We start from the raw sequence: 119,299 nt of genomic DNA on the forward strand, positions 1-119,299 counted from the left end.
ATCAGGTTCTGAGACGGTGGGGGTGGGAGAGGATAAGAAGGCAGGAGTGGGGAGAGAGACAAAAGAGGGATCCAGGCCAGACAAAACGATTGGCGGCTCCCGGGGGGACGATATGGTGTCTGTGTGTACATAACACACATCTCAAGTGTTGGAAATGAATAGCATTATGGGATTCACACAGTATGTCTTTGCTGCTGAGTAATATAACTGCAATGAATAACAACAATGACCTTTTAAGTTTTTCTCTTTTGATTCCACAAAGCTCTTTTTCCAAAAAGACAAATAAATCATTGAATGACATACAGACAAATGCGTCGTCCACATAATTCAGAGTGATACTCCATGTGACGGCTTTAAAGTTGCTTTCCTTGTTGACAATAATATTTGAGACATAATTTTGCCAGATTCTTTTCAGTATTTAACTATTTAACTTAGGTTCAAAAGTTTAACGTTGCATCAATCAATGGTTTATATCAAAAATAATCCATTATGTACAGAATTATCACTTGTGTCCCCATCCACCTTGTTCATACACCCGCACAGTAGCAGAAAAGTTGAGCCAGCTGTAGCCATTCTGGTCAAAATCACAAGGCAGATAAATTCATTATCAGCTGACTGGTCTAAAGAGTTTAACTTTTGTAGCTAAAGATCCTAATAACTTTAGTTCAAACCAAAAAAAAGTGACCAAAACAGAGCTATACTAAGATAAAAGTAGTAACTTCTTGGCCAGAAACATGACTTTAAATGAATTCTGTTGTTTCTGTGTCCCTGCTGGATGGTTAAATAGGGAGACTAAAGAGGGAACTTGCCATAGCATCTATGTAATATGACAATATGTCAAAGTGTCTTCAGCTTCGGGGATTCCTCTTCCTGCAAGTGACTAAACACGTCTTAAAACACGCAAAAAGCCATGAAATTAATCTATAGCTTTTTAAATTTCATTCAAAAAATATATATAAACAAACTGAAGAGCATTTTTTTTATTCACTCATCGGAAACTGTTCTGTTTTTGATGAGCTTATGAAAATAGTGCAACATTAACTTTATCTGCTAAAGAGCAAGACATTGACCCCAGCAGTTGGTGCATGGAGACCAAACTGCAGTTAAAGGAGAATGAATATTGGACCTGTGACCAGAGAAATGATTTCAATAGATGCTACTGCTGCTCCATGTCTGCTCCATGTGTAAACAGGCAGCTGTTTGCTCTCGCTTTTGCCGGAATAACTTAACATGAAGTGGTGAAACATGACATCACTCTTGCTGAGTCATATAAATACTTTGTAGGTTCTGTCATTTAATGTACGTGTTCAACATTTGACTCAAGAGTTTCTTGTATGAAAGAGAAACGTTCGTACTGTCATATACTGTTCAGTGCTGCAGCAGCTAAATCCTGTTCATCACACAGTTAATGCTATAATGACAAATGTCGTACTCATCAGTGGTCTACGTGTAACCTGGGTGAATGTACGCCCCAACGGACACAAAAAAGTAATGATCTCATGATGTTAAGAAGCTTAACTACCTCACATTTCTTTCTTACATTTAAATCTTATAAGTGCAGACCATGATCCAATAACCACTTAACCTTATATATCCCTTATATCCTCACTAATCTTGGCTGAAGTGGTCTCAGGTACTTTGTACCGCTCAATTCAATTAATTGTAAAACGTCATTATCTGCTGGCTTTTTTTCCCAGCTCTCATTTCTACTAGTTGCTCCTTAGTTGTGTCATGTTTGTTTCCCTGTGAACAAGACTTCTCATTGTCAATGAGACGATTGATTTAAATAAAGCTTAAAATAAGGAGCATGTTGTTTTTGCAGCTTGTTCTCCCACAACAGACTTTAAACTAGTGAAGACGCTTTGAATAAACTTTATTCCACTTCCAAAAAGTCGAAACATTCCTTCAAAGGCAAACTTCTCTGAATACTTAGGGCCAGATCAGTTCGGGCTCACACTGATAAGAGAGAGAAGGACCTGCCTTCTTTCTCAGTCATTAATCAGTGTCACTTAGGGAAATCTACGTCTGCCATTAGCGTTCCATTGTAGAGATAGTGGCTGACACAAAAGAGGAGGATCATCCCACAAGACACAGTTCACAGTAGCCCGGTTGTACCTTATTGACCCCCTTTATGGCAGATGCACCCCTTTTCCTAGAGGAGTTAGGCATCTGTCTTGACTGTCTTCCTCTCCTCCCCCACCTCCTTTCTTATACAGGGTGTGGTGGATAGAGAAAGGAACAAAAAAAAAGGAGGGAAAGAGGAAAAAAGAAAACGATACAGTGTCTCTATTAAGTCATTGTCAGTAAACATGTACATCACCCTCTTTTCAGGAAGCCTCGTGACCCGAGCATTTAGCACAGCGGTGGCATATATACACACTCACCACACATGTGCGCAGTATTTGTCCAGCAGCAGTCGGACAATTGCTGAAATTCCTGGTGGTCAGGGAAGAGGAGCGGCTCACTCAGCTGAGTGCAACATACGTCCCGTGACTTAAAGCCTGTGGGCCGAGTTAGTTTGAAAATCTGCCACGGAACAACAACGTGCAGTGATGACAGGTTTTGCATCATGTGACATTCTCAGCTTTCCTTAAGTTACATTTTACTTAGGATTAAAGTCCTGGTTTAAGAGGTAGTACAGAGAACGGTGATGTTAAGATTCCTTTTCTATCATATCGACATCTCCAACATTTCCATAGTAACAGCAAGCTCCACCAATCACAGACACTTTTCTTAAAACGCAGTTGATATCATACAGACTTGTAGTTTCTACAGGAACGTATAATATAGATGACTGACAGTAAACCTGAGCATCTTGACTTTCTGTCATTTCTATAGATTTTACAAATTTTAAATCCATTTCAAATTGGAGTGCTTTGTGCTGCCATTATTAAATAATAACACTGAACCATGTGATCCCCCCATCTTGTCTTTGTGAAGGTTTTCTATTCTTCCGATTTGTATTTTAATGTTTGTAAGCTGGTGTCCCCTCTATATAGAGAGATAATTACAAAACATAATTGGGGACAAAATAGCGACCATGAAGTCAAACAATGGTCCGATTTAATGAAAATTCTACACGGATTATAAGTTTAACATGCTGATATGCAACCATAGCTGTGGAGGGATGTTCAAAATTAAATCTAGCTAATCCTAAATTAATACAACTTGAATTATTTCTGAGTTTAATTCCAGTCAAGTACATTTCATCTTAATCACACTCATTTTAGACGAGATTGGTCCTGTTAATTCACTCCAGTCCAATCCAGTGCGACTCGGTTCAGTGTCACAGAGTGGAGTCATCCCCAGGGCGATCAAATCCTGCTCGATTTAGTCCACCATAGCATAACCTACTTCAGTCCGGCCCAACAGTCTGACCAAGTTAAGCCTTGTTCTTCTCGCCAGTTCACGCCTGTCGTCTTAACCTTCCTGACTGAACAGTGTGACGCTGTGCATCGGACCCAGCTCGGATCAGCACACTTCAGGCTCTTCTCTGTCTCTTCCTCCTGGATCCCTGGTTTCTGGTGATAAGGAGGTTAAAGGGCGGCGTGTGTGTGTGTGGGGGGGAAGACTGTAGATCATAGTGATGGGCCATAGTTCTTCCCTTTTCAGCTGAGGATGCACATAAAAACACTACCATCATCCACTTTGTGAAACTACATTGATCCCTACAGCAGTTTACAGCGATATTAACAGATAATCAGGTCAGGTTGATTTAGGTGACGTGGTCCGGTGTACTAGACATAAGAACATAATGTCACCTACATGCAAACAATATATATAGCTAATCCATTCTATTGTAAGAAAGCTTTGAAATCAATGAAAAAAAAATCAACATATACTGTTGTTTATAATAAAATGTACACACATATACAGTGTACACTAGTACTTTGCTGAATTCTTGACAAGTGAAAAGGGAAATTGGATGCTATTGATCTCCAATGCAGGATTAGATTTCCAATAGCAAAAGGATACATGTCTCATTGTACAGTGGGAGGAGCATATGACAGAGTGGCCTATATATAACCCATAGCAGGGAGTCAATAGCCAGGGAAACAAATAACTCTGTGGCCGTAGGCAATCTATACCACTAGTTCCTCTCAGCAGTAGCAGCATTTGTCACATGGATCTCTTAATAGTGAGAGTGCAAATCAGGTTCCCATCTGGTCCCAGAGCTGAAGTCAGTAGGACCTCCTGCGTGGTTCTGGTTTAAGGCCACTTCATGGCCATCACTGTTGATTCTAGCTCCTTTTTGTGAGCTAACTGGAGAATATCATGAACATACTTTCTATTCACAATGCTTTATAGCACTGTTAAATTGCAGTTCTGCTTCATATACTGGATTTATGTTTTTCTGTGTTGTAAACCTGTCTACTTTGAACAAGCAGCACCAACAGTATTTCATGTTTTCATGTTTTCCTGTCCTTGGTTTCTGCCATTTCCCCCTAATTGGTAGATCCTATAGACTGTGGGTGTTGTATGCTGAATGGACTGTACCAGATTCTGAAAACAAACTTATAAAGCTGTACAAAATGTGACTATGATACCCGGTCTTATTTTATCATCTCAAAAGCTGTGTATAAATTAAAACACATACATAATCCAAATTTAACCAGTTTTACAATGTATTGCATGTATGTCACCATTCTTACGGTCATATATTGTTCACATTCATTGTCGATACCTTTTTTTCACATGTGTGCTGCAAGTAGTGTCAGTGACTTAATTATTGGTAAATGTAGGTGTACAGTGGTGGATCTTTCTAAATCAGTGGCTATAAAGGGGCCACTAAGTGATTACTTTAGTGAAAAAAAGACTACTGACAGGACATGGCACTTCAGGGGCCAAACCCTTGATCCACCACTGGTATGTAATGCACAATAATATATTTTATGAAACTAAATCATATCAGAAGTCAGTGAGCTCAGTACAAAATGAATCAGCTCTATTTTGTCCATTGTGTTACTCAGGCTGAATGCAGCGTCTGACTTTCACAGACCACTGACAAATCAATCACAAACTTCCATCTCTCACCATCAGACCGTGGTTGAGGGCTCCATTGTGTCCCCTGCCCTTGAATGTCTATGCTTAAAAAATGGCACTGGGCTCCATACTGGGAGAGGAATGATAAAACACTTAGATAATGCTGCCCAGCGCACTTCCCTGTCTTGGTTTTCACAAACAACATCTATAATCTCTGTCCAACAGCCTTCACGGAATTAAAGATTAAAGGGCAATAAGTGAGATCCTTCCTGCCCCATAGCACCAAATGAACTCAATACATCTTCAAGGATTTGATAAAACAGTTGATCAATAACGGTGACTCCACAAAATAATCCAACACACACACACACACACACACACACACACACACACACACACACACACACACACACACACACACACACACACACACACACACACACACACACACACACACACACACACACACACACACACACACACACACACTGACTTGCACTTTCTCCTCCTCCTCACAGAGTTATGAGGAGACCATTCTGTTCTCAGGCCAACAAAGCCAATAACAGCTGCATTAAAATCCCAGTGTAATGCATTCTATTATCTGTTGCCCCATCACAAAACGCTGCTGCTGGAGTTTTAATTAGTTATCTATCCCGTGTCCGCTGTGTAAATTGGACTTTATTAGTTCTGTTGCTTACAGGACACTGGGACCTTTAATATCGCAGCCTGTGTAGGGTGTGCCTTCAGAAGGAGGGGATCTGAGGTCATAGCTTAGCATTATGTAAGTTTAACTCTGTGATGGGGCTACGCTGAGCAGCTGGGTAGATTTCATATACTGTATATATATATATCTGGCGCGAGCTGTTCATCTTATCGTCTTCTCATAAGAAGAAGAAGAATTTGGTATGATTTGGACATGTGATACATTTAACATTAAGCTTTGAATAAACAGGCGAGCGGCGCCACTTCTGTAGCATTAGCAGCGTGAGTGACAACGACGACTACATTTCTTCATGGCAATGAGTCCGTAGATCAGATTCTGTGAGTCAAGCATAATGGAACTCTGAATAAACAGGTGAACAGCAGTGGCTTCCGGGTTCTGCAGACTGAGTCCTGCAGACGCCCTTTACTTGCTGCAGGTCACTTTTTCGGTGTCATAAATAAAGCAGCAAGCAGCTCATTCCAAACAGACAGGTTTTGAAATGACAGGGCACTATTTGTAATAATGAGTGGAAACAGAAGATAAATTGTTGGCCAGGCTGTGTCAGAAGGTAAACAACTAACTAATTCCCCAGCTGTACCCTCTTTGTTCAGTTTATCAGACACATGTACTTAGGCGGTAAACTGACCACTTTTAATTTATTCGTTGGCATATGAGGTCGGGCCTTTACTCGTCACCCATCATGTTCTCTCTCACACAGGAAGCAGTTTGGATGAACAAAATGTACCAGCACAAGCTTGTGTGTGTGTGTGGGTGGGTGTGTGGGTGGTCCCATGGGGTGTGAGTTTGGGCTCAGACCTAACTGACCCCGTATGTTGTTTATCAGTCCCTAATTCAGCCCAGTGGCATCTGGGCATCACTGCAGTCTCTGGGAGCTGTGAAGCACAGTAGTGGGGTGTCTGCCCGGCTGGGTTTGGGTGGGGCAAGGACATATGCATGTGTGTGTGTGTGTTTACAGGGGTGGGGGGGTTGTCCCCACCCCAAAAGGGCCTATCATGATTTCCCCCTCTCCCCTAACAGAGCATCCATCTGGACACAAGTAGGCTCATTGTTTTGACACTCACAGTGTGGTGCTGTCTGGAGATCACCTCCGTAATTGTGCTGAACATGATGCAATGGGACGGATGTGTGTAGAATGTGTGAGTGTATGTATCTAAAAAGGATTTTTACAATTATTATTATTAATATTATGCCTAATTATTATACATTTTCCTTAAATACTTATTTTCTGCTAAATCGGAAGAGTATTACCTGATGAGCAAATCCAAACTTAATCTCCAGTATTTTTTTTACTTTTCAAAGTTTGAACAAAAGGAAAATCTGTCATTTTTTTTTCATACAAAATGCTCGACAATATTCATCAAAGATAAGTTAGTTACCTCCATCTTAAAGTCCCAATGAAATAATATAAATGAAGTTAGTGTCTTTAACTTCTGTGGACTTTCCAATGAAACGGTTAATTTGGGCGAGGTACAGTTACAAGAGGGGTTTAAATCAAATACATTCCTACTGCAGGACCACTAACAATGAACAGATACATACTTTTTTACATTTCACTCTGTTTTAGATGGTAACTGTCAGCATTGTGAGTTTTATAAGCAACATATCGTTTTGTTTCTAATCTGCAGAGGTGTAGTCAGAATTCCACGGCTGTAGATTCTGTGCAGACCTGAATGATGACAACATAAGCAGTTTCATATCCTGTGTAGTCATTTGTGTTTTACTACATACTACAGTTAAACAATGAACAACAAGTCAAACTACCTCAGAATCATCATCTGTAGCAAAGGTTTCTGGAGCCAGTTAGAGGCCTCCTCACTTGATCGGAAGTCATGACAACCACAAAAAGCACAGAGTCACAGGATCGCTCATAGGCTTTTATTGTTTATATATCAGGAACGTTGCCAAATAAAGTACTGTATCACATTCACTGACGCCAGGACGGGATTACAACGCTGTAAATACTTTATATGGAAGCTTCACCTAGCGACAAGTAAAACTTAAATGATCCATGTCCAGTTTTCATTCTCTCCACACACAAACACAACCCCCCCTTATTGGGCCTCAGTCAAATGGAAGTTGATGGTGATTGATTGATTTTTGCTGTAGTTATAATTCTCCTTTGGTCACCACAGGTATGTCAGAAGTTTCCTTTCGCTAAAATTACATTTAGATACTTCTCTCTACAACTATTCAAACATTCCTTCAACTTTCAAACTTAATCATCGGGTGTATAAATTCTTGACAGTGGCTGAATCCTATCGTTTTCCCCAGAGTAGTACATGTTGCCGATAGCAACTTAACAAATAGACCGAAGCAAGAAAAGAAAAGCATCATCACTGTTGAAACGTCTCATCTCATCTAAAAAGTTGATCATAATAATCTAGACAGCGGTCGTATATATCAATAATATCTGCAGCAGGGTAGCATCACTAATATATTGTTGAGGCTACATCAAAAGGGCAAGAAAAGGAGCAAAAAATAATATAATCATTAGTTTGTGGTCAAAACGTAAATATTCCCTCAACTGGCAGATAGTGAACGGCCAGAAAGAGAGAGCCACATCTTACATAGAGGTTAGCACACTCTGTCCTGATGTGTGTTTTGCATATTTTGTTTGGTATCTTCGGATATCAATGCAGTCAAGGCACGTTGGCTGCTCTCTTTCACACTCATGTTGCCTGGATACTCTACTGTACAGTCCACGCTCACTGTCCATTCTTTGTGGCAGCTATCCCAACCTTTCTTGGTTTTTACCCGTTAAAAGGGAACTCCACCAATTTATTCAAGTCTCTTTACAAATTGTTTAAGTGTAAAACACAAGTCGTGTGAAGTATTCTGTGGCTTCTGTGTGAAACCTGATAAGTGTCCTCATGAAGTCACTTACTGTCACTGTCAAACAGGAAGAGATGAGTTAACCAGTAACCTGCTTCTCATCTCTGCTCCAGGCTGCATCGGACTCTGACACAACCAATTCTCTGACTGAACTATCTGCCGCTGAGATGCATTGTGGGTAATGGAGGTCACGAGAGGACTGTGTGTAAGAAAGCGGACTTCAAACAGAACTTGTGAGTTTGGAGTTGTGATACACAGTGTGCCACAGTTAACACAGTGCAGGAAATGCAATAAGAATAGAGAGAGAAAATAAGGCTGTCAGGAATATCCACATTTCCCTCACTTTTTTGAAAAACTATACAAAGCAAAATGTTTTTGTCCATCAACATAAAAGTGCTGATTTCTGTTTGTTTGCAATTCAAAAAATGTCTCATCTCATCTTCATCCGCTTATCCGGGGTCGGGTCGCGGGGGGAGCAGCTCAAGCAGGGGGCCCCAGACTTCCCTTTCCCGGGCCACATTGACCAGCTCTGACGGGGGGATCCCGAGGCGTTCCCAGGCCAGTGTTGAGATATAATCTCTCCACCTAGTCCTGGGTCTTCCCCGAGGTCTCCTCCCCACTGGACGTGCCTGAAACACCTCCCAAGGGAGGCGCCCAGTGGGCATCCTTACCAGATGCCCGAACCACCTCAGCTGACTCCTTTCTAAGTAAAGGAGCAGCGGCTCTAATCCGAGTCCCTCACGGATGACTGAGCTTCTCACCCTATCTCTAAGGGAGACGCCAGCCACCCTTCTGAGAAAACTCATCTCGGCCGCTTGTACCCGCGATCTCGTCCTTTCGGTCATCACCCAGCCCTCATGACCATAGGTGAGGATAGGAACGAAGATCGACCGGTAGATCGAGAGCTTTGCCTTGCGGCTCAGCTCTCTTTTCGTTACAACGGTGCGGTAAAGCGAACGCAATACCGCCCCCGCTGCTCCGATTCTCCGGCCAATCTCACGCTCCATAGTACCCTCACTCGCGAACAAGACCCCGAGGTACTTGAACTCCTTCACTTGGGCTAAGGACTCATTTCCTACCCGGAGTAAGCAATCCATCGGTTTCCTGCTAAGAGTCATGGCCTCAGATTTAGTGGTGCTGATCCTCATCCCAGCCGCTTCACACTCGGCCGCCAGCCGATCCAGTGAGTGCTGAAGGTCACAAGCCGATGATCCAATGAGGACCACATCATCCGCAAAAAGCAGTGACGAGATCCTCAGACCACCGAACTGCAACCCCTCCCCACCACGACTACGCCTCGATATCCTGTCCATGTATATCACAAACAGGATTGGTGACAAGGCGCAGCCCTGGCGGAGACCAGCACCCACTGTCAAAAAATGTCATCAGTCCTTATTTGAAGATATTTTGTCACTTAAATTTTGCTCCTAAAATAAGTATTTCAAAAATCCTATTTCAAGTAATGTGATGGTTTAATTTAGCACTCACCTAGTTTCAGTGGCCGCCAAATTAAATGACAGAATATGAATTTATCATCCAATAAAAATGAACTTTCGCGGCCCCTGCCTTTCCTGAAAATGTTTGAAAACACATTCAAGCTTGTGAGCTATTTGAAATCGGAGAGATCCATAGTTGTAAATACAAGACAAGGAGGCTTCATGTGGACACGGCTCACACGACCCAATTTACGGGAATTTAAAAGTAAATTCAGTTTTGTGTCATTTTATTATTTTTTGTTGAATTGTGCAGTGCTATGATAAATTGGTGGAGAACACATTTTAACTTGCTGTTGACATCCCTCATGCCATCTATGAATTGTATTTTTCTCTTGACAGATTGTTTGACTTTTTTAAGAGGCAACAACTATACAGTAACAAGCAACAGTTAGAGAACAGTTAGAACAATACACATAATTTGGGGTAGCAGAAATAAGTTGTTTTTTCGTCTTTCCTGTGAGTGATTATTTCACAGGACACTTGTAGAACACTGGTAGAACTTGTAGAAGTTCACATGTAAACAAAACAACTAACCGTATTTATAGCGTGTGAATAACAAAATACATATTTTTTTAAGATATTGATATGTGTATTTTCGAAATGAGAATGCAAACAAAGATCTTCTCCTCTATGTCTCTCTATATTCCAGAGACCAAACCCTCCCTTGTTATGGCCTTTAAGGTACAATTTGCTCAAACAGAGCGATGCATAACTTTTGTGTCAAAGGAGTCATTGTGCTCCCTCTTCACTTGACATTTCTGTCCAGTGCTTCCACATTTCCTGTGCTTTGTCATTTGCATTCATGCGCTCTTTGCGTCACAGCTTCCTGATTGAACTATTCACACATACAGTACACTCACTATTATCTTTCGTCACGAAAAAAAGACAAAAAAAGGCACCAGTCACTGTTTTTCCTGCTTAGTCAAAACTAAAGTACTGTAGCATCGGTTCTTCTGTATGAAACTGTTATTATCAGCAGCATTAAGCTATTTGCATTTAAATGCTCAAGTCATGATCATGGTATAAAGTGAAATGAGTGTGTATGAATTATCTGGAACTGAAAGACAACTTGAAGGATGACATGGATTGTCATGCACAAACATGAAAAAATAAATGAACTTCTGTTTCTTAAAATACAGTTTTATTTGTGAATGTACACTGATTAGCAATACATCTAAAAGCAACTCCATTAGATAACCATGTATATAGGATTTTCACAGGTCACAAAGTAGCTTGGCTCATTCTGGCATGCCAAAGCAAAACTCGATCTTTTGTTTTTTTTTTTTGTTTTTTTTAAACAGAAAAAAAAGGTGTGAATTAGTAAAGCAAGGTGCAAACAGCTGGAAACAGAAGAGGAGGAAACAAAAACGATGCAATGCACATTCAGTTCTTCTGGTAGCAACATATGCTCATAAAATGGCTGATTAAAAAAAACAAGCCATGTGCTCTTTGCAAACTGAAAGAAGAAAAAATAAGCGTACTGCGTTACAAATGGAGGATGAAAAAAACATTTTCAGGAGGGATGGTATGAAAGAAAAACAAAAAAGAGACAAGTCTGCGTGATGAAAACATGGTGCGTTAGTGTCAGGTTGTCTTTACCCCCCCGCCTCTTCTCTACATCTCTCGCACATTCGCACACACACACACACACACGCAGACATATGCACTTTCATTTCCAAACTCACACCTCTCTTTTCCATCACTCACTTGTGTGACCTCAGCTCTCCGCCCGGAGCTGAAAGCCTCCAGCACGGCTAAAGATGTGTCCTGAAAACCCTTCCTCCAAATCCAATACTTCACATTGCTAACTGGGATATTGGTATATCTGGTTAAACTCCAGGGGGGGGATGTGTGGCAACCCATCACAATTTGGCTTTTGCAGAGTTCAACTGTGGGTCATCTGACGGTTACGCCACAATCGTGTTTGCTGGGGAAATGACACGAGGGGAGGCTTTAGAAACTGAAATGACGACCGGGATTGCAGAGTGATCAAAAATAATAACATAACTGTCCATACAACCTCCCTCAAATGGTTCCAGTACCAGTAGGAAGTAAATGACAGAATTCAGCGAGGAAGCGTAGCTCCTGTGAATGTAGCTACAGAGATTAGGAGGGTTTTTGGGGGAGGAAGCCTGAGAGGAGTCCATGCAGTCACTGGGATGATTTAATATAATTCTTATGAGGGTCCTTGACGGCTGCGCAGGCAGACGAGAATCGCAACCCTTGTCTCATCATTAAAAAAAAAACAAATTTATGGAGGAAAATAATTACAATATGGCTTTAAAAACAAACACACAAACACACCAAAAACAAATATGTCACCGCTCCACACTCCACGACCCAAGATTCTCACAACAGCAAACGACTGCGGAGAGTTCAATGCAGTATTTCAATGCTTCACTTCCTGTTTTCTGTTATTTCTGTTGACTTGAGACGTATTGATCACTTCTCATGTGCGACACCAATGAACGACTTTTCTTTCTGTCTTCATGCGACTCACTTTCTGGACTATTTTGTATTCTTCCCAACCCCATGCCTTGCTTTGCTACTTTGACCAAATACTTCACAATCTCCTTCACTGGTGAAACCACCTGCAACTAAAATGTGTTATATACCACGAGAAAAGTGCAGCACAATAGAATAAAAAATATATAGTTAAAAATCTATAGCCAACATATCCAGTTTTCATGTTATATAGTAAATTTGTGTACTCTGAAGACTAAAATATAATTTGAGCAATCGGGCATCACTACAGAACATAGTCAGCCGTAGAAATTCAGCTCTCGCAAAAGAGAAACATGCGTAACATCCGTATTCTCTGGAAAAGCTTAGAAACGAGTACAAAACATAGTCGACTAATACCGAATTTGTTTCAATAAAAAAGTTAAAATTTCATGAGATGACAAACTAGACACGGACAGTGACGCTTTACTAAAAATGAGATCGTTTTTTTTCCATTCTTTCATTTAGTTTGGCAAAAAACACTGAGATGAAGAGAAGGACATGGAAATGCTACATAAATATATTTAATATGTCGGCAGCTCTCGTGAGATAACGTGGACTCGGCTGTGACGGACCACCAGCCTTCATCCGGACCCTCTCGTCCAGTTTGTTTACCCGGTAACTTGCAAACACAATCGGCCGCGGAGGAGGTTTGTATTGGACGCCTTCGCCGACAAGAAGCCTGAAGAGTGTGAAACGACGCGGAGAGAGAAACGTCCCTCACAGCTGAGGAATCAACACAAACTCATTCCAGTGTGACCTCCAATTTCATGTGGCCTCTCGGTTCCCAATGTGTCAGGTGACCAGAATGTGAGGAAAAGACGAAACCCGAAAAGACCCGGAAGTCTCGACAGATTCAATAACGAACAAGAGGTTTTAGTTTTGCAGTTTTACAACATTCAGGTTGCAGTCCAATCATTTCATAAAATTGGATTTTGACGCAAGAAATACGCTCTGTGGTTTCAAGTTCGGATTCTCAGCCGAGGGGAGGAGCCAGAGACTCAGGAGGAGCCATAGACTCAGGAGCTAAATGGCCTCAAACGGCACTTGCTGGCTTCTGTGGAGCCCTGTTACAGAACTGCACGGTTGGTCAGGTGTGTGGACACCAGACACCTGATCACTGCAGTTTGAATACTCGCACCCCCCACCCCCACCCCAAACTCCCCAAACAGACTTTTTGTTGTTACAAACCAATTCTTTTTTTTTTTTTCTGTAATCCTTTCTTTTGCCGTTTGCACATAAAACCTTTTGTTAAAAAAAATCTAATAAAATTAAAAACATAAAACGACATTAAACACAGAGACAAAATAAAAACACAGACGCTTTAACAGACACGGTGACTGCCGCCCCCCCACTCCTCTACACAGAGGGATTCCCCCCCGCCTGCCTCGCCCCTGACGTTTGTTTCATCTCAGGCCTCTGTCTTCTCTTTCTTTTTGTTCTTCTTCAGGAAGGAAGGGGTGCGGAACTTCTTCTTCTTCTTGGTGTTGGGGGACTTGGAGGGCGAGCTCTCGGGAGACAGCACCTCCTCGATCTTCTCGCCGGAGCGCACGGTGATCTCCACGCTCTCCAGGCTGGTGGTGAGCTGGCTGACGCGCTTGGACAGCTCCTCGTCCACGTCCCGGTGGTGGTCTTTGCCGTTCATCAGGCCCCCGTGGCTGTCTGAGGGAGGAGAAGGACACAGGTTAGGTGAGGGCAAGACAACACAAGAAGGGCTGATCCCTTCATTCTGCAGACCACACCCTGTTAACAGACAGCAAGCACCATCACACCAGAATCTCCTGACTTACTGATAACGAGATAAAAAGGGCTGATCACTTATTACTGTGGAAAACAGCGAGACATTACAGTCTGGAGCTCACAGGAAACAAATCAAGAGCATTTTCTAATCAAAGAGTTTAATAAATTCTAAATTTTGTTAGTTTTTATCATAGAAGTGCTTTTAATTTCAGCAGGAGAGCTGTACTTTTACCATAAATTAACGTGTGAATGGACGGTGGAAGCGTACACGTTTTTTTAAATGTTTGTGGGTGCCTCAGGCTTGGCCTGTGTGTTGTTAAGGACCCAAGGAAGTGCAGTGTGGAATTTTGTGCGATTTGGCCGAGCAAACCTTTTAATCATTTATTTAATTTAGAGAAAGTGGTGATCAGTGCTCTGCAGCAGCAGCGGCTGGGACTTATCAACGTGTGTAACTGTGCGTTCATGACAACAGGGACTTTTCACTGAACTTTGAACGGCTCTTTGTGCAGCAGCGGGGGGGCAGCTTCTGGGCTCTGTGGACTGAGTCCTGCAGCTGGTCTTTACTGGCTGCAGGTCCCTTGTACAGTTTCAGGAAAAGAAAGCTGCAACCAGCATCACCACAGGTCAAACCAACTGGCAGGTTAAGAACAAGCACAGGACTAGTTTTTCATAAAAGCCTATACTACTTAAAAATGCATTAAACTTATTTATTTTTTACAAAATTGTAATATCTAACAAGTAATTTCTGTAAACGTCTTAATATTAACACTCCTAGTAACTCCAAGATTTAAGATTTATATTGTCAAATGCACAGAGATAACATGGAGCAGTCGCTGGCAATGAAATACTTGAGTCACAGGCTCTCTTTATGCAATGCTCAAGTAATTCCAACCAAAAAAATTGAATAAAATAGAATATCAAAAATTTTAAATTGAAAATAAAATATATATATCTAAATATATATCTTTACAGATGAAGAAAAAAATAAAACAACAATAGTGCACTTTGTGCAGTAGTGCAAATATTCAAAAATCTCCCTAACATATATTGGGTCCATGTCTTGTTATACATGTGTCAACACCTGTAAGACATCGTTTCTAATAGAGCAGAGCATTACAAGCTTCAGTGGAGCAATACCATTTTGCTTTTACTGCAGGACCAGTGCATTGGCCTCTATTAAATCCTACAAGTGTTGAAGTGGTTGAATGTCTCTCAGCCTCCTGATGTGGAGCCCCTCTGTCCCTGTCACACTAGTTCTATTCGAAATGCGTTTCCAGCGTCCCCGTGCTCTACATATTTGGTAACATGCCTGCGTAAAGGCCCCAGTGACCTAATAGCCCAGAGCCTGTCCTCCTTTCACCTCAAAGAGGCTTTGAACAGTGGACTACACCCACACGGTCTTAACGGCTCCTCACGCACCAGGCTTACTGGTGGAGCATCCTTTTCTCTGGGTTGCGAATGGGAGTTACACTGGGAATGCAGGGCAGCGGCGTCGTGTTACTGCACTGAAACATAAAGCCGCTGACGACTTCTTGGCTTATTTTCATCTCAGCACAAAAAAGGGAAAAAAGCTAAGAAAATAAGAAGCCTTTTGCAATAATTGACCTGGATTCAAACACAGCGACTCACTGACCTCACGGCGGCCGTGTCAGAAAATATGGGTCCCCTGAGCCAGTGTCCTGTCCTGGGTTAATTGTTCCTCATTGTGTGGTTTTTGCGTGTTTGTGCTGGGGGGGAAGCTGACAGGAAGTCAATCCCAGAGTGTCGTTATTTACAACCTGCACTGGGTTCGCTGTGATCTCCGTCTTTCTTGGAGGTTCGTGTGTCAGGCACAAGAATTTCTGTGTAGATGAAAGTGCTCGTCTATGTTGTTTAGATATATGTTCTTCCAGAGTCACAGTTTGATATATAAGGGAATACATTTTTTAATTTGTGATGTTGTTAGCACCTTGATTTCATCTGTTATTATGTGATATTTAAATCCTATTGATGTCTATGATGTTTCACACTTGATTGCTTTTTGTATTTTCTAATTATTCATAGATTTTATATATATTTACATATACTCTTTATGCTTCCTTTCTATTCGTTTATCTTGTTTAGCACTTTATTCAAATGTGGTTGTTTTAAACAAGTTAATAAACTTTGAATTGACTATTTTTGGTTTCTTGGCGAGAGCTGGGAGAGAAGATCGATCCCATTTTCACGTCTGAGCCTCGGGTGTGGAACTGGAAGCAGGAGGGACTTAGCTTAGCTTAGCATTAAGACTGGAAAACTGCTGTTTGTCATTAAAAAAGTCAGAACATGTGACTGACATTGTAACGACAAATTGACGTTTTGACATCCTGGTTTGTGTCTAGCCTGATTTTTGAATGATCTCATAAAGGACTTTAAGACTGACATGTCCGAAATTTGACACGTATGATCAAGGCAGCTTGAATCTCCCTTGTTAGCATGGTTGGGAAACAAACTTCAACTTCTTCTTTGAAATAAACACCAGCCTGAAACTGGTCCGGAGGAGGTGACGTCAACGCACCGTGTGAGTGGATCGTGTCAGACCTGATCTGATCGTGTCAGATCTGAGTGGAGTGTGAGCTCATCAACATTTCTACAGTCCCACTGGGCGGACGGGTTTTCATCATCAACAACAGAAATGTGGAAAAAAGGACAAAGGAGGTATTTATAGTGGAGAGGGGGCACTGTTCTGAGAATCTGTTGTCATGACGAATCATTAATGCAGAACAAACCTATAGCGCAGATCAGTGTGTAGTGTGGTGCATTCGATTCTGAGCTTTTAGTTCATTTCATGCAGTTACACGTGCACTTCTCATGCACACGCGTCAGATCTCAAAGACAAACACAACATGACAGTGAGGATCAGTCTGACCAGTGTCTCTCAGTCCCTCTGTGAGTGAGCGATACCTTGTTTCGCCGGAGTGCTTTGCGGCGACTGGGTGAGAGACAGAGACTGAGAGAGAGTGGAGCCGTCGTCGGAGGTTAGCTCGTGCTCGCCATCTGCGGGGGGGTGGGAGGGATGGGAGGGGAGGGGAGGGTTGAGGGAGGGTGCAGGGGATTGAAGAGGAGGGACGACAGCACGGGTGAGTGGGATGAGAGGTTGGGGAGGAGTAGTGGTTGTGGTGGTTAGGGAAGGATTTTGGATGATGGGTCAGAGGGGGGTGAGGGAATGGGGGGGGGGGGGGGTGAGAGATTAGTGGTAACACACATGTTAGAATCAGGCCATGCACAGCTGCTTTTTCCACAAAATGTTCCCAAATCCCTCTGATGGCGGTCCGGGACCCTGAGAGCCATCACTGGTTTGTGCCCTGCAACCTTTGGTTGAGCTGTAAGAACCCGGAGTCGGGACAGATGTCCTGAAAAGTAACTTAAGCACCGTAGGTTCGATCCCCCGGGCAGCAAATAGATCCTGGTGCTACATGCTAACACACAACATGTAAAAAAAATATAAAAATGTATTGGCTTTTGGTGATAGAGTTTTAAATTCAGACTGAATCAAAACTGATAAATAACTTGAGACAAAAATGCAAAAATCCTCATCGTTAAAAGCAAGCGCTTGGCATCAAATTTTAGTGGAATGGTGTCATTGTGACATTCTAAGCCACATTATGTTGTCCACATTGCTATTTCAAAATGTGTTTGAGTAGTTTGTCGCTTTATCTTTAATCCAAAGGGACAATCCTAAACCTAAGTACAGCAGGAGACCTTGTAAGTGCTAAATCTCTTCAACATGACAGAGTTTGGTAGATGAGATAAAGAAGCGCATCACAAAGTCTGAATACACATCATGATGCCATGACTGTTATCAGAAGGTCCTCTCATAAAATTGTGTCATTGAGATAATCAATATTATCATGAGGCTGTGGCAATTTCACTTTAATTAATGCCTGAAATTAAACATTTTAAATGCCCTCCTTGTCCTTTCTCTACGTAAGATGAGTAATTTTTTTTTTTTCCTTTCCGGTCACAATTTTTGGATATTCAAGAGAACCATCACATTGTGGTTCCTGACTCTTGATGCAGGACAAACTCATTGAGCTTCTCTTGCTTATTCAAAACCAGTTTGCAGCAACATTAAAGCAACGTTTGTAAGTGCAGTAAATGTTATAGACCAGTCCGGCATTAGCGGCTTCATTAGTTAAACAGTGTGAGTGATTTGCATTCCCATTTCACTGTGACACATTCATGATCATGAGCACATTCAGGGTTACACATCGGTTACACACTGGCTGAGATGTCACAAGTCACAACTCCTTCATGGAGAGTGATTAGATAACAATCTGTGCTGTCAACGTCTTGGGGACATAAAAAGTGTGCACGTAAAAAGACGTTGCATTCAAATTTATGAGATTTGAGAGAATTTATCTCACAGTTGTGCTTTTTAAGGTGTTGAGTTGGAAACATTACTCAACCCAATACTCACAACTATTTAACACTGTGTGTATGTGTGTGTGTAGCCCAGGCATCTATCAGGCCATTCCAGACGGTCTCCAGCTTGCATCCAGATTGGTCACCGGGGATTCATGGGGCTGTGGGGACATCAGTGTCATAGCAACGGGCTGCGCTCATGTGGCGGGTGTTAAGACCTGCTGGCTGCTCGATCTGCCATCGCAGTCATACCGGCCTCTGACTCACACACATTTACACTTTGCACCGTGTTTCATAAACATTTGGACGGTTCCATAAAAATGCATGAACACGTGTGTATACGCACACACACACACACACACACACACACACACACACACACACACACACACACACACACACACACACACACACACACACACACACACACACACACACACACACACACACACACACACACAGCACAATGAGGACTGGTGGGTAACCCCATTTACTATCTGTTCTATTGATTTTCCCCTCGTCTCTCTGAAAGGCAGTGGGACAGAGGGCTAATATGATTAGCAGTGACTGTGTGTGTGTGTTTGTGTGTGTGTGTGTGTGTGTGTGTGTGTGTGTGCGTGTGTATACACAACGTTAACGCAGCAGATGAAGGCATCGGTAGAGCCTCGTGGGGACAAACCCTTGTGTTAAAAGGTATGTGTGTGTGTGTGTGTGTGGGTGGGTGATACACCAGGCAGTGTGTTAGAGTATGGGACTGTCCACTGGGACTGCTGCTAAGGCAACTGTGCTATAGACCCTGGATTATATGGATGTTTTTTAAAAACAAAAAACTGCTGACAGAGAGAACACAGCAAACTGAGGATGTGCAGTAATAAATCTGCAAGTCACGGTTTGAGGAGGTGGCGGCACAGATGTGTGAATTTAGAATACGTTGTTTTTTTATCCTGATTTAGTTTAAGTTCATTTTGAAAACTGCTCAGACCGTTTAAGCCGACTTTCCCTTAACAGGCTTCTGTAGGACACTGCAAATGTCTGCCTGGTAGGGTTGTGTCTTTTCTTATTGGTGAAAGTCTAGTGGTGAACACCAGGAAGTGTATTGATTCTCATCAGTATTCAATTTGACTAATAAGATATCCATTAGTGAGAGGTTGCGATGCACATATTGTTTAATAGGAACTGAAATGTCTACATATTGAAATTAAATTATGATTTTAAAGATGACAGTCATAAATCATTTTTATAATTCGACATATATTTAAACAGCAAAAATATAACTATTATTAATAACTATAAATCTAAAACCCAATATATTAAACTTTGTAAAACCACATTAAAATTGCTTTCTGCTGACATACCCACAAATACAGAATTGGCTGGTTACAGTGGCCCTGCTGATACATCAGTTGTGCTCTAATACAAACGGCCAAGACTGAAAGTACACATTTTATTTGAAGATAAGCTACTCAATCAAATCTAGTGACACAATTCATCCTGATGGCTCAAATTCATCTCATGTGTGCTTCAGATTGAGCCTCTTACAGATTGATTATTGATCCGATATTAAACCTGGTCAATAGTTTTGCTGTGAAATTAACATTCAGATTGATAGGGCTGCTTGTTGCTGACACCGAGGGATATGTTTTTGGCTCAGAGTCCGGGTCATTGAGCGTGACACTGTGTGTGTTTGTGTGAGCGTGTGCAGTCCATATGTCCCTGAGGGGAACTGGGCTCTTGCTGTATTTGCAGGTGGAACACGAATTAATTCATGATGCCCACACACACCCATGAACGGTCATGCAGGTATGGACTGGTTGGTATGCATTTGCATGTTTGTTTAAGTGTGTGTGCTTTTCTGCACGTGTGTGTGTCGTACCACTGAGTCCCAGTTGCCCTCGCTCGGCTTTTTTGCGGAACTGCTCTTGGTCCTTGTCCAACAGCTCACTGAAGGGGTTCGGAGGCAAGGGAACCATCTGCTCCTCCTCTGTGGGCACGTATGGCTGGGGAGGAGACATGGAGAAGGGTTAGCATGGGATCACACACACACACACACACACACACACACACACACACACACACACACACACACACACACACACACACACACACACACACACACACACACACACACACACACACTTCATTACAGGCTTCTCATATAAAGATAAAACATGGGTGTTGACCACATCACACAGAACTCATGTAATCACCAGCTCTGCACTGAGTTTGTCATCCAATCACTGCAGAGCCAGACATCTTTACAACAGACACATGAAGACAATCGAAACCCACAAAACAAGTCACACACATGCAAACGAAACACACACTCTTTTTCAACATGTCGACCTCAGGCTTTCGAGTAACAACAATATGTCCTAAAAACCGCCATTTCCCAACACGCATGGGAACAAAAAAAAGAAGTGCAAATTCATCTTAAGCAAAAAAAACCACTTGTACACATCAATTGAAATCAGTGTCAGTCTAAATAACACAACTCCCACATGCAGTAATTTAATTCTGAGCAGGCAGACAGTGTCAAATAATTGCTAGAGAGAGTGAAATGAAAATGTCACATTAAACATGAACAATTAACAGAACTCTTGCAGATATTTACCAGAACGTTAATCTGCACCAGATCCTTCTGGACAAGATACCAACCACAGAACCATCAACATGAGTACATTTGATTTCATTCTATCTATTATTTATCCTACGTATTAATTTCTTTTGATATGTGGAGCTAACTAGTTGCTACTATCAGCATAAGAGAGTCCCTTGTCTTTGCATAATATAATCACTTGACTCCCCCTAGTGGTCGGCAGGTGTCATTATACTGGCAATGATATCTGCTGAGTTCCTGAAGAACCTGAGCACAATGATGTAACCTCTGTTTTCACTTTTTTTGACTGATTACATCTTTTCTCATGACTGTAGCAGCTCTTCAATGACTCTTTCTTGACCTGGGAAAACCGTTATGATTTTTATCTCGATCCTCAGGTAATTTCCAGCACAACCCGACCAAAATGCAGCCTGAGCAGATTTCCATCTAAGTTACTGTTAAGTATTGAAGTAAATAGGAACATCTGTTATTATTGCTTCAGTGCAGCAGGACAGCTGTGAATCCTGCATACACCACTGCATGTCTATAAACTGACACATACTGATGTTTCTATAAAAAGCTGATACCTCAATATGGAGTGACAGATGTTGTAGTTCCCCAGTTTATTTCAAAATCCAGAAGTGACAGATCTATATTATAATCAGCAGCTCTTTTGCGTTTTCGTCAAACTTCTGTCATCAAATAAAACATGGGTAAAAGCAGCCTCTAATGTCACTGTTGTCGTTTCTAATAAAGCAGAGAAATAAAAGGTTCAGCAGAGCAATACAATTTTGATTTACTGCAGGACCACTGCATTGGGCTCTATTAAATCCTACAAGTGTAGCAAAATCTCCCTTCCTACTCCATCTACTTGTGTAAATCGCCAATAGTAGACATTAGACAATTTGCTGAAAAACCACAGTTAAGATGAAAGTCAATCTAAAACAAGCAGGCTTTAGTATCACACTCACGATTTTAGAAATTAGGGTATAAGAGTGGAGATTGTTCCCTAAATACATAACATCACAACGCTCATCCTCACCTGTCGTGGTGCGTCGACAGGGATTCCTGCGAGGTGTTGAGAGCGTGGACCTGACGTCATCACATCAAACCGGTTCTGCTCTCTGATCTGCAGCACGACAAAACACACCAGGATGTCACCAGGAAGCACCACAAGTGACTGGGAACTGAGCGATTAACCATTACAAATGTTGAATGGCAGCTAACTACAACTGTACGTGTTAAATGTCATCCTGTCCGAGAGGAAAAAGTTAAAACTCACTTTGTTCCTCTTTTGCTGAACCTCATTGGGGTCCGTGTTCAGAGGGACAAACTGATTGGGGTCCTCGATCCTGATCGGGGTGCCTGTCTCCTCCGCCTTCAACCACTGTCAAAGGTCAAAACAGGTCAGATCAGAACATACAAAGTGCAACCAAGCACGTGCATAAACACTCTATAATAACTATTGTATATAAACTAATTTATACAGCCCTTTTAATTACAACAGTCTGGCAACTGGAAATAACATATCTATACTGTAATCTGTCCAGTCAACATATTCTTATCATGGAGAGTTTCTCAAATGAAAGAGGCAACTAAGATGGATTATTTGAATTGTAGTAGTTACTGTCACTACGGCTATAAAGTCCATACCTTTCATCATATTTTGCTTTGATTTTTATATTTTGTTGTAAATATATCTCATGTGAGCTTGTCAACATTGAAGAAGTTTAAAAATATATTAACAAAGCCTCCTTTTAAAGTCTGATTCATTGTTGTTCAGCAAGCATTGGTGTCACTTCAAAAGTGACACCAATCTGTGCAACTGATTCACGGTAGGTCTCTGTTCCGCCAGTAGGTGGCGATTTGGTATCAAGTTTAAAACACTCGGGAGATAGCAAGTGTCAAAACTCAGGTCTGTGAATTAGAGTGAAATTAATGATATTTCAGTCCATGACTTACTCTTTGCAGGTTTATGTTTTGACTTACTACACCAATTCACAAAAACACATGCAGTCTATGAAAAACACTGGAACAACTGTCATGTCCTACATTTTCAAAACTTGTTTTGGTGGAACATTTGCACGAGGGGAGGCGACCACTGCAAACAGTACAAGACATATGTTGATTTTCCACATGTAGGTTGAACATGGAGGTCGTTGTTTCCCGTTTTGAGGGGAATTTTGAGAAAAAGCAGGAAGCAGAAGTGGAGGAGAGCCACGCCTGAGATACGCACCAATGGGCAGGATTATACCCACAGTGTACATCTGATGAGTCAGACAAGTTTAACCCTGTTTTTACCTTAAAATCTTATGTGTTGTGTTTAGGGTTGCAAAGGGGTGGAAACTTTCCGGTAAATTTCCGGAAACCTTCCATGGGAAGTTAAGGTCGGGAATTTTGGGACTTTTGAAAAAAAAAAAAAATGTATGGAATGCAGCACACGCTGCACATTGAATTTTAACCCTCACATCTTGCCTATTTCCATTCATTTATCCATCATGTAAATCATTTTTACAGACAATTCCAATTGTTTGGCCAACAATTTATATCTCTGGCTTTGCATTAGTGTTTTTTTACAAACTTTTTTCTCATCTTATTCTACAGAACAATGCCACGTGCACTATCTCATGTGTGGAGACATTTCACCCCATCCAATGTAGAAGGAAAGGCTGTATACATTTGCAAATACTGTGCAAAGACCTGTGTTAAGAATGACACAAAGATGCAGAAGCATATTAAGTCAAGTGCCCAAAGTTTCCTCAGGGCTCAAATCAGCCTATAACAAACAAAATGTTTATATTTATGTCTGTATATGACAGTTAGTATGAATTACCTACAACATTTCCAGTTTATTCCCGTTAATTCCTGTATATTCCCGTATATACCCGTTAATTCCCATGGAAAGTTTACAAGTTTGAATATTCCCGGAATTTTGCAACCCTAGTTGTGTTACAGGTACTTGCTCTTTGTCCCCATAAGGTGAGTGTGTCAGCAGATTAATGCCCACAAAACACCACAACACCCCAAACAGCTCACCGTGGTCGTCCGGCTGTTGTAGCGCTCGTCGCCGCCCTCCACGTTGACCTTGGTGTAGCTGTTGGGCGAGTTGAGCCAGCGCGTCTTCTCCCTCTGCTGCCGCTGCTGCAGGAACTTGAAGGGCAGGCGCGTGGCACTGCAGTCCTCCTCCTCCTCGAACAGGAACGCGGTGACGGTGGCGGGGATCTCCACATCGCTCTTGTGCCTCGGCTTCTCCCGGACGATGGGGTGTCTGTAGGTGTAGCCGGTCCGGTAGCCCTGCGGCAGGAAACAAGGTCAATCCTTCAGTGGGTTTTCTTTGTTCTGTAATGATTTGGTCTGTTTGGGGTCACGACGAGCAACGGCAAGGGAACAAAACCGCAAAAGGCCTCAGAGGAAGCTAATTCATTTATTTGTACATGGTGTATGTTTATGTAGCCCCCCCCCCCCCTGCTCTATTCCAGCTTCTACACACTGGAGCAGCACAACAGAAATGAGCTCTTATTATCCTGTGACGTTTCCTTCCTGTAACGCTGGCCGAGCTGCCAGCTTCACAGTTAGTAAATGGAAAAGAGAGACAGAAACAGCCCTGTGACCGCAGGGCTTCTGGCAGCGCAGTGAACAGAGTCACAGTGTCATTTCCTGTCTGACCCTTTCTCTCTTGCAATTCTCCCTCCATCCCCCCTTCTCCCCCTTTTATCCTCATTGTCCCTTTTTCCCTTCTCTCTCTGTCTGTCGCCATCCTCTCACATGGTCCCACTGGTTTTCAGATGTTTTTTACACACTGGGCTGACAGCTCAGATCCGTTCTTTTCTCTTTGATCCTCTTCCTCTTCGGCTGAGCTGCACGGTCAAAGCTGACCTTTCGACTTGTATTCATCAGTTTTGATCTGGAAACAGTCAACTGAGGCGGCCTTATCCTTTCCTGCAAAAATCCTGATATTCAGAGATTTCTACACAATCATAGCTGGAAGCCTGCTGCACGTCCTTGCTTCACTATTCTGGTTGTTAAAGGAGATTAAAGTTTGTGGATCCTTTCTTTCCTCCCACGTCTTTCTCCTCACTGTATCCGGGTTTTGTGAAACTGAGCGCTTATCTGAGGCAAATGTTGTGTTTATGAAGTGTGTGAGAAGCGTGGGATGGTTGGAAAGGTCCGGAGACACAGAGGCGAGCTGTTCTGAGGCTCGACGGGCGGATTTGTCGAGAGGAGGAAGAGCAGAGAAAGAGAGAAGGAAGACTGGGGAGATGGGCAAAATACTAGTTGTATCTTTTAAAATTAACTTTTTAATTTGCTTGGATTTTTAGCTCCAACAAGGAGATTTGGTTTTGTCTCGGTTTGTTTGTTTGTCTTTCTGTCTGTTCGTTTGCAGGATTACGCAAAAACTACTGGATGGATTACCAGGATTACCAATGCTATGAGCCAGAGAAGAACTTATACAATGTTGATGCAGGTCAAGGAATTCTGTTTCACTTTCTTTAACATTGCGTGGTAGGGCATTTTCAAAATGTTTGATGATCTCTCAAAAAAATATTCATCAATTGCGATGAAAAAAATCAGACATGTTTAGGACACCGATATTAATGAGTGTGTCCAATTTGGTGCAGATTTAAATGTAAATCTGGATCTAGTGAAGAAATGTGGTTTCATAAGGGAACTGTTTGCGCTCTAGTGAATTGCCTTCGAGACTGTTGAAGCATCTTAGCTTTCTGTCGAAGGAATTCTAATGTAATTTAGTTCATTTACGGAGGCCATTGCATACGAGTAATTACCATGAGCAGTGTGATTCAGACTGACTTCATTCTTAACAGAGAAATGGAAACAGACCGCAGAGATGACCACAGAAGATTGCTCTACTGTATTTTATCAACCAGCGACAAAGTAAAATCAAACAGATATTCAGTTATGTGAAAATGGACCGATGAATTCACCTAAACACAATGATTGAGGAACTGAAAGGAATCTTCAGAGTAGCCTTCACTTTATGTAATTTTTTGCTACAAAGACAAAACACAGTAGCGAAATTAAAAGTTGAGGGTGTGAATATAATCTGTAATTATTCAGTGAGCCATAGGCCTTAAAATACACAGTATATTTATGTATTTTCCTAACGATGCATTTGTGCAAAGCGGACAGAGAGTCTCACTCTGACGTCTGCGGACTCACCAGGTTATCCAGCATCCTCATCAGAGACTCGAACTCCAGCTCCCCGGCCTTCCACTTGATCTGGCTGACCATGTTGATGTGACCTGCTGTGTTTATGTCGGCCGTTCGCGATTTGTACTTCTCCCGGTCCAGCACGATCAGGTTGTCCACGCTGCCGGCACACGAGATGGCATTCACCTAAACCCACACAGTGAGGGAGGATGGGACAGAGCATGTGAACCTCTGATGGAGACTGGTGACATATGTATTATACATTAAACGGAAAGTCCCTTTTTCTGTATAAATAACCAAGCATATTTGGTATCAGATCATCCACCTCTATGAACAACACAAAGGGACAAACCGCCATGCACACACAAGAAAGATGTAATTTTGCAGAAATAAGACCCCCCCGAACCCACCACAGCATCAATAAATATACAGTTCATGGCATGCAACACCCATGGTTGGGGGATTTATTTATAGAAATTAAGCTGGGCTTTGCAGGATGGATTAATGTTTTCCTTTGCCTGACCGTCTGCGGACAGTCAATCAGGAGATTTGGTTTTGCCTGTTACAGCTGAAATGTTCACATCAACATGTGAACATAAAGATGTACAAGAATCCGACGCAGAGGGATCTAATGCTAACTTTAAGAGTTTATGCGTCTATGGAGGCCGCCATGTTTCTTGGAGTAGCCCAGACTGGACACACTAAACTCCCTTTGTGTTTGTCTGAAAACTGAAGGTTACCACAGGTTCTCTTTCATGTTTGGAAGGGGGAGGATGAGGTGAGGGGTGTTCAGCTGCAGCATGACACTTCACCACTTTATGTCACTAAATTCTACACACTGCAACTTTAATACTAACTAATAATTAATTCTGAATAATTAACCGGTCTCATTTATATTTCTCCCTCTTGATCCAGGCCACTTGAAATGCCGTCCATCATCCAGAGGAAAAGAGAGAACAGCATCCTTCTCTTCTCTGAATGTTGCTTTGGATCAACAACAACAACATCAGCTTCTTACTCCCGTCTACAGCCTCCTAATAGCCTGTTTATAAGACTGTGTTTAGCCAACACTTTCTACATGACAAGAGATTATGACTATTGGAGCGTTGTTAAAAAAAAAAAGTGCGACAGTGGCTGTGGAGTGATTACATTTTGGAGGGTAAGCTGCCACCCTGCCGGTCTAATTCATGTGATGGGGAACCTGAGAGGTGCTTGAATGTGCTTGGTGCCCAAAACCAGCAGCATGCAGTTTGAGTTTATGAGTGTGTGTGTGTGTGTGTGTGTGTGTGTGTGTTTGTACCTGGATTTCACAGGCATACTGGACATTGTAGATGAGATGAAAGGCCTCTTCAACTGTTTCCCCAAGAGCGACCGCGCCATGATTCCTCAGCACCAACACCTGCAACACACACACAGAAACAGTGATATACATGCAGCAGCAGATCAAACTGAATTGTGAGACGTCCGTCTGCCAAACCTGAGTTTAATGTGACTGAACAACTTTGCCCCAAGCCTTTTAATATATTAGTAACCAAAACAACTGTTCGGATAGATTCTATCAACACGGGCTGGGCCACTGGATGACGGAGGCAGGACCTGGCAACAGGCCAGTGATGAAATTCCCTTCAATTCCCTGAATTCTTGCCAATCAAAATTCTGTTGATCGCTGACTAATCATTGATTATTTTAAAAGAAGCCAAACACTGAGACAATCGCCCAGTGAAGCACAGGCTGGGACAAACCAGGAGGAGGTAACATTTCAACAGGACGTGCTGGTTCAACTGTCTTGCTGCTGTTGCCTTCCAAATACACCACAACCTGATGATAAGATCATTACTCTTATTCTTGACTGCAAGGACAAGATGAAAAAAACAACTCGTTTTAATTATTTTTAAAACTACGAGCCCATAGTTTTTAAATTTTCTGAAATGTTCACTCCTCCTCATAATTTTTTCCTTCAGTGAGAGTAAGTGTAAGTTTTTAGTATAAATTAAACAAATTACATATAAGTTTAAAATTGAACTTTTTAGGTACTGAAGGTTTTAGAGGTACTGATGGTGAGGAGCTTGTTACATTAAAGCTAGGGTTGGTAATCCTTGAAAAGCTAGCAAGAGCAGGCTAAACTTTGAAAAAAATGCAATCTAATCAAATCAAATCCAATCAAATCTAATTTTCTTGGTTTTCCTACCTTTGTTGTCGGCCCTAGAGCCTTCTGCAGGTCTCGGCGCTCCTCCTGGTCGTCCAGGCTGCCCTGATAGTTGTAGTACGCGATGTCACCCAGGAGCAAAGACTCCTGGGAAATGGGCAGGATTCCACACTTCATAGATGAAACCTAAATGATCAGCAAAGGGAGAAAAGGGAGTAGAGACATCATAGGATTTAGAGGCTTTGACAGCTGCATTGAAGCTGTTTCATTCCTCCAGGTTTGTAGCCCTGAATTTTCACGTGGGTGCATTCAGTGGGTGGATCCAGGAAATGTTTCACTTTCCTTCATATTGCGTGGTAGGATATTGTTCAACATGTATGTGAATTTCTCAAGATATAATGCAGAGGTTGGTCATATGAACAGGGCTAATATCTATGATCTGGTGAAAATTGGTCCGGATGTATCTTATCTCAACACATGACAAAGTGGCCAATCAGTTTTAGAGATGTAAGGCACCCGTCGAGTATCCTTCTAGTTCAGTAATATGATTTCACAAATGTAATTTTTACATTTCCTGAAGAGAAATGCAGTGACTGATCTGGAAACCTACGAAAAGCTGATTCCCTGTAAAAAAACAAATAATTACAGGCCTTTATATAAACAGGTTGGATTGAACATTTGCTTGCAGTGCAGGTCTCAAAAAGAATGCAGAGTGTTAAGTGAACTTACTGCAGCCGTGGCAGGAGTGTGCACGTGTATGATGCAGCGTATGTCTGGACGCATCGAGTAGATGGCGGCGTGGGGGCTGAACCCTGCAGGGTCCACCCTCAGGTTGGTGGAGCCCTGCTCGATCACATTCCCAATGATGTTGACCTTCACCTGGGGAAACAACGAGAGGAGATGGAGTCAGTTCTAAGCATTTCTGGAGCTAGTGGATGTAAATCTCTGAACAGTTTTTACACAAAAGCAATCACGTATAAGCTTTACAGGATTAATGCAGTTTTACAACAGCATAAATCAGAGGACTCTCGTGAGAAGGCAAGAGGAGGAATATAACGAGAATGAAAGAGAGCACAGGAAGACATTCAGAAAAACTAAAAAGGCCCATATCGGTCTCATCAAATGCGCCCAGGCAATAAAGGAAGTCCAGAGACTGACACACAACAAGATCCACCTCCTCAGACACAAACAAAGAGATGATAACCTCCAACATTAACTCAGAAAACACAAATACAATTTAGAACCAGTGCACGTTAAGACGCAAATCACATTAACAAACATTCCTCTTCTCTACTGGAGATGAACATAATACTGTTAGGGACATGGACATGTCGTCCTCTTCTATGAGTACTTCATTACCAGCCAGTTATTAGATTACACGACAGGAGAGAGGAGAGAGGGAGGGAAAAACGGAGGTCAAGACCTGGAGCGAAGAGAGTCGAATATCCAGAGAGAATGAAGACAGAGAACTGGACAAAGAGACTGAGGCATAAACCCCGGAGCAAGAGCAATAACAAAACCCAGTGCAGATGTCAGTCCTGGCAGAAAAAAAACAAATAACTAACAGAAAATCCATCTTGGCCTGCAGACCTCGTACAACATTTACGTCACTTTAACCACATGTTCTGTGATATGAACCAGAATCTACGAGCTCGCATTTCTCTTTCATAATATAAAGTACAAGTCTGTGCTATCGCAACAGGAAGAGGCATCCATCATGAAGGAAAAAATGAAATTAGACCCTACTTTTTAAACTTGGAGCATTTCTTCGGCTCTGTGAGACAAGTTTTGTTTTCCAGAAATAACTTTTAAAGTAGATGATGTACCCGAGTGTGTGCCCCCCCCGATTCCCTAACCAGCCTGCATCCTATGAAACTAGTGCATCAGCTCCACTAGAAATATCTTGCAGATGAAAAATTCATTTTAAGTAAAATATGGAGAAATGGCATTTCTGGGAAGATCTTAAAATATGAAGTGCCCTTTTCTGAATGATTTTTAATAATAGTCATTAGTCCTCATATTCATTAGCATATACACAAATGGTATTTAAACTCAAGAATAATAATTAAAACTAATTCAAACCACATGATTAATTAATCTGTTCCTTGTTTTCATATTTGTTTTCCATCCGTTTTTTTTAACACTAAATTAATGTTCAGCTATAAACTATTCATAACCCAGGAGTGGTGCTTTTTACAGCCATATGGATGTGTGGTGGAATGACTGTATATTGATCTTTAACCAACCACAGGAAAGAGGATGACACCAGCCGAGCGTAATTAAACGCTGCCATCGTTGTCAAAGGTCAGAGGATCGATCATCGATTGGGTTACATCACATGTCTAGTACAGTATTAGTTCACCCTGTCACGTCCTTCAAAATGCTGCTGCCTCACCCAACAGCAGCCTGTCAGTCACACAGTCCTACATCTGACATATTAAATATATATTAAAAAATCATGTCAAGACCCGCGTCCGAGAGAATCTACAACGTGACTTGGTTTGATGTAGTTGAGTTAGTGATAATACATCTATATAAAAACAAAAAGCCTGGCATAGTGAGAGGGAAACATGAAATCCCTGAATTCTTTAAGGATAATTTGAGGATTAACTTCTGATGTAAAGTCACGCCCTGTCACTACTCAGATAATGTTTAAAGCCAAAGTCCGATGTCAAACTGAACTAAAACCAAGCTCAAACTACAAAATTCTCCAAAACTAAATTTCCCCGTGAACTCAAATGACCAAATGAACTCAATTCACCTCAGAGCTCAAACAGAGACCGAGAGAGGGAGAGGCAGATGGAAACTGACCAAAGACAACTGCACTTGGGCCCTCCTCAGATCCTCCAGAGCCTCCACCAAGCTGACCCCGACACGACCTCCAACACTCTTTACTCTGGACGGCTTCCTGGTAATCAATGTGTGTCCAAACACTTGAGCTACGAGCCATGTGACTGAAGAGGCCGCTGGAGATAAGAGAGAAACAGCGGCGACGGGACTGGCATCACGATACAAACCAACCAAAACACAGTCAGAGAGATCGGACAGATCTACGCAGACGACGTCGTTTTGTTCCGTCTGCCAGCAGTGACGGTGTTTGTGGTGATCGCACTTAAACAGACAACCACAGCAAAGATGGACGCGGTCCAGACGGACAAACTATAAATACTCCTAAATAATGTTGCTGTAAGATTCAAAACCTGAGCGCAAATCTCGCTGTCATCTACTGTATAATTAACTCCGACAAGGAGATTATGTTTCACTGCCGTGTGTCTGTCACACAGCAGGGTTACTCAAAAACAACTGAATCCATTTCCATTAAACTTAGTGGAAGGGTGGGGGTTGATCCGAAGAAAGAAACCATTCATTTTTGGAGCGGATTCTTATAAACGGGCAGATTCAGAATTTTTTTTCTATCTTTAACACGGCATGTAGGGTGTAAGCCTTGTTTGAGTGGCGCTCTCTTAGAACACTTCTAGTTTGTACTTTAAGTGGCTATTTGATTTTGAGCAATTCAACTTGGACTATGTGTGTTTTGTAGTAGTTAAGACATTTAAGGCTCTAGATGAGTAATTCTTTCAGACACTAAGACAAATAAAAGAGTTCAGTCAAAATTCTTCTGAACTGGTCAATTTACTTGACCAACAAAGCAACACAAGCTCTGGACAGGAAAATCAGTCATGTTACAAAAATGCTAATGTTAGGTTTACATTTTTTTCCCCCACAATAGTAAATACTCTGTTAAACAACTTAAGTCATTTTAGATACAGCTACAATAACTTGGGGGTGAAAATGTGCTATTAAGCAGCTACTAGCATATATTTTGGTCTGTGCTTTGGAGCCAAATTGTTATACACATAATTGCTTTAGTTTATTTGGAAGATAGAAACATAACATTTATCTTTACTACGCCCAAAATAGGTTAGATTCTGTAACTTAGTCTCATTCTTAATAGAAGCATAGCTTGCCAATAAATCTGACTCACTTTTATTAGGCTTTGTTGTCAGACCCCTGCAGAAGTTACCCGCTGAACTTCAGCCGAGTTTCTTTCAATATTTCGTTCCTGCCAACAACCTCTGGAAGGTCAAACGGTAAAATGTGTCTGTCAGCAGCACGGCTACTACATCCACTGTCAGCCAACACCTGCAGCAACACAACACAGGTGTGTGTGGGTGCTCTTCAGATATCTTTGTGAGGACCATTTTGAGCCTACAACCTACAGAGTGAGGACATTTTGTCCGGTCCTCACTTTCTAACCCATTTTTAATAGACTTGGTTTTAGGGTTAGAATTAGGGGCTAGGGAAAGCATTATTCTAATGAGTGTCCTCACTAAGATAGATGTACAAACATTTGTGTTTGAACATGTGTTGCAAATTAGGTAACACAAAGCAAACAGAAAAGAAATGAGAAAGACATATGATCTAAGTATTATGTAAACTTTAGCAATGTCACAATTCATAAAAGTTGAATTATGCGGAAGTTATTTGGCTTAGTTTGGTGGATGAAAATAAAAATGCCTTTTAACTATCAAAGAAACCACATCTGCAAGTAACACAGGGAACATCCAAAGAATGTTATTACTACAGGGCAAGTTAAATTGATTATTTTAGTGTCCTGTCATGCTTTCTTTATTTCTGATTACATGGATTATATTAATCAAATAGAGTATTTTAAAAGAACTATTCACCTGCCTGGTCATTGCAAGCATTTGTGATTATTTTAATCAGGATATTTGTCTATACTATGTTATGTTATTTCCCTTTTTGAACTCATTGGAATAAGCAGAGATGGAAACCAGGGAGAGAAAGTAGAGCGAGGGCAAGATAAAGAGACAAACAGACAAACAGATGGAAACAGGAACTGAATTAGAGGAAGTTCAAATGCAAGGCAGAAGGAAATGAGGTTGTCAGCAGATTATTACACACGTTGTTACTCATCTATCAGCACAATATGCCCAGCGCTGTGACGACATATGCACTCTTTGAACCTAAGCTGGAGACCAACAGCCTGACCCACCCAAAGTGTTTGCTCTCGTCAGACTACTGGTAATGTCAATATGAGACCAGTCAGTGACACTCAACATAACAAACACATAAACAGAGTGGGATTCAGAGAGGAGGCGGGAGAAATGGAAGGAGTTTTTCTTTTGTGCCTATAGAAGACTAAAACACTGAACTGTGCTGTTTCTACAGGAAGATAATTGAAGGAAGTAAATGGCTAATTAAGCAAAGTGGAAAAGCATTAGCATTGTCCACTGAAGGCAAAAACTTTAATATGCTAAGTGCTGTTGGCAGACATCATGCAGGGTCAAGGATATTTACAACCTATTTCATTTGATTCTGTTTAACCACGCGATCACTGGACTATATTAATCCCAGACTATGAAGAAAAATCTGTTTTTTAATAATCCTGTGCTTTTGGTTCAATTCCTGTGCTACACCACACTTACATAAACACGTTAGTCTTATCTTTCTTTTATATAAAGAAATTCATCCCCCAACTCAGAATATTGCACTTATTGCAAATCTAAATATATAAAAACAACTTCATGTTAATTATAATCTCTTTACCTAGGTAGGTTAAATGTTCGACTTTATGTGCTTATGTTTCCGTTGAACTTCTGAAGTAAAATGATATTTTCTAAGGCTGTGTATATAACTTACCAGGTTTGATGCAGATGCCTCAGCGAAAGACAGACCTCTCGGGATGATAAGGATGTGGTCTTGCTCTTTACTGACTCGGGCCTTAGAGAGAGAGAGGAAACAATTTAAATCACATTTTTGTTAGAATAATGGTGACTGACCTGAGGTAGAATTGTTTTTGAAGAATGAGGCAGTGACTGTATTTACATGAACACCAATATTCCGACTACTGAACCTATTTTGAATTAGACATTATTTTGATTATGGTGCTTATGTGAGTTGCTGATAGAAAATTCTATTCATATCCCTGTTACAGAGCATAGTCAAATCCCAACTTATTGTTAACATCCTGTGTTGATGTCGCCACAAAACAGTGAAAATTCTAATGGGATGTTAGAATAAGATTTAATCATATAAATGTCTACATAATGCAACTGATTAGAATACTTCTCATATCTTAATTTGATTATTGTATATTCCGACTATGACCTTAATCAGAAAATCCTGTTTACAGTGTCTTATTCAGGCTATTGTCTTAATATTAGAACATTGTAGTCTGTGTAGACATGTCTAATGTTTTCAATGCTGGAGATACTGTATAATGTAACTATATCAGTCAAAAGAAGAATAACCTGGTAGGTCTAACATGGAAATACAAGACAAATCTCAGATAAAATCTCATTAAATCAATCATTTACTAATCATATAATCTATTCATACTGTTTCCATAAATCACAACTGTCCACACTTTAATTATCTCTCTTCTAATCCTCTGCGGCTCCTCCTGTGTTGACTCACTGTGATATAAGAGTTGGCGAAGTGTGCCCAGCTGAACAGGTCCACCAGTCTGTAGAGGCTGGCCAGTTTACAGCGCGTCAGCCTCTCGCCTTTCACCATCGTGGTGGATTCCACTCCGTACATGTCGTTGATGGGAGTGACCATTCCCAGACCTGGAGGGAAAAAAAGACAGGAATGAATAGAGTTACAAAAGAGAAAAACAATATCATCCCTTTTGTGCAAGTGCAGACACTTTTATAGTTGCACATTACATTTTCCACTAGTAATGTTTCAAACTACAGAGGGCTCGGGACTGCCACAGAACCAGTGTACAACATCTGGATTGCGATTTAACAATTTCCTGTATGAGACACATCTGGCTCCATATCAAACATTTTTACTAATTTACACAGCGACATGTTTCTAACAACACTCCTTCCTTTGAAAGTGGGTTCACTGCCACGCCCCCTCAGACTCCCTCATTACAGTGGTATTTGAGAGGAAGAGCTGAGCTGAACTATTCTATTGCCTTTGACATGTACTTCGGCATTAGTTGTGCATTCCAGCCCTGTGATTGGAAGCAGACTTCACATGTGGACTCCTGGATAGAACTCACAAAGGATCAAAACTTCCAGAAAAATGCCCGGCTCTTCCGGAGTCTGGGGTTGGGTTGTCTTTGGGTATTCGTGCCTTTAAGCGCGCAAATCTCCTGTTTGCATATCTTCTCTGTTCAAATAGTGATGCTGAGGCTTTTGTTTTTTCAGGGCAGATCAAAACGGCGGCACCCTGGGCGAGGGTGGTGCGTTCCTACTAAATGTCAGTGCCCGGTTCGGTTGCCCCGGGTAGCGGGATGCAGCACTGTGTGCACTCACTGAGGGAGGAGGTGTTGAAACCAGCCGTTGAGCTGGCCATGAAGAAGTCTGCGATCTGTCTGAGGGCGAGCAGGCCGGAGGGGTTGTTCCCCTTCCTCTGCTGCTCCTGGATCAGACCCTCCAACTCCTCCTTGAAGGCCTGGAATAAAAGAGGAGAGAAAGAGTTGAGAGAAAATAACAAGACTCGATGCAATGTGTCAGAAAGTAGAAATATAAGCCTCAGATTTTCCTGAATCAAGAAGTGCAACGTTTGCATGTCCTCTGTGTGTCTGCACAGGTTTTCTCACAGTTCTCCAGCTTCAGTCTAAAGAGATGCAGATTAATTGACGACTCTAGATTACATGTAGTTGTACATGTGAGCGTGAATGGGTGATTGTCTCTAGCCCTGTTAACATCCGTCCTGAGAGATCTGATCACAAGAGGACAGAACTAAGTGTTAAACTAAAACCAAATGATGTTGTTTTTGCCCAGTCTGAGTTTGCAGATGTTTGTGCGTGTGTGTGTTGGCGCGAGTGAGAGATGGAGAGAAAGAAAGCGAGCTGAGTCATGGAGGCTTAATGAATAAATGGGCACAGCTATGAAGAAAGAATTTAACCAACCTAATAAATATATCCTTCATTATGTGGGTATCAGTGTATATATGGGGCTGTGATTCCAAACAAATAAACATATGGACCCTCAGAGGCATAAAAATAAGTTTTTAACGGTAAGTCAGAGGACGTCAGCTGAGTGTCTGGTCCCTCACATTTGGCCCAGCAGATAACAGATAATAGATGGATGGATTTCCATTAATGCAGGCGGAAACGATTTCCTCAACTTCAAATGAAAAAATATGGTGGGACATATAAGAGCAGAGAGCTGTCGAGAGCAGGGGATTAGTGGGGACGGCGATGACAGAGTGAGAAGATGTGGGAACATGTAGAGAGACGGGATGAGTGCGAATAAAGAGGAAGAATGAGGAGGACATGTTAATCACAGATTACACACGCTCCTCTGGTGTCGGTGTGACTCGTCCCGACAGGGCACTGGATGAAGCTGGATCGCTGTGGACTCGCTGCACAAGGAGCTGAGTCAGGACAGGCTGTCTGACGAGCTCACAGCCTGCCCTGTGATTGGCTACTGGAAGTGACTGGGAGAGAGTGTGGATAATCCAGTCCACGTCCAGACCACAGTCATCAGCTGAATCCGCAGACACAATAATACAGTATGTGCTGATACGCTCTTATGCAAGACCAGAAAGACTCACCCAGCTGGATGCATTATGCCATGTCAAGCACAGTATGATTTGGAGCTTTCACTTTCCTTCAAAGAAATTGTTCACGATCAGGTCGCAGCTCGTAAAGCAAATGTTCAAACAGCAATCGCAGGCTGTGCAACTAGTGCAGACATGACATACACTCACCCAGCTGCAGCAGGTAACAGGAGACCAGGTTGTACCGAGTGTCTGTAGCTCCTGATAATCTCAGGGGGCACACTCACCTCTCTCTGAAAGGCTAATGCAATTAAAGCTGTGACCAGTGCAGAGGATTTCAACACGCAGACATACTGTGCATGTATATAATGTATAAACTGCATGTATGCACATAAGCCACATTTTGAAAGCTGGATATGTTCTCATTACAGCAAGAGAAAGCATATTAAACTGTCAAACATTTTAAAGTAATTCTATATCGGGACATATTATGCCTTAATCTGAAAGTGGCCTCTTTTCCACTGGTCAAGAAACCCAATAACAGCTGGCTGCATTGTTAGCAATGGGAACGGACGCAATCAGCATCCAGTCCTAAATTGAATTACTCTGCAGAAGACACAGGATTTAATCAGCTCCAATGGGAAGTGATGGAAACGTGACACCAAGGTGAACTTGTGAATTTGGCAAAATAGGTGAGAGCGCCTCAGTTTTTGGTGCAGACTCCCTTACCCTACTGGCAATGGCAAATGAGTCAATCGCCTATTATTAGTGGATTTACCAGCTGTTAAAAAACCTGCATATATCTGCTACTTATGGTGCAAAATTTACATTGATGGGACATGATGAAGAGAAGGAAAAGTCCACAGCCCGATTCGAAGCTGGGACATAGGAGCACCTCAACTTGCGACTTGTGGACAATCAGATCATTGAAAGAGCCCTATTAATACACATCTCAGTGAAAACCCATGAAGTCGATATCTATGACGGCCCTTCACTGAACGTCTTCCCTGCTCTCTCTTCCATTACATGCTTGATTTCTGTCATCATTGAAACTCAAAGTGCCCAAAACTATCCTTCATATCATCATCAAACTTTCCATGTTGCGTCTTAATATTCTCTGACTTAAAACCTGCTCTTCTGGCATTTACATTTTTGGTCTGTATTCATGACTCAGACTTCTTTTTGTCTCAAGCAACAATGACTCAATCTTTCCAGTTTAATGAAAGTTTAATCTTCACCATCTGGTCAAACTTTCGGTCTTCCAGCCCCAACAAATTCAGAACAGCATGAGAGTGAAAACAGGCCATGACATTGTTTCCATGTGATGACTCCTCTAACAGGGCGACATCAAATATTCATCCGTTTACTTCATGTCAGTGCTTATGCACCAGTCAACACATTCCCATTAGAGCTGTGTCTGCACAAAAACATCTCTGACCCATAACTGCCTCTTGTCTTTGCCCCTAATGTTCCCTCAAGCCTCCCGAGGGACGATCCATTAGCGATACCCGGATGGCGTGGGGGGGCCTTTGGTTTGATGCCCATGTGGGGGTGTTTTGTTAAAACTGGAGCAACCCATGACTCCACCCCCTGTGTCAGGACACATGCAGTCCTGCGAGGCTGCTGGATCTGAACCCCGGTCAGACTTTCCTTTATCCCTAATGGCCATTTTCCTCTGGAAACTGGCCTGCTGCGGATGTCTGACGGCGGAGGTCAGAGTTCTTGTTGCGTCACCCTGACACTGGCGATGGCTGCGGTCCATCAGGACTAAAACCGCCCGCCATGAGACCAGCTTCTTCCCGGCTGCAGTTGGCCTTATCAACAAGGCCCGGGACCCCCACCTGACCTGGACTTTTATTCAGCCCCCACACCTCAAGGATGTGTTAAATTAACACATATTATATTATACTACATTACATTGCATATTGCAATTTGACACTGTTCACAGTTTTGCATGTTGCATTTCACTTTTTACTTCACTTTTTGTATCTTTTATCTTTTATATATTTTTATATAGATATGTTTATGTCTAAATTAATGTCACTTTGTATAAATATTAGTAAAAGTGAGTAAACAAGAAGTCAATAGTGAGTAAATATATATTGTTTTTCATTGTTTTTCTTATGTGTGTTGATTTTTGGTGTTTTTATGTTTCTATGTTCATTGTATGCACCAATAACCAGAGCAAATTCCAGGTAGGTGTAAACCTAATTGGCAATAAATACCTTCTGATTCTGATTGGACCCACTTTACCAAACTGTGACACTGACTTGACTGAAACATTTGGACACATGAGGTCCCAGCAGTGTCTATAGAATCAGGCCCTTTATCAGATTACATGCAGCACACAGCTGTAGATCATCTGTGTGGGACATGTACACACCTACTGGACTAGAGGAGGCAATATAGAAACGCCATAAATACGCCCCACACGCTCGATGCAATTCTCTGCACAATGACGGCCTTTATTCACACATTGGTTCAATCAGACGTTATCAGTATCAGACACTCCTTTAGGCAGCTGTCCACACACTGGACTGTGGTGTTTTGGAATAAAACCTATTAAAAAGCACATGAGCACGCACACACACACGCACACACACACAGACACACACACACACACACACACACACCCACACACACACAGACACAGACACACACACACACACACACACACACACACACACACACACACACACACACACACACACACACACACACACACACACACACACACACACACACACACAACAGCAGGCATCTGCTCTACAGTATGTGTGTGTGTTCCCAAGAAGATTATGACAGCAGGGATTTGATTCCCATCATCGAAAAAGATCCTGGGACCCAAAGTGGATCGTATCATTAATATTTAGACGAAACATGCAGCAGTGAAAACAACATCACATGTCAAGTTTGTTTTTTAGCTGCTGCGGGGGGGCGTGGCTTCTTGGCTTTTCAAAATCACAGGCACACTGCAACGGAGACAGGAAGTCTGGACACAAAAAAAGGACATTACATTGTTACAGCTCAATTACCTCTGCTCTGCCAGATTATAATGACTGACAACCAGGTAGAGCAGGTCTATCCACTTAGCGCTGGTAAAAAAATGATTGTCCAATCAGAGAAATGTGGAAATATTTCCATGGCTGCTCTGAAATGACAAAAGCTAATCTTTTAAAATGAAACTGCGGCAGTCTTGATGGTATTAAGTCGCCCTGCTGTCTGGAGCTTATCCAACTACTCAGTGGAGAAGTCCAAGCCTGAGACTGGAGAGAGAATAGAAACGTGGCTATGAAAGGTTTCAGATGTTCTTTATCTTAAATCTAGGTCCTTGTTACATTATTGGTTCTTGTGGGGATCATTGAATTCCGTGTTTCCTCCACTGGACAACCTGAGTGATCTGACAAGCTCCAGGATTCATTTCTCACTTCAGGACATTGAATCAGGGCCGATGTGACCTGATACAAGTGTGTCATCGCCACCTCAATGCTTGGTGCATGGTGAACAAAAAGACTTGTTCACATGCATCTTAAAGGTCACTCGATTCTCTCTCTGGGGGACAATGGAGAGTTTCCTCCGCCCTCTTACTATAACAGGAAGTTTCTTGTCTTCCAAGAACTTGTGTCATCATCGCACTTCCAGAGAAGTTTCCTTTTGTTGTGATTCCCTTGTTTCTGCTGCAGTTATTGTTGCACATTCAGGTTCACACTGGTGCACGTCATCCTGTGGGAAAGGAAGGCAGGACTTTTTATATCTTGGTTGGGCCAAGGACGATACTACACATTGGTTCGTTTTGCCTGATCACAAGAATTGTGCGGTACTCCCAGTTTCATCATTGCATCACAAGCTCAGTAGTATGATGTCAACTGTCTCATTACAGCAGATTTCAGTTACGGACATTTTTTAAATTCGGTTATTGTTTTCGTCTTATATGCGCATGTGTTTTGGTGTCATTGCCTCCTACAACATTCAAAACTCTGTTCACATGGTAGCACATGGTGACCTGCATCATAAGGTCGTCTTAGTGATGAGTTCCATTCACCTCTACAGGTAAAATAAAATAAATGAATTGAATACAACCTCTTCAAACACACCGATAAAAGGCAAATACACACTCCTGTTATTCTAAAAGAAAAAGAAACACACCAGGTGAGGCCTGTAATTTCAGCCTCCCCTCAGTTATGTCATCACAATGCTTTTCTTTCAAGCAGCCCACGTGACAGTGCTGCAAAGAAGCAGAGTGCCTGTCTGCAAGCCTCCGAGTGCTATTGACCCCCACCCACCCAACCTCAGAGGGTGCTACAGTCAAATTGGTCCCCGACTGCAATGTCTCCCTACCCTAAATAAACTCCCTACCCTGCATGCTGAGACATGCACGTGTTCACCATGACAGAACAGATTGAACCGAAAGATAATTTACAACGATGGCTTTCTTTAAAAGTGATAAGAAAGTGTATCTGTATCTCCTGTGGTTTGGTCACGTCATGGTCGATACTGATACGACATTTTAGACCGGCAAATATTGCAAATATTTTCATGTACGAGTTTCAACAGGAAGTCTTTCATTAGATTTATTTTTCTTATTGACACAATACTTTTATTTCAGGTTCAAGTATAAAAGACAAGATCGGAGGAGTCACAAGTAATAGAGCCGACATCCAGGGGAAGAAACACTAAAATAATGATTTTAGTTTATTCCTCAAGCATTTAGGCAAATTAGCAGACCACTAAAGAGCACCTGTCAGATCAGCTGGAGTCATGCATGCTTTGGAGACAGATGGAGAATAGTTCAAAGCTTATAACCTCCTTACAAAGGGCATTCCTCTGACTCCTGGCCTCTCCTCTTGAGGTGAAGTGGACCTCGGTAACATTTCTAACCTCTAACCCTGAGAGCACTGCCGCTGGTTTTGCTAAATCCAGCTCCCAAGATATGTCGTGAAATGCCAAAGTTAAACAGAGACATAGCTCTGAGGGGAGAGACGTGGTATTAAAGAGCCTCTGGAGTGAGTTCAGCCTCTAATGTTCCATCAAATGAACCAAAAGGGCTTTTAGAAAGAAAAAAAGGAAAACATAGCAGAGAGCAGCCCTGACATTTACCCGACACCAGAGAGTCCTCGACAGAAGCCGCCACTGCACCATAAATTATCCACTGGTGATTTCTGGCAACTGAGAGGGAAGAGGAGACTCGGAGGCCTTAAGTGCAAATGAGGCTGAGCAAATGTAGCACTTGGTATCGGGAAATCATTTCAGTGGATGATGAACAAAATGTGTCACATGCTGGAGAAGGAACAGAGAAGTGCAGGAGACTGAAAGACTGAGCATGTGGAAGTGAAACGGAAATTAAATTTCATCTGATTGAATCTCGAGCCTCAGAGAGTTTTTGACCTCTTGACCCTTTGGGGCAAATAGGAGACACGCAGAACTCCAGAATGCAGAATTAGACAGTAACAAATGAATATATCACGATTTAAAAACCGTGTCATCATGAGACTTGGCCGAGAGCTGAATCCAAGCTCAGTCTCTAGAAGAAATGGCAAAAGAAAAGCAGCTCACACATCACCTGAAGGCAAATTTCAACACAAAAGACTTGTTATGATCGCTGACTTAAAAACCCAGTCTCCTCTCCTCCTCCTTCGTCATGTGAATTAAAGTAATACAAATAAAAAAAATGAAGTGCGGCAAGTAAATGTTCTGTATTATTAAAGGAACCATACACTTAATTTCTTTTTACATGACAATTTCCCTCTGTGTTTAATGGTCACTAACTGCCTCCAGAACCTTGAGGATTTTGTTTGTATAATTTCTATAAAAAAGATGTGATCATTCTCTTGTGCCGAACATGTATTTATTAAGTTTTATGTGAGCTGAGACTCTGTCCATGCAGCCTCGCGGGACGAAAAAGGACTTAAGGGCTTCGACCTTGAGCTGTCCTTCGACTTTTAAAGGTAAACACAGCTGCATGAACGAGGCGAGTGGATGAAGTCAGCTCAGTTGACTCAGTCCCGCCTGCTCTATATTGGTCCGACTTTAAATACAACCTGCCATCTGAGCGCTGGAAACCATGTAATCTGGAGCCGCCGCTAGTCCCATAACACTGGAATCAAAACAAACGGAGGGGTAGAGAGAGCGAGAGAGAGAGAGCGAGAGAGCGAGAGACATGTGTGGACGTCCAGCTGTTGACATGCATGTTGTTTGTGTTGTGTGCGGTTGAACTCGGCGGAACGGCAGGAAATAGAAACGACAGGAGAGGAAGAAAGAGAGAGAGAGAGAGAGGGAGAGACGAGGTGGATCGAGCGCACGTGTCCTGCTCAGCTGGTGCTCAGCTTGTTATTGTTGTTGTCGTAGTTGAGTGTGAGTAAACCGACCGTCCTGATGAGAGGGCTGCAGAACTATCTGCGGCCCGCGGGGAGGAGCCACCTGTGACTGCCTGCAGAGAGCTGATTGGCCCACGTTCAAAACCACATTGAGCTTCATAGTAAACGTGACAGCAAGTGAGACACAGGCAGCGTCTTCCAGCGTCCGACTGTCCTGAGGCCAGAATATGACATCTCATCAAATTCATCAATATTTGTGCAGCTAGCGGCGGCAAGCAGCTGCCTACACATCAGGCAGACACAGCTCAACCTGGTGATGATTCCAATGTTTCTCTTCTCTTTTAGTTCTGTTTGGTCCCAGTTTGGTTTTTAGAGGTTTTTGTTAATCGTAATAAACACGACGTTTATTATATTCACCGTTTATTGATCACTCTCAATACATGGAGACTGCCATAACAAGTCCCGCACCGGAACTCCCACAAATCCCCTGCGTGACCCTTGGTCGAAGGTAAGGGGTCAAAGGGATCACTTCCTTTTACCATAACGAACATAATAGAGGGGAAATACATGACAAACATAACAGTTTTTACCTCCGCCAATGAGATTCAGGTTTTGCACCTTTGGTTGCTTTGTTTCTTTGTCAGCAGGATAACACAAGAACTACTAAACAGATTTCCATTAAACTTGGTGGAAAGATGGGACATGGGCCAAGAAAGAACCCGTTACATTTTGACTGGATCTGGAGAAAGATTTTAACTGATTTCCCTGAAATTAATTCATGGATTTTGATGAAGAAAAAACGAATATGTTCAGGGGGCTGATGAGTGAGTACAATTTGGTGACGATCCAAGTGAAGATTTAGATCTAGCCTGGATGCACTCTACTGAGATCTATTTTTTTTATGACAACAGCTGCCTTATGCGTCTTGAAAACAAGCCGTTGAGACCCGTGACACTGGACCCAAATTGCAGGTCTCAAAACCAAAACCATCGAACGAGCTGAAAGTCGTTAAAACATTGAGTGGAGCCGGGGGGGGGGACGTGAGTGAGGCTGAACAGTCAGACAGCTCTCTCTCTCTCTCTCTCTCTGACTGCCTCTGCTTCTTTTCACCATGAACTGCAGCTGATAAGGACAAACTGCAGCCAGCTGTGTGAGACACACCGCAGAACACACCAGTGATGGTCGGGTCCAGACGCTCCAGCGGGGGGGGCCCAGCAGTGCACTGCAGTCTGCATAGAGAAGAGCCCTTTAATGTGCTCATTCATTTGCTCACCCCGAACTGCACTTGTGGTACTTAATCACACACAAACACACAAGGACACACACATACACACAGAGGATCAAGTGGAAACCTGCATCAGCGGCACCAAGCTCCTGCCCCTCCAGACATCTGGTGCAAAAAACGTTGTGTGCCAAGGAAACCACACTGGGCATGTGCAGAATGTGGATCACATTTAAAGCTAAAAAAAGAAACCACAGCGCCGCCACTAACAAATACCACACACACACGCACACACACACACAATTCCAGACTTGTGTTACTGTACTTGTGAGGAACATTTCATTCATGACATTCATTGCTGCAGCAGCACCTGACCTGATCCGTTACCAGACTGTACCACTGATATTAGAGCTGTAACGATTCTCCAAATCCACCGTTCAGTTTGGACCTTCGTTTTTGAGCCCTGGTTTCGTTCATACCTCGATTTTATTTTAAGGGGGTGAATAGTGGGTGTGTAAGAGAAAGCGTGGGGTGGGGTGGGGGGGATGTGTGGGTTTTATTGAAACACCAACATTTGGAACAGTGAAGACAACAACATGAAGCTGCTTTCAGACATGCACTGGACTCTGCAGATCCTCTGTATTTTCTCCTCGGGAGGCGCATGAGTGAATGCAAATGTCAGAGTGAGACGCTGCACAGTTCCTACAGACTTTATCCGCCTGACCTCCTTGTATAAAGTCCGTAGAAATCCAGTAGAAGTCGATGTGAAAACACAGCAGGGGTTCCCCCGAAGCATTTACCGCGACTGGGTGAGGGTTGCTTGATGACGCTTGTAACACACGACACAAAAATGAAAAAACAAAAAGAAAACAAATATCTCCCGGTAAAAAAGCGTGTAGCTGACAACGGTGTTGGGATGCTGTAAACATGATCGAGTGATCTACACAGCGGAGTTTATACGTCACTTCCTGTCTCGGTCTGCTGCACTGAATGCTCTCGCCTGAGTACGCAGAGGATTTGATGCTGTTGTGAACGCATTTGTGCAGAGAACCTCCCCCTTACCTGGAGGTCATGTCTGAAAACGGCTAATAGAACATGTTGGAATTCGACAACACAAAAAAATACATGAACAAAAATAACAAAAAAAAAATATCTTTTCCAGGCTTTTTAAAGGTAAAACAGACAATCCTCTTTGACCTCCCAACTCATTGTTCTGATTCACTAGTCACTTCTTTGTGTTGTTTCAGATTACGCTTGGCTGTGATTGGATTGTAGCGTGAATGAACACAAACGCACACACGCGACAGGCTGCACAAGCTGCTGTGGCAGCGTGTGGGATTGGGCAGGGAGGTGTTTCGCAGTTCCGTCTTTTTCTATTGCGAACCAAAACTGTGGTCGTTTGGATCGGATTTTGGTTTCGGTTTGAGAATCCTTACAGCTCTAATAAATGTCACTGCTGACTCTAAAACCATCAAAGTGTCACTTCAACGTAAATCAACCTACAAATGGATATGGACAAATACAGACAGAGAGACACACACACACACACGCCGTATCTAGAAACGTACAACACCATAGTTAACAGTGAGAACACTCCCTCAGTCAAGAGACCAGCCCTGTGCCAATAGTGCAGAGTAAATACTCCTCATACTGTGGAAGTGGAGGGCTTGTTGTAAAATATCCACACATGGTGACGCAACTGCTCAGAGGACACAAGCAAGAAAACAGCAAGACAGGACAGCGCTGTGTTGACATTACGTTCGCCATGACTTTGTCTCCGACTATGATTACCACAGTTACACAGTTAGATGCTAACTGCCAGATGGGGATGAAATGCATTTAGGTGGTAGATGGAAACAAATTGATCCAGAAGTAAAACATCTATATGGTACATGATGAGATTCTTTGTGAAGTCCTACATTGTCGTGTATAGTTTGATGTTTGAGTGTTGATGTAGCTCGGCCTCTCTCTGAGCTTCTCCTGGTTTTAATCACAACCTTTGCACTACATTCGGATCCTTGCAGAAGTTGCAGCCAACAACAAACCTACAGCAAGGACACAATATCCCCTTGTTTTGTACAATACCTCAAGTGCCTAAACAGTTAGTATGTGTCGCCCCAGCGGACCTGTAACTGTACCTTCAAAACTTCTATCAGGCTTGGCTAGTGGAGCAACTGTAATTCTCAAGAATTCAGACCTCCGGGCAAAGAGAATCAAACAACAACAGTACTTGAGTTGGCTGAAGTTGGCCCCATGCTCGCCGAGTTGTTTACTTCAGCAAAACCTGACCGAGCATGGGAGCCTCTGGCCTGGAGGGCACTGGGAGAGCACCGGCAGTCAGCCTGAGCCAGGGCGCGGCAGCTGGTGGTTATATCAGGATGTTAGCGGCCGGCTGACTGCTGAGTGGCTTTGGCCAGTGTCACAACATCAACACAAACACACAAGCACGTGTGATGCACTCACTGCTGTGGCTTGTTTAGAAATCACTTGATTGGGGAATAATAACCGTCGGAAAGAGAAAAACGGGAAGTGATTTCACAGATTGTTAGTCGGTAAGGTGAAATGTTCTCCATCGGGTCTTGTGTAATCTTGATAGTGTTCCTCTTAAACTTCTTTGCAAAAGTATCAGGTACTTTTGAATAATTATCAAGTTGATCCTGCTCAGAACTGTGGGAAACTAGTGCCAACGCCAGCATGTATTCAGTGACAGTTGTGGAACACTGGATAAGATGCCAGTCTATCACAAGGACAAAGAATGATAAACAGACACATTTAAGCCATTAAACCCACTAAAATTTGCTTACATCCAACTGCAATGGGAATAACTTCAATCTTCATTCACTTCCAGGTCAAATGACTTATCAGCAAACACAGGTTTTAATTGGAATCCGGCTCCTATCAGCAGTGATGGAAACAACACGTCCAGGTGAACGCGCTAATTTGGCAAAACAACAGTTGTCGGTGCTTTTATGATGTCGAACAAAAAACAGAGAGGCAAACTTCTCTACTGCAATGTAGTACAACAGCAAAGGGAGAGGAGTTAATCACCTTTTTAGCTGGTTTGCCCATTTAAAAAAAAAATGTATTAACCACATATTTGATATATGATCAACATTCCATAAGGAGAACCATCTGTGATCAGTCCCATCCACCTCTCAGGACCAGTGACTGTATAAAGAGCTGGACGACACGACGGCTCAATAAAAGTAATCGGTGTACAACTCTGTATACAGGTCTAAATGAATATTCTCTGGCCTGTGCATATTCTCTTTTCTGTATTTCACTTACTGGGCTCTGTAGTATCTGTGTGACACGTTTCTTCTGCTCCAGAACGTTGAAGTCCTGCCGCAGGTCGGGCGACATGTTCCGGGCCCTGATGTATTCGGGATCATTGACGTTGACCCGATCGAAGTAGCGCTCCTTGGTCCCTCCCCCAGGCGGAGGAGGAGTGGTCACCACCTCCTGATGGCTGTCCGCACTCATGCCTGCTTCACCTCGCTCACTCAGTCAATGGCTCTGACTCTACCTGAGGAGAAAGAAAGCAGGGAGGTGTACATGTTAGAACAGGAATCATTTCATTTGAAAGAGGAAAAAGGGTTGTATCGACCATTTAAAAAAAAACATGTGCTCAGATGTTTTCCTAGCACAAAAACAGGTTGAGAACAGCACAGAACGGCATGCACAAGGATTCAATGTTACAGGAAATAAAGCAGCGACCGAGATGCAAAACAGATTTGCTTGTAGAGGCAAAATGCTAGGGAAAAAAACATGTGTATTTTTATAGTATAGTATAATTTGATTTCTGCCTTTTAAGTGTCTTCACTGACAAACACATCCCTGATATGTAGAATAAAAAAAAGATTTGGTCACTGTTTTAACAAAAGTGAAGAAGACCTGCATTTATAATCTACTGACAAATAAAGAAAAGGATATTAGTTTCATTAGCGGACATGACGGAGTTGCTGTGCTTTGGTTTGAGATATTAATATATATTAAACCAGGTTTCTATACAGTCCTGGCTTTACAGTTTTGCAAACTGTGTCCCTCTGTATACACCCTCAACTGCACACAGGCATTAGCCAGGTCACTGTGACACACCTCCCAACAAAGCGGAGAAGAATGACAGGAGGTTTTGTGTGGAACATGCAGGCCTTGACTGGTGAGCTGGTTTACTCCCACTGTTCATTCTCAGGTCAGCTGGCAGAGCAACAGACATTTCTCAGGACGCAGATTGTTACAGTGAAATCAAGGATCGTGACCGACCCTTTCAACGCCTTGTTGTCCTGCCAAGGGACACAGCCAATAACTAAATGAAGGAAATACATCAAGTTTATTATGTTTTCAAAAGACTCGGGGGGGGGGGGAAACGTGAGGCTAAATAAATTTAAGAGGAATCTGACAATGAAGCACAAAACAACAACACAAACTGGGAACCACTATTTTTCTTTTCAGTGGATAACGACTATAACAACCTCTGCCAAGAAGGTTCTGTTTTCATCATGATACGAGCTCTTATCCTCCTATGTGAATGAAACACAGATTGATTCACAGGAGGAGAAAGACTGAACGTGTAAAACTGTATTTTGCAGCATTCTTTGCAGTGCGGCTAAAGTTGTGGTAGTGGACCATAAGCTGGTGATGTATTAGGGAGAGGGCGGGACTTATGGGATCTCCACCAGATGGTGTCTCTTAGAGGAATCAGAGAGAGAGAGAGAGAGAGAGAAAGAGATCATTTAAGAACAAGGGATCCCCGCGGCTTTCAGAAGTCATATGACAAGAGGCGGCTCGAAAAATGTCGGGGTTACTACGCCAGGATCGGCCTCTTCTCTACTTATAACCTTCACTGCTGTTGACTTGTGGGAAACAGGGGGCGTGAGAGGTGATTTGGTTTGACACATGCTGCTAAGCTACTCAGTCGGGTCAAATGGCACTCAGAAAGATGGCGGAGATTAGAGCAGCTACACACCGATAAGTGAAGAGAAGAGACATCCTCAGAACAAACAAACAGACAGTTTAAAGAAATCCTTCTTAGGGGATGAACCCGGGCATGAGCAGTTTTTTTGGGGGGGTTTCTCTTCACGTGTTCCAGTGGAATAAAAACACTTTGTTGAGATTTGATACATGTAAAGTGCTGCTACTGTAGTAAATATGTAAAAAAACTAAAAAACATTCAACACTTAATACAATACATGACATTACATTTCATTTAGCTGACGCTTTTATCCAGAGCGACTTATAATAAGTGCATTCAACCGTGAGGGGACAAACCCAGAACAACAAGAATCAAGAAAGTACAATTTCCTCAAAAATAAAGCAAAACTACAAAGTGCTATAAATTAGTGCCATTTAAGTGCTACTAAATTGTAAGGTTCAAAATTGTTAGTATATATTTTTTTAATTCAAGGTATAGTCGGAAGAGGTATGTTTTTAGTTTGCGGTGGAAGATTTGTAAACTGTCTTCTGTCCGGATGTCGATGGGGAGCTCATTCCACCATTTAGGAGCCAGGACAGCAAACAGTCATGATTTGGATCAGTGTTTAGCAGTGAGGCAGCAAATGGCTAAATTTTTACTACATTGCCTAACTTCAACTTAAACGTGATCTAATTTATTAGATGTTTTTTTATGATATTTCTCAGATGATGAGGAGTCAAACATTCAGACCTTAGTTGTACTCTTATATGACCACTGGTGCTTCCTCGGGTGTTTAGTGCCTTGCTCAGAGTTCAGTGGTAGTTCAGTGTGTTCATCCATCACTTTTCACAACTATATTTCCCTCATTTCCACCGTGAACTTGACCTGCCGACCCTCCGGCAACCCCTCTTTGTGTTTGTATTGTTAAGATGTTGCAAGTCAAAGAAAGAGTTAAACATTTTATACAAAGCGCAACCTTATGTAAAACGTACTTTAAAATGCAAAAGTATTCATTCAGACTACCAGCCCTTTCTCTATGGTGCTATCTGGAAGAAACAGGAAGCCTCTCCTTCTCGACCTGATCCTTCTACTAAAGCTGTGATTTATATTGTGGAAATGAATAAAAGCCGCATGAAAAATCCTCTTTAATTGAAGGCAGCTGGGCAGCACAGAGTTATGTAACCTGATATTGAATCCGTCCTCCTGCGCCTCTGGGACTATTCTGCTTTGTTTTTTTTCTCTCGACCATAGTCACAGTAATTGGAGGTTGTATTGAGATGCACTGTAAATCTGAGGGCAGAATGCATTATAAAAAAGAAGGCAGACATGTGGCTGCACTGACTTGATGATCCGGTGCCAGGATCTTTAAAGTAAATGAAACTTACTCAAATCAAAAATACATCTAAGAATCTGTGACTGACAGCTTGAGCTCAGGCCTGAAATTTTGTGTATGAGTGGAATTCTGCATGGCCAGCTGGAGTCTCACCAAAATACAGTAACTCCCCCCCCGCCCTCCCCTCCCAGCTCCAAACCCAGCCTCTCAGTTCACCGCCCAATCACTGCTCTGTCACAAGACACACAACTTTGTCAATAGATCATTGTCCCCGTCCCGAAACCTCCTGGCCTGGTCTCATCCAGAGGGGTCGGCGGTTGGGAGGTATGAGAGGGTGAGAGGGGGGGTGTGGGGTGATAGTGGTTGTGTGGGTGTGTGGTTGTGTGCATGTCCGAGAGCGCACGACTAATCTGAGTCAGAATGGAATCTGATGCTCGTATTACAGTATCAATGTTTACAATTCAAATTTCACGCGTGGTGGCAGATGGGCGCCTGCGATTCGTTTGAAACGCTTCTCGAATGAAACAAATTAAAAAACCCACGACAATTCCAGAAGTTTGAGTTCAGCGGCCAAACCGGAAACTTGCAACACTGCTCTGCCCTTTGGAGAAGTGGCCTGGGAGCACTGTGCTGTGCTGTCATTGATTTAAGCGCCGTTATTCTGTGGCAGATCGACGAGGCGGTCTGTGTTTTAGCGAGTGGCGCTAGACCGCGACCGCAGCCTGAGGCAAGGTGAGCGTGACCTCTCACCCCGTGACCTTTACTGACCCTAGCTCCCTCCCTACCCCCTCCCTCCACCGTGTTTGGCAGCTCTGCAGATATAAGCCGCTGTCAAGTGTGGGGAGGCTGTCCATGAAAACTTTCTCAACTATAAACAGTTATTTAAAGAGCATCATAAAACCAATTACTGCTGTAAACCAAAGAGCTCTAACGTGTTTTTGGTTACTAGCAGTAACTAAGGAATAGCGTAAACACTTAACATCCATCTAGACTGGACTTAAGCTCCAGGCAAAAACAGGCCGTTATTGCGTGGTACAGATTTATAAAATACAGCGTAGCATTCCTAATGTTTTTATATATTTAAATTATTGGTGAGTCTGGCAAATATTTTCTCATGTCTTTAAAACTATAGATAATTCATTATTCGGTCTGTAAAATGTCAGAAATAGTGATTACATTTGCTAAAGCCCAATGTGATGTCTTCAACCTACAGATCAATAGTTTAAAATGTTTAATTCACTGTCACATATAATGAAGAAAAGCAGCAGAACTCACAATTAAAATGCTAGAAAGAGAACATTTCAAAGATTTTTGTTTTGAAAAAGAAACTAAACAATCAAAAATTAAAAAAGATGTTAATTTAATTTCTGTCAACCAATTGATTAATAAACTCATGATTTCAACCATACAATATACCCTCCAATTTTTTTTAAAATATAAATATGAACTATCAAGTACTTGTTATTGTTTAGTGGCATAAACAAACATTTGTGTGCATTAGACATTTAGATAAATAATCTGTGAGGCAATACTGCTGCTTTCTAGTCTCTCACATTTCACCCATTAGTTTCCCTCCATCTCCGTTCTGTGTGTTTCACCCCAGAGACTGAGAGTGATCCCCATCAGCCTCAGTCGTCCTCTGACATTCGGAGCTGGATTAGAGCCAGCGACTCAGGCAGCACACAACTCTCTCTCTTCATCTGATGACAGGCGGATAATCTGGAAGCCAATCACTGTTAATTTGTCAGTCGCTGCATCTCTCTGTGCGGTGCCGTCTTTCTGGTTTCCTACATCTCTCTCCGACCCTCCCTTTCTGACATTGTTTGTCAGTGTTCTTTCGATGGCATGCAGTAGATTACATATTAACTTAGTGGAAAGGTACAACAAACACAGTTTATCAACAGGCAGCAGACACCAACACTCAGCCACACGGTTAACCCTCATTCCGTCATCTGGCCCGGGGGCAGCTTCAAAGCACGCATGCTCTCCACGAGCTGCCACCACTAAAAATAGGCAAACAGCTTTTTGGGTTGTGTTTCAACCCGACGGCAACAATACCAGGAAAGAATCTGTATGTGTGCTAATTATATCCATACACACTGTAAATGGCAGAGTGAGCACGCGCACACAAAACCACACACTGTGACCTGCAGTGTTAACCCTGTGAGAGCCACTCACACATGCAGACACACACACAAACACACACAAACAGAGGAGCAGGTGTGTACGTGTCTAAACACGACTGCATGATAGACCTATAGCAGTAAAACTGGAGCCACATGCTCAGCAGCTTACAGATCATCCAGCGGCTTTACTATGAGATGAGGAAGACTTCTCCTCCTGCGCACGACAACGTTTTGTTTTGTCCGACTGACACATGGAAACATCTGATTGTAGTTTGGGGTGTTACTTTATTGTGCAACTCTTTTGTCAGTGGCAGCAGCTGCTTCTTCTGCAGGTTAGAGCACACACAAAAATCTTATCTGTTTTTTTTTTGGGTTGCTGCAGACAATCACCCAAAGGAATGTGTTGTATCTCCACATGCCTTCGGTGCCCAGTGTTGCACACATCAGAGTTAATAGCCAGAGCTAATCTTCTCTGGGGCTCACACTCCCTGCACTGTTACTGCCAAGCGTGTGTATAGTGCAGGAGTGTGTACTCGCCTGTGTGTGTGCCCAGGCGGCCGCACTAACATGGAATTCCCCTAAAACTACAAGTCAATTTTATGGATGGCAATCTGTAGGCGACACATAATAACCAGAAACGAATGGGATTAAAACACCAGAAGGTCTGAGAACCAGAGGGATCAAATTCCCAAACAACATTCCAAATGTCCAACCAGGTAAGTGACACAAGAGAACAAGAGAATAAGCCCGAGCCCAACCAACCTTGTGTTTCCTCCGCGGTCAGTGAATGGGAGAGCGCAGGCAGTGGTAGGAGGCGGCTGAGGCAAAACACATGTCTCTATTTCCCTCTACTGCTCGCCGGCTGCGCTCAAAATTCCAACACTGAGTCCCAGAGAGAAGAGGAGAGAGTCCGAGAGAAAGAGCGGGACAGAGAGCGAGAGGCAGGCGGGCGATCACAGGGAACCAGTCGGTCCACTTGTCCCTCCAGGTTGTTCCAGCAGAGAGCCGAGTCGCTGGGATTCCTGCCGGCCCCTCTCCACGTCTGTACCGGTGTTCATCAGTGAGAGAAGAATCAACAGCTGTGAGTGTATGTGTGTGTGTGTGTGTGCCTTCAGAGAATGAGGGTGTGTGTTTGTGTGGTAAAGAAGCTAAAGGGACCACGTGATGCAGGCTTAATCCCCCGCCCACTGGCTAGAAGCAGACACACACACACACACATACACATACACACACACAGAATGATTCATGCAAGCACACATGAACACACACACACTCACACACACACAGGCTGCTGGACCAATCACAGCTCTGGCTCACACACACTAATCACCCCTCCTCCTCCTCCCTGCCTACTCCCGCTCTCTTTCTCTCTCGCTCTGTCTGGTCTACTCGTCTTTTTTCCTCATCTCTCTCTCTTTCCTCTGATCCATTCACTTTCTGCTCTCTCTCTCTCTCTCTCCCACATTCCACAACCCTCTCTCTTTTTTCTTCTCTTTATGCCTTTCTTTCACACACCCCTCGCCACCCCTCTGGGCGACTGTACTAAAAGGTCAGTGTTTATGAGTTGGTCTCACTTGTGAGGCTCACAACCTGCCCACACAGCAGCACCGGCCGCTGTGGATCAACTCAACCTGTCGCTGTGTTGAACTGAAACACCAGATGCCATAAAAAGTCAAGAGGACCCTGTCGGAACGACTTTAAAATGGATACCTCACAATTTAATGATCCCAGGTCACATCCCAGGTCAGAGGTCGGGGTCGGTCCCCAGAACAGCTGCTGGCGGTGTCTTGCCTGGAGGAGGATTCAGTTTTTTTGTTTTGTTTAAACTGCATCTGTAAACTACAATAGTGAATTATGACCCAGCCCCACTGACTATAGAACTAATCTAAGACATGCTGCCACATGTTGTCAAGTAGACCTTTGATCCTTTCACTGGACCAAAAGCAACTGCAGAGAGATTTTGGTCGAAACTGAGTGAAAACAGAAAAAATTCTGGACGTTTTAGGACAAGATGGACAGTGAAGACAAGGTTCTTTACTTGATGACTCACCAGCTATAAAACAAAGATGATTATCTGAACCACAGACCAAGGAGACCAACCTGAGCCACAGACCAATGAACCACTTCAGTTACACCACATCTCTCTTGAAATATAAAGCAGCACAATGTCAAACACCTGTCAGCCAAGACTGAAGTGACACTGCTTGATTTTCACTGCATCATACTTCACCTCGATTGTTTTGCAAATTTCCATGTGGATCTCATTCACTTACTTAAGCTGCTCTGAGACATGCACTAATGTTGGACCATTTGCTGAGATTTTCTAGAGGGGCTGTGTGTGAGAATGCAGCTCCCCCAAGTGTGCGTGTTGATGCCGTTTCTAACACCTGAAGGATGCAAAACTGGAGAAATACAAATATGTAAGGATCAAAAAGGAGTTTGATATACTTAGAACACGCCGACAATGACACCAACTTAGAAAGAAGACAAGAGTCGAGAGGTTTTGGCGATAAGGGCAGACACTAAAATTTATCAGACTTGTCAGACACAGGGTCTGCCCAAGCCCCTTATCTGAACATTCTGGAAATGTTGCAGTGGTTGTAAAAATGTCTGACCCCGACTATCAGCATTCTTAGTTTATGAAATGCAAACTCTGAAAAATGTCCAGAGTTCATGTCTAAAAACAGCTTACTTCATAGTCATTTATATTACACTTGATTTAAACCTGAGAAGAAGCTGCACATAGGTTGGATGTATACAGGTTTGAAGTCGGCTACAATTGGTTCTGCTTTAATAAGAATAATTTAATAAAAACTGCTGCTTTCTCTCTTAATAACGTTACTTTTTACCTCTGATCTTTCTTGTAAATCTGTGTCACAATATTACTTTGGCACTGAACCATATTGTTAAATATAACTTCTTAATTTATCTAAGAGGAGCTGCAGATTTTCGAGCCAAAGTATTTTTGGCTCCGAGCTCCCAGGTAATGAACCTGTTGGTGTTTACTGTCAGCACCTGATAGCTCAGATAAAAAGGAGCTTTCATTTAGGCTCCCGCAAGAGAAACTGTGGCGTTTTTTAAACTTTATTAAATTAAACTTTAGTCCTGCACTGGTTTGAGAAATCAGATTCTAATTTATTCCTTCCACTCCTGCGACTGTGCAAAGGCAGATTGGATGTTAAAAACACAAGGTGGTGAGAGATTTGGCAGACAAGTGGTGAACATAAATGTGCTGTACGTCACAATGGATTAAACTGGTGATGAGAGACTGATTGAGTGAAGATGAATGCCCACACACAGCATGAATTCATGTTAAGGTGTGTGTGTGAGTGTGTGAGTGTGAGTGTGTGAGTGTGAGTGTGCATCTGAGTCAACAGTATAAAGGAGAGGGACTGAGTTACTGACAGTTAACAGCTCAGAGGTGAACAATGCAAAACCATAGGCGCAGATTACAATACTAAAGTTTTTAATGGTTTAAACAAATTAAAATAAGAGATTTATTGTGTTTTTAAAACTCTTTTTCCTGGATAATAAACTTACTTAAACTCTAAGGACACACACCCTCTACCCTTACAGACTTAATTGACTTCAGTTGATAAGTGATTGAGTGTGACAGGCAGCAAAAGCTTGAAGTGGTATAAATAGGACTGGGACAGCACACTGCGCCATATTACATAAGATTGGGGCTTTTTATTGTAAGTTGTTTACTTTCTTCACAGCCAAGTTGCTCGAGGGACTGAACGCCTGATACCACCATGTTCCTGGTTCAAGTCTTAGAGAGAGGACGGGAGGTTATCTAAAAAAAATGGTGCTTACTCTTTTTGGATCATAACAAAAATAGAAGAACAAGTTTAACCAAGTCTGACTATGACTTTTGGGCAAGTCCCTGTAGTAATGACAGCATTGTCGCAGGATTGTGACCTAGAACAAAAAGGATAAGGTAAAAAACATGTTGAATGATCATCTTTAAATGTAGAAATAAACGTTGTGCTGTGATGTGCTGCTCTGCTTCCATTTACATTCAAAAGACAGCTCCTGCCTCCCTCGCTCCAATTGTCTCTCTGCCCCCGAGCAGAATGGATGATGGTATACATTGCTCAGTTAGCAACCATTGGTTGTACACTACTTTTCATGATGCATTGTGGGTAACAATGAGTGCACTATATAGGGTATAAACTTCACTAAACATTCTGACAGCACTATAAAATGGGAAACTCATCTATATAGTGATTAGTGATTGATCTGGGACACAGCCCCCGTCACACTAACACACACACACACACACGCATGCTGATATACATTTCGCAGACCTGATCTGGGAGCTGCTGGCTCCTCTAAGTGGTATCAGATGCACGTGGAGGAAATAAGCGGAGTGATCGCTCGGGGGGCTGCAGCTGGTTTGTTCCAACAAACAAGAAGGACCATCCTGCTGTCGCCACATGACTTAATGTCTTCACCCACAAACTGAGCCCTCTGCTCAAAATCTGAATAATAGGAAATGCTTGCACTCTATGAAATTTCATTATAAGCAAAAGCGTATAGAGCACCGTCCTGTATGAAGTAGCTGGAGGGGCTGTTTCAGATTGAGCACGGTTTGCAGTATAATGTCTTAAAGAGAATAGTATTCTTCACCAGTGCTGCAGATTTGCAGAGACTGGTGGTGAGCACTGGGGAACAGAAATACGCACGCGATGGAGTCTGCAGATTTTCAGAGTCACCATAATGCTGACAGAGCTGATCTTACTCATTAGTTTATCCAGATGCAGATACACTGTTGCAGTATCAATGGATTTCGATCAAATCTGACAATTAGACTGTAGGACAAGGACAACTGTGTGCATCACTACGCTTTATACAATACAATGGAATGCAACTTGCAAAGTTTTTATCAGTATTTCTTTAATTGTTTATACCTAATGTGTGGTAATAAACATTGACCCAGGTCATGTTATTGTTACTTGAACAGTAACAGGGAACACATATTTCTAAATGCTGCAATATTTTACATGTTTAAACTATTCAACACTCTTGCACTGTACTGATGTAATTTAATATATTTATCATGTTGGAAAACTGTAAGCAGTTTCTGTTAACATAAAAAATATATCTGTTAAAATAAATGTCAAAATGTGAACATATATAGTTTTAGAAATTTCTGGGGAAATCACATCCGACAAAGACAGCTAATGTAAGAAGTTGTTGTGCTCCTTCAATGTGCCCGTTTAATATGTTCCAGACTTAGTTGTAGATTGATGTTGGTTCATAACTCAGCACTTTATGTCAAACTCCTGGACACACTCAAACAAACCTGCATAGTACTGAATGCACAAACTACAGCCACAGGTTGAATGTGTAATTTATCAAAAAAGTGCATATCCTGTGATTTGGATTTTACACTCTGCTATAATTTAATTTCAATAATATTTAAATTGTTTGTTTGAAAGCGGTTACAAGCTGTCTAAGCATAGGGAACTCATCAAACTGAGACATCTGGTCTCAGGACAGTGTCCAGGCTGCTGCGTCTCACTGGTTGATTCCAGCAGGCTTGTCTCTTAACAACAGGTAATCATGAGCCTGTGGAAACCCAAATGACTGTTATTGCTTTAAGTTGTCTTATGTGACATATAAGAGACAAAGATAGACTAAACCCAGACAGACAAGCGCGTGCTTGATACTCTACTGTCTCCTCTCCATGCAACTGTTATTGAGTCTGATGATTGATAAGTCCTTTGCACACCACAGTGCTCTTAAGTAATCCCATATTTCTGTGGAAGTCAGCCCCTCCTTGACCCTGATGATAAGCCAGGACAATATAAGAAACCCAAAAGAGAGGAAGACCCGAGTGTCAGCTGGGATGAACGTACGCTTGTATCCATTTACCGCCAAAGCCCTGCTATCAGCGTTCTGTCAGCGTTTCCCACCAAGCGGCGAGCGGTAACAGGAGAAGAGCGAGGGGGCACGTTCACTGATGCTAACTGTTCAGGAATGTTCAAACACTTGAGCTCAATAATGGGAATTCTGAGCTTCTCTCCCCAAGTACAGAAATTCGAGAGAAAAACTGGCCGACAAAGGTGGGGACCCCACAGTGGGAAATGGACAGATGTGGTAATTCTTAAGAAAATAAAACGTGCTCGGTTAATGGCTGTGAGGCCGAACCTTCGACATCTAAGAACTATTTTTTTTCCCACTAAGTTGTTTTGACTAGTCTTACTTCAAACACCATTTTGCCGCATGACGCAGAGTTCAAGTTGATCCTTGGAGGATGGTATAAAGTCACACCCTGGCCTCAAAAGTAACCCTGCGAAACAGCTGGTCAATTTATACATAACATCCTCGACATTGAGAGTTGAACCTGCGGGAGACATTTAGGATAACCAGGCGTCAAGAGCAACTTCAACTGGTTTTCATCAATGGTATCAGACAGTCATGGCCCCAGTCCATGAAGGGTCCCAGTCTTCAACGACAGTGAGCAAACATGCAGGATACCAGGACCTGGAAACTAATCTGATAACTTTTCATCTAAAGGATATGAATAATTTCTATCATTAGGTGATGCTTATTTAACCTATAACAATAAATCCAGTAAAGACTGACGATGCCAACATACAAGAAGTGGCGCTGACTTTAACAGCATGTCTTCATTGAAAGACCACGTCATATCTCTCACCACTTTAAAAGAACAAATATGCTCCTATTTTTTATTCATACAGCCCACACAGGCTGTCTGACAGCTTGTGTGTAACCGCGACTAGCAGCATATTCTTATGCTTCAAATAAACTGTTTTTGACACATGCTACAGTGATCATGTATTGGTCTGTATGGGTGATCCAAGATCTGTCCAAATTAGATGGCCACATCCTTCAGAGACTGCACTCTAAGTCAGATTGCAATACTTTGGTGTGAGAAGGCTGTACAATTTCAAAGGGTCCTTCAGGTGCAAAAACAAATATGTCCATCCATTCTTGAGCAATGAAGGGTCCAACAGGTGGCTCCACCTTGGGCCAACCTAGCCCAGGACTAATCGAGAACTGTTGATGTTGCTAACCAGCTAGCTATGCGGGTGACTGAGCAGAAGTACGTGCAGCCAATCAAAGTAGATAATGATGCAATAGTAAGAGTGGGACGAGCTGTCGATGTAAATAGAAAATCCTCCATCGATCAAACTCTAGTTTTTCAAATGACACATCTTGGTAGACGGATTCCACTGTGCGTTACGACCCATACATTGGGAGACAGCGCCTTGTTCTTGGATTCAATATATTTCTTTATGAGGTTAAAAAAAAAAAGTCATGTTAATGAGTAACAGAGAAATAGAGGAAAAGCAAACAATAAGGTTCACAGGTTCATGTTGAGTTCTAGCTATCAGCCTTTATGACGGCCATTGTAGTGGGTGTTGCGAAGCGGGAAGATCAGGCCATCATCATTTTTTTAACCCTGCAGGGGCTGAAAAAAATATCCCATCACCTGGTGTACAGCTGCAAACACACACAGACGTGCACACACCCACTGAGTGTAGAGCTGTCTCTTAACAGCCTGTCTAGTTTTACGCTTGTATGGAAGTGATCCTAAGTATCCACTAATCCGTGTTTGAGAGCAGCTAATGTTTAACGCATTGAGACGCGTTCAGATTCACTTCCTGGAACGCTCACCGGGAAGAATGCTGTCACTGTCTGAGCAGCTGTCTTACTTAGCAAACACACACACACACACACACACCATTAAAAGGGAGGTACTCGAGTGTGACCAGGGGAAGTCTGACTCAAGCCTCAGGTAGAGAGATAACAAAAAAAATCCAGCAAGTATCGGCGTCCTTGATGTGTGTGCGGCTTTCGTGTGTTTTCACTGAGTTGTTGTTAATACTTCATTTCCTCCTGATGGAGCAGATGAAACGAGGCATGGCGAGGACAATGGGAAGTCACCGCCCACTAGTTACCTGGGTCAAGTGTGCTATTCCAGGTCAAGTTGAACAACGGCTGACAACCACTTCTGTGACAAATTGCTTAGGAGACACAGCGTTTCCCTGCAGGAAATTTAGAACATAAACAGGAACTTTTCCCTCATCTCCAAGTGCTCATAATTAAAGCTTTGACAAAACAGCAAATAATAATGATTTCATCTTAAATTGTTTAAAGTGACGTTATGATGCTCGTCTTTTCTAACTTTTCTAATTATTTGGATTCTGTCAAAACTGTACAGTGAAAGAATGAAGTTCATCAATTTGATTTATGGTGTTGGCAAAGCGTGTAAATACAAGTTCATTCAGGTGCTTAACAATGCATTTATCTGTGCTGTAGATTGTATGTGGAGGCCCTGGACCCTTTATAACTGCCATCACTCCCACAGCATATCAGATAACCGCATACACACTTGCATGCACCTTTTCCACTCCCTCTTCACAATAGAAAACAACACACACCTTGAATCAACACAAGAGGACAAGAGGACAAAAGTTCACAATAGCATCACCAACTGTGGGTGTAAAAACGGGTTTTTATATATTTATTTTCAGTCAGATTTCCTGTTGATACTTTGATAGTTTGAGTTTAACTTAATAGAAATGTAATATTAATAGGAAAAAAGGAAAGGAGAACACAAAAAAGAGATAGTTCCAGAGGTAGCTCTCCTACACTTCCTTTAGTCCTTGGTTGACTTGCTAGCCATTGGGACCAAATTTAACACATCAACATGTCAAAAGACATTTCCTGTGACCGTTCAGCCTAGAATGACCAGATACATTGGAGCCAAAACTGTAAATGAGTGTGGCACATTTGGCGTTTGGTCGAACGAGAACCAAGTCCACCACAAATTCCACACAGTGCATGACTACTCACTGAAACAAGGACATGAAAGCCAAAGTACTGCCATGCACACAAACCTTCACGAAACCAAAAAGTGCTTTGTAGCTTCACATCTAGGCCAATTCCAGTGAATCAAAGCCGTGAAGGGGAGAGATTGTCCACTTTTATCTGTTGCACTGAAAGTTACTGTTCATGGAGCATGAAAGAACCCAGTCACCTTCAAACCAGGGGAATATGTGTGCTCGCATGTGTCTGATGCTTCTTTCAGACAGGCACTGAAGTCCTGACATTTACTGGAGGGGCTCTATACGAGAACTCAAATGTCCAAGCAGGTTGCTGCGGATATGTTGTAAAGAGAGTCCTAAGATGTTCAGAAAATCTCAGAGTTAGCCCATGTGACTCATGCAAAGCTCGAAGTATGCAAATATCTCAGGATGAGAGAGGTGCCATTGATGCTAGCGTTGATTTCCTTTAAACAAATATGCTTAAAACTAGCGCAGAATATGAACATAACAGCAAGATGATAATTAACTGCAAAGCCATAAAGGATAATGAATTGCTGCCTACACCATCATTTACTGTAGGGCTACGTTATAACTGTTATACACTGTTGTCTGATGCCCTCTATTAAGAAGCAGTTTTGCGTTTTGGGCAATAAACATATTACACGGGTCACATGAGAACATTCATATGTCCATATGCCAAATATAAACAAATATATAGTTTCCAGCTGGTTAGCTTAGCTTCCTTAAACAAACTATCCCAAAACTGTCACTGACCGTTTGCAGTAATGTCACCAGGACAAGTAAATTATTATTTAACATTTAGGTTAATTGGGGCTGCTCAGTTAAGTCTTTCTGAAGGATCACACAATAAACCCATGTGAAACACAGGAATAATGGCTACCACTGTGACACACACACACACACACACACACACACACACACACACACACACACACACACACACACACACACACACACACACACACACACACACACACACACACACACACACACACACACACACACACACAAAGTTGGCTGCTAATCACACTGTAATTATAGCAGGCAATGACAGAGCCACAGACAGAGCTTAACAGGCTCCTGTTGCCTCAACCATGCAAACAAAAACAATCCATTTCCAAGTGTTGCAGCTGCAAACTGCTACCGTATGTCCTCTCGTCCAGACACTGGGCTTTTGATTCGGGCAGCAGTTAAACAGCAGAGCGCCCTAAGCGGCTCCATGGCCTCACAACATAAGGTCGTTCTACAGACCTGTGCTGAATTAGCGTTGGGCTGAATTACTTGTCAAAGCTCTTATTGAGATCAATGCCTGATTGAGGGAGACGGAGAAAAACATGTTGATTCTTGCTGCCGTTACTAAGCCCCGATGGTTCCTGTTAACAGAATCCCTTCAAATCACTGCAGGTCTCTGTAAACCAGGCCTCAGCTCCAGGTTCAGCCCTACTGGCCTCCGATGAACTGGATTCACATCAGAGGATTCACCACGTTAACTCTGTAAATAACATTTTTCACGCTGCTCAGCTTTGGACTTGCACGTCTTCTCCCTTGCAAACTTACATTAGGTTCGGATTATGCTTGATGGGAGCTACTACAAACTACGTGTTGTCCGAGCATGTTGGAAGCGTTGACAGTCGATCCAAACAGTCACAGTCTAAGGTGGGGTGATAGCTTTGGAAGAGAGATGTGATTTATTTTTATGTTCAAATATGTTAAAGAAATCAATATTCAGCTTTCATGAACCAAAACTGAAATTTTCCCTTTGGTTGTAATAAAGTTTGTACAGATTAACTTCAACAACTTATATACAACTTTTTATATTTATAGCAGTAGCTCATACAGACTCTGCAGTAGAGCACAATAATACACTGCTGTCCTGGATTTACACAAAATGGACAAGCTATTTTTTTAATGGTCGTCTCAGGGGAAAATACTTTGTTCCTATTCCAGTGACAGCTGATATGTCATATGGGAATTAAGAGTTTAATTATGCATTTTGAGGAATAAATCAATATGAAGAATTATGAAGAATGATAAAAGACACTTTGCCACATGACAAACAACCATATACTGCCTTTTAAAGCAAGGGTGTTACACCATAAAGCTCAGAGGCAAATTTCACAGGCAAATGGTTTCTTTGACAATCCCTCCATAGCAATCTGAGCGTCTGTCTGCACCAGTGTGAACACACACTTTGCCTGAATTGACATGGGTTGCAAAATTCCGGGAATTTTGAAAGTTGGAAACTTTCCATGGGAATTAACGGGAATTAACGGGAATATACAGGAATTAACGGGAATATACGGGAATTAACGGGAATCAATGGGAATTAATGGGAATAAACTGGAAATGTTGTGGGTAATTTATACTAACTGTATTTACCTTGTCATATACAGACATAAATATAAACATTTTGTTTTGTCATAGGCTGATTTGAGTCCTGAGGAAACTTTGGGCACTTGACTATATGCTTCGGCATCGTTGTGTCATTCTTAACATAGGTCTTTGCACAGTATTTGCAAATGTACACAGCCTTTCCTTCTACATTGGATGGGGTGAAATGTCTCCACACATGAGATAGTGGACGTGGCATTGTTCTGTAGAATAAGATGAGAAAAAAGTTTGTAATAAATACTAATGCAATGCCAGAGATATAAATAGTTAGCCAAACAATTGGAATAGTCTGTAAAAATGTTTACAATTGATGGATAAATGAATGGAAATAGGCTAGATGAACAGATGAACAATCCTCAATCAGCATGCTAACATATTTTCCCCAGTAATATCATTGAAACTTACCTGACTAGTCCTGCACACTACAGCAGGCCTCAATAGCCCTGCTGTAGTGTGAAGGATGCTGGGAATTATCTGTGCATGTGATGGAAGAACGAACAGTGGAGGGTTGAAATTCAACATGCAGCTTGTGCTGCATTCCATACATCTTTAAAATAGAGTTTTGAATGATGTTTTTATTGCTCAGCGTTTAATTTGCATAGTTTTTTTTTTTTTTCAAAATTCCCGTGCTTAATATTCCCGTGGAAAGTTTCCGGAAAGTTTCCGGAAATTTACCGGAAACTTTCCACCCCTTTGCAACCCTAGTGGGAACAAACTACCCATCCAGCACAAGGGGATTTCTGCGCTACTCGGCTGGAGTTGATACACGTTGGTTGAGATCCCTGACTTGATGCAAAAACCTTTCAGGAGGGACTGGCTAAAGAAATAACCAAGTCGGTTGTTTTTTCAGTTTTTACTCATACAGATTTACTTAAATATTAAGACTTTGTTGGATTTTGAGTCAAACTTATAAAGCTGCATATAAAAGGACCAGTGGTCATGTGAATCCATATGTAACTGATTTACTTTTCTGGGCTTTGAACAGTTATGCAACTGACAACAAACAAGACGACTGCAGCAGCAGCAATGATCTATCACCTCAAGCATGCACTGAGGCAATGTCTCTGGATGTGGCCTTTTTGCAGTAACTATTGCCTTTTCATTGAAAGCCACAGTCACAAGGCAAATCAATAATTGGGATTTTAATAACTGTGTCCGTTTATGCTTTGGGGGAGAGTACATTTTCGAGAAATCTCTGTGAAATGAAGCAGAAATTCCCCCGCTAAGACAGAGCGACATTCTTTATCTTACAGAAAGGATCTCTTAGCGCCGACTTGAATCTCGGCTGCAATAAATACACACAATAGCTGAGCTGTGCTCCATGTTTTTTAACACTTTACTGGATTAGCAGCTGAGAAACGTCAAGTGTTTGACCCCGGGTGATGAGGTGGGAGTAGCAACAGCTTTGTAACAACATAAAACGCTGAAATACAGCACAAGCGCTATGTGAAGAGCTGTCAAGTTCAAGGGCTCGCTGGCAGTTCACTAACTTTCTTTCCATTTTTCGAGACATGAGACATAATTCCATTGAAATAAATCTAATTCTACATTTATACACTATAAGAAATCAAATTATGAAGCAGTCACACATTGTTCTTGTTGTCATATGGCGTTGTACTACTAGTGACTGGTGAAGGGGCGTCGGCTAGAGGGCTGGCGTGTGTTTGGGGACTATCCATTACACAATCCTGAGGAAGCAGACTGATTCGATATGTCGGGGTCTGTGTGTGGATGAGGTCATTATGCGTGAAGCAGAACTGTGGTCCTATCACACAAGCGCAACACACACAGTAGAGCATGAGCACATTAACAGTCACACACTCACTAGTTCCTATGGCAACTCCAAACAAACAGTCCGAGCATGTGGTGACCCCACCCCGGGAGAGAGAAAAAAAACAGCGAAACCAAGACACCGAGACCAAAACAGAAATAAAAGAACAGAAAAGCACATTAGGAGGATTCTGCAGCACCACATGATTCATTTTATGCATGCTCTGTGTCTTAATCATAGCTGAGACATTAAATAAAAGATCAGACGCAAAGAAAAAAACTTTACCATACCCAAGTGTTTCAACCACATAAAGATCATGAACCTTTAGCTTAACCATGCATGCATATTCTATCTTTCTTAAAGATTAAATCTCCACGGCTTAGATTGTCTTGTTCAGTCGCTTGGAAAGACTTGATTTCACAAGAGGGCAGAGGAATTGTGAAATAACCTCATCCCCCGAGCATCTCATGGGCCTCTCTCACCACTCAGTTTAGAGCCTGAACACAGAACGACCACACACCAACCAGCGCCCCCGCCCAAAAGGCCTTTTAAATCACCTTAGAGCTCCAGAAACCAAAAGGAACAAACCGACAATAGACGTGCAGCTTGTATCAAAGTCAGGGTCGATTATTGAGGCTTAGCAACTTCCAAGTTCAATCGAGGCTGAAGACGCCCACATCCGCACATGAAAAGGACCCTGGCATTTAGATGTTTTGTTGGTTGAACAAAGGTCTGACCGCTTGGACGATTGGCATTTTCCGTTTTGTTTTGCAAGTCTATTCCGTTTAGAAAATTGCTACTTCTAACAAATAGGCATTTAAGGAATTATGTTACTACTACTAAACATTGTATTCTTCCCATTTAGTAAAGTTCCTGCCAACAGCTGTTGTTTACATTGATGAACTGCCTATTTTGTGATAGCACTAAAGGGGCCAACTAGCATCTTAAGAGCCACCGAAAATCCACTAAATGCACTTTCACTGCTGCGTAGTTAAAGGATTGAAGCTGGGGATTCCTTGCTGTACTTATTATCCACAAATCATACAAAAAGAGCAAAACCAACGATCTTTGAGTCTGTCTCATAATACGTTCTGACGTCTGTATATCCCTCTCATCCCCAGACTACTGGAAATGTGTCTCTTTGATGGGTCATGAATAATGTACTGATTTTATATAATCTTTGCACCATAGTTTTGAGCAAACTTTACTTAAACAGGCATAAAAGGTGCATCTGTTGGGGACTACTTTTCAGCTGTAGCTTAATCCACAATCGGCAGTCCATGGTATACATGGTACTAGGATGATGGGGTTGGTCATATTCTCCATATATAGTTCTGTGACATGTCAGACAGTACAACAATGTGATTTGGACAACTGATGTGTTTTTAAAGTAGCACAACAGTGATAAGATTGATTCTTCCCCTTCTTGATGACAAGAAGCCAAAAGAAAGTTGCTATTCAAATCCAAAAACAGCTGTGAAACTGATTATTGACTTATCAAAACGATGATTTAGCTGATTAGTTAACAAAGAAAAAACTGTTTTTAAGAAGCTTAAACATTTAGGATATTAGGGGATAAAAATCATACAAAAGCAAAATACTGAGTTGTTTTCAAGTTCCAAAAGCTGCTCATAGGGCAAGACTTTCTGGACTAGAGCCAGCTGTGGATCAAATGGGTGGTCGCCAAAGACTGGAACTCATCCAGGGGTGCTTTGATGAGTTCTTGCTTTATTTGAAAGGAAATCTCAGCATGACTCTACCACAACAGGAAAGGAAACAAGCAGAGCTCTTCCCAGAGAGTAACTGTCACTGAACTGTGCTTTGACCCCTGGTATCACATCTGACCATTCAATTGCAGGCTGTCAGGACAGAGTGAAAAGAGAGCCGCCAAAGTGTGTGTATGTGTGTGTGTGTGTATGTGTGTGTTTCCGGGACTGCCGAGCTTAGCCTTGAGGGTTGTGACACAAATCCATACAAAGCATTCATCATGGAAAGGAAAGTGGCAGCAACCGATGATGTTGACATCCAGAAGGTCTGCCATCTTGCTGCATGGGCCCCTGGGGTTCTCTCTTTCCTTGTCAACTATTCACTCACTGACCATCGCTGTCAGAGAGAGTTCAACAAACATGGCTGAATTTAAGTGAAACTATACCACTGACCTTTTCTGAATGGGTCAAATGTGTTGCACTTGCTGTATTGTAGTTGTTACTACAGCCAACAAAGTTTAATGACCTAACTTTAACTGCACTTAGAGCATGGAACAATGGAACTCCACGACAGCTAAAGCAGGATTTGAAGCATGTATTAAGTACTCAGAAGAAAAACCTTGTAGATTGTGTAAATCTTGTTAAACTGACTTCTAGCTTTGTAAGGCGGCTTCCTAGAGTCCTCATGGAACACACACATTCTGCATGAGGCCAGCAAGTAACAATTAGTACTGACCTAAGTGCCTTAAGCATTACCATTTTCATCAATGTTGAAATCAGGGTTCAAATGTGTTTTAAATCATTATACATACATAACCCACAATTAATAAAAATAATGCATCAATATTATTATTACCAGCATGGGCACAGTCCTAAAAGTGATTATTGTGCAGAGGCACTTTGGGAAACCGGGACCTCAACACGTGGTCCTGGTGCAATTTAGGCACCATTTCACCCATTTGTGGTCGATCTAATGAGTTCTATTCATCTGTTTTAATCGCTGTCTCCTTATCACTGTTATTTTCTGACTGTACAAATGTGTGTGAAGGAAGGACAAGCTTCCTGTCAGGATGTGGGGTCCAGCAGTGGGACAGTGGCATATCGCCAGAGGTCAGAACTTTTGTCTTAAATCTAGTGTGCCAAAGTTAAGTGTGTGTGTGTGTGTGTGTGTGTGTGTGTGTGTGTGTGTGTGTGTGTGTGTGTGTGTGTGTGTGTGTGTGTGTGTGTGTGTGTGTCCGTGCGTGCGTGCGTGCGTGAGTGTGTGCGTGTTCGTGTGTCGTGCCTGCATTAATGTGCAATTGCCCATGTCCTGATTGCTCTGACCATTGGCTGAATATACTTTGGTTGTTTCATCAACTTTGAGAAATACTTTGCTAACATCAAAGACATTTCAGACTCGTGCTCTATTAGTTTTTTCTTTCATGGACATAGAAACAGCAGAGCTCCAGATGAACCCGAACAAGGCCAATTATCACCATCTCTCCTGCAACACAATCATGATAGAAGGCTTCAATTGTCTATACGATCTCTAGATAATTAGACCACCATGAAGGAGGAAAGGACTCAAGATCCTTGGCCTCATACAGTAGATGCCCTTTCCTCCTCTCCTCCGGCCTCTCTACTCTCTTACAGAACATCTACTGTCTACTTCCATCTCACCAAACTCTACATTCCCCTCGCATGTCACCATTGTTTATGTTCTCTTGTCTTATAACCAGAGTAGCTCAATAGAAAAATTTCAGATTTGCACAAAAAGAGAAAATATTGTGATCAATCGGTGATCCTTTGAACAGGAATTCTGCTTTTTTTAAGAGGTGAACATTTTCTGACATTCACACTTGGTTCAGTCTGATAACTAATCCAATTGTACAAACCAACTGAATGATGATGGCACTTCTGAAGGTACAAATCTAGTCAAGATAACTTCAGAGTATTTCACTCAGGTTTGTAGAATCCGACTCATCTGTCTCACATGAGGTCCCGAAATATAAAAGCTCCTAACAGTGGAAACAGGTAACTGAAGAGGTTGCATTCTATTGTAAAAAGGATATGGTGCCATTAAAAGCCGTGGATAATTCAAGATGTCTGATCGGTTGGTGTCTTATCGCGTTTTAAATTCTACAAGAAGAAAGATTGCAGTTAAGATTGTGAATGGTGATAACATGTTTTTTGGAAGACATTCCACCAATACTTTATTCAACAAGACATCTAATGTAGCTGTAACTATTTAAATAGCACATCAGGGTCTTAAGTGATACCGTGTCAAATACTGTGAAATCACAATTTTCTCAGAGCAACTCAGTGTCTGTGGCTGTCGGGTGTATGGGGAAAAATGCAATGTTCCCGCTATCACATGTTGTCCAAAGCAGACTCATGCTTTCAGGGGCACAATCATACGTCTTTCTTTCTAATTCTGTAAATAAATTCGTCTTCATTACCAGCTGTCCAGATGTTGATGAGTGATTTGTGTGAACATGTACATGTGCGAGCATGTCCAGCTGTTTCCTCACACAACCTTCACATTCACACTCACACACTAACTACCATCCTTCCTGATCAGGAAGAGCTTAAAGGATATCCAAAGAGAAGCAGCGTATTATTGTGGCAACGTATTGTTCCTGAGCAGCAGTGTGTCGTATGACTCACAGTCACCAATGAGACCTAGTGATGCAATCAGGAAGGACAACTTTGAGGCAAGGCTGTACCAAGTGACAACTGCAACAGCTGAGTGCTGAATCAAATGTGCTAAAAACTTCTGTTCCTCAAACAAGTTCCTAGCTGAAACTCCAAATTCCTCTTCAGTTGTATATGCAGTGATAGTCTAAGACAATTGTTTTTGGAAGATTTTATATAGATGTAGCTTTGGGAAATATCTGCTCACCTCTAAACTGCCAGGGTGTAAAAAAAAAGTTAACTCAAATCCAAGCTATCAATGTTTTAAGGCCCTAACCTTGAACTGCATAACAAGCTGGGTTTGAGTCTGGTGATGGATCTTTGTTGCATCATCTCTTCATCTCTCGACAGTCATAATTTGATACCACGTATCAAATGTCAATGGAGCTTTCGTGTAGCATTCAAGAGCTTCACCAATCTCATTTACAGAAGAAAAATACTGACAGTTTATTTTTATTTTAAGGCCACAAGACATGTTCAAGCTCTGAACACATCAGTGGTCACTCATGATGTTCACCTGACTTGTCTCAAACCCCTTCTAGCTCTTTAATCTACTTGGCAGGTTGACAGGCGGATATTTCGATTCTCCAGTTATCCATCACACCCGTCGGGTCCCACAAAACATCTAGTGACAGATATCTCAAAGCCACTGTAGAAAGGGAGGCCTTTAAAAAGGTAGAATAAGAGCAACGCAGGCCAAGAAAGGATTACACAACTGATGGAGGATCATAAAGCACTAGGGATTATCTTTTCAACTTTCAGGCTTAGAAGTCTGATCTTTTTCCCGCTGGGATAAAGATTACTCAGATGTTAATTCAAGAAATACTCCTCCAGGCTAATGGTTGCTAGGAACTTGTACAGCTTGTCACTGTGCGTCATTGTCAACTCAAATTGGCTCAGCTCAGTTGTCTGAGAATCTCTCATATCTAAAACTGAGATGAATCAAGAGACAAACACATTTTATAGAGACAAAAGTCCACCTGGGTCAAACTTCGACTTAAGCTTGTGCAGTGGATTTACAATGAATACCATAGAAGCTGGGGTTTTAGTGTTAATTAAGATAATCGTTGACATTGAAGCAATTACTTCCTATGGTTAAAGGCCTAGATTCTTCAATGTACGATTTTAAAACCACTGTGTGGTACTGTGACTTTAAGAACTGTGTAAAGATAACATACCCATACTTCCTCTGACTGGGCACATTTGAAACTAAGGTAGTTAAAAACTGCACCATCATGGTTCACCTCCTCTATATATATTCAATAACTGTTTTGCAGATCTATGGAGTCTGAACCTGGGGAATGATTGTTGGATTCACGGTTTCTGACAATTCACCCATTGGATGAGACATTTCACACACTGATGCCTTTACAGTTCAAGCTGGAACTCTTGATACAAATGTGTATAATCTTTTTCCTTGACCTCTTCATAAAAAAAGAAAAAGGAAAAACCTTGAATGGAATGCCTCATCTCCTGGACTACACATTGAAAAACTCTTTGACGGATTGATGATTATGTTGTATTTGCCAACTTCAGCACAATTGGATGATATTTCCAGTTTGTCTTTACAAACTCAAGATGAACTTTGGAGTGGAAATGTGTTCATATTTTTAAATATCCTCATGCAACCAGATGCCAACCTCAGTAAACTGTTGGACATGTGTTTCCAAGTAATAGTTTTAATTTATAATACCCTGCTGTTATTTTAAACATCCCAACTTCACGTCATTGGTATTAAGGAATGCAGCTGACCCGAGGCACTGATGTCATGTCTGATGTTGTGTCAGCTTTGCAGACATGTATTGTAATAACTTAAACTGGAATTGGACACTTGAATCTATGTCAAAGGCCACAACCTTTGGGGAGGGTACATTGACCTAGGAGGCAAATGTAAGGTCTCATGTTAGTTCTCAATTAGCCACTGATTTGTTGGTGAAGCAGGTAAATGCCAGGGATCCCCCCCAAGAGTCCACGTTGCAGTGTCACTTTCAATGAGAAATGATCAAACGCCCACAAAATGCACAGAAAAAGAAAGAAAAAAGGGGGAATAAGAGAGAAGGAGATGGAGGATGACCTCACTGAAGGCCTGTTGCTGCAATCCCTGTCTCCTGGTTTACGATGAGGGGAGTATCAGTACCAAGAAAGATCACTTTGATACATTTTTCATCTGCGCAAGGCGATACCACAACTATGCAGCATGAAATTCCACAACTCCCTTTTTACTCCCTCAGGCTCTCCATCCTCCAAAGCTGACAGCACCATCTTCATCCCTCCTTCCCCTCCCCCGGAGTAGTCCTTACAATCTCCTCATCCACAATCTCTGGTTATTAGAGATGAATATGACCGAAAATTGGGGACAGAGTGGGAAGCACAACACAGCAGTTGGCCTGACTGTAGATAATCAAGCAACTTTAAAGTCAGATGGTAGATGGGGTCACTAGATACAAGGAAATGGAGACTTAAAGTCTTTGAACTTGAGGCGGTGACAGAGGTATCTGATGGAACACTGTGAGGCCCCTTCCTCTGGCTACAGACGTTTTCTTGGCAAACCCTCACAGACCAGGCGCTTCGGTTTTTGTCAGCGACACACACACTCATACATAAAAAAGTGCTCTCCCTGGGTTAACATCCCACACCAATATTCCATTAAACTCATACCTTCTGTTTAACCAATCAAATAAAAACGCCCACCATCTCAGCAAGACTTCCAAAGGTCTGGTGTTCAAAAGGAAGCATGAAGGGATCTTTCCACATTTAAAATGAAGGCAAGGAGGAATTATGAGTAGTTGGTGGGCGATGTGCAGCTGAATTGCACATGGAGGAACTAACTTGCCATGATGCCATCGGAGGTCTCTCATGAACGGCCAACAATGCTGGATGGCTTCAACAGTCTGATTGTCCAGTTAGTAGCGTCATTGTGTCTTAAAAAATAATTGTATATCTTAGTTTACTGCAACAGCAACGAGCAAAATATTCTGAACAGAAAGAGAAAAGTTAAAAACTCATCATGTAACAAAATTTACAGTTGAAATTGTATTTCAAATGGTTGCAATCTCTGTGATTGTAAGGCTCTTTAAAGCAATAACCACTTTATTTGACGAGAGGTCTTAAAGTTTGCATAAAGTGTGTTTTTGAGTTTGACAAACTGAAGCTTTCCTCATCTATCTACAACTCTGTCCCTCTCTGCATCCCTCCCTCTCTCCATTCCTCTCTCGCCTCCAGCCTGTGTGTGAACCCATCCGTCTCTAATCCTCCTCTTGTACGGCTCACTGAAACCTCAACGTTCATTTTGCAACTCTTTGTGTGGCATGCAGTTGATGTTGTCTAGTCTCTCTCCCTCCTCTCACTTATACTCTCCATTGATCCCCGCATCCTCCGTTTCCGTCTTTCAGCCACTTCCGCTCTCCCTCCATCCCCCCGGTCCCTCAATCCGTCTGTCCTCCGCCTCACTCGTTCCAACCCTCTCCCCTCATCTGTCTTTCATCTCCTTCCTCCGCGCTCACACACTGTCCAGTCCACGCTCTATACTTGCTGAGAGGACAGTGCAGCGTCCTGGCAGCTCTCCACCCTCCCAGGCTGGGTGGAAAAATAAACAAGTGTCCACATGTTCTCAAGGAATTTTAATGACTTCCATAACTCGGGGTTCTTTACCTGCCAAACCCCAGGCAGTGTGAGGGAAGCAGCGGCCTCCAAACAAGTCAGTTACGCAGCACGGATGACGAGCGTTGGGAGACCGGGCCAAGTAACATCCTTTGAAGTGTTGAGCAGGATTCAAATGGGCTGGAGCTTTCTCATACAAGAAGCTATATAGACAAATTTATGATGTAAAAAGGCAGAATTAAAGTTTCAACTGAAACACACATCTTACTGTTTAATAAAAAAATAGAATGTAATATAAGAATACTTGCTATGATGGCAGCAATGTGCCAAATCAAAAGTAAGATATAACTACTATACTCCTATACTACTATACTCCTGTACTCTCTCTCTCTATATATATATATATATATATATATATAAATATAACTCCTCCAAACCAGCACCTTTGCATATTTGCACTATACACACAATTGATCTATTGTCACACAATTTAACTATTGTTGCTCTATTTTTCTTGAGCTTGAACTGTATATATATTTGCTTTAGATATATACATTTTATTTTCTATTTAAAATTTTTTGATATTCTATTTTATTCTATTTCTATTTTATTTTTTTACTTGAGCATTGCAAGGAACAAAAGACGAACCAATGCCTTCAGTAGCAAGTTAACACCACAGTTTCTAACTTTTGAAATGAATGGGATCATTACTCAACACACCAATCTTTTTAACATGAGGCTGCGTTACATCTGTGCAGTTTTATACAGCTTGACCTTCCCATCACCTTCATTAGCGCCCCATTACAACATTAGACATTTGCTATATTACACGTGTCAGAGTTGGGGAACCCGCTGGCAGGAGCACTGTTTAGATTTCTGATCTCCTGTGTTATGCGGGACCAGCTGCAGAGGATATGACAATGTAAGGGGAAAGCAAAAGAGATTAATAACATCTACTACCGCTTACACACACACACTCCCAAATCAATCACTCATTTCTCCCTTCATTCACTGGTCTTTTCCCCACCCCTGTCAATCCGCACCTCCATCTACAGGGTTGTGACCCTCAGCCCATGAAATCGATACATCATTCCGTCTTGCCAAAACTATTGAAACTCACACACTCACACAAATTCTGTTTTCGCTCCCCCTTTGGACCCTGTCCTCTGTCATGCATAAGGCATCTGGGATGTGTTCTCCAACTTCAAGCCCACAAGGGTTAGATCATTTTGGACTGTGGAACCACAGACCGCCCCCACCTTCCGTTCTTATACTTGTAGTGCTCAGGTCCATGCTGTCTTTACAACTCCCTCCCGCCACCACCCGCAGTGTTTCCAGCAAACCTGATAACAGAGCCTGAGATAAGTGAGTACAACGAGAGAACAAACTGATCATCTCCTGGCTCCAATCCAGACAGGAAGAAGAGGAAGCTTATTTTACAGCTGAGATACGAGTTAAAGAATAACAGGATTCACAGTGAGCGGGAACCAACGGAAACTAAAAGAGGACAAAGCCTTAGACTGAAACTTGGAGAGAACTTTGAATGAAATGTTGGATTCGATTCCCTCAATGGTGAATCGGTGATTTATTTCTTTTAGCTATGCCCAGACTAGAAACAGCAGGTTCAACCATTTGAAATATACCTAGAAGGAGTACAAACTATTTGAAAATGTCTCAAAAAGACAAAAGACCAAATATACAATAAAGCCATGAAGGTATTCATCTTATTAAACATCCTGAGAGTCACCTTCTGGCTTTCCTTGACTGGCTGAAGTTATTAAAATACAACACAATAAAGCTGAACATTTAGGTTTGCAGTGAACAGTGTGTTTACCAAACCCGCCCCCCATATTTCTTGTAACATCTAGTGGGTCTTAACGCCAACACCACTGACTTAAACTGCACATTTTCTTTTTAATGACCTACGGGAAACTCTGTTAAAAAGACTGTGGCACAGCCTCTTCTTTAGTAACTGTTTGGTTAAAGCCAAACATCAAACCACAGCTGGTTCCAGCTCCACTCTGATGCAATCCCCTTGATGGGAGGTGTGGGATGTCAAACTGAAGTCCCTACTCACTGAGGTCTACTCACATATCTACCGCTGGACGGGAGAAACCCCATCCTGGCTTCATAAATTACTTCCAGGTTTAAGTTAAGGAAGGGGGAGGGAAGGAAGAAAGGAATGATAGATAAAAAAGAGAAAGAGATTCAGGGGGAAATTGGATGGTTGTGTTCTCAGCCTCTCTACCAACAGATTCAATATTTGCCAGGACAGTCAATCTTTACCACCAAATGATGAAATCATAGTTTTTGAACTTTGAATAACAAGGTTCTGTGCAGGGGTTTTGCAGCATTTCCCATGGATGAACTGTAAGCTTGCACCTGTGTGCTTCTAGCTGGTTTGCATGATTCTCAGTTATGCAGGAACTGACAAGGTCAGAGAAATTAAAGCATTATCCCCATCCTCCCTTTTGCAATCCCTGAACCTGCCACACAGCAGATCAGTTTCCAATCCCTGCAGACAAATTTGTCATCTGGAAGACACTGATAACTCTTCGAAAAATTCCTATTTTTCTCTGAAATTCTCACTTTCTTCGCAAAGCTCAAAGTACACGTTTTTATTATTGAGAAATTAGCGCTTAATATGGCATTTTATAGCAACTGTGAAAGTCAATAGGGCCTTTACCATTGCAATAAAACGCTCATAAAACACCTTAGCTCACCAAGCACTTCTACAAGAAAAACTAAAATGTCTTCAATTTGAATCCCTTGCAGAGTAGATACTTATTTGAGCAGATTTCGTCAACATTAATAACTAATGCTAACAAACGTCTTTTTCCAGTTTTCTTACAAACAAAACCTTTCCCCCTAAATCCAGCTGATCTAGTGTGAGACACAAGATTATGTCTGTGACTCAGCAACCGTCTGTTATTCTGAATGACAAGACAAGGAGGGAAGCTGCATCCAAATTAATGTGGAATCACATTCTTCGTTGAAATTCCCATTACAAGCTTTATCTGGAGATTCAATTTTTTTCTTTAAAGGTCAAAGGTGAAATACAACTTTTAAGATTTATGTACAGTGATATGTACAGATGAAAAATGACGTGAGCCCAAAAGGAACTTCAGCATAATGGAAAGTAAAGGTTGTTCATAACTGCTGGGGAGAAATTTCCTGGTGCACCGCCTGAGTCATGGTGGTTTCTGTAAATATTGCTAACTATTTCATTTGGTGGAAACTTTAACTCATAGGCCGTTTCCAGACTTGACCTCTGGGTAAAATTCGAAAAATTGGCAATGGAGTTTACCCACAGTCTGCCTTTCACACATGTACAACACAGCGGGAGGTTTTCTGCACGGACGTGTTTTCATCAAATCCTCCACATTATTCAGGTGAGAGGTGGAGCAGCCGGGTGCAGCAGACAGAGGCAGGAAGTTATTATACTGTCAGTATTAACTATATAAATATAACTATTATTCAGATACAAGTTTAAAAGAACATTTAAAGAATTGCTATTTGGTCCTGGTAGCCGACCAGAAACGGAAACATATTACTTACCGACTATTAGCACAAGTCCAACAGGTGTAGTTTGAGTCTTCTCTTTCGAAAAATAACTGTGAGATCCAATTTAGTAACGAGTCATGAGAAACATATAAGCAGATCCAGTCACTTGGTCAAGACAAGTTCAGCAGAGCTTTCCCATGAACTCTGACCTGGCCAGAACCATCTATACAAGTGTGGAGAGAAGTTGAAGGCAATCCTGGTTTCAACCTAGAAGCCTCAACCCACTGTGGTTGAAAGCAACTGGGTGCCCGGGATTAGAAGGGTCTGACTACTGTGGGTCACGAGCAGAACCACCAGACATTTCAATTGGTATTCAGCCAGTTAACCAATATTATCAACCAGAGGAGTATGCAATGGATAGAGTTAGGAAAGTTTCTCTTTCTAGCACAGATGCTGTCTCAACACCCTCTCAGATATCAATCCAAAACTGACTGCAGATGCATGAGAGGTCCTCAGTAGGCCTGTCACGATAACACATTTTTCTGTGCGATTAATTGCCCCAGAAATTATTGCGATAAGCGATAATATTGCCGTTTTGACACCATTTTCAACTTATATAATGATAATGGCATAATAATGCAAGTACACCCTTTCGAAGATCAATAAACTTTTATTTTTAAAGAACACTGTAACTGGACATCTGGAAGACATTTAAGAAAGACTTTTTTATTGCCAAATATATGAACTGTTTAAAGTAGATTATAAATATAAATAAATACAAAAACTTTTTAACTTAAAACTATGAATAATATATGAACTGTTAACAAAAGTTTACACTATACTTAAATAAATAAAAATAAATACAAAACAGACACACTCTGACTCGTGACTCCGGTGCCTGAGCCAATTGAGACCCCGTGTCTCCGCGGAGACCCCTGTGTCAGACCGCTCGGAGACCCCCGTGTCTCCGCGGCTGGGGCTGTCGCAAGCAGGCTTCCGCCCGCCTTCGTCCCCCCGAACGCTTTTGTGAAACCTTTCTCGCCGTGGTCTCCGTTCATCCCGCCCCGAGCCTTTCCAAGCCTGCCCCGGAGCCGTCGCGGCGCACCACGGAGGAAATGCGCCCGGCGGGGGCCAGCCAGCGTAGGGAGAGGGCTCGCGAGGAGATCCTCCCACACCTGCACGGGAGCCCTGATGCACGCGGGGCGCGGGCAGCGCGGAGACAAGAGTCTGTCCACCGGCAGCCGCGGCCGACTGCCGGATGGGATCTGCATCGATCTCATTTTTAGCCTTATGCGAGCGGAGTTGACGGACATCCGTCATAGCGACGGAAAAATTTAATCCCTGAATTTATTGCAGCCGGCAAAAAATTATCGCTCATTTTAATTTATCGCGCAATTAATTGATTTATTGCATATCGCGACAGGCCTAGTCCTCAGTAAATCAAACATCAATGCATCCTTCCAGCATCAGTCTCTTTTAAGAGGAGAAGTAACCGACCTGTCCCATGTAGGAGAAGAAAACAATCAGTCAATCAGTCTATGTCAACAAGAACGTTGAAAGAAAACCGAGGATATTGCCCTGTACATGGAAATATCAGACTTCTTAAGAACTCATTGCTTAATAAACAAAATTATCACGACTGCAACACGTCATCCACTTCAACACTGCAAGTTCAAAGTTTGCAAAGAAACCCGATCGTGGAGAGTTTGGAGCCCCACGTGTGCACCTGCGTTAAATCTGTAATGTGTGCCGTCCTTTTGTCAAAACTCACATTTAAGCCACTCAGTGGGACCCGGCCCGAATACATTTGGTTTAACTTAAGAGTTGGACCACAGCGCTCCGTCAGACCCAAATCCCAATCATGAAAGAGGAAGGGAAAAAAAAGAGTCCGAGCTTTTATCAGCCAGTAACTGACGGCTATAATTTCTTCACTCTGTGGGCCAGCGTATGACTACAGAGTTTATTGAGTGTGCATTTTTATGCAAACGATTTAGGACAAATTTAAAAACACACACACACACACACACAACTTGGGGATGACTCTCTTGAAAGCAAAATTAAATGCAGCTGACTCCGACAGCTGGAAACCATGTTGAATGACATAATCGCAGGCAGGCTAGCCAAGTTATTTCACACACACACACACACACAGAGTCACAAACCCAGAGTACCATTACTTAAAACAGTGATTTACAACACAAGTTAGCATGAGGAGCAACACCCACTTCTTGGATGATAAGACACACCCCTTCCTGTCTTTTTATAACACACACACACACACACACACACACACACACACACACACACACACACACACACACACACACACACACACACACACACACACACACACACACACACACACACACACCTGTTTTGTCTGCTTAAGTATAAACAAGAGCTGGCCAAATGAGAGGTTTTTCTAAACTGCAGTAGAGCAGGATCTCTGTTTGAAAGTTGCTGCACAGTCCATCATCCCTCCTAAAGTGGAAACATAAGGAGAAGAGTTGGAGAGGTGCTTAGGTCACTGGGGTTGATTGAGAGAGAGGGACCATACTTCACCATGGAAGCGCTCTGTGTTCACCTCCTCAGACTCTGCATGTGGGGAAAACTACCTTCCTTTGGCTACTTCTAAAATGTTATCGAATTACACGTGCAAGTTCGAAGAGCGATACGTCACATGTAACGCTGAGAAATCTATCTTCATTCGCCACAACGATGCATCTCAGACCTTGACCCCGAGAGCAGGCATGCGGTGTTGAATTCAGAGAGATACAAACATCTCCTTGGGAGAGGAAATCAAGGCCAGCAGGGCTGCAAATCATTCGGCCTGAAGCAGCGATTTTCTCCAAGGAGCCGGCGATCTGAGTCATTCCTGAAACAATGAGAAAACCTCAGAGAATGGCCAAAAAGATGAAGACCAAACAAGGCTCTCTGCAAAAGTCCCCTGTTTTATTGCTTCTCTGAAAAATATCTCTCTGTTAAAGATCTCTGGACAAATATTTGCCATGAGCCATTTCAGGATTTGTTAGAGGACCAAGGCCATCACCATGTCAACCAGCGCCATGGAAGCAGCGTACTCCACTTCTGACAGAGTTACAAAACAGAATGCTCTTCGGTTTCACATCTGCAAAGCAAGAGTATCACATAATGAAGGTACAGATGGTGCATTTCATTAACACATCAGAATAAGTGAGCAATGCGAAGTTTGATGGTGACAAGATCCAATATCCTCCAACATACAGCTGTAGTGAGAAAACAAACTGGAGAGGAAAGTGTATCTTGGTAAAGACAAAAGAAAAGTACTGCCACAACAAAGGAGGACAGATTTAAGGGGGGGGTCACTGTCTTCAGGGGACAGCCTCATGGACGCAGGTGTCACCGCAGTGAATCCGTCAGCACAGAGCAAACAAACATGACAGCAAGTCAGGATCTACTCGCCTGGGGCTAGAAGGTTGTGTAGCTGATCTCATCAGTAAATAAAGTCAGATGACAGAGAGGGAGGCTTGAGACCAATCACCTTTGACCAGGCCTGACCAGAATGCAGGTTATGTGCATTCATATAGAAATAGATGATGCAAGAGATAAGCCAACATGTCACCGTAGAGCTGAAACACCTACAAAGAGTATAGCTGTTTGTGTTTTCTGTGGTCAAACATCCAACCTGGTTGGACTCGTCTGACTGTACACAGTGTAAGCCGGAGGACTGAGTCACCCGTTGTCCACAGAGCCTTATCGGTCTTCAGGCAACAGCTGATTGGCGCAAAGATTGTGTTGAGTTCGCAGCTGATTTGGCCGGAATGGTGAAAACTTCTTGAATCGAGGTTAAAGAAGTAAAGAAAACCTTTGAGACATGGAACGCAAATCCTTGATCATGCAAAACCCCTCAAGCAACAGAAAAACTAAATGAACTGTGAGCAGCAGAATCCAACAAGTAACCCAACCGCAGTTTCCTATCAGCATGTCATGGAAGGAGGCCTTCGATAGGAACACCCAGAAAACAACGGTCAGAAATAGAATCGTCTCCTTATCTGTGGTCCGTCGTGAGTAAACAGACACCTGTGAAAAGCCAGATCGACTAAAGTACCCGACGTATCCTCCTTTCCCTCGGGGGGGGGCGTAAATAGTGGAACAGGAGTCACCGGACGGGGGAAGAAACTAAAACACTTAACTCTCAATGCTCATTTTTAAACAGTTGGAGAATTAAACACAGGTAGCACGTCACACATCAATGTGGCCCAGACGCATGAAATAAACCCAGCACCCCCCCGCCGCAATACCCCACCCCCTCCCCACTGAGCATGCTGACACTTGAGAGGGCGGCACCTCTCCTCTGCACACAGAGAGCCGTCCCGGGCCCATTCACGGCTCCCAGCTCTATTCTTCTCCGTGGTAAAAGAACCCTTGATCTGAAAGGAGGGAAAAGGGCCTCTGGTATTTCATTTAGCACGAAGCAACCGGCAGAAGAAAGTCTTCCGTTCCCTATTGGCAGGGTAAAACTTTCTCATTTGGCCTGAACATTTTGCACATGCTGCAAATAAAAACCGCCCCAAAAAAATAAATAACACAATCTATGCCTCAGCTTTGAAAGCATGCATGAGATCCACACAGATTTGTGTACTTTTTACTTAGTGCTGTCAGCTCCGAGAAAATGTGGCAGCTGCACAGAGGCAATGAAAGTAGTGAGATAACAGTCTGGATTGTGGAGAACACTGCATCCATTATATCAGTCACACACACACACACACACACACACACACACACACACACACACACACACACACACACACACACACACACACACACACACGCACACACTAATCAACAATCAGCTATCCTTAATAAATAAGCTGCAGCACAAACCTGCTGAACCGACGATCCGGGTCAAGCTGCCGCCTCCGAGTCGTCCTCTCCACCACTGAGATCCACCTGCACTGCAGCGAGTTCCTCTGCCCCTCTGTCCCTCGCCCTCGCTCTAACACGCCTCTCTCGCTGGAGCAGTGTGAAACTGTTGCTGCCCTCCTTCCTCCACGCTCCTCCTCTTTGCTCCTCTCTCTTTCACTCGCTAGATCAGGAGGAGCCACTGGGCTTCATCTGTGCAGAACGAGGGGCGAAGCAACACTGATAGAGAGCACAACTTCTCTGCAGCAGGGGACGACCAGCCTGCGCAGAGAGAGAGGGAATGAGCAAGAGAGAGAGAGAGAGAGAGAGAGAGAGAGAGAGAGAGAGAGAGAGAGAGAGAGAGAGAACTGTGAACTCACTGGCTGCTGATTGTGGCGGTGGAGGGGTTGAAGGGGGGAAGGGGGAGGGGTGAACCTAATTTAAATTCACACACACAGGGGTGAGATGACAGGGTCTTTTGCCCCCCCCCCCCCGGGAGCTTCAGTGATATTATGTTAACAAAAAAGCTTGACAAACAGCTTATTGATTGGCTCGTCCTTCACAGCAAAGTGATGAACCGGGGTAGAGGAAGAAGTCTCCTCGATTGAAGCTTTCTGGATTTACTCCCTCCGTTACTCTCTTTTACTTTCTCTTCCTCCACCCAATCTCTCCCTAAACCCTTCCACCCTTTCGTTTGAGACCAAACTTTTAATTCTAATCCCAAATCGCCTACACTTAAATTTGTTGTTGCTAAATTTCACAAGATCTCTGGCAAGGCATAAAAAACATACCACCACTTGATTTAACTGGGTCTGACAAGAGGGTCGTCGGCTCCAGGGTCCCTCCCTTTCACCCCCCCCCCCCCCCCACACACACACACACACTTCACTTCCAAAAGACTTCCAGCACTTTCCCAGCTTGACAGTCTCCTCATACGAGACATTTCCATCCACTCAAGACTGTGGAGGGAGATTTATCCAAAACAAAGAAAGAAAGAAGGTGATGAGAGTTTAAAATGAGGGAATAAGCACAAAATATCAAGGTGCTGACTTTTGATTCATCAGTAAATTAACAAAACCTCCAGATCGGGGCAAAATCCGCGAAAAAAAAAAAAAAAAATTCACATGTCTTTGTTTAAAAGTCATAAAATGGTAAAAGGTTAAGTATAACTAATTGGTGAACATATCAGGGACTATAGGGTTTTTTTTAAGTGAGAACATTTCAGTGCTGTCACATTGTCGTGATAACGTCAATTTGTTAACTGGGTTGAAATAAAAAGAGGCCAGGGGAATGACATTAAATTAGCATGTGAATGGCTGAGTCACTAACCAGGCTGTCCATGCAAAGTTCAACCGAGGAGCCATTTCAGCCCGCCTCCTTCCCTTCATGATTTAAGCCGTTTCAGACATGAACTGCAGGTAAAATCCGGAGGGATTTGGATATGGAGTTTAACCAGAGTTGTCCTTTCACACATGCACAACGCAGTAGGAGATTCTCTGCACAGACGCTTTCAGCATCAAATCATCTCCATTATTCAGGCTAAAAGTGGAGCAGCCGAGTGCAGCAGGCAGAGGCAGGAAGTGACGTATTAACTCCGCTGCGGAGATCACATGATTTTCTTAACACACAGACATCTTCGGAGTGTGTGGCACAGGCTTTTTCACCTGGACATATTTTGTATTTTAATTTTATTGTCATTCCTGCGGAGAGCCTTATTCGGACATTTGCGTTTACACATTCAGTGCATGTCCGAAAGCAGCTTTATTGAAAGCCATGCCGTCCCATTGAAGTGTTTTGTGGGCATTATTGCAGTGGCGGGTTTTAAGCAGCTTGTAAGAAGATTGAAACATTTTGCAAGAGGCCTCAGTTTTCTCAGAGCAATGTTTAGAGGAATTAAAAAGGGGCATCGCCTGACATAACTTGTGTCTGCAATTTATGGTTAGTGAGGGCAACAACAAAAAAAAAATCTAAAATGAAATTTTAATTGTGTAGGATTAGAGCTTGGATTTATTGCTGACCGGCAGAGAAACAAGGCTGACAACAATTAGAGGAAGCAAAAATACATGGTGGTGCCCAAAAGCAAGTGAGCCAGCTGAGCCCAAACCAATTCAGAATCAATTATTCATCTCCTGCTCCATTGTTCATGTGTGAAAGGCAAACTCCAGAGGAAGTCCGGACCCAATTCTGCGGACATCTCCCGAGCTTATGCCTTGAAACAGCTAAAGTGAATGGGATTCTCTGCTGATCCCACTCAAATGCATGTATATCACTTTATTGATATTTTATGCACCCTTATTACCTCGACTTGTTTATATTTTATACTTAAACTAATATAATATTATATAGTTGCTTATTATTCATATCTCCTTGGTAAATCTTTATTAACGGGCCCAATTTGAAAAATATGTGAAAAAAATTGAAAGGCAAACTCCAAACACTAATTTTGTTGTGTTTCCACAATGTCAATGAAGTTCTTGAATCTTGAATATTGCATTTGGGTATATATGATGAGAGGAACATTCCCTCCTCAGGTCAGAGGAACATGAGTCTCTCACATGGAAAACTGTGAAGTTGTTGCATGTTCTAAATGCACTGAAATAAAAAGCAGCCTCAGCGTTGTGTGGAGTCATTTGTATCTGTCAGCAAACGGCCCGTGCTTCCAGTAAAACCCCAAACCTGTGACCATTGAACATGGAGGTTAACCCAAAACAAAGAAAGAAAGGAGGTGAGAGCTTTTTTGCAATTTTAGAGCTACAGAATACGTACTACAAGAACACACGGGCAAACAATCGTTGGCTTCATTAGTAAATCAAAATAATCAATTATGGCAGCCCTACAAACAAGATGTAATGGCCCATGCTTGCAAACAAACCACAAACCTGTGTAGTCCTCCTGCATGGAGCTCACCGTCATGATCCCACTTCAGATCCAAACACGGCACACATGCATTCATTACACACATAGGATCCAGGACCTCATCCCTCCAGCTCCCGGCGACAGTTCATACCTGTCCCAGAATAAACCTCGGCCTCTGGCCTCCTGCGGCAGAGCTGGAGCTGGAGGCCTGGTCTAACATTAGCACATATCTGAGTGAAATGTGCAGGGGCCCGGCACTCACCACGGGTTAAAAAGGGATGCATGTCTAGATTATTTATGAGTGAGACTGCTAGTTGTACCTTTCTACAATGCCACCTTTAAGGAGAGAAAGATGGCGGAGGGCACTTTGTGAATGGTAAATGCTGTATGTATAGTGCATGTTAAAAAGCACTCACCCTGGTGGGTAATTATATGGTATGTGTGGAGCAGAGTGAGTCTTAAAGTCAGTGTAGAGATGTGAATCTGCAGCTTGTTAGTGTGTGTACACATGAATCAACAAATCATCACGTGCTTTGTGTGTCAGTCTCCTTCCACTAATAGATCCAGACATAATGTTGGTCATCTCAAAACCGCAGACTCAGCAACTGCACAGCAACGCGTTTGCATGTATGATTTGATGGACACTGACACAAGCTGAGGCTGAATATCAGCAGCTTGTCCATTTGTCTGACTTCATCAGCTCAAAGCACAAACACACCTGAAAACGTACATCATGTGACCATTCACATGCACTACGCATGTGTTTACTCGTGTAAACAGGGAGGAGACTATCTACTTTGCAGTTGGTTACAAAAAATACAAACAAAAAACAACCACGTTGAAAAATAAGATCAGGAGTGTATTTTCTTGGACCCAATATGAGATGGAATTATTACTTTTACATATTTTACACCGACATTAGAAGGTATACACAGGATTTTCTTTAAATGCTGGTAAACCCGCAAAAAGGTGTTTAACTCCTTTTTCATTTTCACTTGAGGAGGTCCCCATTTCCCCCCCTGGTGCGTTGGTGACATTGAACATGAAGTACCTGCAACTGAGGATCTTTCTCGCCTCAAGTGTTGCATCTTACAATGATATGAAAAAAGAAAAACAATAAATTCATGAATAAATATTATTCCTGTTTCATGTTGTTCCCAAATGGTAAAAACAATAGGTACATTAATGTTCATGGTTATTTATATGCAGCTTATATGATATCTCAATATGCCTGGCATAATTTTGCAGCGGGAAAGGTGAGGCGTCAAGACAATCAAAATAGAGAAGAAGAAAGTAGTAAATTCACACGGGTGTCGTGTTTCCATCACTGCTGATCTGAGCCGGAGGCGATAAAAACCTGTGTTTACAGCAAAGTCATTAGACCGGAGAGCGCACGTTGAATGTATCCATTCCCATTGCAGACAAACGCCGGCTGTTAGTGGGAGTTTAGTGGGAGTTTTTTGATAAGTGGAAAAGGGGGTTTTGTTTCCTCAGAGTTCAAAATAAAACATCTTCATTATAGGTTCTCAAAAAGTCTGGAGTCGTGTGGACAGGGGGTGTCAACAGTGATGCATTTTAAAACTAAATGTAGTGGTGTGGATATTAACCACAAAACAACAACAGACATTCTCTTCTCTCCTCTCACACTTCACAGTCCAGAGAAATGAGTTACCGTGCTGCGTCAGAGAGGGTCAAACATCCAATGGGACATGAAAATATGAAGCTGTACAGTGTGACATGTTATACAGACATTTACAATGAGAGATCTCAAAGAGAGTTAGAGGCAAAAGAAAGTTGGCATCTTAACACTAATTCTACAAAACAGCTGACGATGCCCAAGCAGACACACAATTTTCCTTGTCAACACTAAGTTCAGAGATGCAAGAGCAGCGTTTTATTAAGTATTTACTCTGCAGAGTGTTTTTTGATCCTGACTATTTGGACCAAGTTCGTGCTGACACTGCGTCCATTTTAATTGTCAAGTGTCTCCTCTCAAGCCACAAAAAATGCTCTTCTCACTGATCCATGGGACAAAAATGCAGCTTTCCTTAATCAAAAACAACCAAGTACACAACAATACCCACACAACTGGAGCATCAACAATAAAACGACAATACAATAGCTCTCTTTTAATTTGCCTGCATATATTATAATGAAAAAGAACTGTGCCTAAAAACAGATTGAGTTGGTACAAAAACAAAACTTCTCTGCTGTGGCTCCAACCCTCTGCATCAGAGTAAATAAGCCCATTCCACCCCCCGCAAAGAGCAGGAGACGTAGCTGCTGACGCGAGCTCAAATCTCCTGAAGACCCCAGAGGAAGAGCTGGGATTCACCTGCAGAAGCCTGTAGTGACCTGTTGGTCTGGGGCCAGCATCGATAGAGAAGTGGCTATGTGGTGTAGAGAGAAGTTAAGGCCTGTATCACAGTGGGTTTGTTTGGAAATCTGAACAATGTGTTGTCATATTGTTGATAAAACATAATAGTGGAAGGGTTTGTGGCAGCTAGAATAGTCTGTGTGTTTGTACGTGTTGGAATGCTCCCAAACATTTGTTCCAGAATCCAGACAACTAAATTCACAGTCGGAGCAGCAGCTTGGAAATTCGGGCCAAATGTTCACGCAAGTTGCCGAGTTGCTGAAATCATCACAAACTAATGAACCTAATTTACAATCAGCTCTAAAGAGTAGTGTTTAATATGAATGTTATACTATAGGTGTATCTCTCATAGTCCCAACACAGTTATTAAGCCACTAGAGTTTCATGATTATCATGCACACATTTTAAATGATTTATATGGTTATGTCAAACCGGATCCTTTTTCTTTGCTCTTCATTGCAATCCAAGTATTTTAAAAACTGTCCAGGTGTGGATTGAATGTTATAAACATAGAATTACATCAGATTTTGTTGACAGGGTCCATGTTTTTTTAAGACTTTAATGTCGGAAAACTCACTTCACAACTCTGGAGAAGCGTGAGTAAATGTGATAAGTGAACCTGACAAATGGCCTTGTTTTTCCATTGTTTGTTCCCCGATTTCAGTCGACTCGTGTCCTGGGGCGACACCCCAGAGTCAAGGGGGTGTCGCGACTCAGAGCCTACGTGTGGGGGTGGTCTTTAATTCCCCTTGTTGACTGTAACACCATGTGACAAGAGATAAACATAGTGTTTCAGCTAATGAGTCCGTGTCTGGAGCGAGGTCAGGAGGTGCTCATTACGGTCAAGATGCACACTGGCACTGAGAGCGTGTTTCCAGGGTTACCTTAAATTGAATAATCTAAACTGCGAGAACGGTGACAAGGGCATGTTGTTTCAAAGTGACTTGAGATCAGCTGAACACGTGTAAACCATCCGCACAGAAAAACAAGACGGCAGCTTCTGCCATAATTGAATCGGGGTTTAGCGGGAACAAAAAGTCATCTGCTTTCGACAGTTCATCGAAAATACGAACATCCAACCCTAATCTCCCCGTGTGTTCCGGAGGGAGCAGTTAAAACATGTAGTAAATCTTACACATATCCGAGAGGGTGGGGTGGGGGGGCCGTGAGAGCACCTCTTCCACAGAAGACCCGGGCTCGGAGCCCCCCCGACTCCAGTGGAGACGCGGAGCGAGAGACCCAGACAAACACAGGTCGCTGCCAAGCATCGTTACTTACAACACCCGCTGTACTCCAGCGCACATTTCCACTGCCGGCTGCCAGACCCAGTGACGGTGACATTACAGAAAAACAATCTGCTAAAAAAATAACTGAAAATCTCTCCCACAGAGAAAATCAATTTAATGTGGGATGTGCTATTGGAAACAAAAGGGTATGGACATTTCTGGAGTGTTTTTATGCATCGGGACAGAATGACTAAAGAGTAAAAATATTTTGATATCACTGTGTGGCTCCATTTTGAATAATTGTATAAGTGTATTGCAGGCTGTCAGGCCCCTCTAAATGTTCAGTTTTTGGACGAAGCAGAGAGTCAAAGAGTTATGATGTTTGTATTGTGGACTTTTATGGCGACTATGATGACACTAATGAAATTATAAATGGAGACCCTCTGAGCAGAACTGAGCCACAATGGAGATAAATCATTGGCTCGGGTTCGGGATTCCTAGAGTTCCAGGTGTGTGAATCATTTATCATCATTTATAGAATGAAAACAAAAGATGATTAAAAAAAGTAGAGCTAGACAATTTACTCTGGAATGAGTTTTCCACAGATATATCAGTTTTGGTGTTTGTTTGCCAATAGGAAAACTTATTTTACAGAAATGCAAGAAAGGTCTGTTGGGTTATGTTTACAATTTACATCAAAAATTAAAGGCCTCGGTTTATTAAAGTATTTAGTTGGATTCGTGTTTTTTTATTAGTAGTTATTTATTATTAAGTTTATGGTTAAATTGGAAAATATCAAGCTTTAGTATCACCCTTATCAATTGGGCTCTAACTTATATATGAGTAAAGAGAACCAGCTTTTTTCTCCTGATTCAGGCAAGATGCCACTTGTAGTATATCCACAGATGACACTCATGATGTTAGTGCTACCATTTCAGCTCACAGAGGCCTTGAATGATATTCATCTAAAATCATGAAAACAGAAAATGAAAAAAAACCTAAATTTTTTCGGGGTGGGTGTTTTCCTTTAAGACTGACCCGACAAGTGTTAGGTCACGTCAGACTTGAGTTGCAGAGCACTGAGCTGTAACGCTCCTCCTCATCTCCTCGTCCTCCCGCAACTGCAACTGCATTTTCTCTTCTGCTGTCATGAGGAGGCTCAAATGAATCAGCCTATTGAGCCGGGCAGAACTGTGCACTGGCTTTGACAGTGCCAAAGTGTGCGTGTCCGTGCACGTGAGTGAGAGAGAGCAACAGGGCATGCGTGTGTGTGTGTTTCAGTCCAACTTTCCCAGCCTCCCAGAACACAAAGCTGTCCTTTGTGGCCTCTCAGCACTACAAAGCCCCACAGGCCACCAGAGTTGAAAGTGAAAAGTGTGTGAGCTGTTGAGTGAGTTGAGTCTTTGGTGTCTATATGTCATGTGCATTTGACTAAATATGTAAAAGTAAAGAAAGAGAAGAGATCATCTGCATGAGTGCAGTCTCTTCACATACTGTACATGTGTGTCTTGTGTCCGTGGTCAACCTGTGGCCACAGACAGCACCCACTCTGCAGTGGGCTGGGATGCACCAAACCATTAAAAGACACATCATGTGGCTCAGAACCAGAGTCGAGCACGAACTCCACCGCAAAAGCCTGGCACACACACATACAGCCATAACGCTAAAGATATACGATCTCACCGACTAGACCAGAGCGCTCGCTTCCATCCTGACACAACAAAAGTGCAACAACTCTCATCAGATACGGCCGTAAAACACAAAACAAACACACAACATCTGCAATCAGTCTTAGACACACACACACACACACGTATATAAACAAAACCCCACCTCCAGCTGTTGATGAGTCACAGATGAGACGGCTGTTATTAATCAGGGACACACCCACACTGATTATAATAAAAACTGTTTTATAACTGCAAATAAGTAGATGACAGATGTTGGAAAGACCCTCTTTGATTAATGTGTGTGCGCACGTGTGTGTGTGTATTTCCAGGTCTGCAGAGAGAGAGAGAGAGCTGGAACCTTTCCATCATCATCTCTGTCTAACCACACTGATTTGTTTTTTTATACCGTCAACCAAATATCTCAATTAAATCAGCTACACTAGTTTTGTTCAGTCAAGATGTGAACACTTACATCAATAGATTTGACACAACCGACAGGATTAACAGGAACAAACTTGTAATTAACTCAACCCAAGTCGTGCTGCAGGGTTCGGCTGGACGTCATTACACAGTACTCCACGGTGGATGTGCACGGGAGTGTCTATGATTTACAACAACAACTCTCCCTGGAAGTCGGAGAACCGCAGGCCTTTTCTTGTTCCCACCCTTTATACGATCCATCTCTGTGGGTGGACGCCTGCAGGACTTTTTATGTTTCTATAACTGTATCCTCCACCAGCTGCTCGTCTCTGTAGTGAAAGGTTTTCTTATTCAAATCCTCTTTTGTCCTGAAGGGTCGTCTCTAAGCTGGCGCCAGTTTGCACGTCATCATGTTGACTTGTGTTTGACAAAGACAAATACCTGTCAGACTCAGAGATGAATGTCCGTTACTGTATAAACACGGTACGCAGCCGTCTTTCAAGTTTCGGAGGACACTCCCTTCCAAATGTATCCAAAAGAAACATATCTACACAAACGATTAAAAATGTCAAAAAAAAATAGAAGAAAGCCAACTGCTCTGGGGCTTCCCATAAAGAAGGATGAACAATTCAAATGGACTGCGAGTGCCTGCAGACTGAAAGTCATCAAACTGTGATAGAGGGTCATTAAGTACCAGTTATGCTCAGGCTACTCTCTGTCTGGAATTAAATAGGGTTTACAGAAACAAAGGTATTGATTTTGTTACGTCTCTCCATCAAAATATCATGTGCTAAAAACAACAACCAATGAAAATGTATTTTTAATGGTGGTATATATTAGCTCTTCAATCATGTTAGGTCGTTATTGTCTGTATCTGTGCATTTGTGGACTTTTATTTTTATTTCAGTTCTTATACATTTACAGTAAGATAAAAAAAAATTCTGACTGAAGAGGACAGTAATCATTTACTATTCTCCACTCTATGTTAGAGATTTTGTCTGTTGGGATTTGGTGCAATTGAATTGAATTGAATTGAAATATTATCTTCACACTGGTCGATTTCATACCAAAGACCAAGGTAATTTCCGCCATCCCCGTTTCTGGTGAAAGTCAAAAACTCCACTATTGTGTGCTACCCTGTCTCATAAAAACTACGCTTGTCTACAAATACACATCATGAAATTGTATCTGCATTTTGTTTTCTATTCTAATAAAGATGATATGTTGTTAAAGTTCAAAATACTTTGATAAAGAAGAAAATTTATTTGTTTTCCTCCCAAAACATCAAATGTTGTAGTATAAAAGTTTTTCATGGTGATAATTAGGCACTAACGGTACATGGTGAAGGTTGGGTAAGAGTGTGGCCTTGTTCAACACAGAAGAAATCACAGTGACTTCAAGCACAATGCATAGAGCACGACTTTCCCCTTTAACCACAGTCCTTTTGTTACATCAGTCCAACCACAGATTTTAATCTGGATGCAAACCCCGGGCTGTAGTGTGAAAATTGCCACCACAATGTAAACTAACTGGAAAAATAGTTAAATAGACAATGAGTGTCATTTTGAAGTGACATGTGTGTTTATACAGAGGCTGATCTGTGGGCAGCCGAAGTGTGGTCTGGATTAGCAGTGAGATAAGAGCAGCTGTGATGTCATCCGAATGAAAGGAGCAGAGACGGCAGACAGCGAGTCAGTGCCGAGTCAGTGCAGTGTCTACGAATCACAGAGTCGATTAACTGCACCAAGTATCGAACACAGAGAAGCTGACGGCCGCCTGGGGGTTTGAAAAGCTGCGTTTTACCAGGGAGGAGACTGGTGGCAGGTCTGAGTCTCCAGACCAGCTGCTGAACCATCACAAAATGAAAATAAGATAAATGATTCAGGTTCTCAGAGGGTGGTGATAAAAAAAGAGAATGGATTGATCATGTCAACATTTTAAAATCATTAAAATATTATTTTATTGTTGTGTACAACAATATGAAAAGCTGAACAAGAGAAAATATCTTTTGTAGTCTGCTTGTATTTCCTGCCAGACTGAGATGGACACATTGCATTTAATTATAAACTGCCAGAATAACAAGCAGAATTTGGAAAATCCCCAAAAATGTGTCACTCCTTTTATTAACTTTTATTCTTCTTCCACTGGGGCTCTCTCGAAAAAATAAAATAAAATCTAGATTGATGACATCATGAAGCAGCTTGAGATCATGGGACTTTTTGTCTTCACCACCATTGCCATTGAAAATCTACCCGATGGAAGAAAATTATGTTGATGTCATGTATTTAAGTTTTATATAGGTTGCATAGCAAACGGAAATAAATAATATTATTCCAATAAGAGTGACCAATAAAAAAATAGAGTGGAAGGAAAAAACAGCCGAACCAGCCTGGCTAACTGGTGTCACTGGGTTTTTCCTTCGAGAGCTGTCACTTGTTCCAGAGGTTCTAGTAGAGACGTGCACAGCAGCGGCTAAAGCGGAAAAGATGCAAATAAAAGTCGACCAATTACTAGTTGTGTGTTTGTTACCTTCAATAAAATGGTGGAGTTTGAGCATTGTTGAAAGAATTGGGGATGATGTTATTGTACAATTCAACTAAATATGTAACATTGGTCTAGTATAGGTCTTTTTAAACATTTTAATAAAAAATTAAGTAAATTCTATAAAAACTTAATATAATGACATTTCAACAATGTGCATGACATCAGGACCAGGCTCCTTACAGCCTTGCTGGGCAAAGGAAATGTAAAAGAGATGAAAAAGATGGGCAGAGGAAAGCAGGAGGAGAATAGACAAAGAACAGTAATGGAAAGTAACAGTGAGCGGAGAATACAGAGAAAAAGCAAGAAAAAAAGGAAAATGACCAATGGAAAGTTTTGACCTTAGCTTTCTGACTCCAGTAAATGGTTTTGCAGTCAAATGTGCTTTATACCTCTGTTCTCCTCTTTTGTATTTCTGGCTACTTCTCAACTTTTCTTTCAGATCTCCTCGTGCAGACACCATCGAAACCCTCAGGAACACCTACTCTACTTTCCTCCCTCGGCTTCTGTCTTTGTTATCTGGTTACATGGACACACTTCATGAGACGCCAAGCTTTTCACTTTTTCACCTTCAACAACTCTCACCGACTTAAATCACATGAGACTGCTTTACAGGAATAGTTAGCTTGCTGGACAGAAAGAGAAAGTAAAGTGACTTGTTATGTTTTGAGATTTCTTTAAACTATATTGTTGTATTAGCAATATATTAAATGACTGTATGATGTGAAGGAGTCACTTCTATAGACAAACCTACAGAATGATCACCTGTTGCCCTCAGCTCTATAGAACATTGCAGTTTTTTGGTTTTGTGGCTCAAGTTTAGTGTTTGGTTCAGTGTCTCCAGTATTATTGGGAATGTGAGAATGCAAATGTCTGAATCAATTGGTCTGGACAATTTTTTTTCCCTTTTCTTTTCCTGCCAGGCCCCAAGTAAAGTATCCAGAAAATGTCAAAGTGAGCACTAGACGAAAAGCAGTATTATTGTCACAGTGAACCTCTACGGACAGGCCTAATCCCCTGCTGTAACCAACTGTTTCCATGATGTTACCTCGGCGTTCGCCAGTGAAGACAAGGTGGGTCTATCGGCGTTTGCGGACCTTAAGGGGGATTTGGAGAACAAAGGAGAGAGCCGCGGGGGGGCTCGCGCCGCTGCGCGGACCGATCGCGACGTGTGATCTAATTAGCATATGAATCGGAGTCCAGCCGCTGGCTAGAACCTCTCTCTACTCACCATTGGAGGAAACCACAGACCCTTGAAACTAATGTCACTCGTGATTGGCTGGTAGAAGTGTTGCTATTGGTCACCTTATGGGTCATTGCAGTGCACACGTGGGGTCACAGCATTCCGCACGTGGGGTAAGCCCCTCCCACACAATATTTATAATAAAAATGTATATATTAATATTTATTATTATTTATAAGTAAGCCTTTACCAAAAGCACTGCAGTTAATTAAAACTAAACATTCATGTGATGCTTGATGTTATAGGTGAACATATTGTACAGGGAACAAATGTGAACAAGGTATATATGGAGTGAAAGCTTTATTTACATACAGCAAAAATATTGTACAAAATCTCAGGTGAGGCTTGAAATGTTTCTCTGCAGCCTCTGGGTCATAACTTCTTTGTGGGACTGTCTGAATCTTCTCCAGTGTGTGGACGTCTGTGGTGTGTAGCTGTGAGATCCAGTGTAGCTTCCAGTCTTATATGAAGTGTGGGACACAGGTCAGTGTGCTCCTGGCTGTGGAAGGATGGATCCATGTCATCTGTCCCGCTTCAATCAGCTGTAAACACATTCAGTAAAATTAGCACAGTTCAATGACAACATACACCTTTACATGTAACTGGAAAATTATTTAATGAATATAACCTTACCCTCTTTCTTCTCCGACAACTCCTCAATGCTGATGTAAGGTCTGGTCGGATCATACTGGCTCATAGTGTGTCTTTGTACGTCATGGACAGGCAGCTGGAAAACACCACATGTAACATGACTTTATTATTAATAAACGGAAATAGCCGCGCTGCATCACCGTTGGAAGATCCACAGCAAAAAAACACCAAAACAATTCATAAACAGTTACTTACATTCAATGGCTTAATTTTCTGCACTTTAAATCCGGACTTTCAGCGTCTCAGCCTAACGCCTCTTTGTTTGTGTGTGTGGGGGGGGGGGCTGAGGCTGTGAAAACATACAGAAAAAAGTCACGTTGATGAAAAAACTTAACGAGAACAAACTGTTACATCTAAGTAATTCATACATATTTACACATGCACTAGATCTGCTCCAGCACTCGATGCTGTATTCGTATTTTAGCAACTTTCTCGCTATCCCAAAGAGTGGCGGACATGCTTTCAGATGTACCAGTTAGCTTAGTGGTTAGCATGGCGTCTCTAGCTCACCGTAACTCAGGGACTGTGCATCCGTCTTCTCCGCCTCGACTCGTCCACACCGGGCCCGCGGCTCTGCTTCCCACGCACTCATCTTCTCCTCCAGGGAACAGCGTCGTGTCAACTTCAGCAAGTTATTTACCCCGAGAACAGAGTCACTCGTACGGGACAAGCTAAACACGACCCGCTTCCTGTCTGCGGGACACTCGACGCTGCTGCACGGCGTTTACGAGGCTCTGATTGGACGAGTCCATCAGCTGATGACGCGAGCGGGTGACGTGAGCAGCGGTTACTTCGTGGGATAAGTATTTGACTGAGGCCAGGTTTATTTTTTGTGGTGTTTAGTAAATTTACACACATGATTCACTCATGCTGTTCTGTGTTCGTAACCTTATAGTTGAATGCACTTATTGTAAGTCGCTTTGGATAAAAGTGTTGACTGTTTTAATGGAATACTGAGAAAGTTTAATAACAACAATTAGACAATTGAAGTTCAAATTATGAAGGAATTTAAGCTCTATATTGTGTCTCCTTTATATTTAAAATAATAATCAAACTGAGTGGAGATGTATGTTGTATCCAAACAGCCGGCTGCTGTGTTTTGTCACTGTGCAGTCCATGGGGGATTAAATATTACACTGAAAAAATAAATCATTAAATCAATGAATGTTTCATAGCAATTTTGAAAGTAGTGGTGAAAAGGTACCATTTATAATTCATGGAACAGCTTAGTTTGCCATTGACATGTGAATTTGATGCCAGTATTTTGGGAGGACAGATATTTTTATGGAAAGCCAGTAGAAGTTTGGAGCTTACAGGACACAGATGATCATACCCAGCATCATTTATTTGCTGGTAGAGGTGTGGTTTACACTTCCTCTGTGCATTTAACCAGCACAATTGAAAAAGTGACTGTAATCATGCCACTCTATACAGTTGTTGAGATTTAGGATTGTTTTGGATGACAATAAAAATTTGAAATAAAGTGCATTGTTTCATTTCTTTTGACTGCATTGACCTTTGTTCGTGGTATACAATATAATTCATTATAGCACACTTACTTACTTAAGAACAATTTAAAATTTCAGGTTTAATATTTATTTTAAGCCTGGTTTACTCAGCCAGATAGTTTGTTGGTGCCTCTTACACATTGGTGTTATCTGCTCTCAGGGAAACTGATTTGCATTTGTGAAGCTCAGAGCATTGTCATTTGCATGTGAAAGCGTCCTCTAGGAGTTGGAGCAGGGGGGGTCAAATCTCAACAGCTCACAGGCTTGACAACTGCAGGAACCCTGAGCGTTTCCTTTGCTGCCTGCAGATACGTGTGAAAGTCGTTAACCGAAGGATGTGCCAACACTTCTCTGCGACACAGATTGACACAAACGCTTCTTTTCATGCAGTGGAGCTCATGTGAGAATACAGCTGGAAAATGTCTGGAAAATCACAGCAACAGAGAGGACTTATTGATTATGTTTCTAACACATGACATATTTGAAACTGAAAGAATACGAATATCTCAAGATGAAACCGAGCTACTATACAGAAGACACAGCCGATGTCAACCTGTTTCCCAAATGTCCAGTACCACATTTTAGTGTTAATGTCCGAAAACAGCTTGTGTTTGAATATAACTATTAAAAGTCCACACACATCAAAAGGCCTAATATGACTAATTCATTTCAATTGTGTGTATAACTGCTGAACTCCTACTACCAGCACAAACTAAATAACAGAATGCACCATGAAACTCATTAAGGGATTCACATCAGCAGCTGTTAATCCACTTTCTATTATGGTGTAATTTATAAATGGAGCATTAGGAGCTTATCCAGATGTCTTTGCCGCCGTTTGCACTCTAAATGGCAAACGCATCCAAACAAAGCTGACAGCTCGAGTGTGAATCCTGTGGCAGATCCCTGACCGTTTTTCAAACAAGCTTACACTGAGTGTAAAAAAATCTAAACGCACCCTTTAAGAAATTGTTTGGTTTACTACATACATAAACAATTACGAATACAAATATCAAAAAAACAAAAAGTTCAAATTGTTTATCAGGGCAGAAGTTGAGTGCATAAGATTATATGAGGGCAAATGCTTAATGGAGCAAATAATTATGGGTTTTTGGTCCTCGATGTCAGATGAAAAGACGCAGCTATTTATATGGCTAGTCCGTTGTGATATTAAAGGGATAGTTCACCAAAAAATTTAAATTCCCTCATTATCTTCTCACCACTATAAAAAGTCCACTTCCGAAGGTGCGATGCTAGCGGAAGTAGCGGTGCAAACTCCAAGCATGCCCTTGGGTGTGTGTTCGGTTTTCTGGCGTGTCCATGAGAACGTGAAGGCGCCTCCGAGGAGGATATCAGAGGACATTTAGGTTTAAAACATGGTGTAAATGATGCCGTTCCGAGCCAAATATGAATGTCGGAGCTTGCAGACACTTGGATCACACCAAACGAACAGTATGGAGGCAAGTTATGTTTTTTTTCATTATGTCTGAAGAAGGGGTCACCTTGGCTGCAACACTGTTTACAACCTGATACTCCTCAAGTGTCTTGTGGACTCAAAGACTTCAACCACCCCTCCATCTTCATAGTGCTGAGTAAATAATGAGTGCATTTACATTTTTCAGTGAACTATCCCTTTGAAGACTAATTAAGTCAGAAATTCCTAATAAGGCTGCAGCAGTACCATTGTTCAACATACTGATCTAGATAGAAAGCACAATAGCAACCAGCCAAAGCTGCAGTAATAAAGCAGCCAAACCTGGTTAATGTTCAAACGGTCCCATGCAGTGATGAAGAACCCAGATATGAGATCGACTGTCGCCCAGCTCAGACTGCAGCAGGACTCTGAGAGGTATTTGACACATTATGAGACACGTCAGCGACCACAGCTGCGATGTTTCCCCTCCATGACCTCATGAGCTCTGGACCTGGGAGATTTGCCAAACTGGGACTAAGCGGATGAGAGAGATGCACTGAAAGTATCTGACAGGGAGCGAGGGAGAGTGGGAGGGTAAGATAAGACCTGTGAGAGGAGGCAGATACAAAGTAAAGAGATGGAAAAGAGAGGATGGATCGACAGAGAAGACCCTCCTCAACGTGCATTCTTGCCCCTTACAACACATTTCACATGTTTCTAAAGATCCAAAGCAAAATACTGCAAAGATACTTTACTTGACATCTGAGTATGCATCCTACAGACGGATGAGAACTAATATCTAACTCTAAAATGCAGGAGAATAGAAAAGCTCAAAATGCTGCTGTACCCTGCCTTCTGGAGACGTTCACTCTCTTCAAGATGTTTTTTGTGCTTTTTGGTTATGATGGTCATCATGAAAGATGAAGAAGAAACAGGTTCCACCAGGTATCTTTAAATGAGTTTTGGATTATGACTCTAAACAGAAGCAGAACTGTGACTTCTTAAAATGTATAAGCAAGGCAGACACTGCAAACAGCAATCCAACGAATTAAATGTATCTTGGAAATTAAATATTTGTCCAATTTGTCACACAATATGTCTGTTGACCATGGAAATCTGTTGACCATAGAAATCAAAATTTTGGTCTTTCAACATAACATATATATCCCAAACACTGAAGAACACTGACAACATGCGCAAAACAAGAATTTGTTTTTTTTTATGAAAATTAACTTAATTTGCAATTTACTTTGATATTTAAAAAGTAAAAAACTCCTTGACAGCTAAAGGTTAACATACTGACACGGTCGAGACACAAAATATAAAACACAACAAGAACAGACAGTCAAGCAGTGATGTATTAAAGAGGGGAATAGAAAGCAGAAATCCGAACCACACCTCGAGAGTTGGCAAACTCACGAATGCATGACTGTTACATAGAGCAGAAACTGCTGCAGGAAATTAGATTATCTCTGTTTAGTTTGTATAGGTTTTCAAAATAATGTGCAAGAAAGAAGAGGAGATCCATTTCTCAAAAAGTGGAAATAACGTCTGGCAGCTGTGGCCTGTTCAGCAAAAAGCTCTTCACATGAACCAGCGCTGGAACAATTGACATTTAGAAAACAGTAATGTGTGACTACAAAGACTTGGAAGGTGTAGAAAGTGATAGTCCTAATTTTCTGGGTAGAGGAAAGGTGACTTCTTGTTGTTTTTTTCTCCATTAAAAGGAATAGGAAAGTGGTCTCATACCTTCAGACGGACACACAGATGGACAGATAGATTGAGTGCTGTCACTCTTGTCTTATAGCGTATAAAATACATTATATATAATACAGTAGGAAGTCTGGCCAGAGGCTGGTTGTAAGCGTAGCACTGACCATGTACATTTTGAGTCCTTGAAAAAACCCATAAGGAGAGTGGAGGTGGAGGCTATCGCTTGGCAGCCCAAAACTTTCCACTTCAGTCAACACTACATTGCAGATTTTTTTCATTTTCTTTCCCATCTACTATGAGTGTAACGGCATAAATAATACTCTAGACAGAAATATGCTACTGATGCAATGAGCAGGTGTTTAAAAAGCTTGAGCAAGAGCTGAAATGGTGCGTGTTGATGCAAAAGTCTAACCTCCCGAGGGACTGTTTGAGTTAATGATGTCTCGACAACTAGGACAAAAACAGACACAAACATGTTGTTACTTTCTGCATCCAAGTCTGCTGAGGCCTGCAGCAGCTCACCAGGAAAGCTCTCAGCCATGTTAAGTGTCTGGGGTGAAGAAATCGGTCACAATTAGAAGCACACATGAAGTTGGTTCAAATAAAAATTTTTAACCAATTGTGTGTTATTTGAAGTTCGTAATACCACAGTCGAAAGCAAAAGTTAGGCAAAGTGAGTGAAGTCAAAACCTGAAATCAAAGCTTCAAGAATAAAGTCCACTTTACATCCTGAAGGATGAAGCCTATTCATTATCCTTGAAGATGCTGTATGCTCTGTAATTCAACATATCTCACATACTGAAAAATATAATCAAAAAGATGAGACTCAACTTTAGCAAACACCTGCAATCTTTCTTTTTCAGCAAGTAAACAACCAAATAGATTGTTTGGATATAACTGAGGCAGGCGTCCCATACCTTCCGCACAATGGTAAATAATACTGCCACTTAAAGCAACCAGAGACAATTGTGACAATGTGTTTTTCTTTAATCATGGTAATAATAAACGTGTGCTTAGGCCTGTCACGATAACACATTTTTCTGTGCGATTAATTGCCCCAGAAATTATTGCGATAAGCGATAATATTGCCGTTTTGACACCATTTTCAACTTATATAATGATAATGGCATAATAATGCAAGTACACCCTTTCGAAGATCAATAAACTTTTATTTTTAAAGAACACTGGAACTGGACATCTGAAAGACATTTAAGAAAGACTTTTTTATTGCCAAATATATGAACTGTTTAAAGTAGATTATAAATATAAATAAATACAAAAACTTTTTAACTTAAAACTATGAATAATATATGAACTGTTAACAAAAGTTTACACTATACTTAAATAAATAAAAATAAATACAAAACAGACACACTCGGACTCGTGACTCTGACTCGTGACTGGTGCCTGAGCCAATTGAGACCCCGTGTCTCCGCGGAGACCACCGTGTCTCCGCGGCTGGGGCTGTCGCAGGCAGGCTTCCGCCCGCCTTCGTCCCCCCGAACGCTTTTGTGAAACCTTTTTTGCCGTGGTCTCCGTTCATCCTGCCCCGAGCCTTTCCAAGCCGACCCGGAGCCGTCGCAGCGCACCACGGAGGAAATGCGCCCGGCGGGGGCCAGCCAGCGCTTGGGAGAGGGCTCGCGAGGAGATCCTCCCACACCTGCACGGGAGCCCTGACGCACGCGGGGCGCGGGCAGCGCGGAGACAAGAGTCTGTCCACCGGCAGCCGCGGCCGACTGCCGGATGGGATCTGCATCGATCTCATTTTTAGCCTTATGCGAGCGGAGTTGACGGAAATCCGTCATAGCGACGGAAAACTTTAATCCCTGAATTTATTGCAGCCGGCAAAAAATATTTAAAAAAAATTATCGCTCATTTTAATTTATCGCGCAATTAATTGATTTATTGCATATCGCGACAGGCCTACGTGTGCTAAATATCATAGAATGGTCACTTAATTAGTTATAGGACCAAAAACTATTTGGTAAAGAGCACGACTTATTTTCAAGTACTTCCTTAACGTCAGAGGAACGTAGGGTTGTGGAATGGTCATTGACAAAGGAAACAAAATGGGAAATGAACAGCGCTCCATTCGTCTCATTCTTCTGCAAATGGATAATAGGTCACATGATTTACTACGTCACCTGAATTCCGCCTTTACTCCCATCGTAATTACGAGTCGTTTGAGGTCATACAATAATATGTAACCATAATTGTGGATCGTTATAAGCTGACTTTTGGGGTCTGTTTCATGATAAGGGTTAGGAGAGGCTTCTGTTACTTTTAAATCTTTTCTTGTGTACACAGCCCAAATTACAAACCAGCTTCCCTATTTTGAGATACAGTAGACCTTGGAACTTACCAGCTTCCTTACAAAAGGACATGTTAAATGCCCCTCTACATTTGCTATGAACCATTTTCAGGGAGGAAACCTCAAGTGGTGCATATGTTTTCATTATGATGTCCCTACGGTCCCCATAACACAGGAGCCTCTGCCGTCTCTGGATGTGGTTCAATTACTACCTAGTACGTTTGGTGTATTCACACTGGGTAATTCTCTTGCGGCCTCTACATGTGTGTTCCTGGTCACAGCGGTCTGCAGTTTGAGATTGAGCTGTGCCTCCGTACTGTACTAGTGGCTACACAGAGCAGCAGGCGATCTGCCCTTGACAGCCATCTATGTCATCCGCACAAACACCAACTGTGTCAACACCAGGGAGCCCAGCTCACTGTAGGAGACCATGAGGGCTATTGATAGCATGTGATGTGTGTTATTGCTGAGGGTGCTACGCCTGCATTCCACTGTTATTGGCTACCGGGAATTTTGAGATTGGCCCAGAATAGCACGTCAAAATATTCCAAATTTACCTCTAAAACAATTATTAGAGAACAACCTTCCCAACCATGAATGTGAGGGTTTGTAGGAGATGTCAACCTAGTCTGAAACCACCGGACACATTGGTTTGTAATAAGTAGAAAGGTAAAAAGCTGATACGTTACGTAACAGCAGGTACAATTAGAAGTGTTCTACCTCTGGGAATTGTGCGAGAGGTTGTAGAACACCTGAATTGTGAAAAACCCCAGATACAGACGTTGTGGAAACACGTTTCTGTCCGGGTTGACTGAATAAAAAGGAAATTAAAACTACCTGCTGAATCTGCCAGGAATGTTTTCTTAGTGGAGAAAGAAAAATGAAATGCCCTTCAGTTCTCTGGTGTGCGATGACAATGAGAATAGTGAGAGGCTTGCTGACAGAAAGTCTGCATTCTTCCACAGCTCAGACCTGTCTAGCCATATAAAAAGCAGTAAGAACCCTGCAGATCACTCAGCTCATCTGTGAAGGCCTGGAAGAGAAATCCAGCGATTAATCTTAGTGACAACATTCTACTCAAATCTCAGCTTTAGGTTTCTATCTCAGGAGTGTTGCCCATTTCCTACCGAGAGAACTGTCTTTCATTTTGAGAGCATTATGTCTTTACTTCACCTACAGATTTAGTTAATGCTTTCCCTCAAATCCTGGCCCTCTCTATCAAATAGCCAATGCTCTGCTGCTGCTGCAGTCAGATCGTGGAATGAAGAAATCATGCCCTTTTAATGGAAGACTATACTTTTGAATGAAGAAAGGAAATTAAACCTATATGAGAAAAGGTTCTGGTTTCCTGTAACCATTACAGCATCAAAACTGTGCTTGATCAAGTATGAATGGAGCCTTGATTTCAGATGCTTTTCAATTAAAAACGTTGAGCTTGTGGCTGAGGATCAGGGGGTATTGGACTGTCCAATTATCAAATGGTTTGATGGTTCAGTCTCTATTTCCCCCTGTCCTACAAGTCTCCTTGTACCGTGGATCACAGCATGTTTTAACTCGCACAAAGGTCAAGGGCAGTGTCATTACCAGAGCAATGGGACCCACCAAAATGAACTGCACCTGAAGTCATCAACTAAGTTGAACACTGGACTTGACACAGTGATAACTTTTACTTTGGGCGAGATGCAGAGAGACAAGGAAAACCAGCACAGTTACATAACAACCTTGTTTTGCTGACCGCTGCGGTGGCCTCGGTGAATTGACTCAGTGGATGTGACTTCTCCAGTCAAATAACACGTCCCCCTTTAGCCTCATCACGTTAGCCTAACCAGGGGCAGCACTTCAAGGTCTTTGACTTTTGGCTTGATATGTAACCTTATAATACATAAGCCCAAAGACAAAATAAGAGTTGACTATGCTTATTTGGACACAGCTACTAAACTATCCCGACATTTCATTACTGTGATTCTGTCAAACAGGTTAAGTGAGACAACGTGAGAGCTGCCGTGTCCAGTCCTTTCATCCTCCGATGGCTGGGTGTTTGGAGATTCACTTAACCCAGCGTTATTAGGTGGATAATAGCTGGTCCTTTCAGTGCTGCTGAGCTGATTTGTGCCTTTGGAACTGAATTAGTAGAAGTTGGTTATTTGAGATGGCCGAGACCCGGGGGAAGGCAGAGATAGGAAGGCCAAGTTAACATGAGAGGTCAAACTGTAAGCAGAGACGCAAAATAAATTAGTCGAGCCTGAAGAACACGCTGGCATGTGTTAGAATCTGTTTTACATCAGCGTCAGAGCAGATGGCCGACTGTGCTCATTGAGCTGGAAACATCTGCAGATGACATTTTGTAAAATGTTGGTCAGGTGTGAAAATTAACCTATTTATCCAAATAATCACACATGGAACCAGTAGCATCGCACACACAGAAGTGACAGAACCCTGTATTTAATGTTTAATATTTAATGTTTAATGTTTAATGTTTAAATATTACGCTTTTGATTCAGTTTGATTAATTAAATTTTGTTAACAGAAAACTGATCTGGAGAAGACTTGATGCAAAATATTCTCTAATTTAATCAGATTCAATAATTTGATTCATTTGTTTTCAATCATAAATATCTCTTCCTGAGTTGAGTTGTGGCATTTGAGTTTATTAGAATGAACTGCGTGCCAGGTCAAATTCGTTCAAACTAGATTTTTGGGGAAAGTGACGGCCCTTATCCATTACACAAAAACAAAATTAGCAGTGTACACCTCATATTACAAACAATCTCATTTAACAAGGGGAATCCCACCCATTAAAACCACACAAAACCATTTACAGCACTACAACATGTATCCAGATATATTTCCAGTGTAACTGTTGGGTGTTCTCAAACATGAATCCAATGTTTGAGGGGGGTTGATGACGCTTCTAACACACGAAAATACGCAAAAGAAAACAAATATCCCTCTATGCTTACATTCAACTTCAGAGTTACCAATCAACCTAACCTGCAGGACTAAGGGAGAGCAAGTAAACTCCAAACAGAAAGGCCAACCCCTTTTGTAAGAGTTTACAGCTTCATTTGATCCCCTATTTACAGACATTCATATCACAAGACAAGACAAGCATTCAACAGTCAAGAAAGATATTAATTGTTCTATTGAGATGACTCACTTTCCCTCAGGTGGATCTGTGTTCATTTCTGGCAGCAGGCCGCTCTCTAGAAAGCCTTTCTTGACATATCAACCAGACAGCTGAATTAACAGGGCCGCTGAAGGATTAGTTCAGGCAGAGTACGTGACATAACTAGCCTAGACACAGCCCCATTAAAAACTTACTTTTGTTTTCATTTCTAATAACAACTTAAAAAATGTGATACACTATTAAGCCCAACAGGCACACTCCTCTTTGGGGAGGTTATCGGTCAGGCTGAGCCGTACAGCAGCGTCTCTGGAGCTGTGACAGAGTCAGAGTCCCTAAATAAAGATATGTCAGAGAAAAAGAGAAAGTAAGATAATACTTAAACTGTTTGAATGGATTTTGGTCAATCCAAACAACTGAAAAAGGCTAATGTGAGACTAATGTTTCTTTAAATGTGAACCATTGTTTTCCAACCCACAAACTGGCAGGTCTGACCAGCATTTGGTGCTCATGGCAAAGTTTCTCTCTGAGAGTACAGTTTAAGTTCAATCTCGGGAATCATAAAGTTTGAATGAGGAGAATTGCTTGCTGAAAAATCACAGTTAACAATTCTCATGACTCTTTATAAGAAATAATAAGTAACTATCACGTAAATCTGTGGCTAGAATAACCAGGCATATCTGCACACAGATACGCTTAGCTTGTCATTTCTTCCAAAGCATTGGGTCAGAATCTTTTTTCGCAAACCCGACATCATCCCTAAAAGTTTAACCAAACCATTTAAAAACCTAACAATCACAACCACTGTTGTAACTGCAGCACGGACTCTAACCTTTGCCAAGCAATAACATAGCATTAACCTTGTCAAAAAATATGGCCTTACTCGATTTATGGGATAGTTAGTTAGAAAGTGATTGATGATAATCCATTTCAGATCTCAGATGAGCTTCATATACAGAAAACATGATCATTGGGTCAGTCTTCTCATGGGAAAAGTCCAATTCATGCTTCTGCCTCCCTACGCAGAGACCTGAGTTGTACTCTGACGTGCACCTCCCCAAAAATGTAACAAGGCGTCGAGGTGACCAGACCGCAAGAGGTGTGATTGGTCTGATTGGTAGTCTTCCATTTCTGACAGATTCACCACCATTTTTTAATTGAGCCGAAGGAACAAACGCGGACAAGGTATTTTTTTTCTTAGTCGTATTTCCTTCAGAAAAAGTAATTGCTATTAACAGCTATCAGCATCCAACACATTCCGCTTAGCAACGATCACCATTGTTCTGAAGTAAACAGAGATGCCAGAGAATTTGTAAATAAGTGAACCAGAAACCAGATGAATCTCAACACCATCATAGAAACTCTACATGTTTATATACTATAATGTAAGTCTATTAAAGGGACTCTTACCTTTGTTGCATTTGAGAATTACAGCACATTCAAATCATCCCGCCTTCCTCCAATGCCCACCCACCCCCTCGTTCCCATCCGCGGTGTTTTTTTGAAGAAACTTTATTTACAAGCAGACTTCCAACCTACTGCCTCCGCGCACGCACGTGAGTTTTTGTTTACCAAAGCAATGGATTCGGATTCAGAAGCACCGGTAAGTTATATACATTGATGACGCGGGCCCGAATGCGCCACAAGAAGCAGACGGAAAACCTGCATGTCCATGCCACAAACAGACAGGTCTGTCGGCCAATAAGGTCCTTCGATCCGAAGAATTTTATTGGTTGAAGTTTTCACTAAATATTATGAGAGTGAAATAATTGTTTGTTTTTACTCCTGGTGGGTCTGTCTTTCATTTTAGAGTGTCATTACCTTATTAATACCAATTTAACCTTATCCAAAAAAAGTGTAAAAATGCAACAAAGGTAAGAGTCCCTTTAATCGAGAGCTACACTTTTGCTCTGCCAATGAAAATAGTAACAAGATGTTCAAAATCAATGAAAAAGAGATGTATCACAAAATAGCTGCATGTGAAGAGATTATAAAGTGATACCTCAAATAGGTATGGGCAAGCTGATGAGTTTCAAGACGTCCACAATTGAACTGTCAAGCAAGACCAAAGTGAGTGTGTAATGTTCTGCTCTTGTTGTTATGTCCCAAACCCATGACATAATCTTTAGGACACGCCATAGCACGCCCTTTACCAACAAGATGACTGACATCACTTGTCTGAGTCGTAAACAATTGTTTTTGAAGCACCACATTGTGTCATTGGCCAATAAAGGCCACAGAAACATGCTCGGCTGCCATATCACATGACCTTGTGCTACATGCTGTGTTTGTCTAACTTCCCACTCAGAGTGAATCAGTGACCGTCCTGGAGGGACAGAACAACAGATGGGGTCCGATCCAGTGATTTCCTCTGCTGACTTAAAGGAAATACGGTCGTCCCATACTTCCCATCCTGCGACATGAGTCCGAGACGTGTGGCACGACACTACACACACATCTGACATGGTATCTCTCCCTGGCTCCGACCAGATACATCCTCAGTGGAAACTCGGTGAGTGTCTGCATGTAGGCGTCCATTCAAGAGGGGGGAACTGATAAGGTGGAGATTGTATTTGTCATGAGAATCTATTTATTGGCTTGAAGGAAAAAACGATTGAATTTCCATTTAATGAAGTATAGAAGCAGCTAATGTCAAGAGTTCAGTGCAGGAACATAAGTTATAAAATGTCCCTCTCTGAAATGCGTAGGAAATGGAAAACCCCACTGTGACTAAAATTCAGTTCAAGTGAATGAACTTACGTCTGTTAAATCAGCCTGATATTCACACTCACATCTACCTTTTCTACCAGAATAATTTAATGAATAACTTATTTGGATTCAGGATAAATGAACCATCCTCACATCAGACCTTGGAATTGAAGCTATGATGAATTAAATGAGCTGATTGGTAGAATAAGTTTGGATTTTTCACACGACTCAAATATTTTAGGGAGAAGCTTTTCTTTAAAGGCAGGGGTGTTTTGCCGTGTGACAGTAATAGATATTCCTCTTATCATACAGGTTTACTCTGGTGCCTTCTTGTATGCATCGTGTGGGGGGTAGTATATCTGGATGCATAGATGAGAGGTCATACTTGTAACTCAATAACAGCATAAAAGGACAACAAGACTATTTTGGATCCAGCAGGACGAAGATGTAAACAAACTGTGGATTAGCTCGATGTTGGCCCAGTGGCTCTAATGTCCCCACACACATAGCTCCCTCTCCCCCACCATTTACCCATGTACTGGGGCTTTAAATACATCCTGTTACCATGACCAGTCACCATGCTAAAAACACACACACACACACGTTATAGACGCATTACACACGACTTACTAAAAAGTGTTCTCTGGGAAGCACAAGAACAAAAACCCCACAGTCCAATCTACTCCAATTGTCGCCGTTGTAAACAGCTGTACTGATTTATAAAAAAGACATTCAGCATTATATCACATGCTGTCATATCTTTCCACACCATATATTAAAGCTTGGTCAATCAATAAGAAACCATAACTCAGAACAACAAATAACCACCAAAACACAACCACGCTCAGAATTGCTGACTCAGCGTTTTATCTGAGCCGAATCGAGGAGGAGAGTTGATGTTTACTTCACAAGTTGACCCAGTTAGAGACGAGACAACAGAGGAGCACAGCACAGTACATTCCCACATCAACACCAGGACACAGTCAGCGAGCCTCAGGGCGGCCAACTGTGATTTGTTAGTGGGTGTGTGATGTGACAATGCCACGGCGTGTTTTTTTTATTTGTGTGTGTGTGTGTGTGTGTGTGTGTCCACAAACAGGAACCGAGGCATGGGTGTGCCTGTTAAAACAGCGGCAGATGATGTGGTAAATATAAGTGTTTGGTCAGTGAGGCAATAAAGTGCGTTTCCTGGGGACACAAGGTCAACAATAGCTCATAAATGCACATATACACAAACACACACACATTTACATTTACTGGATTCAACTGTAACTTACACTTTATCGTGTGTGTAAGTCAAATTGAATGTGTGTGCAAGTAGAATTGCAAGGATGAGACAATTAACAATTTGTCTTGATGTTACATCGTAGGAAATTAAAGATATTTGGGTTTTGAACTCTTTCTCAAACAAAATGAGACATTTAATCACAATCATCTTGCTTCTGCTTGTGGTCGGTATTCTACACTTATAATTTAATTTTCTTGTGTTTTACAAAACTAATAATTGAAAACGATCATTAGTTAGAGACCTAAATATAAGTAGACTTGATATTTTGATGACAATGTTGTATCCTCTCCAGTACAACCACAACACTCTGGCATAGAGCAGGAAAATAAACCGTTTCTATTGAATTATAGACAGTAAGAATCTAATCTACAATTACTCACGGTTAAATGACTGCTGCCACCATATGAAAGGTGAGTTAATAAAGGAAATGCATCCACTGATGTGAAATAATGTGAAAATTAATATAACTGAGGTCAAATCTTCATACATTTGTGTCTTATTATTCAGACCTTTTTTCTCTACACTTTCACTACACATTCAGTGACCTCAAACACCTCAGTAGGTTTCTGATATACAAACAATCAAACATCTGCATTCACATACAGATGATAAAACTGTTGCAAACGGAGAGAAATGCCAAAATAACCCCGCTGGTGGTTGACCTACCAAGAAAGTAATCGGTGCAAAACGTTGGTTCTACCACAATTTAATTGTCATTACCCAGAATGCTTTTCACTAGCCCAGTACGGCCACCATCGTGTTGTGTCCATAGGTGGTGAAGTCAAACTCCAGTGTGCGTCTCCCTTTAGAAAATGCACAACGCAAACCAGCATGATGATTTCACAGAAGGTCGGTTACAGAGTGATGTATATCTTTCTAAACAATTACAAAACAAAGGGTGTCCTCAGTGAAAGTCACTCGGAGAGAACAAAGCTCAGCGTCAGAGCTGAATGTCACAGCAGGATTCAGAGCCCAACCGTGAGGTTTAATGTGTTTGTGTGTGCATGTACGGAAGAGTTATGTTTATAAGTAGGACTTTTATAGCAGGGTAATAAAACAGCAGAGCAATAGTGAGGAAAGGAGAGAACGTATTCAGCACACACACACACACACACACACACAACACACACACACACACACACACACACACACACACACACACACACACACACACACACACACACACACACACACACACACACACACACACAATTAAATGTTCCATCACGTTCAGAAATAGGCAGTGAGTCCTTTGCAGATCCCCAAACAGCAAGAGGATCAACACTTATAATAAAGGAATCCATAGGACTCTGCTCACATGAACCCCTCACACATACACACGTGTACATACACACACACACACACAGCTATAATTGAACCATATATGAACACACTGTTCCGAGGAAAATTATTCACACACAGTCTAATGAATACAAACCCCGATGGTATTTGCACTTTGACAGGGAATATTCAAAATGACAGTCTGTTAATTGAACAGATGAGGTGACCTGGAAGATTTCAAATATAATCTCCATATTAATGCAGACCCTCGGGGCAGAGTGTCGGGAAGCCCCCCTCTCCCTCCTCCTCCATTCACAAACAGTGGCTGCACACTCGCTCTCATCACTGGCACTCCGCCCAGGCAGAATAGCGTTCCAAATCAGTGCCGTTCTCCGGTCACAATGGCAGCATTTCATCGGTCGGTCCACAGTTAGATCCACAATTAACTGTGATGACTGAACAGGGATTTAAAGCTTCATGTATCTGCTGCATTTTGGATCATAACTATCTAATGCTAAAAGACAAGATCATTTGTCGTCTCACATGACAGAATTTCCATATCGAGTTCATAATCTCGAACCGATTCTGTCTCATCATTCACGAACGCTCCACAAGATTAAAGGTCTGATTGTCTGGTGGAGTCCACGTTCCCATGTCTGCTCTGAACTTTCCTGATCTCTAACGTTTAACTCTCAGAGCGACACTTTAATAAGGTGACGACCACGGGGATCAAAAGAGACGCTGTCTGCTTCAAAAGCTCATTTGGCCCAAAACTTGGCACCTCTCCTCCTCCCATGGTCAGAGGCTGACCCTGTTGCCATGGCTACACCACTCTTAATATCTATGCAAACGCCTTCTCGCTGCAAGGGGAAGACCCACTGCTGATGCTCCGCCAGGGACTGCCCCCTCATGCACAAACATAGAAAGGCCTGTGTAAACACAAACATGTTATGAGCTCACACAGACACACATGCACATATCAACACACATGCAAAGTTAATGGTGTATGGACAGTCAGCTGTGCTCCGTGTGGGGCCGGATGCCTTCAGTAATACATCCACCCACAAGTGTATTATAAAGTTATTCTAACCCCACCTCGCTGGGACGTCTGGCTCTGACAACCAAACAACTGTGGAATCTAAACACTCAGCCCACACATGTATCGCATCCAACAGCAGCATGACTGTGCATGCACAATAGACACTTCAGTTTCATCTGACTCCATCAGTCAGAGCATCAAGAATGAAACGCTGAAGTTGGAGATCAGCCGCACGGCTCAATGGCACGTTGTCAGAATGTGGAGGTAAACCCAACTGGATAGAGCCAAACAAAAAAAGCACATCAACATAAATAGGAGGAACCATGTAAAAGTTAAAATCGTAATTCGGTGCTTGGTGTTGAGTTCAAACTTGGTCAATTGTAATCTGCACCGTTGTCCTGATCAAGCTGTTATGACAGTGTTGACCTTTAACAGAACGGTCATTAAAAAATCCAGGAAGCTGCTGTAGCTAATTCGCCATATAATTGTGCAGTGCAGGGTTTCCCCCAGTGCTGTATAGGCCTGGCGGGCCGCCAGGCCTTACTCCCCCCCCCCGCCAGGCTAAGCGTCACATGTTTTTTTAATTAAAAAAAAAAAAAAAAATCCGTCACTCGCGCACATCAACAACACTTCACTTCCTCATTGAGCCCCGATCCCCAAGCAACCATCCTATTGGTCCAAACAGTCACAAGTCCCACCCAGACGCCTTCACTGACCCTCGGACATCAGAACGCTCCTTCAACACAGTGTTTTACTGAACATACGTCGCCTTCACTGACCCTCAGACATCAGAACGCTCCTTCAACACAGTGTTTTACGGAACATAAGTCAAAACCGAACATAAACATAAACCTAGTCCCTTACACGATTAGGCTGCAGCTATTTGGTTTTATTTATTTAAAAATAGGGTACTTCTTATTTCATACATTTTCCACAAATATGAGGACTCAAATAGCCCTACAAAGTTCTGTGTTTAATTTATTTCAAAGTAGGCCGACACTTGCCTGTGTATTTTGTTTGTTTGTTATTTTGTTGCTTGTCTGTTTGAGTAGCTGGCTGAAAGCAAAGAAGTAGTACGCTTATCTTTTATTGGTAACCAAAATGTTACGGTTCATTGTTTCTGAAATAAGAGGCCTGACTGCTATGTTCACAGCAAACTTGAATTTTTTTTAATATTAAGTAGGGCTGCCACTAACGACTATTTTTCTATCGATTAATCTGACGACTATTTTATCGATTAGTCGATTAATCTAAACGATTAATTTTCCTCCAAAAAAATCAAATTGACCATTTCAATTCAGTAAATTTTATTTTGATAACAACAAACTGTATGTCACCATATAATGCAGCACAAAACAAAATGTAAACAAAGGCTCAAATATTAAAGTGCAAAACTGTAGGTTTAAACTAGCAACTCCAACGTGATAAAAATAAATAAAAAAGAGGGCTTATAAGTTAAGTCAGCAGTGCAACTCAAAAAGATATCAAAGTATCTATTTAACCCCTTATCAAAATAAAAAAGTTAGGTGTGCATATTAAACAAAGTGCAACATGTTTAGAGTATAAGAAACAATGGTGTCCAGCTCAAAATCCGACTCAACACCCCCCCCCCCCCCGCGCGGGTGCCTTCTAGCAGCCCTACCACCAGGCTTAGCAAGTTTTCTGGGGGAAACCCTGCAGTGTATTTCAAATTGAACTCCTCTGTTGGAGTATAAAACTTTTATATTAGGGACTGGAGTTGATGATGCATAAACCCTAAAAAGACATTGCTCCATTACCACCCCTGCTAACAAGCGTGTTACCCGACAGCTACAAGGCAGTTAAGAAACTTAACAGAGAGCTTTAAGTTATTTAAATGATTTACAATCCCTAAAAGATCCCTACACTACCAGAAGAAGTAAAAAGCTCAGTACAAATTTTTTTACTGAAGCTTGTAGAACAATTGGAGCATAGACTGTAAACAAGACGGACAACACATCTCCACTTCAAGGCCAAATATCCCTGATACCAACCAGTCAGTTTCGTAGCGTCAGCCACCAGGGGGGGATCAAGACATTTTAGCTTCACTTTTAGGGAGCCTTCATGTTGCCCATCTTTTATAAACCTCTCATGATTGGGACTGACTAACACTAGCATGATCCCGTCTGGGTAGCATTTTGGCAAAAAGCCAGCTAGCCCTTTGAGAGTCTACATCAACAAGCGACCAAACCTAAATATTTATACAGCACAGTGATTCATTTTGCCACAATGTGTGACCATGCCTTAGCTCCTAGCAAATTGCCTTAACTTTGCCATCAGATACTAAAACCTCAAGTCTACAGTAAGAAAGCTTTTTTTTCCTTTATTTCGGCTCAATGGGCGTATCAGAAAACAGCAGCAGGATTTCATTTCATTTGCTTCGGTTTCACTACCTGGAAAAACATCCAACTTGAATCGTTTGTCTTTCTAATTTCCTCAAGGCAAAACTTTTAAGTTGACATTTTGAGAGACATCCTTACTTGGGTTCTCGTCCCGAGTTAAATGAGAGGATTGATGTCCCACTCGTGTCTGTAAATGTGAAGCTACAGAAAGCAGCCAGCTAGTTTGACTGGCCTGACTTTTTACAAGGGTAATACAATCTAAATTCTGGCAGCGGCTTCAGGCATGCGAGTGGAATGAGTCTTCTGATCATTCTCAACTCTCAATAGGAGAGTCAGTGTCCAACTGGATCATATAGTTGCTTAATAACACGGTAAATAAAATGTTTATCCTGTTGTGTTTTCCATCTGGTGTCGTTGGGTATAACAGACATGCACACACAAGCTGATGGGTACAATCCCGTTCAACTCAACAGGCCCTCGGTCCTGTCTGACCAGACCCCAGAGCTCCATGCTGAAGCAAACCAAATAAATGACAGATGAGGCCAAAGCCCGGGGAGAGACGAGAAAATCCAGCATAATAAAATCAAGCCTGGTTGCGCGCAAACACACACGTCCTCCTCTAACAAAGGGAAAACATTGGAATCCAAGGCTCAATCAATCTGCCGTGTGCAGGGAGAGTGGAGCCACATGTTTTTGATAAGTCCTCTAGCAGAGCAGGGTGAGGTAATGATGAAGTCATCTCTGTCCTCTGGACAGGTTCAACTTCCCTGGGCTGTGTGTTGAATGGCTTCAGGCTCACACACACACACACACACACACACACACACACACACACACACACACACACACACACACACACACACACACACACACACACACACACACACACACACACACACACACACACACACACACACACACACACACACACACACACACACACACACACACACACACACACACACGTCCATTTCAATATGTGTTTGTGTGCTATGCAATAAAAAGTTAGAGTAAGAAACATCTTACTTGACTTTTTGTATCAAGACCAGTAATTAAGGAGCTACACGTTGTAACCTGCCTTTGACACACTTGCAACAGAAGAAGCTCCTCTATCATTACAAAAAAAAAAGTTCCTCAAATACTAAGTTGTTGAGAACCTTCCCAGGCAATCACGTCCAACTATGGACACGCCTCATTAACAGTCCATGCAGACAGAAGCACTCAACGGGTCACTGCAGCTCCGTTATGAGACCGTCAATCTATTCCCTGACCATAAAGGACTATGTACTTCCTGTGTCTTGGCACCCATCTTAATATTGACTGGGCTATTGGGTTGTTATTATGAAGGCATTCGTTAGGGGAGAGAAAAGAGAAGAGAGAGAGAACTGCTCGGAGAGACAGACTGATTAGCATCTGCTCAGCCCTATCTAAATGTTATTCTGTGAGCCATTAAAAGGTCAAAACTATAAGCCTATTACAAATGCAATATAGTCATGGAGTACACATTCAACTTGGATGGCCACAGGATTCTGATGTACATGTTCTAAATAAATACAAATATCCACAGCGTATATGTTAACACCCAGGGAACAGCTCCACTAAGTCCGCTTACAGTGTTCATTCGGGGTCCTTTCACACATGTTTGGATCGTTGAAGTTATTTCTCAGTTTCAACAGCTCTGTCAGTAACTCTGTCTCTATCATTCACACTGCCAACCAAATTGAGCCCAACCGTCTGCCCCAGCATCTCCTCCAGCTGTGTGTGCGCTGTTACCTTTCCCTCAAGTTCCAGGACTATCATACAGAAGCTTACAGTGATACATTTCGGCCCTGGACAAATACGATCAATATAAGCCGTTTCCACTGTACTAGAATTTTGTCGGGAGGGCGACATAATTCGTGCAAATGTTGAGCATTCTGATGTCAAATGACATCACGAATCAGAAGTAGCACTCGGACTACTGAAGAGGTGTTTCAGGAACTTCAGGACCAGTGATTTATGTGGCTGAGAGGAGCTGCTTATTACTGCAGATGTTAGACATTTGCAGAGCTTTTACATAAACCTTATATTGCACACTAGAGGAGATAAACTGAAAAAGGCAAGGCAGGGCACAGAGCACAAGCTTTTAAGGGCAATCCAAGTCATTATAATCCTGGTATATATATATATATATATATTATTAAAACTAAATGAATGAAAGTAAATATGCTGCTGTAGCCTATATCTACAGTCGTAGTATTAAGTTGTAAATGACCCAATATGATTAAATATGAGAGCAACAGTGTTTGTTGTTTACATGTCGTTACTAACTCATGCAATGTGCAAGTGAGCTTCATATCCTAAGAATCTGAGCATCTTAGTAAGATCCCATCAGTTTGGATGTGTGGCGGAGCTTCTGGTCACATGGCCACAACACTGCAGACCATGCTGCGCAGCAAACTCAGAGCAACACACCGACGACACGTGTCTGTGAAACAACAACAACAACAACAACAACAACAACTACAGGCTGTGACATATGAAGACGAAGACAGATACCTGGAGGCAGGATGATCCGAGTGAGGCGCTGAATGACCTGCAGACACACAGGTGTCCCCCGACCTTGTCTGTCCCCCTGAACAACTCAGTGGTTCCGGTGTGTCCGGACACTTTCGCTGATGCACACACGCTGCTGACGGTGCTCACTCGCCCCCTGCAGGCTGGCTCAGCAGCGCACATGCTGTGTAGATCTACTTGGCTCATAATGTGGCAGGAAATGCGATCCCGCTCACTGAAACCGGTGGCTCACAATTTTGCAAATCCCTCGCTGCTTCAAGCTGAGCACACGTGACTCAGGCTGGTTGCACGTCATGTGTTTTATTTATGATTGTCCTAATTCTGAGAGAAGGAACACACATGATCTAACGGGTTCATCTCTCATAGCTCATAGTATTTTTCACAGTACAGCTGAGACATCTAACAATCTACCAGCAGCCTACATGTAGAATCAAGTTATTTACATGAATCGTGCCTGGATGGTGAACTTTATATTATTCACAGAACAATGCATGCAATAATATCAAAAAGAGACGAATATCAATAAGAGAAATAGTACAGGTCACTGCTTAGTATAATCTATAGCTGGTTTATATTCATAGCAAGTGTAGCACGCTACTGTAGATTTGTGCACAGACATATTTGATTCAGGCTCAGTGTAAGTGTAGTATGTATAGAAATGTCAAATATTATTGTAAGTCGCTTTGGATAAAAGCATCAGCTAAATGAAATGTAATGTAATGTAAATGTCAAATATGATCTGTGCATATGTGCTGCTCTGCCTCCATCTGGTGTCCTTAAATGTGCTTGTGTAATATGCATCATATCCACACCATCCCTCCTTAAAGGTGCAACGGCCCTTTAATGTGTTGTGGAACACGTGTTTTTTTCATAGAATAATTTTATTCTGGCAATTTCCTTGTTCTTCAGTCTAAATTGGAACTGTTTTAAGATGTGTGCATCAGGTTTTACAGATACGCATTTGGGGCCTGGGCTTTAGTGTTCTTTAGTGTATTTTCGAGTACTTTACTGTACTTTACTGTGAAAGTCTTCCCCGAGTACTTTACTGTACTCGAAAATACAGCCTGTATAAAAGGCATTCATTATTAATACTGAATAATAGGACGTAGTACTGTACGGGGCTCGTCTGGAATGAACAGGGCAAAAGAGTGAAAACAAAGGCAACTACAAGTGCAACATGCATTTTGTCCAGCTGTGGAATGTTTGCAAGAAAATAAAGTACAGGGATGAAATTGTAGGTCTGGGCCTGATCATAGGAAAAGCACTGCCCCCACCCCAGTGGCAGAAGCAGCTACCTTGACAACAAACTGCCAGAACCTTAAAGTGAAGAGCAGACTCTAAAGCTTCCAGGAGACCTGATCAGCAGAGTCTGCTGCATATGAATGAGATGCTGGGAGGAGAAAAATTTAATATGAGAGCATCTGGCTTGTTCCTGAGGCCTTCAATAAGTTTGGCTTGCTAAGACATCTGAAATGACTTGTTTTGTTATTCCTGCATACAAAGAGGATCCCAGCAACAAGACGAAGGATCATACATGTTGCCAGCTTATTTCTCAGGATGCATCAGGTTGTATGGATAACATGTGGGCGGAGGGGCCACAGGAAGTAAGTCAATAACACAATAATGAGGTGATATAGAGATCCACCACCCCAGTGGTGGAAAGGTCTGGAAATCATAGAGCAGGAGCTCCCTCTGTAGCTGATAAGGCAGACTGCAGGGGTGATTCAAATGACTCCATGCTAAAATCTTCCTAAGTGACCAGTCATTGTTTTAACTCAGAATGGAATTAGTTGCTTCTTTATCTAATAAGAGGCGATGGCAAACAGAAACATCTTAACAGTTTATTTTAATGAACTACCATTTCCGGTGGACCTGTTGTTCTACGGGAGTTTATTTAAACAAATGTGGTGCATAGAAATTAGACGGGTCTTCTTGTTTAGTTTTGACTCTGGTGACAGAAGGCAGACCTGTCCGAGATGACCCGAGGAGTGTCCACAACGTAGTCCATTTCAGGTTCAGTACCTGGCCCAAAGACCATTGTAATGCAAGGTCTGGGAATGTTGACCTGTTAACAGAATATGTGACAAACGTGATCAGCTGCAGCGCCTGCTCTGTGGTAAGTGAACTTGAACTTTGACCTCCTGCCAAGAGACCTAACCCTAGTGCATTTCACATTCAGTACCTGGCCCAAAGACCCTTGCAATGCAAGGACTGGGAATGCTAACCTGTTAACCCTTTATTCAAGATACATGGCAATACAGTGATTGGTTTCAATCAAGGCGATACATCAGATTTTGAAAGGTTTTCCGTTGGTTCTTCCAGTATGTATTTGTATTTTCCAAGTTATTTTATAAAATCTTTGAATTGTAAGACACTCAAGCTCTCCTGGAAACACCCTGTGTAATGAGGAGTCCCCCTCATTGAGAAAACACCCGACTATGTAATGTCTCTGCTCTGTTTCTACTGGTCCCAGTCTTTAGCAGTCACCACCTATTGTCTGTATGTGTATGTATGCAAATGGTGAACGTGTGTGCACTTGCACGGACAGAGACACACGGTCACGTCATGATTCCAGCTCCTGCTGCAATCAGCTCTAAAGGAGCCAAGTGAAGCACCCGACCCACTTCGCTGGTCCTCCAATATGTGTAAATAGCTGCTTGGCCTGCAACAAATAGCTCACAGTGATGGGCCATTGGGCT

At 42.1% G+C, this 119,299-nt stretch overlaps 1 protein-coding gene and 1 long non-coding RNA gene across 4 annotated transcripts; both read right to left on the reverse strand.

Annotated features, from left to right (window-relative positions):
- Positions 1-11,154: 11,154 nt before the first annotated feature.
- On the reverse strand, positions 11,155-82,512 carry add3a (adducin 3 (gamma) a). 3 transcript variants are annotated; one of them, XM_061082709.1, is made up of 15 exons: positions 82,296-82,512; positions 47,880-48,117; positions 35,864-36,002; positions 35,013-35,164; positions 34,236-34,316; positions 29,301-29,450; positions 28,614-28,757; positions 27,726-27,824; positions 26,435-26,611; positions 24,293-24,550; positions 22,539-22,643; positions 22,299-22,385; positions 20,534-20,657; positions 17,200-17,292; positions 11,155-14,199 (listed from the first exon to the last, which is right to left on the reverse strand). In XM_061082709.1, the coding sequence occupies exons 2-15, from the start codon at positions 48,072-48,074 to the stop codon at positions 13,949-13,951; spliced, it is 2,055 nt and encodes a 684-aa protein (XP_060938692.1). In that variant the 5' UTR covers positions 48,075-48,117; positions 82,296-82,512; the 3' UTR covers positions 11,155-13,948. The 3 variants fall into 3 exon arrangements, with proteins under 3 accessions (XP_060938692.1, XP_060938683.1, XP_060938699.1); XM_061082700.1 differs by lacking the exon at positions 82,296-82,512 and adding an exon at positions 53,725-54,064; XM_061082716.1 differs by lacking the exons at positions 17,200-17,292; positions 82,296-82,512 and adding an exon at positions 53,725-54,064.
- A 12,421-nt stretch (positions 82,513-94,933) lies between these two features.
- Positions 94,934-97,191, reverse strand: LOC133024018 (uncharacterized). The gene is made up of 4 exons (XR_009683097.1): positions 95,808-97,191; positions 95,493-95,586; positions 95,280-95,373; positions 94,934-95,188 (listed from the first exon to the last, which is right to left on the reverse strand). It is a non-coding gene; the product is annotated as an uncharacterized LOC133024018 (long non-coding RNA).
- Between the last annotated feature and the right edge of the window lie 22,108 nt (positions 97,192-119,299).

This window comes from Limanda limanda, chromosome 2 (genome assembly GCF_963576545.1).
Source record: "Limanda limanda chromosome 2, fLimLim1.1, whole genome shotgun sequence".
Lineage (NCBI taxonomy): Eukaryota > Metazoa > Chordata > Actinopteri > Pleuronectiformes > Pleuronectidae > Limanda > Limanda limanda.

Bases quoted from the DNA above. Each gene is read 5' to 3' on its own strand.
- add3a (XM_061082709.1), bottom strand. From the start codon at position 48,074: ATGAGTGCGGACAGCCATCAGGAGGTGGTGACCACTCCTCCTCCGCCT. The intron at 27,825-28,613 runs GTAGGAAAACCA...TGTGTGTTGCAG, and splicing joins CTCTAGGGCCGACAACAAAG to GTGTTGGTGCTGAGGAATCA. The intron at 22,386-22,538 runs GTGAGTTTTAAC...GTCGTGCTGCAG, and splicing joins TTCAGCAAAAGAGGAACAAA to ATCAGAGAGCAGAACCGGTT.